The following is a 143,270-nucleotide window of genomic DNA, read 5'->3' as shown; positions in this document are numbered from 1 at the left end:
TGGGGGGCAGAGGGTTCACTCATCAATAAACCCTAAGGATGTACAAGCGATTGTTAAAGCCATTGCGGATAAAGGGCTTCATTCTGCAATGGTCTCCACCCTCATAGATGGTGTTTTCAGGGGAGATGATATGCTCCTGTTTGATACAAAACAAACTTGTAGACTGATCTTTGATGGGGGGGGGATGATCATCTTTAAACAAGAATGGGAGGACAACTGTATGAGACAAATGGCCCAAGTAACTGGGGCGGATCACCCACTATGTGGCTCTAGCCTGCAGCGGCTAATGGGTGTGGACCCAACAGTGATCACCCCCCAGGAGCAAGCCCAGGGCCTGCGGGCCCATGAAGTTATGGCAACTCGTGCGGCCAGAGAAGCTCCAAACACCCAACACCCCAACTTCCAGTGGAAAATGCTGCCTCAAGGAATGATCAACTCGCCTACTATCTGCCAGATCACGGTGGATCGGGCGCTGGCACCAGTTTGGCGCAGTGACCCGACCGCAACTCAGAATAAAACTAATGAAAACTGAGTTTCTGTTCACAGGAACGGATCATTGGACACCCCCGTGATCTGTATACCCCAGTGACAAGAGAAGACAATAAGTCAGCAAGCATCCTGTCTAAGTCTGAGAGTTCCACACTGGCAGAATCCAGACAACAGCAAAGTGGCCTCCGTGGATGGAGGGCTGTGATGCCTTTGTGTGATCTTATCTTTGGACCTTGTATACTAAATAAGCTTGTGTTGTTTGTTAAAAGTTGGTTAGAGAAAGTTAACATTATGTTGGTAGAACACCAACAACTACTTTCAGAGTGTATTTACTCAGGGTTACCAGTTAGCTCCTACTTTTCTCCTGGTTATTGTGCCTTATGTTTTTTATTTAAGTTATGATGTCTACGTCTTAAGATTGTTATATTTTAGCTAATTTGGTTGTGCATAGGGAGGGGGGAAATGTGGGTGGTTAGGGTCTGGTGGCCGGAAGATGTGGCGCTGTACGGAAAGGTGGAGCCCCTCCCTTGATGGACAGTAGCGCGTGGTCTGTGATGTAAGCAAGCGGAAGTGACGCTATGGGCCTTGGGTATATAACGCCATGTGACTCGACAATAAAGGCCATTTGCCATCCACCACATTGGTGTCTGTGAGCCGATGGACCGAGCAGCCTGGGGTTGGTCGCCGTGCCGTTCCTGAACCAGGTCGCCACTGCCCCTGAAGGCAACATGTCTAGTATCCCCCCAGGGGTAACTGCACCTGCTGCTTCCCTAAAGTGCCTGTACACCAATGCACAGATCATGGGAAATAAACAGGATGAGCTTGAGATCTGTGTTCAGCCACGGGGTCGCGATCTCAGTGTGATGAGGAAGGCTAAAGCCCACCTAGAGATGAGGCTTTCAAAAGAGATAAAGGATAATAAGAAGGGTTTTTTCAAGTATGTAAACAGCAAGAGGAAGACTAGGAATAGTGTGGGTCCCTTGCTGAATGAGGAGGGTGTCCTGGTCACAGGAGATGCTGAGAAGGCAGAGATACTGAATGCTTTCTTTGCTTCAGTCTTTGCTTCAAGGACACTCCCCCGGGACTCCTCGCCCCTGGCAATAGGACAAAGGGTCTGGGAAATGGAGGGCTCCCCCTGTGGTGAACGTGGGAGTGGTTCGGGAGCATCTGAGTGGGCTCAACACAGACAAATCCATGGGTCCCGATGGGATGCATCCCCGTGTGCTAAGGGAGCTGGAACATGTGATTGCCAAACCACTCTATCATCTTTGAAAGGTCCTGGAGAACAGGTGAGGTGCCTGAAGACTGGAGGATAGCCAGTGTCACTCCAGTCTTCAAGAAGGGCAGGAAGGAGGATCTGGGAAACTACAGGCCAGTCAGTCTCACCTCTGTCCCTGGAAAGGTATTGGAGCAGCTTGTTCTGGATGCCATCTCCAAGCAATTGGAAGAGAGGTTATTGGAATTGGTTATGAGGAGTAGTCAGCATGGATTCACCAAGGGGAAGTCGTGCTCGACCAACCTTGTTGCCTTCTATGATGGCATCACCAGCTGGGTAGATGGGAAAAGAGCGGTGGATGTCATCTACCTTGACTTTAGCAAGGCTTTCGATACTGTCTCCCATGACATCCCCTTCCAACCCCTACAGTTCTGTGATTCTGTGATTCCTCCTGGGCTGGCCTTCTCTCACCTTGACAGAGACATCTCATCCTAGAAACTGTGCTGCATTTTGAGGTTTTACAGGTGTTTACTCACACGTTAGAGAGTTAGATACTTTAAGGTGCCACCCAAGTGCTCAAGCTCTGAAAACTGCAGAGGAACAGATCTAGCACCATCAGGCTAGTTCACACCAATCACTATTTCAGTCAGTCTCAGAGACCATTTGTCTGGTACTGTCTGTGATATCCTCCGGGGCTAGTCTTTCTTTTCTCACATTTTCTACACTTTTTTTTTTTTTTTTTTTTTTTTTTGTCCAATATGCATTTTTAATGTATAAGTAAGTTAAATTATGTTTTATATGAATGCAGCATGGAAATGATCAATGCATAAGAACAAGCAAGTTACTAGGACAGTCACCCCCTATTATAATTGTTTAAATCAGGATTAACTTCACTGTAAACAGCAAAGCAAACAACGATCAGAACCAGATTTTAGTGAATCAACCTTTTCCCCCCTGCAGCAGCTTTAAGTCAGCATGACATAGTAAAAGGAGGCCAAACACCATTCATCATATATTTACTTATTTGTTGCTTATAGTGGCTAGAAATGGCAAGAAGCTCCGAGGCAACAGCAATCGTTCTCAGATTATTCATCTGGAATGGATGTGCTGGGAGAGCGGCACATGTTTGTGTTGCTGTCAGAGCAGGCACGTATGGGCATGGCAGAGCATCACTGAGTCTCGGTCATTGACCAAAAGATATAATATCTAGACATAAATAACCTTCCAAAATTTTGTTTAACCTTCTAAAATTCTTCACTGCTATCTTGCAGAGACTCATGGAACTTGAGCACCATAAGCTTGTGCTGAGAATTGTACAGCCTGTTGAGGACACACTTGGGGAGAAGAAGTGAAATCGAGTTTGGAAGACGGATACAGTAGAAACATGGGGATCTGGTGAGTACAGTCTCTGCAAACATGCTGCAAACAGACAGGGCCAAGGGCTACCAGAATGAGATGGATGAAGAAAGGAACAAAAACAAACAAACAACAACAAAAAGAAATCAGGAAGTAAGTTTGGTATTAGGATATAGCCAGTGCTTGGAAGAAGGGAGAGTTGGCGTACAGTGTGAAGCAGGTTTAAGTAGAGGATTGGGAGACTGTGGGCAGTTATTCCCTGACAAGGAATGTCAGGGCCCTGAGGGCACCCTGAGCTTCCACCTACACCCCCTGCCTATGGGCCAAGGAGCTCCAGCCTAGGCCCTTGGTCTCTGCCTGAACTATGGGTTAGGTGTGCCTGCTGCCAGCCCTGCCTCTGGCCTTTTTTCCTGACCAACCCTGGGCTTGCATTGTAGTCTTGATTTCGCCCTGTCCCCTGTTGATCCTATCTGATCCCTAACAACTGCTTTTGAGAATTGATCGACTTAGATTGTTCCAAAATGTTAACAGCCCAGTGGGTAACAATCAAGGCTGCTAGGCACAGAGCAGTCTGTATCTGTGTGCACTTGAGTGCTGAGGAAACAGAGCTGTTTTATCATTTCTGACTGCCTTCTGCCTGCTGTAGTTCTTCATTTTAAATGTTAAGAATAGGGATTTCCATAACATTTTATAGTGTCATGACAACGTGTCACTCCATTTGCCTTGCCTTCTGGGAACAGTTCCAGACACATTCTGGTACGTACCATTTTCTTGTGTTAACTGTAGAAGTTGAAATACTCCTGTAATGCAGTTAAAGTTCTACCAAAAGCCAAAGCACACCTGTACATACAGATTGTAAAGTGATACTCTTGTACTTCAAGGCTGTTGTCTGCTTATATATTTTGTATCAATGCTTCATTACTTAGCCAACTCTAAAATTCATGCTGATTCCAGTTCACCCATTTCTCTAGTGTTCTCACTGTGCTGACCAAAAAGTGTTTGTGACCAGCTACAAACACTTACGTTGTTTTGTTTTGTTTTGCTTTGTTTTCCCACACAGAAGTCATATTTCCTATGACAGGGAGGGAGATAGCATATTCCTTTTAGTGGATCATGCGAAATAGTTTAAAATTGAAATAAAAATATTTCCAGTTGCATATTTTTATACTTAGCTTTGAATATTCTACTGTTGTGTTTGTTGTTTTTCCTTCTCAGCAGCAATTTTATCATCCATTTCCTTGCAGTCTCTGTGACTCTTCTCAGCCTGAGTCAATGGTTTCTTTGGCTTTCCTTTGTTTAAAGTATGGTGAAGAGAGGATACATTAACTGACTTGAATTCACTGAACTGGAAAGGGACTGCAAAAAGCATTGACTGCAATAAAACTTCATGTATCAAAATCCAGCCAGTGCAGTTCCCACCCAGCAGCAGAAAGGCAGGAAGATATGTTCAAGCTCAAGGAAATCGTTAAAAGTGAATGGGAAGAAAAGAAGGGACTGATATTCTCTGCAATGCAGCTAGATGAGAATGAGCTGGCTGGGCGGGCTGCTGAGCGCAGGGAAAAGGAGGAGATTAAAATACAGTGGAAAAACATGTGATTGTATGTGTGTAGTCAATATGCAGTGTTAAGCTGTTAATACTCTACTGAACTTGGAGGAATAAAACTTGATAAAACAGTGGTAACAATTCCGTGATGCAATGCTGTGGAGCGCTTGGCAACAGGCCCTTGAAGAAACGTGGAAACACATGTGATTAGGATTGATGGAAAAATGCTAAGACAGTTTGATTTGAAATCATCAGAGGCTGTACTAAGTATTGAATGTTCTTGATAATACAGAACTTCACAAGAAAGGAATCATCATGGTTGCAAATACAGCAAATACAGGCTGAGCTGTTTTCTTGAATTAGAGTGTCATCAGTAAAGCAAGCAAGCAAGAGGTCTTTAAACAATCTCCCTTCTCTGCAGTGATTCTGAAAACATTTTCAGTCTTGAATCTACAACTAACTTCTTGGTTTTGTTTGTGTTTGTTTTATTATTATTATTTTTTAAAATTTATTTTGTGTGGAGGTGGTGTGGTAGTGTTTTTCATTTGTTTGTTTTTCCCTCCAATAAAACTGGAGAAGTCTCAGACATAGTTCGTAGTTGAGGATAAAGGTCATGACATTGATTTAGTTTTCTCTCCCTGCCTGTGAAAATGACAAAACTTTTATTGGGTTGCACTGGTTCTATGCCACCATGAGTGATACGTAAATTTTAATCCTAGAAGAAAGAATACATGCATGTAAGAAGAAATGGAGGCTAGAGAATCCACATAATTTTGCTTGAGTTGGCAGTTGCTTACTGCTGAGCATTTGCTCATCTTCTCTTTATATTATTTTTTCTTGCTTCTTTCACGTTTTATTTAATTTTTCTATTTGCTACTCTTTCACTAATAAGCTAAATGAAATATCGTGCTGTAACCTATTAATCCCCTCCCAATGTTATGCACCAAACTACATCTTTATTAGTATCAGTAATTCCTCAGTTAGTTAAGAGTCACGTATCAATATAAAACCTAGTCACACAGTAAGCCACAGGATCAGCAAAGATTGCTCAACCTTATAGGTGATCTCAAAGTCCACAAATGTGGTGGTTTCATCACATGACTAAACAAACAACATCAGAAATCCTTTAGAAGGGATTCAACACATTTCAGATTGCTCAGTAATCAAACATCACTTTTATTTTTCAGGCAAATTCAGTGTTCAGTTCAGGTAAGAGCTCTGAGAAATGTTTCCTATACCTGTGAAAGGTGCAGTACAGCCAGGTGAAAGGAATGCTGTCTCTGCCACTAGTCTAACTGAATGTGCGAGAGGGCGATTCTGCCTTCACAGTAAGAGCTCCACATCTTTTCTGAAACTGTAAATCAGGATAGCCAGTGTGATGACAGCTATTTTGTAGCTAATATTATTCTGGGCATGCAAGAAGAGATTGTTTCATTTACTATGGGTGTTTAGAGAAAAGCTGGAGTGGCAATAGGGGACCATAAAACCTTACTGAAGTCAGTGGTCACCAATACATCATTCTGTCACACTTGATCCGGCCTGTTCCAAAAATTCAGATAATATGAACTCCATCTTGTGGTTCCTCACACATCCTCTTCAGGGTTAATTGTATTCATTTGATCTACCAGCTTAGTATCTTCATGGCAAGACGTATGCATGCATGTGTGCTTATCTAACAGGTAGCATCTTGCAGCTTTATTTAGAATTGATGTTATCTCCTTCCACACGTCTCTATTCTCTTTCTGAGGAATCCAGTTTGCCCAACTTTGTTCCTATCCTCATGCTTTCTGATGGAGAAGCTCTCTTCACTTTTGAATCAGTCTGACCCTACAATATAATTTCTGCACTTCAGTTATTTCATTTCACTTCCATCCTTGAAGCCTCAGCCTGGGGGGATAAAACAGAGGTATTGGTATTTACTTACAAATGACCTCTGCTTCTTCACTTCTTCAGAGCATGCATTAGCATGTTTTATTGTTTGTTTGTTTGTTTTGTTTTTTACAGCTGTAGAATTATTTCAGAGCTTTTGAAACTAAGTTATGCAAAAACTTAAGGAATTGCTTGTTCATGGGATAAGCATAACTAATTTTTAATGGATATTTTCTTAATTATCTTTGGCTTTCACAGTACATATTAAACCTTTTTCACATCTCAGCAAGAGGCGAGGGCTTCTCAGATTTAGGAGTTGCACTCTGTTTATGCATTTTCTTTGCTGCATACTATTGGGAAAAAGAAGAAACACTTAAATTAAAATATCACATAATCCTTAGGCAATTTACGTTATAGCCCTTATTTTATTTTTATTTTATTTTTATTTTATTTATCTCTCTCAAATGTTCAGGATATATAAATAAGTTTGGGCTCAGAAACTGGAATTCTGAAGTTTGCACTGTACTCATTATCAGAATCATTACATTTTTCTTTCTGTAACACTTTAAATACAAACTGTTCCATTTGATTTGGTTAATTTTTAAGGCGGTCATCTTCATTTTCTTTGTAATATCAATCATTTTTGTATCTTTTCACTTCATATTTTCTTGAATTTGGAAAACTACCTCTTCTGACTCTCAGTGTCTTTCTTCCTAGATCTATAGCAAGAGATAGATGAACATTTTTGGAAGTTATTGTCATCCTTAAAAAAAGGAGATGACACATCCAGAAAGACTTTCTCCCTGATCTCCCTGATCTGATAAACTCCACTGGAAGCACCCCCAAGACAACTTACTGAAATGAGTGAAACAGAAATCATTGTTTTCTCAAGGCGTTTAGTGCCCAAAGGATCAAGTTTTGCATGGATTTGCCTTCAGTATTCCTAGTGGATCCTTTAGGCTTTGTTAGAGTGAATGATGAGCAAAACAGCAAGCAGGGGCCTTCTTCTAAACTCGGAAGTTCCAGTCCCAGGCTGATTGTGTTCCTGTTGAAGCCACTGACTTCTCAAAAACAGACAGTTTACCACATGCTACACAGTGGGCACATTGTGCCACAAATAGTGAATAGCAAGCAAGAGCATATCTGCACTATGTAACATAAACATTTCAGGTCCTCATCAGTTTCATTATCTGGGGAGATGGAAATAGTGACTTTGGGAAGTTAAAGTCATTATGAATGGCAATATGGGAATTCTATGTATAATTAAGCCCAAATTGAGCAATTAATGCCTGCATTTTTTTAATGCTTGGTATTTTTCTTCAAATGTAATATTCTTTCATGACTGAGCATTTAATTTAATTTTAGTTTGATTGATTTGGATAACTTGTAGTAAGCCCATTTTCTGTGGTAGCACTTTTTTAAATTAAGCTTTCTGAATTTTTGCTTATTTAGCATCCTATTATATGTAATCATTCTCATTTTTTACCAATAACAATTACTACAAATGAATAGTATTTACTTTTTAATTAATGTTCTCAAGTACAATACACTTAGTTTCTTGAAGAGGAGGGGAATCCTGGTCTGAGGCCATTATTTAAAAGAATGACAACAGACCAAGTGTAATACAGATAACACATGACCAGCATGTAAATTTTGCAGAATTACAGTAGATTCTAGCTCCTCATTATGTCACTGAGGAGAATAAGCAGTCCTCTTTATTATGGGAAGGACTGAAAAAAGATAATCAGTTCAAGGTAAAAACACAAACTTAGAAGCATCTAAATATAAGAAGAGCCTTGATACACTTAGAATTAAAAAAAAAAAAAAAAAGTAACTGAAGCAAAAGGATAGGATAAATGGAGAATATTTTGCCCATGCAAAGGATCCGGTTGAAAAGATCTATAGAATGGATATTATTTCAGAAGCTGAAGTCCACAAGTAGTCCCTTGTCATTGCCTGTGAAATCATAGATGCTTCAGTAAAAACAACTCAGTCAAAACAATTCCATCTGAGTTTTGTTTGTTTCTTTGTTTATTTTTCCCAGCACCTAACTGTGCATAAAGCACGCCATTTTTGACCAGAATTTTATTTTATTTTTATCAAGGAGAACAGGTTTAGGACAATTGCTAAGAAATTATCTGATGTATTCCACTACCCTGTGACAGAGTCAACCTGATTCCTGCATTACTTTCTAACTTACTCTTCCATACAGTGATGGATGCCTTGTAGTGTTCACATGGCATTGAATACCATACCCAATTACCTGTATTGTTGTGAAGATTATCCTACACTAAATCTTCTTCGCTTTTGTGTGAATTTAAATGTGGACACTATTCAGAGATAGTATTGAATAAAAATCAAGCTATTACATGAGCAGCAAAACTAATGGAGCTTGGTTTCCCACAGACTTGTAAGTCCAATAAGCTTCCAGTAAGCTGTTCTCGTCTTCCTTCTGTGCCCTGTGACACTCCAGATGGATAAGAAGCACTAGAGTTGTGGCTAATTGGAAATCATACATAAAACTGTGGGAAAACCAAGTATATTAATCATCTCCCTTTATGTATGCTGTCTTCCCAGCTTTTGCGTTGCTTAAAACCCATAGAAAGTACCATTATATTTGAAATTGGTATAGGAGGTAGTGTCAGGGAGAGATGTAATACATCTTTGCATAAGCCTTATTTCCTAAGGAAAGAAGCTAAAAGTCCTTCCACACACCTCCCCCCCCCCCCCCCCCGACTTCAGCCCTACATATTCCAGTTGCTTTGTATTGCTATAAAGAATTGTTTCTCAAATGTGCTAATAATGAGTGCTAATATTTTGTTTTGGCAAACTACTGAATTCAGCATATCTCAAATTGGTGCTTGGGATGGGTTGAATATGCCAACATCAAAGAGGCTACAGTGTCATACTAAGGATATAAAAAACCTTCACTCGGGTCTTGTTTTAGCCTGATACTCCATGGTGCAGGACAAGTCATTCAGTCTCTGCATGCTTTAGTTTTCCAGTAGTAAAATGTAAATAATTATACATTTTCTCTGTTACATTTTGAGATCTTTGTATTTGACTATGATACAAACAAGGTCAAACCAGGATATTTAGTTGAGCTTTTATTTATTCCTTCATCTTATTCGAAATCCAAAACACATAGCAAACCTTCAATTCAGTAAAAATTTAGCTTTAGTAAGGATTAGTAAAAATGTCAGTTTTGCCTGTACTTTGTGAAAAGTAATATAATCACAACTTCATTGTTACATCTATACCGTGAGGCTTTTTCCCTTAACTGAGTTCTAATTTGATTTTACTCCTTGTGGATTAAGACCATGCTTTCTTTGAGGACATGAAGCTCAAATGAAAAAAATACTAATCAGACAAATAAAAAACTTAACAACAACCCAAAATAAAGACAAACTACTTATTTTGATGATAAGTGGTTTCAGCTTACAGCAAAAACAAGCATAAGTGCTCACAGCTGCACTAATGGAAACTCAATTGTCTTGTGTGTTTTACTCCCCATCTCTAAGGAAATGTCTGTTTCATCTCAAGAGTATCTGTATAATTTCTTCACTTTTTTTTTCTTTTTTTTTAATATTACACTTAGATGCTGTGCACCTGCCTATCAGTAAAATTTTATGAACTATTTTAATTTCAGATTACTAACGAATTCTGAGCAAAGGAAGGCAAAATAAGAGAAGAGAAGCATCTGTAAAACGTCAAAGACAGGCTTTGAAACTGAGCTGAGAATAGCTAATCAGCAAGTGAAGGTGTAGTATTAGCTATGTGCAGGTACATTTCAATTAGCATTACAGCAGCATAAAGATGTATTGAAGCAAGTGTGTGCAGGCACAAAACACAAGCTTTTGGAGGACCTAGACTGTGCTGGTTAGCAGGTGCTACAGGCCTTGTTGAGTGCAAGTTTATGATGAAAGCAGTAGCTGGCTGCATTCATGGTTTACTTTTACTCTATGCAAGGTAAATCCTATATATCTCATTTGGCTTTTTTTTTTTTTTTTTAATTATTTCTCCCCACCCCTATAAATTGTTATTTCTCAAATGTGATGATTGACTATCAATACGTTATTTTGGCAAACTATTGAATTCAGCATATCTCAAATTGGTGTTTGGTATGTGTTTGAATGTTCCAGTATCAAGGAGGCTGTGGGCACAATAATGACTATTATGTGACTACAGAACATGGACCTGATTCTGTTCTCACAAATGTGACTAAATGACCTACAGTTAACAGTTGTTGTTCACGGTCACATCTGAAGTAGAAAAAGTGCTGTGGGCCTCTGTAAACTAGGCCTAGATGAAAGTGAGTAAAGCATGGGTTTTTCTTTTGCAAACATAATTAATACACTCAAATTATTTAAGACGACAATGGCAAGAATGAAATGTGTTGCAATCATGATACGACCTCTAAATGGGAAAGTCCTGCACTTTAATCCTCTGTAAGTAGATATTTGTCAGCAAATTTGTCTGGATTTCTCCTACCCAAAAAATGAGTCAGTCCCACTGAAGCTGAATTTCTAGAACAAGCTTCTCAGCAAGCCTGTTTTGGGTGCTGAGTCTATAACATCCTCTGTTTTCTGCCTTAGCAACATTTGCTCCAGATGTAAGACTTAGTCAACCATTAGCAGCTCTAGTTGAAGTAGCAACAAGGATCTGAAAATATCTTCTTCCTAATTCTAACACCATTTCTAATTACTTTTCCTCTATTTCCCCTCTTGCCTCAGCTGATTTATTTAACGTGTACTTTAGCATACATAGACACAAAGGAGCTTCTGAATTCAGCTTCTTCTATGACATTTAGAGGGGCCAAAATATGTATGCGTGACAAATCCCATTGTCCGCCATGTGGCAATTTCTACGCCACTCCATCTGCTTCAAGCACAGCAGCAGCAACCTCACTAAAGTCATTAGTAAAGTCAAGTCAGAAAAATCCACTTGAAAGAAAAAAAATCATGATCTAGTCACTATAATAAAATCAGTGCTGCAAACAAGAGCTTATAGTAACTATGTTATATAGGACACCATGGACTGGTTGGTATTAATGAAAATTTCAATAAAACAAAATTCCCTAAGACATATGAATTGATTTGTTTTACTGCTTCCCACCTTCAAAAACTTGTTTTTCTTTGTACCTTGTTTTTGTTATGAAGATTTACAGCCAGCCTTTTAGTTGATGTTAAGGTTGTCCACCTGCTTTGTTCATCAGGTACAACTGAGTTCTGCTTCTGTTGGCAGGTTCTGAAACTCTATATAGCCACCAAATGAGGGTCTCAAATGTATCCCAGTTCCTTTTTGAGTAATTATAGTGCGTGTTAAAATCTTTACACTGAGTATGTACTGTTATAGTAGCTCCCTTTCTGGTGACCAACCTAATCAAAGGCTTATTGTTATAAGTATTCATCATCTATTTCAAGGAAGCTGGTGTGGCTTAGAGGCTCAAGACTGCTCTAACATTTTGTATAAGCAATATAAATTTGGTGAATTATCTGGTCATTTTTGTAATACCTGTTTCATTATATCTGAGTTTTGACTTTCTGAGTCTTCAGCTATGAAAAAATCTGCAGCAATAACCAAAATATGAAAACAAAGAGGTTTTATTCACAAATCATCTGTGCTGGGTTAAATTATATGCTATCCAGTGCTCATTTATCACCATCATTTCAATTAGGTTTATTATTTCTACAGTTTGTTGACATGACTGATTAATTTCAGTGGTTATGTACTACCGGGTCCACTGAAGGGATATTGTTCTCTAAAGCTGAAATCATTTCCCATATATCAATTCCCATATACCTTTGACTGTGCTTATGGAGAGATGTATTGCTTTTAGGTTTAATTTCATATCTAGAGTTAGGAAACCATCGTGTAAAGTTGTCAAGTACTTTTTGTGTAGTCTGAGACATTGACTAAATGCTGTGGCTATGATACCACATATGATACCCATACTTATGTATGGGGAGCCAGTCTATAGTACTACAGTGCAAGAAGTCAGTACTAAAGATTGGAGGCTGATTGTATTGTTTCTGTTAGAGATGAAGAAACTATATAGAGCCATCAGCAGAAAATGAGATTTCCGAAGTTACATTATGAATTTATTAGTAATATGGTATCAAAGAAAAAGGGGAAATACATAATAACACTTCAGTGGTATTAAACCCTGGAGCTTGCTATAAACTGCAGTTGCTGTGGCATTGTATTAATATGTCATCTCCTAAAAAGACTCATTTTGCTTATGCTTATTCCATCTGAGCCACTGATAAGTAATCACCATTCTATGTTTTATAAGAAATAAATCAGTGCTTTTCTTCTAGTTAATGGAACAAAGCATGGCATGTTTTTTCCTCTGTGAGAAAATGGATCAACAGGCTGACCCACCATGTAGAGATACGTCAGTCGGTGTGCACTGACCGTGCTTATGAAGAGCTCATTCTTCTATCATACAAGATGAATTATTTGTTTGAATCTCTCACTTTGATTCTTTTCACATGGGGTCATTCAGGCTTTCAGGTCAGTGATATTACTTGGGACCGGAATATGCTTTATGAGGAGTTTTGTTTGGCTGTCTAACGCAGATAAGAAAAATAAAGAAAACAGTGTAATCTGTTTTAATTATCTGTAATGTCAGTACAGAGAAAAGTGCTAGGAAGATCCATACTTAGTAAAAAGATACTTTTTGTCTCTTACTGATTGGCTCCTCGAGATAAGTTATTACCAGTTGAAAGTACACATCTTTTCCATGTCTGTTTTTGCTAAGATACAAAAATGTTCACTAATTTAGAGGCTAAGATTTTGCTATTATTTACTAATGTTCATAATCCTCAGTTTGATATATTTCTGTGGCACGGTTCACATAAAACAAGTGTCAGGCTTAGTTCACTCTGCATTTGCCTTCTGCACCATTAGTAATCTTTTTGTCAGCACTGCTGATATGCCAGTAATCACTAAGAAAGCTCACTGGGTAGCACTGAACTACCTTAGTGTAGGGACCGCCAGAACACTTGTGATATTTAGAAAGTTTTAAGGAGAGAAACACAGCAATAGTTTAAGTAGAGCAGTGTTCTGAATGACTGTCTCATAAGATACCTCAGCACTGTTATGAATACCGTTATTTAGTTGATGCATACCTTTTCCATGACTACAGGTATTTTGAGAGTTGCGGAGAATTAAGCACAATCAATATCACAGTGCTTATGACTGTTTTGGTGGCTTTTATCATCAGTAATGTGATCTGCTCATAAGACAATTCCTTTCCAAATTTTGCTGTTACCCATTCAGTGATTATTAGAATCATTGTCATCCTTTTACTTGCAGATAGATAAAGCTGTCTATATGAAGTAATGGAGAAAAAGGAATAACACATTTTCTCTTCCCCTCCCCTCCCCTCCCCTCCCCTCCCCTCCCCTCTCCTCTCCTCTCCTCTCCTCTCCTCTCCTTTCATGTCCTGGAAACCAGAAGCCTAAGTTAAGTATAATCTCTTCTTCCAACCTAGTGAAGTAGTGTACTAGTGGAGTACACAAAATGCCAATAAGTCTGATGGAATTGATCACCACATCGTGGAACTGGGACTAAAATGTGAGTAGCACCTACAGAAGAGAGCAGAGACTTTTTACCTTCTTCCCTGTGAGGCTTTTGCAGTAGCAGCAATCGCTATCTGTAAGGACCACTCCTACCATGGAGTGCAGAAAGGCCAAACAGAAAACAGTTGGGCAAAACTGGTATATCTTCCTTGTCCACCTACCCAGCAGTGGTGAGTACAGAGATTAACTGTGCCTTATTTTTGCTCTCTACATAGGAAAGACAACCTAGATTTAGATGACTACTGTGGGATATCATAAACGTCCTTTTCCATTGGTGTTAGGCAACTTCTAATGCTTGTTGGTGAAGTTGCACACTTGAAAAAGTATTTCTCATTGAGTCACCAGATATTTAATATCTCTGCTCTGTTTAACTTCATTCAGATTAACCTGCATTTGCATGATCGTGTCAGGTGTATATGTGCCACTGCCTTTAATGAGCATGCAGTGTGCGGTTTAGTTCCACAGTGATTTATTTCAGAGACAAGTTGGAGGAAGCAGCCCAGAAAACATGTTGTCATTGAAGCACAAGGTGAACTTCAGTGTAGCGGAATCAAAACTTATAATGAAGATGATAATGTGAATTTCCGGTCTGCTGGAGAAAGTAAAAAAAAAAAAAAAAAAAAAAAAAAAAGGAGGAGGAGAGGAAGAATGCATAACCTACTGTCTGCACTACGTAATACAGCAGACTAGGTGGAGGAAGAGATTTTTATTGTTTTGTATGTTAGTTTTCCTGAAATTCTATCCTGAAGTGAAAGAATTTAAGCAAAAATGTTCAGAGTGTGCAACCGAGTTTCAGATGTGTACTTATGGCTAGTAAGTAGAAGGAAACCCCAGGGCTATGCAGAGCAGGGTGTAGGGCCTAGCACTTGCTGGGGACCTGGGTGTAAGAGGCGTTGTGAGAGAGAAGGTGGGAAGAGGAGAGATTGTTCAGGCTGAGCTCCTCACTTCATGCACTAGAAATGGGATAGTTAAAGAGTATGGGAACTAGTTCTTCAAAGCAAAGAGTGGCAAATATTTTTGCTCTGCTGTCTAAGAGTACATTTCATCACAACATACGTGTGTTATCTTTCATTTTCTACCACTGACCTCTGAACCTGTTTTTCTGCTCTTCTTATTTCAAGGCTGACTCTTTTTTTTTTTCTTTTTTTTTTTTTTTTCTGTATAATCCTCAAAGGGCAACCATAGATTCAGAATTGTCCTTTTGGAGATCCAGCAACAGAAAAGCACATCTTCTTTGACTGTGACATTAGAGGTGAGAAATGAATACAATATACTGAGTATAGCATATAGAGAATAGTAAATGATATTTGAAAACACGTTTTGGCTGTTAGGAAGCTTAAATACCAGAGACATTTAGGCATTTAATCCCAGACAGTTATTGTAGTTAGACACTTCTGAGGTCCTGAAAAGAAAGAAAGAAAGAAAATAGATGAATCAAGGAACTGTGGATAATGGACCTAATGGATCAGTTATGTGACTTAGCTGCCTAAAGTCACACAAACAGCAAAATCAGGGAGATGAATCTGGTATAAATATATATTTAATCAATAAGAGACCATTTCTATTGCTTATTACCCTGTATGTTATTAACCTTACATTTTCCTCTAGGGCTCAGGGAAATGGAAATGTACACCAGATGAACCTAAATGCTTAGATCGATAAACACTATAATGCTTAAGAAGAATCTTTAAACTGAGCCTTAACCTTATTGTGATATGTCCTAGAAAAAACACTGTTTCTGTTAGCAAGTTTGTTTGTATGCTTCTCTTAAATTGCTTTTTGTATACCAAGGTGTATGTTGCTATAGGTAACTGTTAACATGAATACTTTGAGGTCATAGGTATATTATTAACTGGACAACACCAATACACTTTTTTTTTTTTTTTCAGTTTGCTTGCAGAACAGATGCAGTCTTAGCATTTATAAATGGCAGCTTGTAGTTATAAGAGTCCATAAAGACAAATAACTTGTATTGCCTTCTTAGTTTTTCAATCCTCTTATAATGGAAATAAGGTTTTGTCTTCTAGTGAATACAATTGTCACACAGTAATTGAGTCTCAGAAAAAAATCATTATACATATTTATTAAAAATGGTACTGTTTCATTTATCTTGTGAAACACTCAGTTCTTTCTGATACCTTCCAGAACATGTAGCTGTCTGCAAAGCAGACATCAGTCGATGTGAATTCACAATGGGAAGTGCTAATGCCCGGGTAGTAGAGGCTTAGGAGGCAAGTGTGTCCAGGTCAGGTGCTTGTCTGTGAGAAGTGCCAAAGCCAACAAATACACTCCTGAGTCTTGTGGGGTCGATGTTGTTACTATACCTGCTGCCCAGGCTGGATATCTGCATGTTACTCTGCCTGCTGCAGGTTGGATATCTGCATGTATAAAAAGATGGGCTAAGCAGGCAGTAGTAGTGGTGGAAGGAGCCTCGTGAGTAAGGAAAAGAATATGGATGGACATGGCTGTGTGCTGGAAAGAATACAGCCTGTAGGAGACATTCAGGCTATTTGCCTAGAGCACCCTAATGTCTTGCTATAGTTAGGAGCAAATGACTGTATGAGGATCAAATGAAAAGAGGAACTGGTGATCACCCTGTATGATATTTTATAAACTGATCTTTCCTGTCATGGGCCTCATGTCACAGGATGAGGATCTATTATCTTGCAAAGAAAGTGTGTGTAAATTCAGATTTGACTGTGGTGAAGCAACTGATATTTTGCAGATGTTCTGTGCAAGGTGGAAGAATACATCTTTTCTTCCACAGTAGATGTGACAAAGGCCTCTCATTAGTTACAGGTTTGGAGGAGGAAGAAGTGCTTGGAATAAGGTAGGGTTGAGAAGAGAATGCATCTCTGCTGATCAGATACATAAGAAAGGTAGGAAAATATTTCCAAAATGTCAGTGGATTACAAGATGGGATAGCAATGTGTCAGTGTTTTAGAAAGTGCCACAAAGATGATGTTCATCATAAGGGAAAACGGGAATTTCCCAATGGTAACTGAGTACTTTTTGTTGGTAAGTTCAATTGCTGTCTCACGTGAACTCCCTTGTGGTGTTCATCATGTTGCTGAAGGTTGTATGAATACAAGGTAGTGGAAAGGTCAGGAGTTGGAATTAGCACTGAGAAGTACAGGGAAGGGCACCAGACACAGTTTATGCTGACTGAGGCTGACTGATGCTCTAGCGTGGTGCACTAAGTACATTTGGTGGCACGGCGACCCACATGTTTTTGATGGCACGTCCAGAGCTGTACTTGTGCTTTGTTTTTTTGTTAGTTACTTGGTAGGGGGGCTGGAACTAGATGATCTTTAAGATCCCTCCCCAGCTCAAACCATTCTGTGTATCTGTATCATGCTGGGATTCCTGTAAGTGGACCCTCTCTTCAGCATAGCCTTTCCTCCAGCTCTATCTTTGTATTTGCTTTTCAAGGTAATGTTCTGCCTTTACATACATTTTCTCTGTGCACCCATAAGGGTGCTATTGCAATACAGAAAATGGATATACTTCATGATGATACAGCACATTAGCAATTAAAGCAAAAAGCAAAACACGTCCTGAGATGCCTCTCACTGAGCAACAGAACATATTTAAAAATGAAATGAACAAAAAAGCTATTACAGACCAGTGAAATGGCATCATAAGCAAGAAATATACACTTTTGGGGAAGTAAAAACAACAGAAATATGTTACATAATATTTTATGTTTTATAAATGAAACAGCCACCTCAGAGAACATACTATCCAAATACTGCCTTTTTATAACTACTAGATTGCTATTTCAGGAAAACTGTTCTGCATTTGGTTTCATGTGGAATGGTACAATGTATTTGGTGCGAAAGAAAAAAAACCTTTTTAAACCTTTTTCAACTGAACACACAAAACCCTCAAGTGTGGTGTTTCTTTTGTTGTTGTTGGTTTTTTTTTTGCTTGTTTTTCTTTTTTTTTTTTTCTCTTCCTCATCCATGTTTCTTCAGATCCATGGTGAAATATTTTTTTCTTCCACAAAGGTGTGTGCTAAATGCTGCTTGCTGGTATGTAAGGGTTAATAAGAGTTGGCATCCTTGGTGCCCTGGGCTGCACCTGAGGGCTGGGTTAAGGATATGAGGCACAGCTGTGGGGAGGGTTGGAGGCCCTGGCTTAAAAACAGGTAGAGCAGAAGAAAAGGTCTGCTGGGGGTAGGCCGTGCTGCAGAAGTTTTTTTTTTGTTGTTGTTGTTGTTGGTTTTTTTTTTTTTTTTTTTTTTTTTGTGTCTTGCTGCAGTTGTGTGTGACTTGGGAGTGCTGCAAAGAGATAAATGGCTTTGGGGCTTGACTTGAAGAAGTGAAGTGAGCCAGCAGTTGTACGGTGGAACGCAACGATGGACTCACCAAGAGGTAAATCTCTGTATCTTCTAATTTTTTATTTATTTATTTTTGATTAGTTTTATTATCCTGACAGGGAGGTAGAACACCAGTTATGTATAAGCATGGTTAAGGAATGGATAACAGTACTGGTCTCAGTGTGACTTGTTCCTGTTGGGATGCTGTTGATTGAGTCTGGGACTAGGAGTGGATTCAGCCGCACCTAAGCTCCTTACCTTCTTGGTTCAAGGGGTTTGGAAAGCAAGGGGGTCCACTCTGAACCTCATGACTCAACAGGAAAGTCCCCTCAAACCCTTAGATGTGAATAGTTGACTAAGTCTGGGACTAGGAGTGGATTCAGCCGCACCTAAGCTCCTTACCTTCTTGGTTCAAGGGGTTTGGAAAGCAAGGGGGTCCACTCTGAACCTCATGACTCAACAGGAAAGTCCCCTCAAACCCTTAGATGTGAATAGTTGACTAAGTCTGGGACTAGGAGTGGATTCAGCCGCACCTAAGCTCCTTACCTTCTTGGTTCAAGGGGTTTGGAAAGCAAGGGGGTCCACTCTGAACCTCATGATGCAATGGGAGGGTCTTCCTGACATGCCTGACTTGCATGTTCTCTATTCAGTAAATAATCAAGTGTACCTTGCTGTCTCTAATCTTAAGTTGCTGTCATTTTTACAACTAAGTTTTGCTAGTTCACTACATTATATCAATAAATGTATTGCTGCTTCTCTCTTACAAGTGAAGTATATAATTTCACCTGTGACAACTGTACTTATGGATTATTTAATGAAGCAGGAGATGTGGACTGTTGTTCCTCCTGATGTCCAAATTCAGTCAGTTTGTACTGCTGTCAACACTGCGTGTGGCAAGTTTACGATAAGGCTTTAACTTGCTTTCTTGTTAAGGTCTTTGTTACTCTAGAGGAACAGGGTGGTTGCTGTTTTGTGCCTTTTGGTGCCTGGTTCTCTTGGCTCTTTAAAATGGGAGGAGGGCCTCCTCTCTGCACCTGGGCTAACCTTTGTTGGTATATGAACAACAACTCATGCTGAACCTCAGACAATTCTAGCCCTCATGAGTAGTGTGTCCTTAAATGGAACCTATTTCTCCCACCCAAGCAATGCTGAGCACAATCAAAGGTGTAGGTGGAAAGGCCAGGTGCAGCTCCTTCAGTTTCCATGCTGAATGGCTGGCAGCTCAGCTGGGCCAGCTCCTCCTATACTGGTAGCAAAAAAAAAAAAAAAAAAAAAAACACACAACAGAATAGCAGAAACATCTTTGAATTGATACCTCAAGCACAAGGAACCAGTTGGCTGCTGTGATTGGAAGCTGCAGGAGAAAATTCAGTCAGTTTAAAATGCATTCATACCTTAATTATAACTAGGAATAAATACTTTTTAGATGCTTCAGAGAACATTTCAGAACCAGGTTCAGAGTGCAATTCCTTTAGTGTCATGCTGCTTTGGTGGTATAAACAATCCTAAAAGCAGTATTGCTGTGGGTGTGTCGGAGCAGATATATGCAGTGATGGGCGATGAGCTCTCAGTCATGGTGTCTGATGTCACCCTGGGAGCTGAAACCCAGTGGTCCCTTGGGTGTCTTTTGTCTGTCCAGTGCTGTTCAATGTCACGGCCGGTGTTTTGGCTGTGACTGCAGTTCTCACGCACATTGCTTTTGTTCTGAGTCTTCATGTGTTTGTTTTCCCCAGGGAAGAGTTTTCCTCGCTAATTTGCGTACCAGGCAACCATGACAGTATTACTGTGTAACACCCAGTTTCACTAATTTGGGCTGGCATGCCATCTGCACTGTCTAAGGGTCAGTCCAAGTGGTACTTATTCTGTGGTTTCTTAATAAGCAGCATAGTAGTAGTGGTACACTGATTCTTGTTCCCTGTAGCATTAAGCACAAAACCAAAAAAAAAAAAAAAAAAAAGTACCTTTTACGTGGAAGAAGCCTATATGTGTTACAGTTCAGCACTTCTTGCCACTCCATTTCATTGTTCTGATCTCATGGATTTTGCTTGATGTTAATGCATGCAGTACTTCACAAATCCACTTATCTTGTCCTAACAGTTAACAGTGTCCCCTTTTCATATCAAGAAAAGCTTTTGGCATTCAAGGTTTCCATATAAGCATCTCTGGTTATATTCAGCTATGGCTGAACAGAAGTATGAGTACTGGAAGGTGGCTCTGCTTGCTACCTGTAAGGTCGACAGCTGTGTTAAGTGAGCAGCATTAGTCAGTGAATTTCAGAAGGGAGGAAAGAAGAGAGAATCCCAGAAACCAGGCCTCTGAGATTTGAAGCAGCAAACTAAAATATCGTCAAAACTATGCTAGAGTTTTCAATTGTCAGTGACTTCTTCAAAGCTTTGTTTCCAGTGTAGAAAGTAATTACTTCAGTGTTGTGATGCTTTAGAAAATTGTAGAAGGAGCTTCATTGTAGGACATAACTAACATTATCACCACGTAATAACGGCGATAAAAAGCAAATTCAGGAACAGGGCAGTAAAAACACTTCTTCCTGATCCAGACACCAAACTGAAAACTTCATTCAGTACAGCAGTATGAAAGTTACTTCATCTTGCTGTATGAGCATTTAGTAATAATAAAATACTTTAATCAACTGAACCTTTAGATCTGTTTCAAAGAAAAGCACTTTGTTTCTTTTATTTAACAAAATAGTGAGGGAACAAAATTGAAATAATTCACAAAAACAGACAGAAGTCATTAGCACAACTCCTCCTATACCTTTATTCAGTACCCTAAGCTGCTAAAACAGTTGCCCTTATGTGGGAGACCTCGGTGAAAACTGTTGTGAGGAGAAAAAAAAAAAAATCCTTTATTTTTCACTTTCAAAGCCTGAGCTGGCTGTATCATAACCAGATGAGCATTTTCTGAAAACAGGTTTATCTTTGGGTAGTAATTTTAATCTAATATTTTTGCTGAACCTGTATTTCTGTCCCTGTTCTACAACTACCTGAACAATAGCAGCAATGTGCAGCTTTTGTCCCTCAGTGCTGACTACAGTTCTACCGTCACAGTGCCAATGTGAGATCTGCTTTTATAACAGATAAAACTGAGTGGTTTGGATCCCATTTTGATAATGGGCACATTGGCAGGTGCTCCTTTGTCTCTTACATGTAAGAACAATACAAGCATGAAAGGATTATGCAGGGAATGTATAAACACCCACGCTGTCACTGTGTGATTTGATTCAGCTGTCCTGGTACAAGCAGCAGATCAGACTGCCTGGTGCAACCATCTCAATTTACCAGTTCATTGGTGCTTCTGGTGTTAGTATTTACATTTTTTCTTAAATGCTACATCCATGGAGATCTGGTGTTTGATTCATCTGACTCAATACCATTCCTGTAGCCATTCACATGTTCCTGAGGCAGTTTTAGTTGGCTCTGCCCCATGGTAACATGGGCAACAGATATGTCAGTGCTTTAGAAGTCAGTGCCATATTGTCTTTGATACTGCTTATTTTCATTTGTTAATCTCCTTTAAGATTGTGTGATACTTCAGGTTAATCAGAGAGCTCACCCTCTTCCACAGTAGACATAGCTGCAGTGGGGAAGATGTTAGTCTTTAATTCTCTGAGGTTCCTTTTATGCCTTGATCACCCACTAGTTTTATATTTATAGACTCTCTGGCAGAGTTATTTTTTGCTTTTAATGTGTTTTAAAAATAAACTTTAGTTTTTTGACATCTGCAAACTGTTCCTCAAACGTTCTTGGCTCATCTTGCTCTGCATTGTATTTGCCAGGGTTTGTTATTTCTTACTTTCCTCACTCTTTATGACTTCAGCTTCCTGAAGGATTCCTTCTAGCTCTTCAAGTACAGCAAGTTTTCCTTGCTCTACTGCTTTATTATGCCAGTCTCCTTTTTATCTTTTAAATCTTGTTAGGATAAATGATACGAGCTTGCTAATATGACATCTCTGTATAAAATTGTGCTCCATGCAAAGAATTGCCTTTTATAGCTGCCTGTTCTAGCTCTCTTTAAAAAGCTTCCTCACTTTTATGTGATTTTGGGTGCTTTTGATCACAGTGGTAGGAAATTTTAGCTTATGATGCTCCTATGATTTTTCTTTTTTTTTTTTTTTTTTTTGTTTTAATTCAAGTTTCTGTCGTTAAAGACTGCATCTTCAACAGTATCATTACTCATTGGGTACTGTGTACCACAGAGGACAAATTCAGGAGCTGCCTTAGCTCTTAGAGGTTTGTGGAATGTTTATGCAGTGAAAGAGTCATTGACAAGGCCAGTTTGAAAGATGTTGCACATTGTGAGGATGTGTGTGGAATGCCAGCACGTGGGGATTAGGAAGAGGAAACGTGTTTCCTGAGGTAAAGTGTTGTAGAGTTAACCTTGTGGTAAAGAATGACATGTTGGAAGGATAGAGTAATGAATAAAATAATTGGGAAGTACTCTGAAATACTCAGTTCACCACAGGATCACTTCTGGATTGATTAGGGCCAGATTTTATCCACAAGTTCTGTTTTTCTTCATGACTCCAGAAATCTCATTATTACCATGAATCTCATTTTGCCTCTGTTTGTACACAAAAAGACCTGATTTGATTCAGAAAAGCAGAAGGCTTTTTCTTTGTGGTTTAATGGGAAGCAAGCTTAACAGCACTGCTCCTGAAAGAGTGGAGCATGGTTGTTTGTGATCCAGGCTGACAGAGACAAAGATTATGTCAGCTGTCTCCATTCTTAATGACAAGGGCTTAAAGTTGTCTTCTTTGAGAATCTGTAGGTGTTTGGCTGTTAATGGTTGTTTGGTGTGCCTAGTTATTCTTAATGGCAAAGACTAATTAAGCATGTCATAGAAGTGAGGTGGTTTTGTCCCTTTACAGTAGTCCCCAGACCAGGGCTGAACTGTTCAAAATACTTTCCGTACAGATCACGTCCTTTCTCAACAGCTCTACAGGGTCAGATAAAGCTTGTGTGTTATGAGCTTTCCTGAGGACTCTAAAGTTGTTGTGAGAGATCAGCCAAGTTGGATAATTGTTTTGTTTATTTGTTTGTTTTAGCTGAAGACCTTCCTTTTCTATATAGGGTCTTAAAATGGATTGATTGCCATGTTTCTGGCACAGCAATTAAAATATGGAAATAGGGGAAGATATTTCTGCATTTTTCTGAGGAATTTGATTAGTCATAGCCAAAGGGAGACAAAACCTTGAAGCTGCCTGAAATAGCATGCTTCACCCTAGATATGGGGAAATAATCCCTGGCATTTAAGGTACTGCATAGCTGATGCTTTTTCCCTGCTGGAGTGGTGACTTGGTAGGATCTGAATCCATGCACCATCTGAACTGAGTGTCAGCCCCTCCTGCAGGACCCCTTCTGCACTTGTTTAACAGTATGTGTGAACACTGATGGGTTCTGGGCACAGGTCAGCCCTCACCCCTGTGCACTGGTGCTGTGGGGTTAAGAAGGGAGGGACTGCTGCTAGTCTGCCAGGGGGCTGTGGGCAGATAAGCAGGGCTTCGTGAACAGGATTTATTGGCTTCAGCTAGAATGGAGGAAGCAGAGGGGAAATGAATCACAGTCCCAATGAGAGACCGAGTGGGCTTAAACATCAGTCCGCCTCACTTCCTCATGATATTGAAATCCCGAGAGTGGGAGTTTTAGGATGGCCAACAGGAAAATCATGGCAGTAATACAGTGATATGTATTTATCCTAATAGCCCCATCATTAGGAGGAGGAGATTTTCCTTACAAGGAAGGCTATCAAGGACACCCCAAAAAGCTTTACTACTGCTAAAGTAAGACAAGACTTCCACTTGGGGACAGCAGTGCCACATCTAGCTCTCAGAAAAGCTTGTGTGCTGAGCAAGAATTAGTCCTCACTGAAGCAGAGGAAGCCTCAAGGTTTAAAAAAAAGTGTCTAATACTTTATTTAAGTATTTATACTTAACATTTAGGTATAAATTAATACTTAAATCTAAGTATAAATACTTAATATTAATATAATTATTTACAGTTAAAAGATTTTGAAACTGTTGGAATATACTTCCTTGGACTTGAAGGACTTCTGTGTTAGTTGCCCTCTAGTTTCTGTGACTACCTTCCTCTACTTCCAAAATTTCTCATGTTTTGCTTCTGTGCTTGGCTGGCTCTGAACTATTTTTTTCCCCTTGCTCTTTTTCTTTTGCTCTTGTTAGTTCGGGATGCAAAGTGCATCTCTTGTCTTTGGCTTTTCCTGTTGCCCCAGATGAACAGCTTTCTGGCTCCCTCAGCCTGAGCTCTCGGGGTGGGTGACCAGTGAAAGCTGTGGCTTTAAACATTTTAAGACTCTAATCTAATTTGGGCAAAGTAAACTTCTCCCACTTGCTAGATGTTTCTAAACAGCTACACTGGGTTTGTGGAGGAGAGATCGGTGAATAGCATTTGATTTTAAACAAAAAATTAAAACATACAGCCCCATTCCAGTTATTAGGCTAATTATATTTTTAGGCTTTTTCTCTGTGAGCTGAGGTGTTGTTTTTTTTTTTTTTTTTTTCCCCCAAGTGAAGCTCACAGCAGAAGGCCCTGTTGTCTATGTGGCCATTGGAAGGTGCTCGTTGTTTAAATGAGACACATTTGAACTCTTACAATAGCAGTGACTCTCTGTGCTTGGAGTTCTCTAGAAAAAGATAAACTAGAAAACAGACTTTTTGATGCAGCACGATCTTTCCTTTTGTATTTCTTCAAAGTTAAATGCAAACTCTGAAAGCAATTCAGACAGCTTAATATATTTTCAAATTGGTACCCTGGGGATTATGTGAGTGAGTCATGCGATCATTAATTGGGCCTGTCAGTGCTCTTCCTCAGACTGTGAAAGTTTTTTCTCCAAATATATAAGGAAATATGAAGAAACTGAGAAATGATCTGCAGCAAAAAGCTTAAAAAGTCCTTTCTGAAATATGGCTCAGCTTTGATAACAAAGCCATTTGCTCTTGCTATAATGGTCATAATCCCACATTTTTACTGATAGTCTTGACTCCTGTGTGACTGCTGCAAAGACCAGATTTTTGTGTGGAGGTTTATTAAATTTGTGTTATGATTATGATGCTTTCATGGATCAGATTTAGCAATTGGACATTGGTAACCAGTAATTTTTTATTATCAGCAAGTTCAGAAATGTGCTTACCTTGCATAAGTTCATTAGAATTATTTTATCCCTTTCTTATAGATTTGGGTCTCTGTAAGACCAAAGCAAGGAGTCCATTTTCCTGCTTTGCTTTGTAGTACGGTCTCGTGTCTTCCCAGGTTTTTCTCTTCTATCCTGGCTGTGAAAGGAATAATGCTGCCAAAAATGATGGCTATTTCAGCCTGCTTGGATTAATGGGTACTTCTTCATCTGATTAATGTTTTTATGAAGGATTGTGGTGGTTTAGAGGCTACTTAATCCTAAAAATTGGCAAGAACTATGAAAGGTAATTGAAGCACCTAATTCTCACCTGCCTGACCCTTGTGCATGGAGTGTAGAGCTTTGCTATGCAGCATGTGTGGTCTGCTTGTGCGGAGACGTGGGTACCTCAGTGTGGTGATCAGCAGCTGCTGCTTGGTGTGCAGGGCTGGCATCTGGGCAGAGCCAGTGAAAGCCATGTTCTGAGCTATCCTAGGGATTTTAGTGACTCACACCTGGTCAGCTTGTGTCTCGGGCTGCAGGCAGGTATCAGCCGTGCCCAGCAGAGCATGGACTAATCCCTGCAACTGTTTTCAAAGGCTGTATGTGGGTTCAAGGTGGAGATCATGCATTCTTCCTCCCTGGTGCTCCCCCTAAAGCTGGAATATTTGTGTTTTGCAGTTAAGAGACTGATATAATACCTTCTTTGTCTTGAGGTCTTTAGTCAATTCAGATTTGTATATCTTGCTGCAGTGCAGGAACTCCCCTTAGATGTGGGTGCTTGGGACAGCCTGTGCTGCATGGAGGCAATGAGTAGAGCAAGAGACTGGAGGACAAACAGTCTGAGCGTTAGGTACTTCAGCCTAAAATACAACTGAATAAATATTCTGGGGAGGGGGGAAGGGCAAATCTTGCTACTCCCTAGTCATGTTCCTGTATGTTTATGCATGCCCCCACCCTAGAGTTCTCAGACAAGGTGAGAATATTGACTGGAGAAAGTTTTACGGTTCTGTCTGTTATTGTTTCTACCTCGTGCTCTCAGTCAGGTAGAATTTGTTCTCTGCTCCAAGGCAAAATGAGTGCTTCATACAGTCCAAATAAAGCATACATAGGACAGAAGGGCAATGAGTTTGACCTAAGTCTTCTCAATGAAGGATTAAATTCTACAAGCTCGTAACTATTTTTATAACAAATAAAAAAAAAATCACTTCCATGTTCTCCTGTGCAAGAAAGATGAGGACTTAACTGGTGAGAGTCCAGCAAGGGGCCAATAAGGTCATCAAGGGACTGGGGACTCTCTCTCATGAGGAGAGGCTGAGTGAGCTGGTACTCTTCAGCATGGAAACAGTGAACTTACCAATGCTTAGAAATGGGAGGATATGGAGAAGATGGAGCCGTACTCTTCCCAGTGGTGCACCATGACAGGGTAAGATGCAGTCAGCACAACTGAGCTACAGGAGACCCCACCTGAATATAAAACTCTTGCTGGAGGGGGGGCAGGGGCAGTGTTTGAATACTGGAATAGGTTGCCCAGAGAGATCTTGGAGTCTCATTGTGGTGTGATACACAAGATACACAAGTGGTGCCTGCCAACCTCACCTGTTCTGTGACCAAGGATATTGCTTTAAGACCCTTAAATATGGATGTGCCAACTACTCAAAAGCTGAGAGATGAAGTTCCTATTTATCTTTAACCACTTGAAAAAAATCTCTAAAAATCTTGTCTTACACTGCTACAAGATATAACTGTTGAATAATCACAGAACAGCAGAGGCTGGAGATGACCTCTAGAGATTATCTAGTCCAACCCCCTACATTTACCTAGTCTGTTTTGTTTGTGAACAAAACAGCTTATGAATTTACTGAAACTTTTGTCTAATAACTTCTGAAGAGCCAGTGTGAACCTTAATGTAATGCTGAACATGCTGGAAGAGGTTGTTTCTATTTCTAGGGTGTAGGTTTACTGTGTCAGTACTCATCATGGGCACAGCATGTGTGTCTTAGACTGCTTATTTGAATGCCTTATACTGGCCTTACCAGCACACCTTGTGCCAGCTGGTATGCAGGGAATACAAGGATCCTGTAGGGAAAAACAATTCTTAATAATTCCTGTTACAGATTTGTAAGTGGTGAAAGATAAGCTTTCATTTAATAGTTAGGTTCCTATTTATCTGTATCTGGCATTTGTGCAATTGTTAACGTATTGTGTAAGAGTTTATCTTGCAGCAGTGCTGATTTCCAACACACAGTCATAAAAGCCTTCTAAACTGCATCTTACTCCATTGCTCCGAATGTGTGGTGTGTCTTGCAGAACAAAGTTTGTCTTTGCTGTGTGACCTGAAAGTGCTGTATGATTAGCTGCTTTTGCTCAGTAGTCCTGGGTCTTAATCCTTGCTAGAAACATGGCAAGCGACTGTGCTTAAAATAGTTCAGAGGTTTGTTTGCTTCTTTTGTTTTATGGTACTGACTGCCTTAAAGAAATGCTACCTGATGTAAAGCCTGGTGCCCCAAATATAGAAGTTTAAATTCCCAGATCCTACTGTAAGCCTTCTCCAGAAGCTGGAAGGACTCAGGTTATTGAACGCAGACATCAGAACTATTTAAAGGCATCCAAGTCAATGGAGAGCCTTAGAAAATATATGGGAAGATTTCCCCTTCCGTGTAAATCAGCTTATGGAAAGGGAATATTCTGCATTTGGCAACAAGTTCCCTTCCCAACAAGAGAACTAAGCTAGGATGCCTTATAAAATAGGCAGTTAGCAGCAACTAAAAGAGAAATCCAGCATCCTTCCTTGCCTTCCACTTATTTACTGCAGCAACTTGTACCATCTTGATGGGAGTTGACTGAAAGATGAGGGAACCTTTCTTAGGTCTGGTGGTCTGGCTAACGGTGCTGAGCTAGCCACCACACAAGCAGACCAATGGCCATAAGTGCACTTTGGTGAAGGAAACAAGGAGGGACTGCTGAATCTCCTACATATGCAGTGGTATCGTTCTGTAACACCACTGATGCTAACTTGTGGAATTGTTTTACTATAGCTTAGACTCCTCATTATAAGGAGTTCAGTAATATTTATTGCATGTTGTATATGTGGGAAAACGCTTTTAATTGTACTAGCTGGACTTGAATTGGGTGATAATAGCTCCTGGTACTTCTACAATGGGAGCATTTGTTTAATGTGGCTTTTGTCACCAGCTGCTAGGCTGTTGTGGAGTTGGAACTACCTGTTATTTCTTTAAGTGGCTGCTATGATGTGGCCTTGTCTCCTGCAGTGAAGTATAAACTTGTGTGTTGCATATTGCCTAACATAGGTCTTGTGGAGAGAAAAAAGGGAATTCTAGTTGTTCACATAAGGTTTTTATTGTAAGGAAAATTGGAGTTGTCTTTGCAAAGTAGTTTCCTCTGTTCACAGTACTAATAAAGCATGCTCAAGTTTGAGGCTTGTCCTTCTCATCTCTGTTTTAAAAGTCTCTTTTCCTAACCTTTCTTCTGTAAACTAGGAACTTTAGGAAAATGTATTTGTAGGATAGGTTTTCATCTTGCCTGGAAGTTATACTAAGCAGGAAATGATGTGAGTCTATGTATTGCCTTCCTCTTACTGATTTTACAGGTCCCATTTCTACTGAGAACCAGATACTAAGAAATGTTGAGCAGAACTCCCACAAAACTTAACCTTTATAGCTCCAGAAGTTATGCAGTGATCTAAACCAATATAGAACATTTTACCCTTTATTCAGCTCTTTCTAAGCTTCTAAATAAGAAAATGTTTTAACCAACAGTGGGCCTGCTGTACAAAAAGCTCTTTGTTATCAGGGTGTATGCTATAGCATAAAGCCAGTATGTTGTTTTAAGCTCCCTTTTTACATATGTCAAGAGCTTCTTACCTGCATATGGGTGAGTTAACACTAAGGAATGGCTGTGCAGTGCTTGGGTCTGTCCTGTAATCCACTTGTTTCCATTATGCAGCTTGCCAGGCTGACTTGTTTTATGTAGAAATACAAATCCTGTACCCTGTTCTTCCAGGTGGTGGAAGGCTTAAGCTTAACTCTCTCATGCCTGAGAGAATCTGATATTGAACCTTTCCAGGCTGCACAATTTTCTGATAGTAAGAAGAAATAGAGTTAGAGCTGAAAAGATTGACAGATATGATTAAAACAAACAAACAAACAAAAAAACCCCAAAACTGATGTGCTATGGAGTCTGCCCTGATATTAGTGTCCCTCATGCATGTGGTAGATCGAAGTTTTCTTACTCCTTTAGCTCATCATCAGGACAAATTTACACTGGAGAAATTTGTTAGAGGCTTTTGTTCTTCTCTGGAAAAAATAGCTGGGCAATATACAGGCAAACTGTATGTTGTCTTGATTTAAAAGTAAATGTTCAGTGTTAACATAAGGCATGAAACTGCAAATGGAATAATAAACTGCTTAACTGCCCCCCACTATGTTTATTGCAAACTCAAAAATTAGCACAAGTTCCAGCATGGAAGTGCACAATCAAAAGACAAATAGTAATGAAAATCACTAAGGTAATTTGGAAAGGAGGAAGCTATTTTAAAGTTTGGGTTCTTCTCTTTAGCTATGTATTTGGGACTTCAGAAAAAATACTCAGTAATTTACATAACAGCTGATATTATATGTTTAAAGAAAAATGCAAACTACCGAGAAGGCTAACAAGTTTGATACCCATCAATCTTTATTCATACTGGCCCAATTACTTTTTAAAACACCGTTAAGTAGACACACGCTGCCATCTAGTGAGCATCTCTGACATAACTGCAGTTTGGTTTCTGAGGAGAGAAAAAGGTGTTGCTTGGAGCAATTAACTTAATACAGTACAAAACATACACAGACTTTAAAAATGCTGCACTGAATGCTTTGTCAATTGTATATTATATAATAGAGATACACAGAGCAAAGCTAAAGTATTTTATTAATAATTTATTGTAAGAAAGACCAGCTAATGGTAATTTCCAGTAAAAACCTTTACAAGACCATTGGATCACAAATATACAGACACTATAAAAACTGTGTCATGGTGGTTTTGGTTCTAAACTGGTATGTAGAGGGTCCTCAACACACTTTCCAAGAAGGGAAAAAATGTTTACAGTTCTAAAATACAGCAACCCATTTAAGACATTTCCATGTAGCTGACCCAGAAAAATATCAGACCTAACCTATGTACAATTGGAATTGTGTGAATATGCTGAGATTTTATAATGAAATGTCAAACCTTAGTTTTTTTTGGGGGAATACATACAGTGATACCCTGATTATAGTAAGTCAGGGTGCTAGTTTTTAATGGCACACAAACACCACTACTTTCAGTGGAAAACAAATTCACAAAATATCTACAAAATCTAGTTAAAACTATTAAAATCAAAACTGTACATAACATTTACAAAAAGTAGGAGAAAATTAATTTTTATTAGAGCTATATAAATATGCATCATGCTAACATGGAGAAGTGGTATGTGATTTTTTTTTTTAACATAGACAATGCAAGTACAAAAAGCACATTCAGAAATGGCACAGTCAATGGAAATCTTGGAACAATCCAATTATAGTAGGTCAGGAAATGGAAACAGGCTGATTTAGTGAAATGAACTGCATGATCCAATGTTACCATGCCAGTTTAGCTCACTGAAATAGAAGCATTCACTGTGGCTGGGAAAAAGGAGGGGGGAGGGAAAATAAAAGATTGTGGAGGTTGATCTAGCATTGATAGTTTAATAGTCCAGGCACTTTTTGTTGAGTGTGAGTGTCAAACTTCTGTATGTTGCTGGGAATCAAGTGGAGGAATTTTCACATCTTCAAAATGACCGTCATCTCCACTCTCATAGTCACTCATCATGACTTCAGACTCCATTTCACAGCATGCTGACACATCAGAGCATGAAGCTGTGGAAGCATACACAGACATGGACATGTTGTCTACAGTGGGTGCTTCAAAGTCTCTATCGTACCCTAGCGTGTAAGGAGCATAGGGTTCTCTGTAACTGCCATTGACACCACTGGTTGTGGTCTGAGGTTCTGACATGTCTGCAGGGTAATGATGGGGAAGGTACTGGTTAAGGTTAAACCTCTGCCTGCTTCTTGTAGAAGAACCCAAGCTACCTACGGCTGGCATGTCTCTGGGTGGCTGTATTGACTCAAACTGGTCGCTGTATTCTGGTGGTAATGGTGGAAGCTCATCAGGTGCAGGGAAGTCATCAGGTGGAGGTGGAAAATCACTTTCTATGTCATAACCGCCAGGGTAATAGTCTGTATCGATGGCATTTGGATCCGTATAGAGGGGAGCTGACTCCTCGACCACTTCATAATTCGGATACTCCTGGATACCTGGCAGCTGAACACTTGGCATCCAGTCTGATGTATCCCAGTGATAACCTGAAAAGTGAACATTTTTTTAAAAAAGCGATATTAGTATCTTGTCTTCAAGTCAGTCTGAACTGAGAAGTCAAAACGTGTATTAAGACAATGCAATCACTGTGATTAGGATACTGCTTGTTAATTGGAGAACAGTTTGCCCAGTTCCACAGAAGACATTCAACACAACACAACTTTACATTATGCCATGCATTAGGTATTGCATCATTCACATTTAAACTGGTAAATTTTTTCAGACATCTCACCTAACACAGGAAGAGCTGTAGGTCACCTATGGAATATGCTGTCACAATATAATAATGGTATAGAACAAATTGTTCACTGGAGAGCAAATAACCAACAGCCTCCTTGGTGCATCTAGACTCTTAGTCAACTGTTGAGTAATTACAGCTAGGTTGCTAACAGCTGCCTGTTTTTCTTATTAATGTATCTAGCATGCATAAGTCTTGCTTTTCCAACATGAAAGAAATAATTGCTAACTGGTAAAGTATCTAGACCATTTTAAATGACTTTACCACTTGGCTGAATTTTAATTTTAATTTCACAAAATGCTGTTAGCTCCACAGTAACTCAAAAAACGGTTTCTCTCAGTGCTTCCACCCCTCTGATAAAATCCCTTTATCTTGGACTATTAGTGAAGACATTCCGCATTCGAATACAAGAACAAAATAGCAAAATCAAGCTTAATCATGCATGAATGACAACTTGATCCTCTTTTTGCATCCTTCCCTTGAATAAGTTTTTATTGTTCTGCTGGAAACTAGATGTAAACCTAATCTCATTAAAAACATACATGTATATATTTTTAACCTAAACACCCCAAAGGAAAATAATACAGAATTGGAATAAAGTGCGAATCTAGTAAAGAATAATCACTGCAGACAAATGCACAGCAAGCAGCTGGTGGTGAGTCTGTGTTAAAGCCAAGTATTATCAATGAACTGCATGCAGAAGTCACCTCTTGAATTGCTGAGGTCAGGAACAGCAAAAGATTCTTTAGTTGGCAGAATGAGAAGAAAAAGGAGAAAACATCTGTCGTTAGGAATAAAATACTAAAACCACTGTAAAGACAAACGTAATGACTATCCTATGATGCTGCTTTTGTCTGTTTTTAATGTACTGTAGACAAATATGCCTATTTATTTAGCAGTACTAAACTTGGCATTTTTCTCCAAGGCTCCTCCTTTATTAGATTTGTAGAATGGCTACCGAGTCAAAGCATAGCCTACCTGGGACATTGTTTTGTAGTGGAATAATCTGGAATCCATAGTTTGCTGAAATCCTCATTTCATTCCAATAACTTAAGACTTCTCTTAAAGTTGGGTAATGAGATTTGATCAGGTTTTATTCTTTTCCCATTTCCCATTGGTTTTCAATACTAAAAGGTATAAATCTTAATAGATGTAGCACTGTGTCTAACCCAAAGAAAGGAACTTATCTTATTTTCTAGCTTCCAAAGGCTGTGCACAGGGAGACCTGCCTGCTGCTGTACAGCAATCCCAACAATTTATGTTTAGCACAGAAATGTTCTGTACTGTCTGACATCTTAAACCTGTACATTTTCAGGAATTTATATTCCTGGTACAGGTCTGAAAAGAGGGATGACTGCCTATCCTAATCCCAGAATCTTCTAAGAATTGATCCTTTTATCTATTCTCAGAATGGTCTAAGATCTCTGGACTCATTACCAGGATAATGTTCTAACTATTGGTCTACTTAGAAGACAGCATTCTTTGGTTTTCTAGCGAAATGGTGCAAAGCTGAAGTCAACTTACAGACTGTAGCCTTATAATTTAGAGCACTTTTAACCAAGAAAGGAGGAGATTTGGGTCCTGTACTCTGCTTCTGAGACCATTTAGCATAAAATACAGAAATAAAATAGAACCTGATGTAGTCATATTTCTAGGTGACACATTGTGAACTGGCACTGTATTTCCTCTTGTACTCTGCACCGTTGATGTGCAGAGAGCTATAACCTTCCCTGAGGAGCACTGCAGGGAATGCAGGCCTACAACTGTCCTATAATTGTGTCTAGCTCTAACTCGTGCTTCCAGGATACTTATTGGACAGAGCCACTTGCGGGACCTAAAGGAAAAGACCATTTGTCCCAGAGCTTGATCCTTCTGAAAGCTTCAGCAAGGATCTCTGCTGCTCAAACTGGCAGCATTCTTAGGGTGTTCCAAAGCATAATTCTTTAGCTATGATACTTTGAAAGAAGGAATGCTTGTTAAGACTAGAAATCAGAAAGAGAAACAGCTGAGCAGGACATATTAACCTTTCCGTCCTTTCTGAATAGCCTGCAATGCATAAAAGTCATTTTTATCTTAGTGATACTAAACCAATGAATAGTACTTCTGAGTATCTTGAGGACTAATTCCATCAATTTTAGTTTCTATCCATTAAAATCTCAGAGAAAATCTAAGTTGTTATTGCTCATGTTTTGCTGCTTCTAGTCTTGTAACTCACCCTTTCATAGGTTATTGCACATTACAATTTTCCAGCACTGAGAACTACACTCTATATGTAAACATTAATGATGCTCTCATGTGATTAGAAGTTTTTGCATCTGTCTACTTTATAATGTGTAGACATACAAAAAGAGGTTGTACTTCAAATAATAAACCAATCTGTAGCTACTGTAAGCATTTCTATGTTCTTAAAAGGGCTTCGTTTCCAGTAGGAGTTAAAACAGACTAGTAGACCTTTTTTATTAAGAAATAAAAAACATACACTGTGGATGTAATTTCAGAAGTAACCTCTGCAGACTTGTAGTGGTGTGTGTGGGGATATAAAGGAGAAAACTACTTAGATACCCTGAAAGTTCCAGTGATATGCAAGTCCATTGACATGTTAGTGTTTGTATGGGCTCACTGGCACCTCTATTACTACTATAATTTTGTAAAGTTTGTAGTTTCTAGAGTGACCTCTTCTTAAATGTTAGCAAGAAAAAAAAAAAATCCAGTGAAAATTTCTACTTTACCTCTATCTAACTTCACATAAATACGTTTGTGTATGTGTGTATGTATTTGGAACATACATACACATAAACATAGGTTTTAGATATTCCAGTAAGAATAAGTAGCAAGCAACTACTTAAATTGTTAGGGATGTGTATGCCTATATACATTATATATAATGAATATGAATAATATATAATAATATAAAATATATAAAAACATATTTATACATATATTTATAATATATATATATATAATAATATAAAAATATAATAAATATTATATATATCATTATATATATATAGATAGATAGATATAATATGAATAATCAACTTCATACTAGAAATCAGCATTTTCTGCTAAAGAGACAGACTGACCTAAAGACCAAGGAAGTGGGTATTGGACTACTTATGTTCTGCCCAGCCACTGACACTTGGTGCAGGTGGGAAAAGAAAAGGAACAGGGAGCACTGTTTTTTCATCTACTTCAGTGTACATATCTGCCTTTGATGCTGTCTCAATTTTGCTGGAAGCTTTATTGTGAATAGTGTCAGACAACAGTAAGAACGAAGACCTTTGTACACCAATATGTTTTCCAAGAAATCACATTCTGAACCTGTCCACAGGGTAGCCACAGCATTCACATGAAAATATAATACACATACAGTATATTATTTACTAAAACTTATCAGGAAGTCTAAGTAAAGTTTATAACTCCAACCTGCTAGGACTACGTTACTAGAGACAAACATGCATTATTCTGCCAAAGCAGTAAATAAATATGAAAACATGTATATACCTTCTTTTTCCACCGAGTCAACAACAGCATTGACAAGGTGTATTACAGTCACTACGGAAGCTTGTAAAAGGTATAAAAGGAGCAAATTAAAAACAAACCTATAGTTAGCATCACTTTAAACAGCATACAGGTATACAAAAAATACTGTAAAATTGCAGTTTATTACTATTTTTAAAGCAAGATTATAGAGATACTCTCTATCTAGAAAGCAATTGCATACAACATCTAAAACACATCTCTGAACCTGACTTTTATTCTTTATAAACATGGTAAAGTACTTGTTACAATTACTCTTGAAACAAATTCTGCACAAGCACAGAAGTGCTTTAACTGCATCAGAATTTCTGGAATATTGCCTTAGTAGAGTGTTTGTATAATACTTCATCTAGATAGCATTTAGAAGGGTCTAGTTTATTGCTTGAGTAGGGTGAATTAAAGAATAACACATTAGGCTTCCCCTTTTAGGCAGCCAACTGCTATTTTTTCCCCTCAACGGAGGGGTAGAATTTTTCACTAAAATGAACTACAATGCTGGAATATGGAAAATATATATGAAAACACCTGTGCTGACCTACTTGTGTTTGAACAGTGGTATCATAGTAAGAATGCGAAATTCAGATTGTGACAATTTTGATTGTTTTTAAATAAGAATGAAAATATTTAAAAGATTAATTAATCACAATATACTTCTGGAAGGGAGAAGGATTTACTTTTAAAGGAGTAGGATGAGGTAGGCACATGCAATTTTTTTGCAAGGCTGAGGGATTAAAATTTCAAACTAATAAATTCAGAATCTACCTAGAAGGGAGGAAGGAATAATCTCTATGATGCTACAGCTATTTATCTTAGAACGATGCCATATATTGATAATTTAGTAATACAAGAAATACCAGTAGGCATGTATGAAATATATGGGATGAAGGGGAGGGGAGAACAACATGTACTGCACAACACTTAATACCACAGGAAGAAAGTTGATATCAATTCTACTGATAAAATGATGAGTACTATAAGCATACCGTTTTACTTTCACCAATCATTAAAAGATGTTTCTTTCCATGCTTTTAAAGAACAAACCACTCTACCTTTGTTGAGAAGCAGAATGTTCTTTATTTCCTAAGCTAAAGGAATTTCAAATTCTTTTTCCCATACAGAGACAAAAGCATGAATTGGAATGAAGAGTCATAGCTTAATTCACTAAGATAAGGTGTTTTGAGACTGCTGTGGTTTTGTCCAATCAGTCTGAAATATTTCCGAATACACAGATGCATTCATATCAACTGTAAAAGCATCTGTCATCACAATGGAAAAATAAAGCACTTCCAATTAATAACAACAACAACACAATCCACAAATAAGTACGCTGATTTTGGACTGGAGTTGTGATTAAAATATTTGTATTTTCATAAGGCTTTTTTTCAATGCATGATTTTTTTTTTTTTAATGAATTCAGTTTAATCATGGTGAAAGCCAAGTATACTGCTCTACTGTAATAAAATTCCTTTTTGTGCAGCTTCCTTCATTACTAAAGTAATCAAACTTACAAGCAATCCCTTAAACTCTGCTCTCACTCAGAACTGATCTGATCCATATGGGAGCTGAGGTCGCAGCAAGAAAAAGAGAAGGAGACAAATGAAACTGTAACACCAGAAAGCTTTACTGAAAGCTGAACGTCAAAAGCTAAATATATATTTGTGCAGAGGCTATTTTTTTAAATTCACTGTATTCTTGCATAAATTGATAACTAATGATTACCTAGAAGAGTTTCTCAAATCTGAGAATGCATTTTTAACGCTGTTTAAGACAAGGCTCCAAACACCTTGTGCTGCATGTTCACACTTAAAATTCTAACAGAATAAAAAAAATATATATTTTAAGGTAAAGTAACTAACATGAGGTGTAAGATAGGCAAAACCCTATAATATTCAAATCTGTTAGTTTTTAAAATAAATACTAATATATATTAAATAGGTTATTATTTAATATATATTAGATATGTGTAACTCCTATTGATACTGAGAGATTTAGATGCAAAGACAGAACAAATGACTGTAAGTGGTAGCACGGCATGATTATAGTTTACGTACCATTGTCATCACATGATTCAGATTGGAAGGAGCTGAGAGACTGGACCTCAGACATGCTTTCTCTAGCACTGTATGGATGGGAGCTCTTTTCATCCAGAGGCTTTTTTGAAAGGCAGGGGTCAAGATCTACTACTTTAGCTGAAAGAAAAAAAAAAAAGTGAGACAATTAACAGACCCTAAAAATTAAGATTAAAAGAATCAATAAAAATCAAGGGTCTCTAAGATCTATGCATTTTAACAAAATTTAGTAGTATGAAGCCTAATCAGACTCACAAACTTGTAAACTCATAGTGTCTTTTCTACCATAACACAGATGGACTTTGAGTTCATAGTAAAACTGTACCATAGTCCTTACTCAGAAACTTTATCACTATCTTGAACTGAAAGATAAAAAATAAGAACACTTCTTACTGTCATAGTCAAAATCCCAGCTGGGCTTCTGTATTGAATCGCTGTCTGAAGGAGAGTTGGAGGGCGGTGGAGGTGGTAGGTTTGGTGCTACACTGCAAACAGCTACAGCCTTCCGGTGCCCATGTACAGAATCTGGGTTAAAAGTACTAAACTCTGGGTGCTCAGGGATAGCAGACCCCTCAAAAGAATTCCTGTCCAGATTATTCCTGGAGTCGCTTGGAATGCTTGGAGTGTATGAAATGGGACGAACAGGAACCTGTGGTGGGATGTCTGAATAGATGTTCTTGTTCACTTTTGCATCAAAATAAGGTCTTTGCAAGAAAGCTGTTGTAGCTCCCAGTTGCTTGTCTTCAGGTTCTGGCTGGTGTTTCTTCTTTCTACTGATCACTTTGCGGCAAACAACAAAAATCCCAACTAACAAGAATATTCCCACGATGAAAACAATAATTCCGATTACTTCGGCTAAGCCAATGTTCCAAGGTGTTGAAACATAGTTGTTAAGAACAATGTCTGTGCAGTGTTTCCCTCCAAAGCCATGGCTACAATTGCAGTGATATGAACCGTAAGTATTCTCACAATGGGCACCATTAAGACAGGGGTTTTCTGTGCATTCATCAACATCAGTCAGGCACCTACCAGACACAGAGTAAAGAAATAATGGTTAATTTACAGCAGTAGTCACTGTTGTTGTCTCCTTGCTCTCAACAGTTCTAGATATATTTAATATGTAGTACCGTACAGTACCAGGTAATTTGCTATGTTATCAAGACTGCAGACTTCAATCAACTCAAACTGTTAGCGAAATTTTTATCCATATTACTTATCTGTGGCCCCACTGCCATTATCACATGGCCTCCAGTCTCAGAGCATTATGTGGCTTTTCAGAACAATGACGTAAGTTTGTTTCCTTGTAAAGTGCTGAGGAATTTCTCTTGAAGGGGACTTCTAACTAGAATGTTTCCTTTAGACCGAGGAGACTTTGCATTGGGTCTGCCTCTTTCCTGGCTCTTTCAGAATGTGCCACCTTGCCATTTTTCAGTGTCATATCTTTCTGTATCTTCTGTGTGCTTCCATCCGCAAAGTCTTAGAATGGTTTAATTCATACACCTGAGGAATAACTTCCATGGTCCACTAGATGTGGTTGGATAAATGTGCACATGTGTCTGTGTGCATCTTAGCCCACGGTTTGTTTCACTGTGTTCCCTCTGCTTCCTACCCCTAGAATTTAAGGAAAATTTGTATAATTCTTAAATGGAATTAGTATGATACTATACTCACCTTTCTCCACGGAAGCCCGCTTCGCACTCACAAACAGGTCCATCCAAACTGTCAATACACCTGCCGCTATTTTTACAAGGATTGTCTTTACAATATGGACCCAGCTGGCACCTGAAGAAGAGAAAAAACAACAATAATGAAAAGAGCTACTAACTATAAGTTCAGTATGGGATTCAAGGCTGCAACATAGGGGTTGGCATTAACCAACTCCAGTCGGTTTCAAAGTCTGGGCTTTAAGTAGAAAATAGAGAATAGGCTATAAATGTAACAGTTTTTTGTTTTGTTTTAGATTTCCCCGATTTCTTTTTTGATCTAATGGGTTCATTTGTACAAAAAAGCCCCGCCATACAAACATACCTTTGGCCTGTGTATTGTCCTCGGCATTGGCAGATGAAATCATCACTGACTGAGATGCAAGTACCACCATAAAGGCAGGGGTTGGAAGCACATGGGTTGACGCTTACATCGCAGTGAGTTCCCATGAACAGAGGAGCACACTTGCAGTAGTAACCTGAAATCAAATACAGTCTTTTTGAAAGACACATGTGGCTTTACTGGATTCAAGACAAAATCCTCCCTGCCCGCCTACTAGTTGAAAGAGAGAGAGAATAGGCATAGAAATATTTTATCAAAAGATGAATGAAAGTCTAACAGTCTAGTTTTTCTTGGGTATGACTCAAGGTTAACTTCCACGTGTCTCACAGAACTGAAGCTTGTCACAATGTTTTCAGAAATTTTTAAGCTCTAAAGCAGGCAGTCAGAGAACAGACCTCAGGTGTTGCCACAGATGAGTAAATCCCAACTTTGCTTCATGAGCTTTGCCTACTTCCTATCCCAAGGAACTGAGCCTAGACCACAGGCAGACACAGCCTTTCTACCTGGCTAACAACCACCCTTCTTCAACTCACTGGAAAAGCAAAAATTATTTACAAAACTGTTCTGGCTTTCCAAGGCAGGTAAGTGGGAAAAGAAGTTTTGGAAACTAGCAGCAGAACAATCCAGCACAGCTTACCTCCATTTGACAATGCATTGCAGATGCCTCCATTCTGACAGGGGTTGCTTGAACAACCTTCTGTTGTGGTGAGTAAGCACCCAGGAGTCACATCCACAGATTCTTCCAGGTGTGCATAATTTCGTGGTTTGCTGTTCAGGGGAAGCTCTTGTCCATTAAGTACAATAGAGTCCATGCAGCCTCTGAAACCATTGCTAACCTGAGGACTCCTACCGTGTCTTGTACCTTGCTGCCGAATATGACCGCCAAAATACACATGATTATCTAGGTTTAGTGTCCTAAGTGTACCAGGAGCGGTACCAGATGCAGTATGCACCCTGTCCAGAACGAGTCGTGCGTAATTTCCATCCACTTCAAGAGATACTGAATGCCACTGGCCATCATTAATCTGAATGCTCTGAACAGAGACAATCCCAGGTCCACTGCCACAATCAAATTTATATTGCAGCCGTCCATGGTGAATCTATGGAGGAAAGACACATACTCAACAAGTGGACCACACAGAGAATCCCTGCAAAAAGTAGAACTTCAAAATATCAACACCTATAAAAGTTTTTGTTTGCTGGAGAGACAAGGTTATGATGGTGTTCATGAAGAGCAGTTTACTGACATTATATTCCAAACAGTCACAGTGACTATGATTCATTTTATATGATTCTTTCAGTTAAAATGCATAGTTAGTACATTTTTTTTCTCCAGTAAAGAACTCACAGATCATCATCAAAAGATTGCAGCACTTGAAGATGTGCCTTTAATCTCGTGTTTTATGTGACTAATCTCCCACATAGTTTAAAAACTTTTTCTGTGTGGACTTATAGAGTACCATGCACAAATAAATTAAAATAGATCCTTCATATTTTTTTTTTAAATATTAACTTTAAACACTGAAGAAAACAGATTCTTTGTACACATTAAAAACATTCTGTACAAGTTTGCAACCAGGATCCACAAGAAACTCTACTTTGAAGGCAGTTCTCAACTGTAACAACTCCACAAAGATTATGGTAAAAATAAAAGAGGTTAAGATGTGTACCTCTAAGATACTGTAGTCTGTTCCTCGAGCATACATAACAACTGCATGAGCAGAGTAGGTTCGAAGTCTCATTGTCAGCTTCATTTCCTCTTTGTTCTCGTTTTCCATGAGACGGTATTTCACATAGCTGCTCCCACTAAATGTCACAGCAGAGCCAACTGATTCTGAGGGATACAGAAAAGCATGAAATGTGTTAACACTGGACTGGAATCAAATTTACCATTGGAAAGTAATAATATGGCTTTAGGCAGAGATCTTTTTTAAGAAAATTTCTCACCAGGACACTGTCCAGCTTTGCTGTCATGGCAAACACAGGTGTATTTTCCTTCCTTTGGATCTCCTAAACATTCGGTACCTTCAGGGCATGGGTTTCCTTCACACACACTATTTACTATGGGGCATTTCCCTTCTGTAAAATGAAATACACTCAATTTAGGGAATACATTCATTTAGGGAGAGGAGAAGAGTTGTGCGTTTGAGATAGAAAATGAATGGGTTTTAAATATTTACTTCAGGTGTGATTTCAGCCGACAATGTTAGTTAATGATTTTTAAAAGCTATGTTGATTTCCTAAGAGCGAAAGACAAGTTCATTATTTGTTATAAACCTGTATGTATTTTGATGCATATTCATTTCCCAGTTCAAGCTGTCATTCAGAGCCAAGTTAGGAAGGTCTGTGAGATACTTGTCTATGCAGAAACTAGGAAATATTTAGGTACTTTGCAAGAACTTTTGTGCATGCAAGACCGAATAGCCATTATTTCAGACAATTTAGAAGAGGCAACAACCGAAAGAACTTCTTTCATAAATTGGAAAATGATGGGGTACCTATAAAAATCCTTTCCCATCAACTTACATTAGATAAAATCTTGCTGCCTCATTTTAAGAGAAGAATTACTCCTTACTCTGAATAAAATTAGGCAAATGTTGCAGTGAGGGTTACAGGACATTCTTACTCTTTGTCCTGTAATATTCATTTTCCCCAGTGGATTATGACCGTTCAAAACCAGACAAATCGTTTGAAGGATACTGTTATCTTTTCTGCTTTTCTTACCTTTACAAAGACAAACCGCTGTTCTGTGATGACGGGGAGTGACAAAACTCAGCCTGGCTGTGCTGTGGGTTGACATGATGTTCTCATCCACCGTTACTTTTTCTTCACAGAATTTCAAAGGACAGTCTAGGCCTGCACATAGCTTATGGAAAACATCAATTATCCGAACACCTAAAATCTCCTCTAGGTCAGGCACAGAAGAGTTTATCTTGTGGAGCAAAATTCTCATTGGGTGCTGAGAGCTGCCAGATTTTTCAATATTCAGGAGGACATCAAGGTTTGAAGGAGGATCAGAAGGCTGCAAACTAACAATCTGGATGTCGTTTCTCCTCACACCCAAGATGTTTCTTAAAGCTCTCTGGAAATTGCGCCAGTAATCACCAATGAATTCTTCAGGAGCAAGGTTTGCAAAGCGTATTGCAATGCTGTGATTTAGTAAATCTTGTGTGATTTGTCTGATGTGCACAGTAATATCAGCTGCAGTTGTAAATTTTCCATCTGTAACTGTGACATTTAGGAGGTATTGTCCTACATCTAACTTCTTATGTGCTATTAGTTTGCCCCCGGTACTGGAAACAGAGAACAAGGATTCCATTTTGGGGTCCAGGCTATATGTCAAAGTATCATAAACATCTTGATCAGTTGCATGAATTTTTCCAATGACACCACCTGAGTATTCTTCCCCAAAGGCTGTAATAAAGATTTCCAGAGGCAGAATTGCTGGAGAATAAATGCTTTCCTCAATAACTCTAATATCAATGTAAGTCAGAGATGACAACGGTGGCTTTCCATTATCTGTGACCTAGTGGAAGATGAGGACAGAATTCAATTTTTGCTTTATTTCATCAAATTCTACTGTAGATACTGTGCTCTATGCAGTAGTGTTGTATTTTTCTATACAAAAGAAAATTAAAATGTTCCTAAAGGAAAATGCTTTACAAAAATTCATAAATGCACATTTATGAAAAGTTAATTTTGAAAATTCAGAAAACTCAAAGTGCACACACACAAACATGTTTTCATTTCTAAGACTAAAAGGATACAGTACTATTAATACCTGGAAATGCAAGGAAGCCTACTAGCACTTATGGCAAATACAGAGGATTATAGCTGATTTCAGACAGCAGATGGTGCTTGAAGCTTTTTTATTTCAAGCATGGAAAAAAATTACCAACTCTAAATGACTCATGGACTATGCATTTACAACATGCTTCACCAGAGTTATTAGGAGATGGTCTTGAAGACAATCTAAATGTAGTATACCAAACAGTACTGCAAAATTAAAACAATGTATATAGAAAGTTATAATTAATTATGCTCTCTTTGATGATTAGCAATCATGGAGAGGAAGAAAGCAGCCTGTAATGGTATTTGCTTCAGACAAGTAAAGTAATCAATAAAAATCAGCCTAATTCAATTTTAAAGCCTTTTTAAACATCATGTATCCTGCCCTCCACTCTTTTTCTGACAAAAACATACATTGCTGATGGATGAAGAGAGAACAAAAAAAAAAAAAATGAGAAGAGTGAGAAAACAGCATTCCCCTGGGTTTTCTTTCTCTCTTGCTGTTTCTCATTTCTTATTTCGCTTCTAGCTTTTTCCCAGAGCTGTTTCCCAGTTACTGAAAGTGAGATTACAGAAACAGGCAAAGAAGAAGTAGATCAGATGTGAAAGAACAGAGGGAAAATATACTGCACTGTTCAAAAGATTTTACAGTAATTTTATGATGACTACAGGTAGGTGGTACACATTGCAGATCTACGCAGAGAAGCTGCTTTTGATTGTTCATTTAAATTTAAGCAAAAAGAAACTCTGGCACAAGATTACTGCAAATATATACATAATTGTAGAATTTTAAGAAGGTAACTTATGTGTCACAGAACTACATATTTTTATCAGTAACTCCAAAAGCCAGGCATGGCTAGAAGCTTGACCTGTAGTTACCCAAACATAAATAAGGAGAGAAAGAAAGAGAGCTTTTGCTGGCAAAGTTTTGTTTTGCCTAGATTTCTGCCTGGAAACAAGACAAGGAAGGCAGTTTAGCTACAGGACAAATGCCCAAGGGAAAACAAGAAAATACTTAAACAGGCAAGCAAAATTACAACAAATGGACAGCAAGAAGGAAAGAAGAGCCCCAGGAGAAAATATTTTTCAATAGTTCAGTTATTTAAAAATCTGCTGTGGTTTTAAACTAAAGACTTCAGACTGTGGCACAAAAGACTGTATGACTCATAGCTGAAGATTTCACACAGTAATGCTGTGAGACATTTGTTAATGGATAATCTATTTCCTTTGGAAAGCAAATGTGAGTGGCATGAACATGTAGGTGGCTGTTGGAAAAAATCCTTATTTTTCTTAAAAACATTTAAGTTAAATAAAAGGATCGTGTAAAAGATTCTTAGTGGTACTGGTTTGTGTGTGTAAGTATTGTAGGGGCGAAGGGTTTTCTCAGTTAGAGTAAACCTGTAAAATAAGACCTCTGCCTCAGCAATCCACTCAGAAAGTAATGAAGGTGAAAGCTGTGAGTACTGAAAAGCAGGGGCAATGAAGGTCAGTTAAAAAAACAAAACCAAGCATCAACGGATTATGCACAGCCATCAACTTAAGAGCTGCAAGAACAAAACAAAAATTAAAAACCTGGTAAACTTGAGAAGATGCCTTTGGGGTTAAAAAAAAAAAAAAAAAAAAGTCATTCTTTTAAGTGGAAAGAGTATTTTTCCCAGAAGGTCATTTATTTGTTTTTTTTTGTGTGTCATTGAAACTGAAGGCTTGTGATATGGAAATGCCTAGTTTTAGTCTTGGATGCCTTCATACTTGTGTATGCTGACTCGCTAAAGAAAAGATAATAGCAAATTATAGCACTGTGTCAATTTAAAAAGCTATCATAATAAATGATGATAAATGGCAATTGAAAGACGGTGACATACTTCCAGAATCCAGACAGGGAACGTTTAAATCAAAGGATAAGACAGGTACAAATATTGAGATTGCGTGATAACAGCATTAAAAAAAATGACATTAGTATAGTCTGCTTTAGGATGTATGATCTTTGAAAAGTCTATGTTCTAAATTAGTATATTTGTTTTAAGATGCTTGTTTAATTACTGTGTACCATTAAAATATCCCTTTTATTCATTAGAAACAAAGAAGAAAAAGTCTTAAAAAAAAGACACTCTTCAAGTGCTATGCTAAAGATAAGACAGATAGAGTACTGACAGGCTGTTTACAGGCATCCTACAGCCTAGATGACTTGGAAATGAAAATAAATCCACCTAGAGAAAGGTGTTAGATAGGTTCCTCATACAGGCAGACACGTTAGGAAGGACCAAATGTTCAGGTAAGTCATGAAAAGGGACAAAGGCAGTGTAAGGCTCCACAGAACAGTCATAATTACAGCTGCATGCATTCATAGGAATATGCTTTAGAAGCAAAATACATAGAAATCAGTTACTGCTCAGAAAAAAGATACAAAACATACAAATCTTGTATGATACTAAGAGCACATACAGGAAAAATACTACTTGACATTCTTCCCTTAGCAAAAAGGTGACAAAAATTTGGAAAGCCCATTACAAAAGAGTAACAAAGCCCACCTCTACTGCTCTTTTGGACTCATGCAGCCTAGGAAGGCCAACAGAGCCATCACTTCAAGGCTAACCTGTCCCATAAGGTCATTACTGAGAAGAAAATAGCTGACAGGGGGACGATTTATATCCTTACCCCCTTTTTCATCCATGTATATGGAAAAATATATATATATATATATATATATATATATATATTAATATTATATAAGGAATATTCATATTCCTTATCTAGAACTGAAATGGAGCCTTTATCTATGCTGATTCTCATACTGATGTCTCCTTATACCACATTTCAGTGACTCAAGCAGGAAATCACAGTACCTGTGAGATTTTTTTTTCCTTGCTCAAAGAAAAGAGAGAGATGTGCAAATACACCACGATTATTACCCCAGTGTGGACAGAATTCACTATGCCCTGGAGCAAATAGTACTGGTCTAGCACTCTGCACATTTGCTCATAAATTATGTGCAATATTACACAGGAGAATAACATGGAGATTTAAAGAAATTCCTGTAGGCCATGTAAAAATAAAGGTGAGAAGTTTTCTAAAAACATGTATCTGGAAATGAAGTGTAAGAATTAAGGCCAACTATTTTTAGCCTACCAATTTCAAGTTCCCTGGTCACAGTTTCTTAATTTATTACTGAATTATAAAGGGCTAGATTTGATTTTTAAAAAAATGGCTTAAACTTTATGTTAGGTTACATAAAGTATTTAGAGAACTTTGCTATATACTCTGTGTTAATGTAACTCTGATTTTTGAACATGGCCTGGTCTTTTGGCACAACTGCAGCAACTATTTACAGATAGTTGCCTTTCAGGGTCACTTTTGAATTCTTTGCCACTGCAAAATTCTGAGACCTACAAGTAAAGTGCTGTTTATGAGAATCAGACAGCAAGGCTGAATGCTATCTGATACCATCCACTCATTTGTTTTCAACTGCCCTTGACAGAACAATGTAGCACTACAGAAAAACATGCCAGTACTGCTATGACGTGAAACTTTTAAAATCCCTGTTTCCATTGTTATCACTGCAGTCCAGCTCACGGCTCCAAGCATCACAGTGATGGTTGTCAGAGGAAGTTTGCAACAAATAGTAGGTGGCTCAAGAGACTCATCTTCTGCTGGCTTCTCTAGATAGATGCCAGAGTAAAACAAAATGCATAGGCTGAAAAATGCATCCCATGTGAAAGACAAGGTTCACTTGCAGTGAGTTTAATTAAGGTTACTATTACACCTGTGTAGATTTCCATTTAAATCAAGACTCTCTGAACATTCTCCCACAAGGGACATGCCTCAAATAACTACTTAGCATGTCAAGATCTTCTGAGAAAGACAAGTGGCTATCCTCCAAGTAACAGGAAAAGGTGGTGGATTTAGCATGAGTGGAAAAAGTTGAGTATTTATACTAATAACACAAAACAGCTAGACACAGTGTATCCTACCTTAACGTGAAGTAAATAGTGATCCCTCACTTTTCGGTTCAGTGCAGCAGTTGTTGTCAGTATTCCTTGCTGGTTAATCTGGAAAGTATTTTCTTCATTTCCACTCAGGATGGTGAAGAGGAAAGGAGGACCATTGTGTGAAGAATCTTTGTCTGTTACCACCAGCTGCAGCACACTAAATCCAATAGGCTTATTTTCCTATAAATGTATAATGCAACCACATTGGTTTTGTTGTAAATGAGGATATACAGTGAGATTGATTTTTCACAACAGAAAAAAAAAATCACTGTCAATCCAGTCAATCAGTATCAGTGAAATCAGAATGACAACATTATGAAAAAACACCACCCTCTGTTTATAATGACAAAAACAATAAAAGGCAGCACACTCTTAAACTTTATTTTTTTTACTTTGAGATTGTTAAAAGTAGCTCAGCCTTGTACATCTATTTCTACTTTTGGTTTGAATTAAAATTATAGTAGATTAATTACTTAGTTGTCAAAGATTTCAAATTTAGCTAAAACACCTGTTAAGAATAATCTAATGCTTTTTTTGGGAGGACTACAAAAGCACGCTATTCTGTCTAACCCACTGTGTGCCTTATTATTGTTCCGACTACAGCTATGGTCTGGTTAAAATATGAAATCCCGGTTTAAAAGTTTGTACCATAAAATGTCAATTTTGCATCATGTGAATGCCCCAGGTTTCAGACACCTCACACACTTAGGTTTATCGTGCATCTGATACACACATACAACCTTATCTAACAATCATAATACCTCTCCTAGAATATTTATGTTATGCTGTATTTACCAGATTTTTATATATACATATTTTAAATGCAAAAAAGTGTTATTCCAAAGTACAACAATAACAAAATGCTACTCTTTCGTGCTTGCAAAACCTAACAAGCATACTCTCTGTTCTTGAGAGATTAAGTAGGTGACATTCTGTCAAGTTAATTTTATCAGATACTGCAGCCTGGCCTTTTTTCTTTTTTTCTTCCTTTTAAGCAAAGCAGACAAGGATCACAATTTAAAAATACAAATATTTACATTTTGACAACTAAGTTAATTTGGTTTTCATAATAGCTAAGCATATTTTCAACTGTGACCAAATTTGTACATTTCCAATGTAACAGGAAATGCAGACCAGCATTCTTGGGCAACTCCTTCAGCTTCTTCTCCATGTCCCTTATACTGGGATGGGCTAATATGAATGAAAAATAAAATGTCTTCTTTTTTTAGTTGAGTAAAGGAAACATTACTAACATTGGCTTAAGACTGTATTTGGGGAAAGCAAAATACCTTCAACAACACACAAAAATACAGTTCTCGCTTTAAAAAAAAAATCATGACACCTTACTTGCATACTCTAAATGTTGGGTAGAAATGAATCCTCTTGTCCTCTTTTGGAAAAGTACCTTTACAAATCATGTACATGGTCTTGAACAGAAGTAGTACATTTGGATGGCACAGTGTACCAGATAGCACTGCCTGATCCTTATTTATCTGTCATACAAGGCCAGGCCAGACACGAGTGACAGCAAAAGGACCCAAGGAATTGAACTGACTTACATTACCAGTATAGAGTTCTTAACGTGATTCTTTTGTTCCTTTCCATTCATTCTCTACTGGGTTCAGGAAGAAAAGTACAGAAGCTGTCTCTGCTATCTTTGCTTTAGTAGAGAGTTCTCTGAATCAGGCCAATACTTGACAGCCATTTGAGAATCTAGCCCACTACTAACATCCTAAGGTGCAAAATTAGTCAAAAGATTGGTATGTAGCCATACAAAATACTACTCCTGTTTTGTAATGCCTCTGATCCCAGAAGAGAACAATATGAATTAACTCCTGAGCTATGTGTCACAATGCAGAGTATCTGCTTCACAGTAACACATACCTAAAGCATCTTTTCCCAAGCAGTAACTTGAAGATCAAAAATAAATAGAAAATTATGTATGATTTTAAGGACATTGTACATATGAATTCAATGTATCATAGATACACATGTACACACGTGAAGTACATAAAAAGGACACACTCTACTTGCAAAATAAGTTTCTACATAGACTGCATAACATGGATTTTGTAACCCTTAATACTTGTTCAAGCAGGCAGTCTCACTGACAACATTAATTAAAAACACAGTAAAACAAAATGGAAGTATTAAATTTACCTTATCTTGCAGAATATTTAAAGTCACAAATTAACACTCAAATAATACTATTTTTTAATTACTAAAACTTTACTGCATGTGTTTACCTGGATGATAACGCTATAGTTTCCTTTTGAGAATACTGGAGGATTGTCATTTACATCAGAAACATCAATGTTAACAGTGGTTGTGTTATGTCTAGGTGGGTTTCCATTATCTGAAGCTTGTACTGTCAAAGTATATCCTGAAATCTAATAAATAATAATAATAATAATAAAAATCACATATTCAATGAAGAATAAAGAAAGAATAACAAACTCAGCTTTTATTTTAAGAAATATTTTAGTGCAATCCTCCAATAAAGCTTGCCTTTATATATTTAATCCTTTCTCTCCCCTTGCAGATGTCCCCTACCTCCCAACCCCAGAAGGCATTGACATAAATAGGTGCTTTCACTTCTGTTATGGCTGTAATAATTTTAGAATGTTTGAAATATTAATTTACAAATATATCAAAAAATGGTGGTTATCAAAAGCAAATACCTAATTAAATCCCCACTGCTCAATAAGTATAGAAAACTTACCTTTTCTCGGTCTAGAAGTTTAGTGACTTTTATTTCACCCCTGGTAGGGTCAATTGTAAAAGGATTTCCCTGATTGCCATCTATAATGGCGTAGTGAATATAGTTGTTGGAAGGTCCATCAGCATCATCTGCCATAACCTAAGGAATATTATAGGATCATTTAAAATAATCTAAGTATATTCTATAATTTTTCAAACAAACTCAGCCTGAAGATGATCATAGCTGGTTTGGTCTAACATATTACGTAGTTCTCAGGAGAAACATCATAGTATTCTGAACATATTATTATCACTTAATTTTCAGAATGAATTCAGAAAATTATTTTAAGTCCTGTTCTGATGAGGAGAAAAAAAAAAAAAAACACAAAATAATATAATACTTCCCCACAGCATTTCATGTTGCTGGTTCTGAAAATTCTTCAGAATATTTTTCAGTTACTCAGTGGCAAACTTATCTATTCATTTATCCCCATTCTCAAATCAATATTTATTCCTTCAAGACTGAAAGTATGATTGTTATGACAGCATATTTCAAGGGGAAAAAATGACAATACATACTGTAATGACTGACTGTTCAAGCACAGCATCTTCACTGATTACTGCAGTGTAGGTGTCTTGGCTGAACACTGGAGTATTGTCATTGATATCCGTTACATTAATATTCACTGTTACAACATCACTTAATGAAGGTGTGCCTCCATCTGTGGCTTCCACTGTCAAGTAATACTCATGAGAACTTTCATAATCCAAGCTTTCAATTATAAAAATGGCTCCTATTGGAGAAAATAAGACAAAACCGTAGAAATTCCACTGTTACTGTAGTATTATATATTGCAACTTCTGATTTTGTTCTGATGAATACTCAGCTTTTTCAGGGCTCAACTTGTCCCTGTAAAGCTGGAGCTACACAGTGAGATAATCAGGCTTTACACATAAAAAAAAAAAATCAGAAATTCCTGCCATTACCACAAAAGATTCTTATAATTTAAAACTACCTGGATCACATTATATAATTAAAAAAGAATAAAATAATGAAGAAGTTTAGAAAATGTCCTTTTCAATATTTTCAATTACTATTAACCCAAAATACAAAAACACCTTTAGCTTGACTTTCCTTGTGACCAACATTAATTTCAGGTATTGAGAATACAAAGGATACTCCAGTAACAGAAGTGCCTGATCATGATTTTGATTCATAGAGATACCTGAGTTAAAGTGCGAGCTCTTAACCAAATAGTTAAAATAGTTCAGTTGCTAATATACACAATAATTTACAGCTGGAAGAGTGTTTTCCTGGAATCGTCTTTCAAATATGTGAAGAAGTTAAACTAGCAAAGTATTTCTATACTATAACACCAGTGTGCACACTGGAAAAAGCATTAGGAAGAATTACAATTTCTGTTGCATTGGTATAAACAACTGCTGTTAACTGTTAAAAAAAGTCATGATTTCTACCCAAAAGTATTGTCATTAGTAGGGTAAATTTTTCCTAAGAACCTAAGTGCTTCCAGAGACTAAATCTGATTAACACGCAAGCCTAAAATCTCCACTGTCACGCTGGATATACACTTGAATAGAATATTCCAATCTCTCTTTAATGCTGCATCAAACTCCTCTAGAATTACTGTCTTTGTAGGCCAATGAGTATTTTTCCCTGCCAATTTAATTTCTGATCTTTCTTTTACTGAGTCTAGCCACTCATTCTGATTACATGGGTTTTGTGAAAAGACTATTATGCTTCTATCATTACAAAACCATGTCTTTCTCCCTGGATGGGGAACATTCCAGCTAGGAAACCTTTACTTTTGCCAGCTATATCTTAGAATCATACAATATCCTGAGTTGGAAGGGACCCACAAGGATCATCGAGTCCAGTTCCTGGCTCCACATAAAACAACCCAATAATCAGACCATGCATCTGAGAGCTTTGTCTGAATGCTTCTTTAACTCTGATAGGCTTGGTGCCAAGACCACTGCCCTGGGCAGCCTGTCCTAGTGCTTGACCACCCTCTGGATGCAGAACCTTTCCCTAACCCCCAGCCTGAGCCTCCCCTGTCCCAGCTCCATGCCGTTCCCTCGGGTCCTGTCACTGTCCCCAGAGAGCAGAGCTCAGCGCCTGCCCCTCTGCTCCCCTCCTGAAGGAGCTGCAGGCCGCCATGAGGCCTCCCCTCAGCCTGCTCTGCTCTGGGCTGGACAAACCTAGGGACCTCAGCCACTCCTCATATGTCTTGCCCTCTAGACCCTTCACCATCTTCACAGCCCTTCTTTGGACACTCTCTAACAGTTTTATGTCCTTCTTACATTGGAACACCATAACTACACACAGTGCTTGAGGTGAGGCCGCACCAGCCCAGAGCAGAGCAGGACAATCCCTTCCCTTTCCTGGGGTGAATCAGGCCCAGCACTGCCAGCCAGGTGTTATATAGATCAGTCAGGTTATATGGATCTGTGTCTATGAATCTAACTCGAATAATAATAATAGCAATAAATGAAGTTACTATTCTACCTTCTGTTGCACTCATTTAGTAGGCATCCCATCAAAACAGGTAAATAGACAGTAGCGCTGGCTTCACAGCCAGGATGGTGGTATGGATGATGCACATAGATTATGCATTATATATTTGGATGAATTACTGCAGAACATAGTATAAGCACTATTCTTGGTGAGACTAACATATCCTTTCAGGATAAACATTGCAGTAAGACCAGTTGCAATCTGTTACCTGTTGTTGAATCAATACTGAATTTTCCATGTTCGTTCCCACTGGCTATTGAGTATGTGATTTCAGCATTGGCTTCAATGTCCCTGCTTGCAGCGTAGATCTGCAGAACTTCAGTTCCAACCAAAGTGTCTTCTGATACACTTGCACTATATTCCCTATGCTCAAATACAGGTGGGTTATCATTTATATCCAAAACGGAAACTATGAGGCTACTTGTGGAAGAAAGTCTTCTAGGTAAACCTTCATCTGTAGCTTTCAAAATCAGAGTGTACACAGCTTGTAACTCCCGATCCAAAGGCTTCTCCAACTGGATGATTCCTGAGAATTCATCAATAGAGAACTGGCCCTCTGCAGAGTTCACCAGTGAATAATGGATTTTACGGTTCATCCCTGCATTTTGAAAACATTGGCAGAGTTTGAATCAGCAGTCAAAATACACCAACGTAATAACAGGTCTGATAGCTATAGAAATATAATATGCATGTTAAATACTATCATTCACGCTAAAGTAAATTTCAACAGGAGTTAAAGGCTCCTGTCAAGGCCAGAATGATTTACAAAAAGATGTAATTAATTAAAAAAAAATAAGCTAACACTTCATTGCACCAATTTTCTGCAAGACAAAAAAATATGAAGCATGGTTCTGCTTCAGTCACAGTACTAGCTAATATGAAACGATTAGTAATACAAATCTAATTATAACTTTAGAACAACAGCATCTGCTTAGCAGGCTTAAAAAATAACACAGGAGGATATGGAAGAGTTTGGCTGTATCAAATAACTAGACATCATTCCAGTAAGTTTATTTAAGAACTATAACCCAAAATTAACAGGAATGTCATTTCTGGCAAACACTGCTGTAAAGTAGAGCAAACAAAAAGCCTACAGGGTTTTGGACCAAGTACTTTGCTCCAGAGTCTCGAAGAGTAGTGAAGTGTGAAAACATCTGTCTGCTGCCTTTCAATTCAGCAACCTAGCTATATCATAGCACAAAGCAGGTTAGTTGTTTCAAGAGACTAAGGCAACTATTAATTATGCTGATATATGGAAATCATACACTTTTAAATACTTTATGCTGTTTTGTTCTTCCTTCCAAAAACAAAGCCTAAGAACGAATTCTACATGTATCTAAAGTCATTTTCAGTTCACGTTCACTTAAATAATTATAACTAAACAGTGATGAAAGAGATAGCAAAAATCTTAATGGGCAGCATATGCTTTTAGAATAGAATAGAGTAGTGCAGTTGGAAGTGGCCTTCTTAAAATCTTCTTAAGATCATCTACTCCCTACATAAAATTTTAATTGACCGGTTATCTTTATGGTGTGATCATTAATGCCATTCCTGAGGAATGCACATTCAAAATCTATGAATAAATATTTACACAAGTATATTTGGTCTTCTTTCACTTACATCAGGAGTAAAAGGATGTAACTGACCGTAACAATTTAGCACACAAAAAATAACCTAAATTCTGTCTCCTTCCTCCCTCTTCTTTTTAACAGAGAGAGACAAAAGGGATGTTTTCCAAGCCACTCACATATGGATGTCAGGTGTTACATGCTTTAGTAGACCTAAATATATCTTTCAGGAGTCTGATCTTGAGATGTATTGAAAATCTGTCAGTTCCACTGAAAGACTTAACACCTTTCAGGGTAAGCCTAAATAAACATTACTGTAACTTTGAGACCATGACAAAAGTATTGGTCAAAGAATGCATACCCGCATCTGCATCTGTTGCCTGCACTCTTGTCAAAAGGGTTTTAGGCTCTGTGTTTTCAAATACTGTAATGGAGTACGGATCAGCTGTAAACTCTGGGGCATTATCATTCACATCTTCCAGAGTAAGAATAATATTAGCCTGGCAGAATCTTCCTCCTCCATCTGTGGCTTTCACTAGAAGGTAATAAACTGCTTGCTGCTCACGATCAAGTGGCATTAATGTTTTCAATTCACCTATAAACAGAATAACAAATATAAGTTAATACAAGTTGCAAGAATCAAGTAACTTTAATATGCTCTCTTCTAAAATCTTTGTACTCAGAAAAACAAAACAACAATTTTCTTTTTTAGGATAATTTAATCAGTGGCTAAGTCAGCAGCTGTACTGCACTAATAAGTTCCACTTTGGACAAAGCGTGTTATTGGCCTGCCTTTTGTGCTTGAAGAGATTAAATACTAAAACCCTTGGCTTTTTTTTTTTTTTTTCCCCCAAATTCTTCTGAAAAAAGAATTTAGCTAGAGTAAGAATACCCAATAGTCCAGAGATAATGTATGTACAATCATGAATTAATAAGTTACTATGTAAAGAAAATTAAAATATGAGAACACAGGTTTTAATAAAATGCAAGGTGAAGTCCTGGGCTATTTTGTTGTGTTTCTTCCACAGGTATTGACTTGGCCCTCTCCTCTAACATTTAATGAATAAACAGAGCTATTCACACCATCAAATATAACATGCTGCTACAGAAAAAATTCTAGAAGCCTTTCTTACCCAAGTGACAGAAAACATGATGACAGGCATAAAGTATAGTCATTGTCTTCTTTTGACTGATTAAAAAAAGTATTCTGAAATGTTGTTTGCAAGTATTCTAGCCCCAACAATTCTGAATTTATGTAACAACATGCAAGCATAGCACACAGGTGACAAAGTCTACCCCTATGAAATAAAAAGTGAACATTGCATTGACCTACCTTATAACCCAGAAGATATGAATGCAATGAAAACCAAACAAAGCCAGGGAATTTAAAAGTTTATCTTGCTTTTAAAATGATTCCAGTGAAATTGGAGGCAATTTTGGTATTTACTACAGAAAGGAAATGTGTTGCTCATTCTAACCTCAGCCTATTTAACATACCAAACCAAATGATGGCAAAGAGAGAATCTGAATTAAGATATTCTCAGTTTACAAACTATGATCGCTACTAACAAAATATAAAAAGCACAACATTCATGGTGTACTTTTACTCCAGTCCCTTCTGCATGAAGTTTCTGGCTTCTGGGAAGTTACCTTATTTACTCTTTAGTTCCTCGTGTTTTAAACACTTGCCTTTTCCCTGACTTCTAATCAATATATTATTAGTATTTGTACTAGAAACTCACAATTTAAATAACAGTTACATAACAAACTCAACCATAATGCAAAGCTTAAAATACTGACCTTTATGCATGTCTTAATGTAATCATATAACATTTTATAAAATTACATGATAATTACAATTTTGTGTGCAAAGCATTATTACCTGTGTCTGGAGTGAGTCCGAACTTCTCTGCTCCTGTGCCATGCAATGTGTAAGTAATTTCTGCATTGGAACGAATATCTGCATCTGTAGCAGATACCTGCATTATGAGTTTGCCAGGAAGGGCATCCTCTGGAACAGTGTCAGTGTATAAAGCCTGAAAGATTTTAAAATTTCATTGAAGGACATAACACGTAGAGTAAGTAGGGCTTGGAAAGGGGATGGAAAGAACGACAGATGAGATAATATTCTGTTTCAATGTTTGGAAAAACATGAAGTGAACTGGAGAATGAAATACCTGAAAATGATAAGGGCTTATGATTTTCCAATTAATTACCTCACATTTATTAAATTACACATAAAGCTAATTATTACTGAAACCACAGGGACTCTTGGGTGTCAATGCATAGTTAAGAACTCTAACCACTTGTCACTGATTAACTGCTAATTAAGTACATTCCCAAGGTAGGAGTTCTGAATTTTTGGCAATTTTTTCCTCTTTCAGTAAATCAACTTGTCTAGGTCTGACTCAATCTAGAAGAAACTGACGTCGATATTTTATGTAACAGTGCATGAAATACAAGCTTTCAGTTTAAAAGTCTCTGAGCACTCTAACAGTTCATTTAAATGAGGGATGTGATTTCAATTAGGACTGAGACTTATAACACCAATATTATCAAAAGAATAAAGCTAAAAACACTGACTTTCCAGTTTGTATTTAACTACAATAATTTGTATGCAAGTGATCACTGACTATTAAAAAGAATCAGTCACTGTATACTTGATCCTTCCTAGGACAAGAAAAGATTTTGTCTTTCTACCCAGTAACATCAAATCTGTGCTCAACAAGACAGCTATGAAGAATCCAATCATGCTAAAATTAATTAAAAAAAAAAAAAAAAAAAAAAAGGCTATGAAAATCTAGGGGTTTCTTATAATGTAGCCATACTTCCCCCTTCTTGTTTGTTTTTTTTTTTTTTTTTTTTTTTTCCCCCTCATTTTCCCATTCTCTACCTTTCATATCTGTTTTTGCAGACTATCAAATGTGGTAAAGTAGATAGTTTAGTAAAAAGAAAACGTTTATGGATTACAGATTTTTGATGTTGCTGAGTGCATCTGCAGGAAAACATTCCAGTCTTTTCAACTCATCTACTCTTATCACAAATACATCAACTAAGTGATGGTATGTGGCTTTCTTTGGCTTTGCTTCCTTCAGAAAAAAGAGCATATAAACTATAATGGCAGTAGCTTAGAACAATTCATATTTGGGAAAGCATGCACTAACACAGGAGAAATGAACTAAAATACTCCTCGTACTCTTTTAACACCCATAAAGCGTTAAAATTGCATCAATGAATTGTTGTTGTTTGCTTTTTTTTTTTTTTATTAACAGAAACTTGTCCATTGCTTTCTTTGACAGCAGTACTAGTCCAGTATCTTAGTAGTCCAAAGCTCTGTTACCAGCATAAAACGAATACCTATTTGTATCCTGAGAACTCCTGAGAAGCAGTTTCAGCTAAAGTGTGCTTACATTTTACCTACAGAAGCAGCTGGACGCGGAAGATAGAAGACTGTGCCTACCTTTTCACAAACAGGACTATTATCATTGGCATCAAGGACTTTAACCTCCACCACAGCTCTAGTTGCAAATGTCCCATCAGTTGCTGTAATATTTAGAAGATAATTGTCCTTTTCTTCCCTGTCCAGGGGCTTTTTCACATAGACTTTCCATTCATTCTGTATATTTTCAACAGCAAACTGTCCCAAGGGATCACCTCCTAAAATACGAAAAGAAGCATTTAATTAAAGACGAGGGAGAATGTTGCTCTGTCAACATAGTTTTTGAAAGAAAAAATCCAAATGCAATCAAGCACTTTCTGTGGCTTTATATGGAAAGAGCTTCATTTTTCAGGTAGATATAGTCAGTAGATGGCTCATACAACAAACCTAACTGCTGCCAATAGGATCTATAAAAATCAATATAGAGATTCATGTAGCATTATAGATAACATCATAAGACACTTACACAGAAAGAATAACATTAGAATACTCCACTGGAAAGCAATACTTATTTTACAATATTTCTTGGATTCCTTGTTTAAATGCATCATTGATTTTAGTGTAAATCTATATTTCTTAATAAAATGCGATATATAGGAAGCAAACAAAAAATTAGGAAAGCATGTTAAGCAAAGCACATGTCAAAGAGAAAGTCAAAGACCTGTTTTCTAAAACTCTTCTTCCCTTCCCCCCCCCCCCCCAAAGTCCTTATTTCATTTTAAGGCACACACATTCTTTCTCTGCAGCTACATGATTTCTAGTGTTCTTCAATAATTTGAAGGATTAAGTTATACCGCACTTCATTCCAGGACTACTCAAATGATTATTATGACATTACTCAAAAAGAGTTACCTGTAATGTAGTAAGAGACCTGTCTATTGGCTTCTTCTGTATCAGCATCGGTTGTACTTAAGATGGCAATTACTCCACCAGGAGGGTCATCCTCACTGACTGTTCCTTTATATATCTCTGCAGTAAAGCGTGGAGGATTGTCATTCACATCTGTAACAGTAACTTCAACCACAGCCATAGAAGACAGTTGAATTTTTTCACCCCGATCAGATGCGACCACTGTTATTTTGTATTTGTCTCGCTTCTCATGGTCAAGTTCTTTGAGAGTCGTAATCCAGCCAGTTTCCATGTTTATGGTAAAAGACTCTATAATGTCCAGTTCTTGAGAAGGATCTAAGCTGTAAGTGACCTGCCCGTTGAGTCCTGAATCTGAGTCAGTGCCTTTAACTTGGATGACTCTTGTTCCAGCTGGCATGTTTTCTACGATGAATGCTTCATATGGATTAGACTCCAAAACTGGTTTGTTATCATTTGCATCTTTTACCTGAATGCTTACCTCTACAGTGGAAACAACATTATAATCTTCATTTGTATACTGTGCTAGCACTGAGAATTGGTACCACTTAGTTGTTTCATGATCAAGATTCTTCTCAAGTTTCAGCTTTCCAGTCTGTCGGTCAATCACAAAAAAATCATCTCTATTGCTTTCAGGAGTGTTTCCTTTAATCAGACTATATACCAAAGTCTGATTATGCTCCGCTTTGATAACATCTATCTCAGTTCCAATTGGAATGTCCTCGGAAACCGTGTAAGAATAAAACGGTTCTGAAAATTTTGGAAGAGGCACTTCTGGTGGTAGTATTCTAACATAGACAGGAACAACTGACTCTTTCTGGGGGGATCCACCATCGACAGCTCTAACAAAGAAGGTTAGAAACTCATTTTCTAATCCAATTAAGCTTTCTTTTGTAGTAATGATACCAGACAATGAATCAATTTCTAAATTCTCTTTAACATTTTCAGACTCTGCTTCAATAGCATATGTGATATCTGCATTTGTACCCTCATCAGCATCAGAAGCCCAGATTTTAATGACAGAAGTACCCCGTGGAACATCAGATCCAATATTTACTTCATACTCTGTTGCTCGGAATTGAGGAGCATTATCATTGTCATCTGTAAGTATTACATTGACTGTACAGAAAGCGACTTTTCCTCCCGAATCTTTGGCCATTAAACTAATGGCAATAACTTTTTCTGCTTGTGTTTCACGGTCAAGCTTTTCAGAGGTAAATATTTGCCCTCTCTCATTTGTATAAAACCTATCTTTGGCAAAGTCATTTACAATGTGGTAAGTGATGTGGCCGTAAGTACCAGAATCTTCATCTGTTGCTTTAACTTCAGTCACCAAAGTATGCAATGGAGCATTTTCAGCTAGTTCAACCTCATACTCATTCTGGCTGAAAACAGGGCTGTGCATATTGGCACTGGTTACAGTTATATGAACTTGGGCTGAACTTCTGAAAACCCCATCAGAAACAGACACATTAAGATTGTAATGTGACTTTAGCATCTGTCTGCGTAGGTTTGAGACAGTGATAATGCCAGTTTTACTGTTAATTACAAAATTCTTTTGGTCATTGCCTGTCAGAATGGAGTACTCCAGCTTGTCAACATCTGAACTATCTGCATCTGAGGCTTGCACACATGTCACAAAATGTCCACGGGGAGCCAGTTCACTAATTTTAGCTTCATAAAGCAATTGGTTAAAAAGAGGGGGATTGTCATTGAGATCAGTTATATCAACAGTTACAATAGTGTCACTGCTCAAGGGCAGCATGCCACCATCTATTGCCCTTATTAGTAACTTGTGTTGCTGAATTTTTTCGTAGTCCAAAGTTCTTGCTGTGAGAATGAGTCCAGTGCTGCTGTCTATGTGGAAGTAGTCATGACTTTCACTGTTATCCTCAACCAAATAATAGGAAATCCCCCTGTTTGTTCCAGAATCAGCATCTGTAGCGCTCACTTGTACAACAGATGTTCCAATGACAGATGCCTCAGAAAGGGTTGCAGTGTAAGACTGCTCTGTAAACACAGGAGGATTATCATTGATGTCTTCCACTATTATGTCTACAAACACATCAGCATGTGCCCCAGTTAGGGAGTCTGTTGCCCGAATACTCAGCTTGTAGGCTGGATGAGATTCGAAGTCAAGAGGGGCAACAACATTTATAACTCCAGTGTTGAAGTTGATAGTGAACTGATTGAAAGGATCTCCATCTGTGATGCTGTAAAACACTTTAAGTCCTTCTGGGCTGATTGCTTGTACATGTACAACAGGACTATGGAGCTGAATGTTTTCTGGTATCTCTGCGCTGTAGAAAGGCTTTTCAAAAACTGGCATAGCTTTATTCATAACTGTAATTGGGACTATAACTTCAGCAGAAAAAGCAGGTTCTCCTCCATCTTTTGCCACTACTGTGATCAGGTACTCCTTATTTAGTGTGTCTGGTTCAAACTTTTTCTTCAGTGAGATTTCGCCAGTTGGATCAATTTGGAAATGTTCATGATGTTCTTTAAGATAGTAATGTACCTCTCCATTTCTGCCTGTATCTTTGTCTACAGCAGTGACACGTCGAACAACATGGCCTACTTCAGCGTCTACTTTAACAACAGCATAATACGGAAGATTAACAAAAAACGGAGCGTTATCATTTACATCTTCCACTGTCACTTTAACTACAATATGTGCAACAACTGATGGTTTATGTTCCTCTGTCACTTCTATGACCACATCAAAAGATTCTTGCTGTTCACGATCAAATGGTATTCCTGTTGTTGAAAGGACTCCTGAAGTTGGGCTTATTTTAAATCTGCTGTCTGGATTTAGAATATGGTAAAACAAAGGCTCATTTATTTGATTCCCTATAGCAGTAACCACAGCTATTGTTTTTGCCTCGGTGGAATTCTCCTGCACTGTTGCAGAGTAAGAACTCTGTGTGAATTTCAGCTGGCTTGTCTTGCTTTCTTTCACATTAATTTTTACAGATGCAGTGCTTGCAAATCTGCCATCAGATGCTCTCACTGTTAATTCATATCTGCTTCGTAACTGAGTTGTATTTTGTACTGTTATATCTCCAGTCTTAGGGTTTATTGCAAATTTTTCTCCAATGTTGCCGTCGATAATGGAATAAATTAATTGTGAAAAAACGCCTGAATCAGCATCTGTGGCATTTACGCTGATGACTTTCACGCCTTTATAGGTTGGAACCAAAATGGATGTCTCATACAACTCTCTTGAAAACACAGGAGGACAATCATTGATGTCAATTACATAAATAGTAACATTAGCTGCATATTCTGCATATAAACGTGGTATCCCCATATCATGTACTTGAACTGAAAAGTGGAAAATGTTTGTCTCCTCGTAGTCCAGACTCATTACTGTTCGAACGGCACCAGTGCTAGAATCAATGGCAAAATACTTGCGGACAGATGGTTCAACAATTTGATAAACAAGCAAAGCATTTGATTCTTTATCAGCATCTGTAGCTCGAATTACTAATGGGACATTCTTGTCAGTTAGAACCACACTGTTAATTGAAGCTGATTCACTGATGAGTCCTGTATATTCAGCCTGCATAAAAATTGGTGTATTGTCATTCTCATCGCGAAGATGGACCAAAACAGTTGCATTAGTGGACAAGCCAGCCATGTTTGTTCCCTGCACAGTCAATGTATAAATGGGCAAAGTTTCAAAATCAAGAATCTTCTGAGAAACAATGACGCCTGAGTTGGGGTTGATAGCAAAGGCATCACCTATATTACCATCCTTTATTTCATAAATGACTGAAGACTGACTGTATGCTGTAACCATTCCAACAAAACTGCCAATGCTGGCACTTTCACTAATTTCTGTAGAATATTCTTTGGCTGTGAATTTTGGTGAGGCATTGTCAGAAACTGTAACAAATATGCGCACAGAGGTCACTTCACTCATTGGAGGATCTCCTTTGTCTGTAGCTTTTACTATCAAGTTGTATTCTTCCTGGTTACTACGATCTAATTCCTTTGCAATTTTAATCATACCCAAGATGGGATCTATAAAGAAGGAATTTCCAATATTGCCTATGAGAAAAAAAGAAAAGTAATTAAGATAAAGGTATATACAAATTAAAAAAAAACAAAACAAAAGTTTATTTGGCCATGTACTAAAACAGACAGAGAAAATAAAGACAATTTTGTTTAACAATCATTTGTAGCCTCTCAAAGTTTTCTGTCATGAAGAGCTCGCACTAATTCTAAGTTTATTTGTGGAACCATAAAAAGTTAGTAGAGCTATCCAAGACTTGAAAATAAATGCAAAATATTTGACTCATTTTTCATTTAAAAAAAAAAAAAAAAACAAAAAAAACCCTCAAAAGATGGCAAGTACTCTGCAAATTTCAACATTATAAATTATTTATTTTCTTTAAATTATCTTTGTAACTGAGTTTGTGCATAAGCCCACTTAAGTATCTACTGAAGTTGAAAAAATTATGTTCATAAATTAACATCAGTGGAACACAAGTTAAATTTCATGATCTAAAATAACTAGACTGTTCTGAAAAATTGAAATGTTTTAATGATGTGTTAATTGTCATCATGTTAATTGTTTAAGCATTAAAGCACTGCTTCAAAATTAATCTTTCTGAACTGTATCAAAAGTTGCATTTCTAATTTCATATTAATACATAGGCAAGTTATTCCTTGTGATGAAGTATTAGGGAAAAAAATAATACTACCTGCTAATTATTGCCAGCTGCCACTTGATAAACATTTGTTTTCTTTATACTTCCAAATATAAAGAACACACGGCACACAATATTCAGCTCATGTACTAAATATAGTGAGTTTTAACATTTTACTTCCTTAAAATTTATGTTACTAAAGCCATGTTCTCAGCACGGAAAAAAATTTTAAGAACTTCTGAGTTATGCATACAAGTAGGCAAAAGATTGTTGGTCTTTTTTTTTTTTTTTTTTTTTTTACGTGGAGGCTCTAAACACAGTGGCATTCTTAGAATATCCCATTACAAATCTAAACAGTAATTACAAACATTTAAGGAATGTTCCTTCCATAAGCTTAGAATATCAATTATAATGCTTTAACCTCCCGGTCCTATAAAATAAACTTAACCTAAGTCTTACATTTACTCCTATAAAAAGCTAGAAGAAATCAAGAGAACAGGGTTTAACTTAATTTTAGACAGCATGCATACACATATTTTTCTTACAATGTTTTGGCATTGATAAAACAAGAACTACTAAACTAGCAAAGGGGAAAATTTCATGAACATTAGTGTCCTGCCTAGCAAAAAAGTAGTATTTTTTACAAATAACAGAAAAAAAAAACATATTTTTAGAATTTTATCAAATATATTATTCTTGTTCAAACAATTATAATTGCAGCTTCATTTTAATAGTGTTTAAATGTGTTTTCGAAACAAAATAACATTTTGGAGGAAGAAACGAATAATGCTTACAAAATACAATTTACATACCCTTACAAAATAACTTATGTCAAACAAGAATAAACACTTGTGTATAACACCTTGCATGCAACCGTAACTGAACAAATTTTACCTACTGTTCTGTTTAAAATGCAATTTCTTATGCTTGTGACTGGGACTTTTGTTTTAAATCACTTTCTAGATTGAAGGTCGTACAGCACATAGTTAATGAAATATAAATGACTTTTTTTTTCTGGCATAGGGAGGTTCAGGACCTTAGTTATAGTAGGCTTGTACCTAGATTTCATGGGCCAAACCAAAACTCACTTCTGCATGCTAAGTGAACTCAATCTGTGCCATCCCATATTCACACCATTCGAAATCACTGTCATTAGAACATCATTGTTATAGGCATATTCAGGAAGACACTATGAAGTGAAAAATAAGTAGCTGCACTTAACATTCTTCTCTGGTCTATGATCTGAAGGACTCTCTATGGTAAATTGACTGGCTATTAAAGGAATTCTTAAATATTTTATTGAACGAGAATAGCAATCCTGATTTAAAATTGGCTAGAGGGAACCCTGCAAAGCAAGCCCTTCCCTGCTACTTGTATCAGAAAGTTTAACTTAAACTGGGACAATTCAGCGGTTATTTCTGCAGAACTATATGGATATCATAAGTATCATCAAATAATATTTTAGAAAGATGCAAGAACTAAGATGTAAGAATGTCAACATACCTGATTCAATAGAATACACAATTTCAGCATTTTTCCCTTTGTCCTTATCTAATGCTGTAACCTGGAGCACTGCTGATCCAATAGCTGCTGACTCATATACCCTTCCTTCATAAGAAGAGCTGGTGAACCATGGAGCATGGTCATTCGTGTCACTAACATTAATGACGATCCTAGCATAGTTGCGCTTTACAGGAACATCTTGATCTCGAACCTGAAACAATTAGCATAACACTAGTAATTATCACTAATAACTCTGAAGTTCATCAAACATTACTAATAATTCAACTTTCAATCTGTACCAGAGACAAAGCCTGCATACAAATTAAACACACAAAATCAATGAATGTTTGTATTATGGGGACAAATTAAAAAGACATTAATGAAAAAAACTTTTATAGGATACAGAACAAATATTGTGCTTATTTACCATTACTGTGAGAATATGCTGGTTCATGGTCTCATGATCCAGTTTCTCTGAAGTATAAAGAGATCCAGTTCCAGGGTCCAGACGGAATTTTTTAAGACTGATGGGATCTGTGCTGCCCTGCATAGTATAAATGAGTTTATTCTTCTCATCTCTGTCCGTGGCACTGACTTGCAAAATTTCTGTCTCTGGTACAGTGTCCTCAGGTATAACAATTTCATATTTTGATGCAGAAAACTGAGGCCTGTGGTTATTTGTATCTATAACTTTGATGTATACCTGAAATGATACAATAGGGAGGGAAAAACATTAATCATATTTGGGAAGCAAAGATGAAAATTAGATCATAATGCTAATACAATTCCAATGGAAGCATTTATTATTATTATTATTTTTTTCTTCTCTTTTCAGAAGGAGAGACAGGTATAGGGAAGAGGTAGAGGAAAAAAGGGACTCACTAAATCCAAATCTGCCTCACCTTCCTTAAAGTCAAAAAGAGTTTCTAAGAAGATTTGAAGGATTTTATTCTAAGTAACAGCAAAAAGATAGCTGCATATAACTACCAAAGTCTTGAACCAAACCCTGCAGGCACCACAGTATAGCCTCATGAATTGAATTGACAATCTGGGAATACAAAGACAGAAGTGGGTGTGTAATTTTTGGGTAACTCTGTATTATAAAATACAATGGTCTTCCCAAAAACTGGGATGTCACCCACTCTGCTAGCTGAAATAATTGTTACCAGAAAGACTATTTTCAATAATTGCCCTCAAATAAAAAAAGGATAGACAAGCACATAAAATGTAATATAAGAGAGTTGAAGAGGGCAAGTGTGCAGTCTTAAGAGTTAGATATAGAATAAAATGCTACACAAGGAATAAAAAAAAGAAGTTGTAAGTTTATTTGAAACCACAAAACAACCTGCGGGTAAACAAGGTCACCAGGAAATATAAAAAAGCAATTAAAACAAAGGAAGCCTGTGCTAAATTACAATTCTGCTTCAGTCCCATTTACTAAGAAGAACAGGGAGCATGACCCTACACAAAACAAAATAAAAATGTGATACTGGTAAAGCAGTGGGGCTGGAATAAGCTGCTAAATGAAATAAAAAATTCAGCAAGACAAGATGAGAACCACACACAGATTCTGCTGAATTGCAGAGGAACAACAAATAGATGGCAATGCTCCTAATGTAACATGCACTGCTAATAATACTGAGCTCCACTGCCAGGCAGCAGGGGCATGCGCATGTACACGTGTGTGCACACTGGTATCTGCAGCCACAAGCACAGCCCCCTAAATATTTTACTCATAGGCGTTCCAGATCAGTGAGACATAATCCATTATATGGCACATCCTTCAGTGTTTGCCTCCTGTGACAAATACAAACTATCACCACTTTTTATAGGAAAATGCTGCCTCCCACAACCTACTAGAATTCTCAGAAAACAGAAGAAATAGAAAATAACCAATTCTTTGGCACATCAATAAAATCCCTCGCAAGAGGTTGCTATGGAAACTAAGGAGTTTGGCTTCTTTTCTCATTGATTAGAAACTACTTACAGGTAGAAAATAAAAAGAAAAAATACTGATTTCCAGTAGAGAGAAAATTAATGGTAGGTTATCCAGGAGGTCTTTTAGGTCAAAGTTATATTCATTAACAAATTCAATTGGAAAATGAACAGCAAGCATGAAGAGAATATGACCTTACGTATGCAATTTTTTAGATTATCATTATTAGAGCAACACAAAAAAAAAAAGTTCTCTCTCTCTCTCTTTTTTTTTTGTTTTTAATTCTGTATAGATTAATACACTTTAATGCATCCTGGAAGAAGAACTGATATCAAATTCTGAATGGTCCAGTACAGTCACTTCCATAGTAGTTTAGTAAAATATATACCTGCACATTGAATACTCACACTCAAGAAAATAAAAAATGAAACCAAATGAAGATGACTAACAAATGAAAAAGCAGAAAACCCCAACCTCAATATAAATCAAACTAGACTAGTACACATTGTATAAATAAAAGCTTAGGAGACCATATACAACACAATTCGTACACAGATAATGTGCTTTCAAAATCAGTACACCTCAACAACTTTTTATTCAATTCCCACCTTCTAGCAGATTATTAAGTTCAGACTCAGAAAAACAGTGAGTGATAAGATAAAGTGTAAATTTTGATGAATCTAAATCAAAATCATTATTTAAGTTCATGTGTATTCCTCTCCAGATAAGAAAACATGGAAACTATAGTAAAACTTGGTGGTGAGGGGGAATGCAACTCCAGAGCAACTGTGTTAGATCAATCTGCAGAGTGGAAGACGTGGCCATTCGTGCTGCTGGAACTACACAAAACCAGTGCAGGAAAACAGAATTTCTAGAACACGGCACCCAAAAAATTTTGCAAAGTACTAAATGAAATACCTGAAATGTAGTGACTGTGATGCCAACTAATTGTATTATTAACAGACATATTGCTAAGGAATTAACACAATGACTCAGTCGTCATGAGTGGCTTGCTCAGGTATTCAAATTACTTGTCAAATTACTTGCTCAGGCATGCAGCTTTTCTGAATACTGGTAAACACAACTGCAAAAACAATCTGATCTATAAGTGTAATCATTTTAAATGCACCTAAAATTCAGAGTTCATGTTTGACTCGGCTGGAAAGGTCTTTTATCTACACACTTTAGGATTCATTTCTCACTCACTGATTTGTTACTTTATGCCTATCTGATGGACAAGCGTAACATGAATCCAAGTGCACTCTTGCAGTAAGGAAGGCTAACCACATGCTGGGCTGCTTGAATAAGGGGATCAGCTGGCAGGGGGAAAGGAATTACTCCCCTCTACTTAGCACTTGCTTGTGGGACTGTAGATCCACTATAGTTTTGAGCCCTGCTGAGCAAAACGGATCTTGACAAACTGAAAAGAAAACAGTTAAATGCTGTTAAAATTCAGACTTCTCAGAGGTGCACAGTGAAAGAACAAGAAGCAACACTGACAAGCTTCAATAAGGGAAATTACAAGTAGACATAAGATAAAAATAAAAATTTATTTTCAAGAAGGGTTGCCTAACACTGACATAAAAACATGTCCAAAGAAGATAAGCTTTAGGTTGGATATTAAGATAAATTTCTTTACTGCAAGGGTTATGTGGCATTAGAACAGGCTGCCAAGGGAAGTGGTTGAGTCACCATCCCTGGAGGTCTTCAAGAAATGTGCAGATATAGAAATTAGAAACATGGTTTAGTGGTGGACTTGTCAGTATTAGGCTAAAGGTTGGACTAGATGATCTTAGAGGTCTTTTCCAACAGGAATAATTCTATAAAGAGGTGGAAGTCCTGTCATCTCAGGTGCTCAGAGCTGGACAAGTCCTTGAACAACTTGATCCAACTTTACAGCTTGCTCTGCTTTGAGCCACTAGGCTTAACTAGATGAGCTCCAGGACTTCCCTCCAATCTAAAGTCTTGGTCTAAGAACTAATAGACTAAGGAAACCCTGCTTTCAAGACAGATATTCTTGATGATGCTAAGTGACAGATGCTAGATGTGCAATTTCCTCTCAAACGTGAAAAGACCAAATTGTCATGTAAACTGTTAAGGCCTTCACATTAAATATGAGGCAACAGAAGACAAAAGTAAAATTGCACTCTCAGTTATTAAAGACCCACACACTATGAGATGGGTTTGTGTGCTTGAGAACAAAGTAACTACATGAAGAGTTTGTGCTACTCTAAAGTAAAATGTATAATAAAAGACAATTCTGCAAATTTTCAATGAAATTATTTAAAGATTCAAATTAATTATATGAGTATTATCACCTAAGAAAGAAGTTTCTTTGTGAAGAGGCACACAATAGAAAAGTTTGACATTAATAGACCATAATGTGATCTCTGAAATGAAGCAGTGTGGAACTGAAGAGACTTGACTGACTCTGCAGGGCTATGTAAGGACTGGATTGCACAATTTTTCTCTCCTCACAGATCTCTCAGAGAACAATACAGTCTGATGATACAGAAAGAGAACAAAGCAAACCAGGATTACTTAGGGGAAGGACTTGAAATGAATTACTTAAATAGCAGGTGAAACTGAAATTTGCATAGGAATGCATTGATTTTTAGTATGTTATAGAGTGGATATGTGTCACTGGCAAAACACATTGTGTAATGTTTAAAAATGATGTTCTTTTGGATTGTTTTAAACTAATTTTTCATTTGCTGAATTCTTGTTGAGTTTTAAATCTCCTCTCTTCATTCATAATAATATTATAGTTACTTTGACATGTTTATATTCATGTTCATAAACAAAAAGTTTTATTATCCAGAGATAATAAAAATGCATTCTGTTTCCTTTATGCTTCTGTGGAGCAGAGTGGTGATCACAAGCAAAAATGCACATTTAATCAATGAAGAACATTCTATCCTTCATTCCTAAGTCAACCCCAAAGCATAATGTCCATATAAATTTTGCACAAAGCAACATTAAATATTCTGCAAAGTACAGCAATAGGTAAAATGCCGCAATTAGCTTTACACCATTTCAAGTGTTACTTCTCATGAAAAGAATTGATAGTCATAGCAAGGACTGGAAGTAGCATAGCTCAAAACAGGACTTTTATTTATTTGTTTTCAATAGTTCGTATATTGCTTCTCGTATCTTGTGAATAACCTTTTCTATTTAAGACCAAAACATAATAATCTGAAAACCTTAGTACACTGATTTGCTTTTCAAATTATAATCCTTCCTAGTCATCTCTAATATCATTTGTCAAACACCACTACTGTAGGCCTGGAATTTGCTTGTCCTTATTTTGCATCATGCATTTGGCATTTAGATGTGCACAAAATTCTAATAGCCTCCACGCCTACGGCTGCTGTATTTTTCAAAAAAGCTATTTAACTGAAGTCCTGAAAGAGTCAAATGCTCTACAGATGTTAAGGGCCCAAGGCCAGCAAAAGCCTTCTAGTTTAAAGTCAGATTCAATACACTACTTGTACACAATGAGATCGATGTTTCGTGTGTCTCGTCCTCCTTCCCAATATCTTGAAAATGTCGTTAGCTTTTTCAAGTTGAATTATAAAATTACTTAGTATGCTGTTAATCAAGGCCTGTTAAATTGTTTACTGTATTTCAAATGTTTACTTTGTAAGCTAAAAGCTGCACACAGCTTATTGCTGTTACTAATGTATGCACTCAGTATTCAGTTTTTGTGTCTGTCACTCCTTATTAACTGTTTATCAGCTCTTACGAGGATCCAAAACAACATCAATATTCAAAATTTAACCAGGATTATTTCAGCAGCAAGTAATGGATTGTACATGCTGGTAGCCATAAATAACACCTTCAACTTTGATTTCACATTAACATTTTTTATTTCTCTGAAGTTAAGCCTCATTCCTGAAATGCATCTTCTAAACTACAATGCTGAGGGCTATGTTAACAGATCAGTCCATTTGGGTGGGCTGAGTTACGGAAGAGATAAGAAAATCAGGAGTTATGGGGAGAGATAAGGGAATCTGTTGAAATCAGGAGTCTGTACATGCACCAACAGAGTTTGCACTAATCCATGCTTCTCAATCTGTATACCACAGTATCATGAGACTCAAACAGCAACAGTGTAACTTGTCCTTTTCCCACAGGCAGAGGAAAAAGGATGATAATGACAAGGAAGTTTCTGTGCTCTTGCAACAGAAACCACAACCTCTCTTCTTGCCAACTGTAGCGGAGAGAGGAAAGTAGAGACACAAATGAAAGTCATACTAAAAGCTATCAGAAATAAAAGGACTTCAAATTCAAGACTAGTATTCTAACTCTTCTGCAGAAGGTTGTTGTGGCAAATGGTTATAACGTTCAACCAGCTTTACAAAATACTAAAACAACAGTTTCATTTAAAGAAATTGGACAAAAGCTACAGGGTGCACTTCTGAGAAAAACTAAATGAATCACATAACCCAGAGAAGAGAAGGGGTGAGGATTAAAGTATTTCTGTGACCTTCCAATTCTTGGTTGTTTCAGGAGACAAAAAAAGATTACGGTTCAAATGTGACAGCTCAGGATGCTTGCTATGTATTCAGCTACATATAAGCAACAGCGTGGATAGAATATCTGCTGTCATTGAGACCATAAATTCATCCTTTACTAATTCAAGCTCTACTGAGGGACCTGTTGTCATATTTGGAGATTTGTGGATTACCATATCACTCATAATCGTCACCATTAAAGTAAAAGCAAGCTCTCGAACAAAACTGCTATTCTTGTACTCTTCAACTACAGAATTTAGTATATTTGACCTATCAAATGCAGTCATCTCAATAAAGACCCTGTTTCAAATCCTAAATGTTGACAAGCTATTTTTTGCTCTGGCTGGAAGGGGGAAGATGACATATAAGACACAGGGTAAAACAACAGAAGAACATACATATCATACAAAAGTTGAACAAGAAATTACGTTCATAACACAGATTTCTATGTACATAAGAGTACCAACATGTTTATTGCTCTTTGAGCTCTGTAACTGAGAGGTAACCCAATTACAGATAACACAAACATATCACCATCTTTATCCAACAGTTTTAATGCAGTAACTAAAACCTTTCTTCTCCATCTGGAAGAAAAGGAGAGCTCCTCCATGCTTACAGCTCCATTCACACCAACCTCAGGTAAACCTTATTTCCAACTATAATCAGGTTGTGTGCTGGGGGAAGAAGCTAGATGGGAGAAACAGGAGGGATAATACATCACAGCTCCCTTTACTATGAGCTGTTTCCACTAGTGTCACAAAATACTTCTGCCTTACAGATAACTTTCTATTAACCTGACTGCAAACACTTGCTACTGCCATGGAGTCTTAGCAAAGAAATTAAAGAAATGTGACTTGTCATATATTGCCAAACACTGTCCAGAAAGCAGCTATCTCTACCTCTACTGAAGGTAAACAATACTACTCAGGAGGATATACAATGATGCTATCACCTAAACCTCATTTCTATAACACACACCGTGCAGAAGGAGAAACTCAGTTTCAAAAAACAGTCATTGGTTACTGTACCATTTGCCAGCCACAGACCTTGGAAAAAAAATATAAAAACTTACCCTGGATTTTAAAGACCATTGTAAGTAATCATATAATGTGGTGCTTTGGGAGGAGTAGGATAAAGAGGGGATAACTCAAATAAGAAGTATTAACCCTTTTCTTTTGAGTAAATCATGCATTGAAAGGCTTTGTTTCTACTTTCATTTTCTTAGCTAATGTAGAAACATGATATAAGTTAAAAGCTGCCAACTCAAACTACAGCATACTAAAATACACCTTCCTGGACTGCCAAATGCCACAGCTCTATGAATATCATAATCCACTTCTGTTTTAGACAAAATACCTAATTTATTATAAAGCATATTAATTGTTCAGAATGAAAAAAAAAATTACATAGAAAAGGAAACTCTCTCTCCCCACGCAGCTCCATATTCCTCCTTCTACAAACACTTCTTCATTAAGTCCATTACCTGAGTGCTGATAGATCTGGTTCCATCTGTTGCCTCCACCGTCAAGTTGTAATTTGATTTCTGTTCTGCATCAAGAGGTCTAGCAACAATGATAGTTCCAGTGCCCTTGTCCACATCAAATCGACTGTCATAGTTGCCACCTTGTTCAGGAAATGAGGAGAGAGAGAAGTTCATAAAACACAGCATCATTGTTTCATGTTATGGTCATGTTCTTTCTTCAGATGCTTAATGAAGGTGGAACTATATACACATGTACTTATATACACATTTATTTTAAATCCTTTTTTTTTTTTTTTTCTCTTTTCTTTTTCCTGGTAATGCAGTATGGTGCTACTTAAAACATTTGAAACTGACTAATTTTGGACAAAACTGATTTGTCTATTCTACTGTCTATGACATATGTCTATTTTAGTAGGATAGATTTTTAGACAGGATTCTCTATTTTTTAATCAGAATTTTAGGATTCCAAATAGTGGGAAACTAAGAATTACCAGGTGAATTGTGATAGTTTATTTTATGAGCAGACATTCAGGATAAATAGTGAAAAACATACTTTGTATTGAAATAAATGAAAACCCCAAATCAGAAATACTGTCAAATTTATATCTCTTGAATCAGAGTATAAATTACTATACTCATACATGAATATAGATAAGGTTGAAAAAGCTCCAATACCTCCAAAGGATACTCAGGTCAATGCAGAGTATCTGAAGAACTCATTACCTAACCCCTCCTTACTGAAGTAGGATTTCAGATGAGTGCTAAATGTTTAAATGACCAATGCCCACGCTGTTTTTCTGAAGCAAATTATCTTCCTTTGCCTAACTTTCAAATTTCCCTTTGAAATATAGTTAAATAACCATGCGGATCAATAGCTACACTTAGTCATTTAAACATTTAATTGATCATCATCATCAAGCCATTCTGAGCAGACCATTGTGAGAATACAATGTCCATGATGTCCAAATATTTTTAACAATGATAAATATTGCCATTTACCTTCAATTGCTTTAGGCCTCTCAATAAACTGCCTAAAATGGACGAGCCAATTTTTATTTTGGTCACGCCAGTGCTAGATATGGCAAACCAATTTCTCCTGATTATGTACATTTGTTTTTCTAATTGCATTTTACAAAGATAGGATTCAGATAAGTTCTGCATACTCTGTTTATTTATTATTTTTTAAATAGTTTTTACATGCTATGTTTTGTAAATCATGGAATGTCTTTTAAGAAAAACCAAGGCTAGAAGCGAGTGGGTAAAGTTCCCAAGGTTGCAAATTCATACTTAATCTAAGAAAGAACAGTAAATACTGAAATGGGCCCCCATTCACATGTAAAAGGATTTCACCTTTAGAAGGTTCCACTGCATGACAGACATATCGGGTTGGGAAAGATGGACTGGATTCTGCTTCACTGGATTTAAGATAGTTGGTAACAATTAATGACAAACATAATGACTTTTTTTTTTTTTTTAGTTTCACTGAAAGCCAGTTTCTCTTAGTGGCTCTGATTGACATGAACAGATATCAACTGAATAGCATGAAACATAGCATCTTTGTTTTGAGCAGGTTTACATGAAAAAAAAAATACTTTGGCTTTGTGCAAGATGTTAACTTCAGAAAATGAGTCTAACTTTTTATAGCTGGTATGTGATACCAATTTCTCAGATGGCTAGGAAAGTAGAATTCAGTATCTCAATGGAGTAATCTCCATTATAAGGGAAGAACAGGGTGAATTAACCTTTTCATTTAGTTTCCCTGATACAAGGACAAGCTCTTCTAACCAACTTTATTTTCTTCCCTTTTCAAGGGAATCACAAAGACATTCCCTAATTTTTTACAGTAGTGGTGGTAGTAGTAATCCGCTGAAGCAGAACTCAACCCAAACTTCTGCATCTGGTACACTGAAAGTGTAACAGCAACAGTTTTGGTTAAAACCAAAACTGGAAGCTATGAATTGATGCAGTATAAATGTAATGATGACAAAACAAAACAAAAACGAACCTGTCACAAATGCAACTGTGAGCACTTTGATTTCCGAAGGGTTAATAAAATAAATATTTTATAAATGTACGCTTTCATTTCAGATCTCATAATCTGGTAATAAATTATGTGATCTCAGCAGATACCTTCTGCTGTACAGTTCAGGTCACAAGCCATCTGAAAGATGTAAAATACTTCACTAGCAAGCTTGTCTCCTGGCTCAGCCAAAAAGAAAGAAAGCATGGAAAGCAAGCACAGAACACAAAGGAAAGCTGTCAATCAAATTAATTCATGCTATTAGAAACAGTAAAAGAGGGCAGTAAAGTGATAGTCTACAAAAGTAGCTGATAACTCATCAACATGGTCATATATCAAACTTTCCAAAAACACTTTCACTAAGAAAACAATCAGAAAAATTTCATTTTCTACAGTTTGTGGACAAGTCCTGTTCTTTCCCCTTTGGAGTTTTCTGCATTTGTCTTTTTAAAAATACCATCTGTTTACTCTGTTAAGCACAAAATAAAAATGCTGTAAATATTAAAACTATGCTACATGCTTTGAAGCAACAATTCAAAATAACACTATCATCAGAATTCTATTCATTTGTACACACTACTCAGAGTGCACAACAGTTGAAACAAACTAAAAAGATTAGAAAAATGCATCTCTAGTCTAGTTAACAAATTCTGCTAATTAGACCCCAGAAAATGCTATTGGTTTACTCGGTAGAAACTCTAAAGACTGGGATAAAGGATATCTGAGTCCTCTTCTGTTTACTGTCCTTCATCTCTGTGAACCACTCACCTCTTTCTGACAACATCCCTTTCTTCACCTTTCCTTTAATGGTCTCTATCTGGTCTACAGATGTTCTTGTTTGTTGACTGGATGACCCTGTCTGAATTGGAGCCTTCTCCTCATATTCCATCTTGGCTCACTTAAGCTGTTTTTATATTTTCTGATTTTCTGTTCCTATGTCTATGTGGATGCATGTCTGGGAGAACAGTAAAAGAACTGTCTCAGTTTCAAAATACCTCTAATGAAAATAGCTTTGCCCCTACAAGAATACAAGGAGGCATCTTTGAACCCTTTATTTCCTTTACCAAGTTTTACAGATCTCTTTCCCCACTACTTGTCTAAAAGCAAACTCTTTTTATTTGACTCTGATCTGTTCGGACAAAAACTATTCTTTTCCCCTGGAATAGATTCAAAGGAATCGAACAAAAACTCTGTGGAACTATTTAATACATTGGCAATTTTATCAGTACTGTCACATGCTGTTCACATATGTAGCGTAGCATGCATTCAGGAAATAGTTCTCTGTACTAGTGAGTGCTTGAATGTTTTCTGAGAACACCTTCAAATATTTGGCATTTCTATATTCATGCTACACTTATCAGTTTTACAAACGTTGTCTTTAACTGCTGCCGTTCTCAGAATCCCCTAAAACAAAAGTACCAATAGAAAAGATCTTTAAATTGATTAGATTTGTAAGAAGTGATTTTTTAAAAAGTTCGCCCCAACAGCTAAGGACAACTTCACTCCATAACCATGGATAACATGTTTAGTTGTAACTAAGGTCCCTTATCTCTCTCGTGAATGTGGTGGAAAATCTGAATCTTACAGGGCTATCTTAAGACCAGAAACAGTTTACTACAGATACCTCTCCTGAAACAAGGCTCTGATGTTCAACTTGATCCTGAAATGTAACACAGGTCAGAACTTGTTTTTAGTATCAGTTATACAGTGAACACTCTCTGTATTCCTGGTACTCAGTGGTTTAATGAGTTAGTCTAAAATTAAAAAAGTACTATTAATTTTGTCACCAGAGCATCTATGTATAGTCATATTACTGACTAGAATTCCACTTCCAATGGCAGAGATTAAAGCATGTTATAACAGGAAGAATATGTAAAGAAAAAGTTTGCTGGGGTTAGTAGCACACGAGCTTTCCTTTTAGTACTGAATCAGAGGACAGCAGCAGATTGAGGGGCAGCCCAGAGGAAAAGAAATCAGTGTGAACAGTGTAATCTCTCTTTGGGTGTACTATCCCTATTTGCAGAAAAGTGGCATTTTATTTCTTTCCCTATCATATAACTTTTAAGATTGATTTGATTTGTTTTAATTTTACTGACACAATATTCATAAGTCATTTACAAAACTGCAACACAGCAAATATTTTGCAATGCAATTTTATTTTTTGATATATAGTGGCATTGATAAAAACAGTCGTTTTGATTTACAACAAAATAAATCCTACAGGAAAAAATATCTACTGCTGAAGAATGCCAAAACTGCATTACTTAGAAGAGTGGTTAAGAAACCAAGCTGCAATGAGCCCTCCAGTATCTCAGACTCCACGCATTCGTTTCTAATAATAAAAGCCCTTAAGGCATCCTTACCCGTTATGTCAAACCAAAGTGGTGTTCCAAGAGGTTCAACAGCTATTACGCCAATCATGTGAGCAACTGGGTCGCTTTCCATCACCGTAAAAGAAAAAAATGCTTCCTCAAAATAAATGGGCTCTGTGGGTGGGACAGGCTTTGGAATCCATTCTATGTGAAGCCGTGTAGTTGATGATTTTTGTGGACGACCATTATCTACAGCTTTAATCTGTGAAACAGACACAACTTTTAAGCTACAGAGTCATATAAATCATTACGTCACATAAATGGAAAAGTAATAATAAGCTCCAGGCATGTTTGTTTGTGTGAGATTTATCCAGAATGGCTAAGTGTCTCTCAGAGTGCTACTTGCCCCTCATTAGTTGGGGAGCAAATGGAGAAAAAAAATGTAGCACCTGACAGTAGCATAAACTGTTACCATAAATTCACTTTTATTTCACTTTCTTCCTGAAAGAGAGTCAATGTGATTGTTTATGCTCCCTTATTCTGTTCATTATCCGTCAAGTTCTGGAAAAGAACTGTAGCTTCTTGATTCACTTGCTCAATACAAGCATCTGAAAGCATCCTTTAAAAAACAGTACCAACCCACAAAGCAATACTTCTCGATTTGTTGATGCTTTCCTTCCTCCAGATACTGCAGTAACTCATCTGCCAGCTACTGAATAAAATGTGATGAGAATACAGATAAAAGAATATTTCACATATTCATGATATATGAGATTTTGACTCACGGAAAGGATATCATATTCCCTCGCTGCAGAAAACTTTTTGGATGAAACCACTCCAGTTTTAGGCTCAATGAAGAATTTGCCATGTTCATCACCATCTTCAATGCTGTAAGAGATCTCCGCATTGGGGCCTTCATCTTTATCTGCAGCAATAACTCGATAGATTGGCTCTCTCCTAGCAGTTCTTTCTCGTTCTGGCTTACCGCGCTCTGGAAGCCTGATTTTGTAGAACTTTTGCAAAAATTGAGGCTTATTGTCATTCTCATCTAAAACCTTCACAATCACTCGTGCAACTGTTGATTTTGCAGGAATACCATTATCTGTTACTGTTACCTGTTTTTTATTAAAAAAAGATACAGTTAGTGTTCAATTCAACTATGGTCTTTCTGACAACGCTCTTTTAAAATCAGATTTTCCTATGACTGCAAAGTAATTCTCTAATTTCAGTTACATAAAGACTGTTGAATAAAGCTGTAATGGTAAATACTTAGAAAAAGAACTACAAAGAGTTACTCAGCTACTATCTTAACATTATCATGCTTTATGTACGGCATGAAGGAGTTGATATATATTAAATACATTCTGCTATTTTGCAGCATAGATATATATTAAATCTATTCTACTGTTTTGCAGCACTGTGGAGGAAATATTAAATTTTTGAGTTCAGGAACAGCACACAAGTATAGTATCTTTAATAACAGTTTCACTGTAATAATAATATGTTAACGTAATTTCAGCCTAGTGTTTCCTTACAACATTTCAATTTAATCATTTGATTTTACATCTCCAAGATGCAATTTATAATACTATAATTTTCAGAATTTGACAGGCCTATGCATTAAAAAACTATATTTTAAGACATAAAATCACTATCTTGTTTGAAAGAAGCTTAAAAAATAGCCTTTTAAAGCAATACCATAACAATCTATTACTGTAGCCTAACTGAATTGGGAAATGAAATGAAATCTGTTCTTCGAGCAATAGTCAAATTTTCTAATAAAAATGCCAGGAAATGAATAAGGAATCTTCTGCAAGCACTGATATGATGTTATTGATATATGCATATTGAACAAAAATACAGCAAAATTAAGAATTCTGTTAATTTGAAATCAGAAAACATAGAAAAAGATGGAAATGGACCAAACTGATATGAAAACATATCATATATAGCAATCTTACCTTATTACTTTACCTTTTACTATTTAACCCCTTATTGAGTAATATATTATTGTCCAATAATATAATTGCTAATAATTAATTGCTATAATTATTGGCTAATAAGGAGTTAAATATGTGCATCATGGGGTACAGAATAACTTGTCTGTTAACATAAAATTAATATTGCTCCATTATTGCTTAATTTTGAGCCAAGAAGAAAAATGGCAAATTTAAAGAAAATGAAGTTTGATTTAATGGCAACCTGAGTTTTGAAGACATTACCGATAAAACAAAAAGAATGCTAAGATATGAGAGAATGGCATGAAGCTGATCTAAAATAATAGCATGAAAAATAATCCATCAAATTGGAACTCAGAAAATAGTTACAAATTGGGAATAAAAGAATGGGGCATAGTAATTACTACTATATAAGCAGGAGTGCAATCCAAGATCAATTTTAATAGCAAACAAGGAATAAACTCACCAACCCATCTGGTCAACATTTCAATGCTCAATTAATTAGCCAGATGCACAGCACTTGGCTTGAGTGGCTGACAACATTGCCCACCATTCTGTGCATTTCTGGGTTTCTTTCCAATCTATTTTCAAAGGTGTCAACATAAAACTAACAAATGGGAAAACTGCTACTTTGGGCCATAGTGCCTGTCACTATCACACCATAGTTCAGGACTTTTGCACTGGATATTTTGCAGACTTTTATTTACAACTTTATTAACCAGCTGGGATTCAAACTGAAGAAAGAATGAAGAATTATAAACAATACCATCAGGCAATAACCAACATTCCAAACTAGAGCACAAGCAGCTTAATCTGCTATCTTTATAGAGAATGGTGAAAGCATGAGTATTTATGTACCACTGTGGGATACTGTAACCTTAGAACAGCCTGAGTTCTGTACATGTCATCTTGGAATAATTAGCTCAGTTCATTTATCTATTCATTTATTATTTTTTGTATTGCAATATCAAAAGGCAGGGCTTTGATCTTATTGTGTTCACAGCATGACACCAAGCAGGATCCAAAATTCAAGCATGAGTGTTAGTGGACAACTGTCCATACCTTTACACTGCTAGTACGACCTCTGACAAGCTTTTGTCCAGATCAAATAGCACTCTCGCAAACATTGCCTAGGTACAGTCAGGAATTCACCGAATTCAGGCACCACTCTCAACAGGCAACTTGGAGATAGCCAGCCTGTTCTAGGGATAAGTTATATGCATTCAAAGCCATACTGTGCCACGTGGCTTTGGGGTCAGAGAATGATTCACAGCTCATTTTATTTAATGTGTAAGTCCAACAGAAAAGCCAATACAATATGCATAGGAGCAAAAGTCATTAGATACCAATTTTAAAATCAATATACATAGCAATGGGTCACAGAAATAAGATATAAGTGACAGGAATTGCTTTTGGAAACTTACACAAGCAGATTTCAGGAGGCAATTTAAAAGAGAATAATATAGTGGTTTTACAATTTACAAGAATAACATGTCTAGTACTAAACAGCACTTGCCAGTTAATTCACTTTTCTATTACTTCTAGCTTAGCCAGTTAATTCACTTAGCTTCTATTACTACTACACACTTTAGAGGAAATCCCACCCTATTGCTACTTAAGTGAAAAGAATTCATTCCAATTCTGGTATAGAAGTTAAAATCATGTTAAGAAATCATATTAATTCAGCTTCCAATGTGCCTAAGGGATTGAAAAGACCCAAGAGGACTCTCTGTACTCCAGAGTTTTGCAAAAGAATAGTTCATGTTAACGAGGTTTACATTCTCCAACAAATCTATGCAGTTTTTATGCTTATATTTCTATCAGAAAACCTTCCTACAGGTATGCAAGTACTGAGTAAGTCCAGATTTGCTCCGACAATTCTGGAGAAAAACCAGATAAGTTTTAAAGCTTGTTTTGGTGACTCATATTGCAGTCCTTTACCTATCATCCAGATGGAGTGTGTAATAATGGTTCCAGATCTTAGGTACAATGTTAAAATCACTGTGAATATTAAGTTGCTGGTGAAGGGCAATGCCATCACATTACATGACAGTAACGGGAAACTGGCAAACTCACAGTTGTCTACATTTTCTTCCAAGTTCTTTGACAGAGAAGGAGAGTATCTATTGCATAAATTCCAGATGATCAATCAAAAGTAACTAAATAAAAGAATTGTGTCACAAATGTCATCTTCTTAGAATCTGTCATGCACGTTGTCAACAGATCTATTTAAGTGACTGATGAATAAGTTATAAAAAAAATAAAGTCTACTTAATCTGTTTGTATTCTCAATGTTGAAAAAAAAAGAAAACAAATCTGTGTATCTTTCAGAGGTCTATATTCAGTAGGGTAACACTGACTGTTTCAATAGAGGAGAAAAAAGAATCACAGTGCTCTTTCTAACAATCATGTCTTTGTACTGTTTGAAATAAGATCTTGGCTTACTGATATAAAAACAAAAAAATACCCTTTATTTGTATCTTAATTCTTAATAAAAAGTCCCAACACACTGTTTTAATGCATAGCTTTGTGCATTGCAATATAACACAGACACAAATTACTTCTGAAATCCAATTATCTAAGTTCTTCATATGGTAATCAAGTATGGCATACTTAACTTTCCGTAAAAGAATAATTAACTTGTAGTCACTGTTTTTCAGAGAATGAAAGAAATTATTTACCTCCAATATGTGTTCTCCCTGCTGCTCTCGATCTAGTTTTCTAGATGTGGTTGTAATTAGACCTGTAACATAAAAGAATAATTCATCAGATCCTCTAAGAAAATAATCTGGATGGGGGTTATGTTAAACCTGTAGTCACCAATATATCCAATCTCAATTTCTTCTTTGGTGGTCCCTTCCATTTTTGCAGCACTTAGCTTTCATTAAAGGAATGGTTGAGGGGTTTCCAGTCCTTAAGGTCTGTGAAAATATTCTTTGTTATTTGAAAGCTAAGCTGTAGTAGTCCTTAAGACAACAGATGCAGTTCTACTTTCTGACCCATCCATGTCTTGTTTCTGACAGCAGGAATTTATGTATTTCTCTCACAATAAGTCTTTTTTCAAAGGGTGTTCATATACCTTATTCAAAGAATGATTACACATACTACATAAATAATTTGAATAATCACTTCAGTGGAAACATCTGCTTGTATTTATTTTTACCAACAATAACAGAGTAAGGATGACCTGAAGAGATGCACTAATAGTGTGAAACAGCAATTTGAGTATGTGTGCATGTGGACACACCTGATGGCTTGATTTAGCAGAGATGAAGACTCAAACAGTAGTGCTGCTGGCAGTAACACAGAAGAAGGATGAGTTTTTGGTGCAAGACGTTAGATATTGTTGCAAGAGTTTGATACAAATTTGATGCAATATTAGGAAGGTATGATATTTTTTGCTTTAAATGAGGAAAGTCAAAGAATTCAGGGTGAAAAATGAATAAGATCTAAACACAAAAGGAACTAAGCTATACAATGCTCCCTAATAGCAGGCTCAAAATTTTAGCTACTGAGTTTCATGAAAAGTAAACTCAGTCAACTTTCAGTTATAGCTGAATGGCTTGCCCATGGTGGGGGTTAAATGTGCCAGGCATTCAAATATACAAGACAGAACTCTGTGTAAAGCCAAGCTGGGATTTACTAGCTCAGGCTAAGTGCCAAGTGAACACACTGATGGCAGTTTGTAGGGCCAACTTGTACCTGCAAACAGTTTAATGGCTTTTGTGTGGCAAAGAAACCGAGCTAACAACAGTATTTGGGTTCAGTTCCCAGAAAAAACATGCTCATTAGCTCAGGTGCAGCACTAGTTCTGCCTGACTCAAGCAGTTGTCTCACAGCTGATAAAAACTGAGCATATAATTAAGAACAGCAACATCAATAAATATTTCAATTTCACTTAAAAGAGAAAGGCCAACAGAAACAGAATTTTACACCATCTGTGCATAGCTATCCAATGCTTATGTCAAAACAGAATTGTAGTCTACATATTCCAACAAAACAGACAGCCTGTACTAAATAATATGAACAAAACATATAACACAATATTACAGCTGTCAAAGGTTCAACTGTTCTTCAAAAAATAGTTCAAAGAACAACCATTCAATTATGGCCATATCTGCCCCCTGTTTTTCAAGCAATTTGACTTGCCATTTTATCAAATCTATCATACACCTAGTATTCTGACCAAATTTCTATCATCTTCTACTTCACCTTTTTATACTTTTGCAACACAGAAGATTTGTATGCTATCCTTGTGGTATCTATTTTCAGTTTTATGAAATAATTGCCCTTAATTCCAAGAAAAGTGTGAATGAAAAAAAAAAGGGGGGGGGGGGGGGGAACTGTTGTGGTAGTACTATGAATTTAGGAGGGAGGGAGGAAAGTATGTGTCAAAGTATTAATGTCCTTGAGGTAACATCTTCCCACAGAGATTACAGAGCTGTGAACAATGACAACTGGAAATATTTACTGTCACATACTCTAAACAAAGCTTTCTTCTTATTTCCTGGTGAGGCTGGCCAAACCACACCACTTCTTTTTCACAGGCTCTATGAGGAGCTGCACAGAACCGTTAATTGGAAATGAACAAATGGCCAAGCAGATGCCTCATCTACTTCCATTGAGCAAAGGGACTTGTAGGAGACTTGAAGAAACACAGGCTCTCCTAACCACTCCCTTCCACCAAATACCTCTGGAGAAAGCCATCACAAGCCCTCCCATGAAGCATTAATCCCCTGAGGCTCATTGGAGTTGCAAGGGAGAATGGTAAGTTTCAGCACAGCCACTCAATGAGTTAGCTATTGAATAGCTGGGTTGGGGGGGGGGGTGTCTCTAAAAGACCAAGAATAAAGAAATTCCAGTAGAAACAACTCATTATGCTTGTGTTTTTCTGAATACACTTCCCATATTCATTCTGCACCCTCTGCACAATATTAGATTCCATCTCTCATGGCAGCAGCAAGTAGAAAACTGCGCACATGAGAGTAGAAAGACAGCATCTTTCAGCAGTTTCCTACCCACTTTTTCCCCAGTGGAGCCATAAGGACTGGAAGACTGGAACCACTGCTAATAAATGCCAGCTAATACTTTGGGGGGGGGAAAAAAAAAACAACAAACACAAACCCTTTGCTGCAAGCACTCCAAAAAAGAATTCCATCTTGTTCCGCTATTCTACATACAGTAGTTTGTTAAAGAAAAGCTAGTTCCATATATATTTTTTCTTAATGAAGCTGCTCAGTAGAACTCAAAAAGGTAAGCAGATAGATAAGTATACAGTATGAACAAAACGTATAATGCTTTGATCTGTTAAATCTTCCAACCTTTTCAACCAAGCATGCCACACTGCTGTTAAAACACTTCAGACCATTAACAGAAGGGCTTAGTCTTCACCATATATATCCTGTAAATTCAGCAGAAACTAGTGCCAACAAAGGAAATGTAACACTTCTGGATTTAGAATCACATACACATGCATGACATTCTTTGCATTTAACCCTTTACTGCTAGCCACTTTCCTAAGTGAAACATTAGCTTGAGTGAGGTTTGTTTCACAACAGTTTAACATTATAAAGGGTTTGATTATAGCAAACACTGAGATTTTCCCTTTTTTTTTTCTTTTTTTCCCCTCAAGCTTTTGTACATTCTAAACACCCAGTGCTGCACTGATAGATTTAATTTGTTGTTAGAGCATTTCAGAATTACAGCCAGGATGGTAAAGTCCAGCATTCCTAATCCAAGCACTATGGCTTTTCTGACTGCTCATTAAGATGGTTGGAGAGAATCTTTGGACTTACTGTAAATCAGCTCCCCATGACAGGAGCCAACAGTCTGCTCTTTCTACTGAGTTAACATTCTCAAAGTTTTTAGATCGAGTTCCCCCTCTTTCCTGTAACAGTTTGGAGATCTCATTGCCCTACCTTTACACACATAAATGAATATCCACACTTCTGCATACACTAAATCCCCACCTGACCATTAAATGGCCCTCAATTCCAGCCTAACTCTGTTCCTATTCTCCTGCCCAACAAACATTCAGCAAAGTGATCCTTGTCCCCATCATGCTAGTCCTGTGAAACTTGCACCTCACTTTCACTAGACTATATTCATCATTGTCTGATCAACTGCCTCTATTGCCAAAACTGCTGCAAACCTCTAGCTAAGCCAACTCCTGCATCTTCCATCCATGGTGATGCTTCTCAGTTCTAATAAAATATTTTTAGATATTCATCTTAAATACATAAAAGAAGGCACCATTACAGGAAAGCCAAACCACTGTCCTTAAACTCACAGCAGTGTATTGTGTTAGAGCAAATGTTTTACTCTTCTGCTGCTAGTCTGGGGTTGTGATGAGCCCTGGCTACCTAGCTACCAATGCTGCAAAGCACAGAAGTGACAATGAAAGATGATTTTTAATTAATTTCTGAAGAAGTGTGTAACATAATCACTTTGGAGATCCTTACTACATGGTGTGGAGAATCTGTTCACTGCTGAATGAGAGAAATGACAGAGTGTGTTTGAAAGAGCACTGTGACAACGCATTCCTTTTTGAAGCAAAACTGACTCACAGAGCATTGTTTTGCAGTCATATTTTCCTGTTTTCCTTCTGTGCCCTCTTATTGCACACTTCTCCCCTCTTGTCCTCCCCAGAACACAACAGGAACTATCAGCTCCAGTAATTTCCATCACTGTTATTCCACCTGGGAATCAGTGCACAGTAAGTCAAGATAGGTCAGCCATCCTTGGGAAAACACAAGTTTATAACAAACATTTCTAAGCTAATGATGAGAAAATGGTGCCTTTAGAAAATTAGTTCAATCTTTGCATTCAGTAATGTTTTAAAACTCACCTCACCAGTAACATTTTCATAACAGCAGCTGTATAATTTAGAGTCTTTGGATAAAACCACAGCAGTTATGCCTCACTAGATGGAAAAGTACTGTAATGAATTGAAACTAATTGTAAACATCCTTGAGAAAAACAACAACAAAAAACCCCACACAAGGTAACAAACAATTGTATTGTTCCTCCTTCCTTCCTCCTTAGAGTTTACATTCGGGGGATATCTACTATGAGGTCTACTGCAAAATCAAAACAGTTACAACTGTATCCAAATACAATTTATTTCAGTTGTTCACTTCAAACAATATTAAGCAGACAAAAATGCAAGTACAGCATTGAATTGCATAAATATTAAGAAAACTGCTACAAGAAAATAGCACAAGGGAGCTGACATTAGTAGGGATTTATTCTATCCCACATGTTTTCATCTCAGTGCCTAGTTACATCCCATTACCTCTGCATCTCAGTCCCATATCTGAAAAAATAACACCTCAACAACAACTCCAATCAATACTGAAATGGCAAACTCTTTTAAAAAATTCTAGGACAGTAGGTAGGCACCATGATAAAAATAGTAACGCCACTCTATTAGCCACATGGATCATCTCAGTGGTTCTATTGGAATCTATTTTGATTGAGAATGAATGAAGTTAATTTCCCTCAGGTTGAGTCAGCCTGGGAGCGATGGGAGTCAGTAAGCAATCCTCCTGTCTTTATCACGATGAATGAGCCTTCTTTGTTTCCGGTTTTCCTAGTTTCTCCTGCATCCCACTGGAGTGAGCAGCTGGGTGGGAGTTTGGCTAATAGCCAAAACCCTAAACCCCACAATCCAAAAGACTAAACCAGGTGCCAAGTCTGCTAGTTGCTTCCAGTGAGTTGGAGCTGATTGGTTTGGTTTGAATGCAGTGTAACGGTATTTGAACTGTAGTATACAAAAATAAATACAGCTTTTTTGATCTTTGAATGCATTGGCACTGAAGGTTTAAGGAAATGGAAAGCAGATATAACATTTTTATCAACAACAGACACAAGACACTGGAATTAAATCTGATAAGGGGTAGTCATAATTTTACAGTTACATTTTGTTGACGAGATTTTTGTCTTCCCTGCTGAATGCAAACCATAACCAGTCTGCAGAAATGTTTTTTTTTCTAGACTGTTTTAGTACAACTCAATTTAAAGCTCTAGATCAGTTTAATTATTTACACTTCCATTCCCCCAGTTTGAGTTCCAAAATGGTGAATTACTAATGAATATTAAAAACTATTATCTTGGAATTTTCTTTACAATGTCTAAAAATATCGATCAGTGTAAGAATTTAAGTATGGATTTTAAATTTACATGTGGCTCTAATGATAACCTAGTTTTGACTACTGCATAACACAACCCTAACATACCGGGTCAATTACAGGATACATTCTCTGTACAGTGATAACCAATTACATCTCTTCAAGAAAAAAAAAAGGCTGTTGTGCCCTTAGGTATGGGATCAGTAGTTTCCTCCTCATTAAAGTACTCAATGTGATCAAGTCACATCCTAGACTTCTCTGATAAATGAATACACTGAACTTCAAGTCCCACTGTCAGGAAGACCTCTTAGGATGTTTGGAACTGCTTTTGGTATTTCAACATTTTCTGAAAGAATGGATAAAATGATTAATAATCCATGACTGTTTCATCATGGCCATGGAAAAACAAGTGTGTTTCCCCCTCCCTCCCCCAGTCTTCTTTCTTTCAACCAATTTCAAATTAATTATGATTTGCACTTAATTTACTTTACAGTGACCATCAAAAAAGGTTCATACTTCCTTTCTAAATAAATTCTTTATTGATACTATGTTCAGATATACTTTTGGCAAGACTACAGTCAAACCTTGTCTTCTACGTAAGCCAGACATTTCTTCACAAGTGAAGTAAATAAACAGGTTAATAAAAATAAGTCAATGGAAAGCAATAGAAGAGGGATTTTAGATCAGATTTCAGCTTTGCAGCTGCTAAAATTTAAAGTCCATGTCCCACCAGTCATATATAGATGATTTCAAGCTAGACAGTGAGACTTTGTAACATATCACTATGAATGCAGGCTGCTGAGCAGAAAAAAAAAAAAAAAAAAAAAGAACAACTTAATCAACTATCATACTAGAGAGAGCATACCATGAAGAAATGGTACTTTTTTCTTTTATTACATGGCCCTGAAGATTGTTCCTTAGCAATTTGACTTGCTTTTCAAACTCTTCCTTGACCTAAGTGCCTTAACAGCTCTCAATAAAACCACTGACAAAACCATCACCAATAATTTTCAAATGCTGAAAATATGATTATAAGCATACAGTCCCAAAAGAAACTAGCTATACCACTTAAAAGTGCTAAATGGTTGGAAATACCTTTTCTGCTCAAGTGAAGCATTTAAAAGTAATCATTTCTATTATTTTAACAAAAGACTGGTAAGTATAAAAATGAGACAAATTTGAGACTGAAAGCCCAGGTTTCTCCTTCTACTCTGGTGCTTAGTAGACTTTTCTAGGCAGTTTAAATCTACTTTGGGGGCTTAAGGAATAGTTTTCCACTTCATGTATGAACCTGATTCATGCATGATTTGATTATTTTACAGAAAAGGGTTTCACCACTTATAAAGAGCTAGCTTTAGAAAAATTAAAACAGAGATGCTACTGTAGTATACTGTGCTGAAATCAGTTTTCCTTTTCTGTTAAGTATAGCATGATTGCACTCAACCAGCACAGTCTTTCAGCATTTAGCTGCTTTTCTGTCTTCATTTCCCACCTGCAGCTGATGAGGCAAAAGCCAGCAGCCATTCCCAGTGCACATGCAGCAAGGTCAAGTTGAGACTTAAAGGGCTAAAATGCTTCACAGGAGTCCAGACATCATTGGCTTTGCAGATCACCTTCTTTTATTTAGGCAGTTACTTCTTTCCTATTTCAGATGCTGATGCATATACTCTAGATTTCATACACAAAAATCATTTTTGTCACACTTATCCCATTTGAATAAACGTCTTGCCCTTTGAACAGTACTCTATGAAAGAAACATAATGAATAACTGAGATCTTGGTTCCACCCAGCCCAAGACTGCATTAAATAAGGGATAACAAGCCTAGACCATAGGGGCTTGCTTGTGTCAGCACATTAGCCATTTATTGAGGTACAACTACATCAGTGTTTATAAGTTTGTTACATGTTACTAGGAGGGACTGCAAGCTTTGTATATAGGGTCAAAAAGTAAGTTACTTAGATCTCTGGCAACATTTCAAGTTAATCAGTAGCCAGGCAATTTAATTACTCAAAGTACTCAAAGGTACAACTACAAAGTATAACTTCCTATGTGCACCTTGCACTTATTAAGAATCACTTCCCTCAACTATTTTAACAGCATCCAGATACAAAGACCTGGAATTTGCTGATCAGAGTGCTCATTAATCATTTTAGTGACTGCAAGCAGAGAGCAAAGACAAACAACCCACCAAAGATTATTAACATATGGTATACAGAGGAAAAAACGATTTACGTAAATAACCAAGTCATTTAATCCAATAAATATTGTGGAATTTGAGCTATACTTCAGCTGAAGTATAAAATCTGTGTTTAGTAACCATATAATTATAGGAAACTGTTCAAAACGTATCCTATAACATTAACTGTGTAGCTTTACAGTCATGGAGTACTTTATGTTCAGCCTTTATTTATTAAGATAATGGTATAACTACCACTGCATTTTTTTATTTTTTATTTTTAACTAGTAAAACTGTTTGGAGAATAATATAATTATATAAATAATCACACCACTTCCTCCTCCCCCATACACCCTTCCCCATGCACAATAGCTACACTGGAAAAACTAACCTAAGTCTAATATTCATCATTCTGAATCATGGAATCACAGAATTGAAGGGGTTGGAAGGGACCTCGAAAGATGAATACTTGAGAGCATTTAGTAAGTAGCTGCTTTTACTGGCAATCATATACTTTTTTTAGGTTGTTTCTCTTGTACTTGAGAAGATTAAAAAAAAAATTGGAAGTCATAAGCAGTATAAGGTAAAATCACACAAACACATACACAAACACACACACACAAACCAACTTAATAAATTATAAAAATTGTTTAAAATAAATTTGTGTGAAAAAAGAACCTTAAACCTAAATTTAATTATTAAAAGGAAGCTAGTAACAGTGATGACAAATTTCCCATAGAATTAACTTTGATCTTATTATCAACAGAAAACTGTAAGTTTGTTATCTCTTTGCTGACCTTGCAAAAATACTCTTGCCATCAGCCCTATCTGGTACAGTGATGTCACACCCATTCAAAGCCCAAATTCCTAGAGTAATTAACTCTCTTACTAACCTTATCTTCATCACTCTCCTTTATTCCCTCATTTTGAGACTTACTATCTTCAATAAAAAAGTGCAGGATTATTGCTATAAAATCTCACAACACCTTGAACAACCTTTTCCAACCTAACATAATCTTGCTGCATTTGTAGTGTTTGAATAAAGAAACCCTATGCTCCTTTCCAAACTTGGCTTTTTTTTTTTTTTTTTTTACCCTGAGCAAGGAAATGAAGTTTTTATCTCACTGTGGCTATCGCTGAGTTATGCTTTAAAAAGTCATAATTATTTGAGAGAAATATTTGAAAACAATTATTAAAGGAGTAAGATGAGTTTTGTGGCCACTTTCTCTGTCACAGTTTTACAATTCCATAATTAATCTCCCATAATACCACTGAAACATATATATATGGATTATGTATGTTGCCAGGAAGTAGCAAATTCATAAAAAAAAAAAAAAAAAAGAAAAAAAAAGAAAAAAAATACTCTTTGGACTTCAGTCTGTTGTTAACTGCTATTAACAGTTGGTAAATGCTGTCTCTGAAATTAAACAAAGTTTAATCATGACGTTTTTGCATTGAGTTAATTGAACATATTAATCAACAAACAGATTTGGAGTTACAGGTGCATATCAACAACCATAAAATCAGAGCCTTCATGCATTTCAACTACATCTTGCTACACAAACCTAAAATTTAATGGAGAGATTTTAGAAGTTATTACAGCTAATTAAGAATACATGACCTCAAAGAAAATACTGGAGCAGATTTCTGTGTTGGCTATCGCCTTGACGTCAAACTTGCTCTTGTGTAATTCAACCATTTTTACTAAGATAGATACCAGCGTCTGTTTTGGTGCAATTATAGCATGTACATCATGACAGCTTTGGTTAAGAACAACTAGGTAACATTTGAACTCTTGAAACTATTGAACTCTTTTTGATATTTAATAAATTCTCCAAACAGTAAAGTATATTAGTAGAAGGAAGAGTAAAGTTTAGTACTGCTAGATTTGTTTTAAACCATGAGTACTGTGGTTTAAAATTTTCTGAAAAATTATACCAGCATGTTCCATATTAAACAGGAAATTAAAATCTGTAGTTAAAAGCATTTATTCTATGAAGAAGTGCCTTTCAGGAAAGTAGTTTCCAAATAACCCTATGGGATGCCAGAAAATGGAACAGAAGTACTAGTTTCCTATGTGGTCTCTCTTACTATAACAACCATGGAAACAAAACATTAAAGGGTGGGTTTTGATCTCAATTATTGTAGTGCATCTAAGACTATTTTTATACAAATGAGACCACCCAGTGGACCTGAATGTGCACAGACCATAAAATATTGCCAGTGCAAACAAGAACTTCTTGATGATTAGATGTAGCTTAGATTTCCATGACAAAACCATGTGGGTAATTGACACCATCACAAACAACAACAACAAACACAGGGGAGTAAGAAGACACACATAATACAGTTTGTTAACTGTAATTAAATGAAAATATTAATTAATAAAATATAAACTGATCTGTGAAGGTCACAATGTTTTATGCAACTAATTTTACATTTTAAAACATAGAAACAAGAAAAAATAATATTTACTTAAATGATTTGCACAGAAAGGATATAACACTAACTAACTGACTGTTATTGACAAAATCCAGTCCTTTACAGTTTTGAAAATACAGGTTACGGAAGAGCAAAATTCACCTTCTGAACCCCCATCCATGGATACTTATTATTTTTATCTATGTGGCTTATTTGTTTCATTTTTTGTTTTTCGCTATATTAAATCACAAGGATTTCCTTAAGAAAGCTCTTCAGCTGCAAAAGATGGCTGGTCTTGCTTTGTCAACTGTGGAAGTGGCAATCCAATTTTAAAATTACAGTCTTCTACATTTTTAAACGTAGGCGAGTTCAAGAATGTGTCTCCTTAAGAAAGGAACAAACAGAACTATCTTTCTATTGGTAAAATAAAGATAGCTTTTGGACAACATGCAAAGGAAGATTTGAAAATGAGATTTGGCAGAGGCTTTTCAATCATTTATCACAGAAATAACACTGGAAGCAAAAGCTTATATTCTGAAGGAACCAAGGCAAGAACTATGAGTAGCATGCTGGTAGTAACATCGTATGTTCTAACACTATCAATAATCAATCAGTCAAAATTATTATTTATTTTTTTTTGAGGTGCCTTCTTCCAATTCAAATAGTGTGAGTATGTGGATAAATGAGGCACAAATTATCATGTTGAGATATTTCAGGGTTTTAGACAGCCTACAAATAACCTTATTGGAATTTTCTTTGGCTACTCATTTCAATCTTTCAAATGAAAGCAAAGTTCAGGCAACAATGCTGTGCAATGTAATCCTCCTCATTATCCTCCTCATTGACGTTAAGAAGGGGTTAAGGATAATATACGAATTTACAAAATTACTCAGGAAATTGTTCAAATGTCACTAAGAACACTACTGTTATTACACCATTACGGGTAATTGTTTGAGGGCAGTACTTGTCTATACAACCAACTCCCAACATATCTGAGTGAGTGTTTGATTTACACAATGCTGTTGCTCTTTCTTTCTTCTTTTTCTTTTAATTGCGTGTTATTTTCTATATTTACAAGACAGAATACAACTATAACAAGCCTGAAATGCCTTTGACCTACAGATTTAGAAGAAACTGATTTTGCAACCAGACCATATGTAAAGTCCTCCGTGCAACACTCATGACAGAGATGATTACAAACTGCTGTCAAATGTCTTGGTTCAAGATTTGGAGAGAAATTCTTTAGCTCGTTTAGATTTTGACTGACTCCTGTGAATTTTTTAGCTAAAACAAATTATAATCACTCAGGTTTTGATCTTTTATTTTCATCATTCAAAAAATCAAGCCAAGTTTGTTAATATGGGCACTACTTCTGACTGAATAAACATCTCTTAATAGGAAATCGATACTAATGTAGTAGTGTTTTTAGATATACAAACTTCATTACAGTTATGCTACTCAGACAGCCTATCATTGAAAGGCTCACACCTCTGCAAGACATTATACTGTGGTATACGTAGTGGTATTATGCAAGAGGCTCATAATTCTATCTCACCAACAACTCTTCCCTGGCCAGAATTGTAATTTCCCACATTATATATTCAATCTCAAAATGGAGTTCTTAGCTCTTACTATAAAAATTAGTTATACAGTGACTATGTCTCCATCACCATTTCTGTGACACGGTATGGTAAGGGTGAATAATGGAAAGAAAATCTTAATTTCTTTTAAATTCCCACTTCATTACATAAATCATAGAGTATGACCTGAAGGTTTTATGTGGTTCCAGGACAGAAAGAGGGAGGGGGAAAGGACTGCTGCACTGCTACTTTGTTCCCCCTTTTGCTCTTCCCAGCTCAGTTTTCTAAAGATATAACAGAATATTAATTTAAAAAGCTCTAACAGCATCATCTAAAAATTTAAAAGAAGTGATCTCTACATAAGTGCTTGCAAATAGTAATAAAAAACTATCTATAACACAGCATATTTTCCATCTTTTTAAATGTTAAATCTTTAAAAATTGTACGGTGACTGTGAAGATGTTATTAATAATTTTACAGATATAAACTTGTTTTCCCAGGCTCAAGAAAAAAAGTCTATACAAACTTTTGTCTACTCATGTAATCCTCTCTAGTTGCAGAAGAAGTTTAACAAACTTTTGGGTTACTTCTGTTCACATATTCAATAAAGGTGAAGGAAAAAAAATTCTTCTACAGTCAATATAATGAAATGCTTTATTTTCTCTGCACGTGACAAATAGTTGGGCACATACTCGTTACATACACTTTGAGCTGTGGGACATGAATGAACAATAATGGAGCATGTCATTTGTTGTCAGCTAAAGTAGCAAGAAAAATAATTTCAGTGTTTGGGGTTTTTATTTAACTGTAAATCACATTTGCGTGTAATGTAGTAGTGCCTGTTTTATTTGAGTTCTAAACTATTAGCTCAATTGGGATTAAAAACCACACGTAGTTAAGCAACAAAGATTTCCTTTGTCAAAATGAAGTGTATACTATTGTGTGGTCACTGCCCCTTCATTTCCTCACTGAGTAATTCTCCAGCATTATCGGAAACCCATGGAAGTTGTTTGCAGCTGTACCCATTTCCTATTTCACTTCACTCAGTCTCCAAATCAAACACACACACGAGATACTGCTTTAAAGGTACAAACATGAGCTACTATAATTTTATACATTCAAAGCTCTAATGTTTGCTAGACACTAACTAATAAGCAGAGAGCAAGATCCATAGACTAAGTGCTATCAAAACTTTTATCCCCATTTGATAGAACAAACTTTTTATATAAAAAAAAAAAACAAAAACATTATATGGTAGGATTGTATATGCAGAAAAGTTTTATCTCAGCTCGAAGGTTGTTGTGAACTTCATAATGTATATTTGAGGTGAATGTATTATTTAGAAGACAAACTGCCACAATCCTAAACCACTGCAGGATCACTTTAGTGTAAGTACTTTCAAAACTTTGGATACTAAAAAAGAACATAGAAAAAAAGAAAATATGATGATCAGAAGTTGAATCAAATAATATTAAATCATATACAAAACACTAATCTTGAGATTTAGTCACTCAGCTTGGAAATTCCAGAGTCAAGGCTGCAAAGTCATCTGAAGTTGACTTTCTGGTAAGTGTGTGTTAAGATACACAGACTCAGGCCTCGTTCAGATCACAGGACACAGTGTGTTCCAAAATGGGTAATTACTCAGTGTTTCTGTTGGAATTCTCTGGATAAGGGAGGCCTTATCTAAATGGTCTAACTCCTACACCAGCAGATTACTAATTTCAAAGGAATGACCGTGGAATTCTCATAATACTACTTGAAGTGCTTCATAAATATGAACACGTTCACAACACTCCAATGCAATTAGGTAGTGCAATTATTCCTATTTTATACCTGCAAAACTGAAGTACTGGGTAGCGAGCACTCAAAAATAATGTTGTTAATTTCCTACCCAGGTTATGAATACCACTCCAGTTTTTGAATTTATGCACCAACTCTCATATCAAGGCGTGAAGCTATGCTTTTGCACTCAGCATTTCTGCATGTCTGACTCAAAATTCTTATATGAAGCAACATCAGGTAGCTCCCTGCCTCATTTGCTATTATTGTTTTCAATTTCTGAACTGAGGGATGGCTTCTGGAGAAAATGTTATTTACTACCCAATTCTTTCCCCAAGCCAAATCTAGTCAGTACAATAAATGTAGCAGAAGTCCCAGGGGAGTGGAAGTAAGCAAATCAATTTGGCAAAACAAAAAAACAACAAAAGAAAAAACACATCCAAACCTTATTTCACAGGATAAGAAATTATTTCTGGGCTGAATACATGGACAAGGTAATCAAAAAGAGTGTGAAAGGGTCTTCGTTTATCCTATATATATCTGATTAGGATCCAATCTTTTGTTCAGTAATACTAAGGAGAGCTGGAACTCTTTTAGCTTTGCAAATGGAGTCTTTGCCATTCCATTGTATATCCTGCCACTTAAAAGAAAGCAGTACAGGCTTCTTTCAGATACGTCATCTCAGCAATCTTTGACATACTATTTAGATGAAGCCTGTATCATTGAGGAGTAGCTATCTTTTAAAATAATGACATGGCAAAACAATACTATCTGTGTGAAAATGACACAGAGTAAGGCCTACAGTTCAGTTAGTTGTCTTTGTTTGCAGAGTTGAGTTTAATGGTTCTAGCTCTACAGCAATTAAGGATGTTCTTAGCTCTTACATATCCATGCTTTGACTTTGTTGAACCATTATTGTTCGTCAGTTAAAGCTGAATACCTTTCTTCAAGTTTGCAATCACAGAATCCTACAAATTTCTTCCCAATATCTAATCTAAATCTCCCCTCTTTTAGTTTAAAGCTATTGCCCCATGTCCATCACTACTCTCCCAGACAAAGTGTCCCTCCCCAGCTTTCCTGTAAGCACCTTTTAGGTATTGGAAAGCTGCTATAAGGTCTCACCAGACTCTTCTCTCCTAGTCTGTTTTCATAGAAGAGGCACTCCAGCCCCTTTACCATCCTTGTTGCCCTCCTCTAGACTCATTCAAATATGTCTATGTCCTTCTTATATTGGTCTCATAGGTGCAGAGCAGAGGGGCAGAATCCCCTCCCTTGCCCTGCTGGCCACGCTGCTTTTGATGCAGCCCAGGATACAGTTGGCTTTTGTGGCTGCAAGCACACATTGCTGGCTCAAGTTGAGCTTCCCATCAACCAATATCCCTGGTACTTCTCATCTGGGCTGCTCTCAATCCATTCTTCACCCAGACTGTATTTGTGCTTGGGATTGCCCCGCATGAAAGAATAAAAATAAAATAAAACTACAAAACACAAGAAGCAAGGACAGAACAAGAATTCCATTCCAGTCCACTACAATGGCGCACTGAGGAACTCTAAGTTCCTCTTTGCAGTTACAATGAGGAGCTGGCTTGGCTACTACCTTTACAATTCCTGCCAGGTACAACAGCAAAAATCATCTAATTCATGCTCCTCTCATTTCTCAGATAGAAATGAAATTACATGTTTCGATTGAAAGCTCTTAGTAAAATGAATACAATAACTCTCTTGAATTGGCACTAACAGATCAATTTCTGAATGATTAATCCAATATAGACTAGCAACTACATAATTCATAAACAGCTTATAAATATACACTTGTATACAATATTATCAGCTATTATTTGTAGATGCCATACTAAATACCTGTTCTGCTTTCTAAGAACTACTGCATGTTAACCATCATGCTTCAAACATTCCTCATCAAAAGCAATAAAGAAAATCAAGATATTATAATATGAAGGAATAAAAGATGGAACAAAAGCATAAATTTGTCCAGTGCAATTGTGCTCATGTCAAAATAAAAATATTAAATGTTTGCATTGAATATTTTACAAAAACAACCATGGATGTGATTCACTGTGTATAGCTGGAATGCTATAAAGTATGATCTCTGTTTTCCAGACCAGTAAGAGACTTGTCTACAAAACAAACGAAATAAGGTTTCCCAAAGGAACCAATACAGATTTTTAAGTAGTTTTTTGAAGAAAAGAGTTTCCAATAACAAGTTTTTAACATCCACATCTAAAAAAAATATATGCAGATGTAAAACAAATACTACATAAGCATTCCATTTAGTCTGAGTCTGAAGTCAATATACTACCCCTGACAGAATTTGCATATATTAATGAATAAATTGATAATAAAAAACCCGCTGAGCTGACAGACTCAAATTAAGGATGCTACACATTTTCCTCTGCTTACTTTAGGTAGGTGAGTACAGTTCTTCAAAAAAGTAGAAGATGAACAGACATGTTTATTAAAGTAAGAGATCTTGTTAAAGGAGAGGCAGATTTCACCGAGATGTAAAATACTTTATTCTAACACATAGATTTTTTGCCCAATTTGTTGCTTTCTCAGACAAAATGTACACAATTGTATCCAATAGATACCACCTGTACTTGTAGGTAGCTAGGATGGATAGTTGTCAAACTCTACCTGTACACAAGAAGCCTAAGAACTCTTAAAAGGCATTTAAATGGTGTAGTACCTGTAATTTACCTATAGCAGCAGATTGTGAATAAAACACCTAGGAAAAAGACGTTTTCTGATGAGCACTCTGGCAGCTTATGTTCCTTATAAGATATTTACTGCCATATAAGCAGAACAATATTATTATAGAACTCTCCATCACCTCTAAAAATGAAAGTTAGCAACTAAAGAGTATTTCAATAATTAATTTTCAAAATCTTTGACCTTCTTAGAAGGCAATAACAAAATGTAAAAAGAAAAAGAAAAAGAGGAAGAAAAAGAAAAAAACCCTACAAGCACGTGAGCCACACCCACAGTAAGTAAAAAAATCACTGTTTTCTATTAGACATACCAGAAAAAAAAACAACACAGACTGAGTTTTGGAGCACAAAAAACAGAAAATGTTTACTTTAACATAATCCTTTGCTTTAGAAAATCACATGAACGTTGTTAAAAGCACAAACCTTTCCTGGAGCACAATAGCTCCAGTTTTAAGTGGTAAGATAAAGCACAGTAGTCCCCAGGATGTGTTCTGAATAGCTATCAATTTCTGCCAATTCCAACTCCTTCACAATACCTTTCATATTTAATTATAAGCTATTTTGCAAGAAGTTAACTAGATATAAAGTACTTACTCTGACTTTATATAGTTTCATAGAATAGTCTGGGTTGGAAGTGACTCTGAGATCAAGTCTACTCCCAACTCCCCAACAAGAGCAGGGACAGGTTTCTCAAAGCCCCATCCAAACTGACTTGGAACACTTCCAATGATGAGACATCCACAACTTCTCTGCACAATTTGTTCCAGTGCCTCACCATGAAAAAAATTCCTCCTTATATCCAGTCTAAATCTATGCTCTTGTAGACATATTCATCTACAGTTCTGTTCAGGTTGACTATGAAAATTGTGCAATTAGTTTTTGCTCTAATTCTTTCCTGGAAATAATATTACGGCAACTATTTTTATTACACTTAGCTAGCTTAAATGTAAAGCAGCTTTTCTTTTCCTTTTTTTTTTTTTTTCTCCCTCCATAATATGGGAACTCCCAAACTAAAGACAAATGTATTTCATTTACTTTAACCAAAGGCTAAGTGTATCTGAAAAGATTACAAATATCATGCAATATACTGCATCGTATATCCTGTTCCAAAGAGTGAAATAGCATTTCTGCATGCAAAGAGAAACTTAGCAATGCTTCTTTTCAAGGAAGTTATTTCATAACTTAAAATAATAAAAATATTTTGAAGTGTCAATGAAGATCTACTGGAAACTCAGAAACTGATCACTTTAAGAAGCATGCAGATAGCACTTCAGCTAGTAGCGCTTTCTTTCCAGCAGATCAGTTAAATCGATACTTCTTGTAATAAAAATAATCTTCTTTCTGTGACAGAAGCACTATCCCCTACAAAGGTCCATGTCAGTTTCTCCACCTAAAAAATCATGCTTACTGCACAAATACACACATGCATCCTATTTTAGAGGCTATAAATTCTAGAAATAAACTAGCTACATGCATGAGAACAGACAGCAGTACTTTACTTGACATAATTTGCATGTAGGTTATTGCTATTTATAACCTATATTACTATAATGTGTGGGAGTTGTAGCCACAGACCATGATACAATAGTGTTTAAATCTATAAAAAGACAGAAAAAGATGGATCCTTGACCTAGAGAGGAGACAATAACATAGTATCAGCTGAAATATATTTTTAGCACTCACCACATATTTTAAGAACCCAAACACTTGTCTTTGCTTTACTTGGACTGAATGCCATCACAGTCCTTGGCTGCAGAGCCAACCAAAGTAACAAACGTAACAGATGCTTAACTTTCACTCTGTCACGTTCAATGTTACAATGGCATACAGTTAAAAGCTTGATTCATATTCCAGACCTATCTCCCTTTCAGCTGGACGGGAAACCTGGGGCCCTGCAAAGGTTTCTCTTGCTTGGACAAATACAGTCAGTGTGACAGCCTGACAAGGTCCAACAAGGGTAACACATTTGCAGAAGCAAACATAAGAGGATTTGATCTCACTAATTGTGGTCAAATGTACTCTTCAGCTGAGTCCTGTTTTAATTAACTGAGGGGGATAAAATACACTGTGTATTTTATCAGTTACAACAATAACTGAAATCTTTTAAAGTGATCTTTAAGGTCCTTAACATTGCAGTCCTATTGAAAGAGCTTTCACCCCTAGTAAGACTTATCCAGGTTAAACAGATCTGATTGTTAGTAGACAGAAGACTTTAGAAGTAACAAATATGATAACCTCAAAACTCACCTTGATCACTATGTTACTATCTACTGCAGATTTAGTTTCAAACTGAACATGTAGAAGAAAGCAAGAATACCATCCACTAGATGACATGAAATCTAGTGTCCTGTATAGCATGGGAGACATTGTATGAAGTCTAACTATTTAATTTTCATTGAACTTACTTGAATGTAACTCTGGGAACACAACAGAAATCAGCAAGAGAGCTTTTTCCTCTGCCCACCTCTTCTCTTTCCCTCCTCTTGCGTTTATTAACTTTGTCTATCTAACTGTAGCAGTAGTAGACACCAAGGAATTTACCCATCTCTGCTATTCTAACCACCCTCAAAGGCAATATTTCCTCCTCTGCTGAATGTAAATCAGAGGGAGATTTTTTCTTTGCAGTGCTTGTATTGTACAATCTATTGACTTAATTATTTCCATTTGTTTTTCCCCTTTAATGCAGAGCTGAGCAGTACTCCAGACTGCAATACTTACTTCTACAGTATGTATGCCACAATAAAGGCAGGTAAGAAACTCTCTTGACAGAAAATCTTTATTAGCTTTCTATTAAGTGTTCTTTATCACCTCAACATCTTGTGTGTGGGCTCCTTCAAGCTCTCTTTCTAGCATAAATGAGATCACCAGTAAGCTACTGATGTGGAAAACTACAAACTCTGTCTGAAGATAAGTCACAGTCCCTTCCTACACTGATTTTTCTACCCGTAAAATAAGAATAAAGATGTTTCTTCACCTCCAAACTTATGTGAGGCAGGCATGCAATTGTCCTTTACACAAAGTCTGGAAAATGCTACACAAGGGAAGGCAGAGAGGACTTGGAAAGGACCGGAACAAAGAAGAAGAGAAAATGAAGTATAGAAGATATAAGGACATAGCACACAAAAGCAGATCAGCCAATTATATACAGTAAAGAGTAAATGTAGGTAGAATTCATGTTCACTTGCAGTTTGAGCACCAAAGCCAGTCAAATTCTTTCCAGGTAACTCACAGGTACTTTTTTCTGCCTTTTTTTTTTTTTTTTTTTAAATCAGTATCACTGGTTGAGACAAAAATAAATATCAAAGCAGCAGGCAAATGATAAATTCCAAAAACAGAAAGAAGGGAGGAGTAACAGTATAAAGAATGACCACAAAAGTTTTCCTTTTGAATTGTGTGTGAGCAGAGAAAGAAAAAGAAACACAGTTACTGCACCCAGTTTAGATGACTGGTTTTGAATATTTCTTGTTTTATTTCGTAGGCTGCCTTTGTTGCAAACCAGCATTTCTGTAAACATAGTCAATATAGGCCTTAACAATACTAAAGACATTCTCTTGCTATAGCTATTTCATATGTGCCTGTTGGCAGCGTCTCACAAGTAGACTTACACACTAAGAAATTTTTGTCAGAAATAACCCAAATAACATACCTCTGTTTGCAGTCAGAGCTTTGCTGACACAGCAATTGCAGCTGATGCAGCATATAAGTCTTTCATACCCTAAGCTGAAACAACTATGAAACAGAATGAAGGCTATAGTGTTAACACAACCTACAAAACACTTTTCACTCATAGTTTGTTGGTTATTTTCCTCTCTCTCCTCTAAATCCCCTTGAAATTCCATCCATCAGTGAACAAAGAGCTAAATGAATAACAAGGTTTTTGTCATGCCTTTCTACTTACTAGTCTTGTTACAGATTAAAATCACCATCTATATTCCTATAGCATCTCTAGTATAAAAATCTCTGGATTCTGAGAAATTTGAGTGAATCAGAAAAGTCTCCTGTAATTTGTACTATAGAAAGGCACCTAAACATAACATATGAAAAGCTGAACCATGCTCTACCCAGCTACCTCTTTTTTTAATATCAGGAAAGATTTGCGTAAAAAACATCTGGAATACCTATTTTCTCAGTATTCATTCACAAGGGATGGAGAGCAACATTTATGTTGTTTTTAAACTCACTCTGCAGCTTCAGTTCAAATGGATTATTTGTTTGCTGTCTCTCTGCCCTACATAGATTTCAGTATTTGTAATTCACAGATACTAAAAGGTGAGCTGTTTCTTGTATTTGTACTTTCCTGTTAAACCCTCAGTAAGTTTTTCTGAAGTTTTCCAATCAAGCACTGAATTCACACTTCCTTTTCACTACACATCAACCACACATAGAGATTACCTTCCAGATTTTGTATCTTGTACAGCGGCAAGTTATGCATACATCCCGTTGCACTGTCTTGGCTAACACTAGCTGGTGGACGGGCATGGGCTAATAAACTATGAATGAAAATTTGAAGAGAGAGATCACTAAAAACAGTTTGGATGTAGCCAAGCTAAAGCATTCTAAGAACACAATTACAGCACTGCAAATGGAAATGGACACTGACTAGTCTAAAGCTAAGCTACTCTGAAGTAAGCCTTCCCTAAATGTGCAGGGTGCGGATTTCAAGTACTTTGAACAGTTTCACTCTCAGATAGTCTTCTACAGGTTTGTAAACATTACTGGTATTGACAGAGACCAAGATACCCATTTATAACTACTGTGAAGCATGGTTACAATATTAGAGATGTTGATTTTGTCCATTTTATGTATTTATGCAAATAAATTGATTCACTCATATTTAAAATAAAACATTATGTTGTACTTACCAGTTTTGGGGTTTATCGAAAAGAATCCTTGTGGATTTCCACTTGTAATCTTGTAGGTTAACTTATCACTTGAGCTAGAATCTGGATCAAATGCCTCAATCTGAATGACAGATACATCTTTAGGTGAATTTTCCATGACCTCTGGGTAATAAACTGGTTCTGTTGTCTGAGGAGCATTGTCGTTAACATCACCAACTTCTATGTAGATTTCAATGAAAGATGATAAAGGCACAACACCTTGGTCTGTTGCATAAACAGTCAACCAGTAATGTGAAGTAGTCTCACGATCCAGGCGATCAGCTGTCTCAATAATACCTGTTTAACAGGACAAAAGATAAACAGAGAACGATCAATAAATATACAGAAGTTTGCAGAAACAGAGCAAGCAACAAGCTTAGAAAATGAGAAAAAAATCAACAAGTTCAGGATAGCTGACATTGATTCTACAAGCTGCGTTAATATACACACACAAGCATTAAAGCTAACCTGAAAACACCAAAACCAAAATCAATAAAACAGTTTTCAACGATTACGTGTTCCAGATATTAAAGCAATATATTACTTAACTTCCTTTCCATTGTCTTTTGAGATTTATCAGATCAATTAACACTATTGAAAAAAAAAAAAAACACAAAACTATTTTGCTGGAAGGATTAAATATAATGGGTAATACACAATTTTGGGGGGCTTGAATGACTCTCTTATTAATATACTGAATATTATAGTATACCAAACTATCTGATTTGGATACCAGACTCTTGATCTGTTTACTGTTACGCATATTAATATACTTAAATATAAAACATTCTTATCTACATGCCCAAATAAATTATTTAACTTAATTTTCTTAATGTGCATAAGTATTTAGACTCGCACAGAAATCTCACAGAAAAGGAAAACAAAGTTAGACCTGAAGGCAACCTTTGTAGCATTATGACCAACCACTGGTTGCCATTACTTTGATAATAGAAAGCAACACCTAGCTCATTTTAGCACCCATAAAATGAATTACCATTTACGGAACACCTAGACAAACCTCATACAGCAGTTTGTCTGAACCAGAACTAAATAAATAATGAGGGGCTCAAATTTTTATCCACTGTGAAGGAAATACAGCCCTGTTTTTTACAAGCACCTTAGTCTACAATCTACAGTCATAAAATGCATATGTTGTATATCAAAAAATTGTGACATGGCATAACTTATTTGTCAAGGGATGAACATTACACAGATTCACAGAGTTACTGCACCATAAAACTGCACTTTTATTTTCTTAATCGAGTTGCTCTTACTGGCTGTCTTAATCAATCATTTTCTATATAGAACTTAAAATGAAGCTAAATACATTCCAGAGGAAGGAAGAGACCAACACCTTGCAGCCACTCCTGTGGCAATCTCGAAAGGCTCTGACATGGCTCTTATTTTTTCTTATACTGATAAGAAAAAATGTTATTATATACTCTAATATATGGTGTGGCCCTTGTCCTCAGCCCAGCCACTCACAAAACATGCATACTGTCAGTTAAGTAACACTCTGATGAACTATGCCACTATCCTTTCACAATAAATCCTACAAAAAATGACTAACTATAGATATGATTTCCTTCACGTATCCCAGACATTTTTATTTTTTAAATATTCAGGCTAAACAAAATTAGATAAATATTGAGGAATTACTGATTTACTCATTACTTTCTTTGCTTTTTGCGAGAATGTATGAAGGGTTGATGGTGACCATCTTATATTTTAAGATGTCAGTAAGATCTTAGGAAGACTGGAAGAAACAGCGTCTAATACCTAAACCTGCAAAATGCCCATATATAGCATTTTAAGCAACACAGTATCCCAGAACTACCACCAGGTGTCAGTATGGAAATTGGTTGTATACAGTCTCAGACCACTGGGATGAAAAGTGGCAAGTAACACACTGCACTTTGAAAAAAAAAAAAAATCTATATGCATTAGATACAAGTTTTCTTGAAAGCTAACTGGTGGCTTTATAAATTCCTTCTTTGAAGAGGAACACCGTCAGAAACCAAGTCAAGGTGTTCACTTTAAGGACGCTGACATTTTACAATTCATCTCTTTAGCTCAGTATTTATTTGCATTGTTTAATTTCAGTTTGTTATAAAAAAAAATCCTATAAAGACGCTGCTTTGTGCTGTGGCTAATAGCACAATTTCTCAATTTAATATAAAGAGTGATTTTAAATAGGATACCATGAACTTGCTCTCTCAAAAAAGGAGACCTAGTCTTGAGCACAGTTACCTGGATTCTGTTTTTGTAACTTGCTTATGTTACACCTTTTGCATTTCTCTGCTTCAGCCAGGAGACTTGCCCGGGAGTAAATAAATGTGTTAATTCTTGTGGCCTCATTTCTAAACCTAAATGCTGGATGTGGCATGCAAGCACTTCATCTTCAGTCTGGGTAGATTCCGTGCATGCCTCAGAAAATTTTGTAAAACATTCATGTCCTCCCAAACACAAGCCTAGCCTGTTGTAATTCCCTCTTTGCAGGGCCTCCAGCAATGCTGCTCTGTTGCTTGCAGTCTGTGCAAAGCACAGTGGTGATGCTTACGTGCTGAACTGAGCAACCATTATCATTTTACACCTGCCCTGCATTCCTAACAGTAACTACATCAGAAGTGGCAGATTAATTTTAAGATAGCCTTGCCTGATATTAAAGAAACAGAGAAAGAGACTCTCACAGTAGTGGAGCTCTCCCGCAATCTGCTCACCTGGCATTAACAGATTCTACCACCTTAATTATCAAAGCCTCCCTCAAGGAAAGGAAGACTGAACCAATTATGCTTTCGTGAACTGCCATTTCTCATGTCTCTGTTCTCTTATATCACGTATTCTAAAGGGGGAAAGGGAAGAAAAAAGTACCACACCAAACCAACAACAGTAAGTATTTCAGAAAGAAATATGTAGAAGCATTACTGGGATACAGGAATAGTGACTAATTTTACAATAGAGAAAATGGACAACTTTATTTTCAGTTCATTTTTCATTTCAAGTTAGTTCTGCCTATCTGGCATTACTGCTGCGTATTTGACACTGACTTTTGCAGAAATGCCCAATGAAAAGGGCTGCAATCTGTCTGAGTACCTGACTACTCAACAAGTCATATAACACAGATTTTTGTCCAACAGGGTAGCTCTGGTTTTCAGAATATCTCAATTTTTCTACAGGGTCACCGATAGGCTGTGTGCATTAGCAAAAGTAACACAAAATGTTATTCACTAAAAATTACTCTTCCATTTTTCTCATGTTTCTTACCCAACAGACACTGGATGAACATTTTCTCTCTATGCTCTGCTGTTTATAACCACAAATGGAAGTATAAAGTAGCTAGAAATAACATATTACGAGCATTCAGATATGCGAAAAAGCCTACGTAACTGTTTACATTTTACTGTTATTAACAGATTAATTCCTAATCAAACACTTCCTAGAGGCAAAGGTTACTTAAAAAACATAAAAAAAAAAAAAAATACTCCACCCCTCCCACTTAAAGAATTTAAAATAGATGGAATAGACAGGCATGTATGGAAGTTGGAAAATGTATTAGATGGACATCACGCATGACAAGTGGATTACTTTGACAATATTAAAATGAAGACCCAAAATAACATACCTCCGGTATAAAAAACATGTAAAAGAAGACCGGAGGATATAAGAGCAAAAGTTTCCTTTCATTGCTTGCATGTTGAGGGGGTGGGGGAGCTCACCACACCTTGTTCTTCTTCATTACTCAGAGCTCGGCGAGCAGATAGAGAAGGCATGACTGGTCTATTAACGTGACTCAACTTTCTGCACTTTGCTGCCACCCAACAATAAAATGGAACAGATACTGATCCGGTACACAAGCCTGGGCGGAGATTGGGAGGGGTGGGGGGGAAGCACTGACTACCAACACCTGAATTCTTCTGGTGTCAGAAAACACAATCAGGAGAACTTGGATTTTTTTCCCCTCTAACATTACTGCACAATCTAACCTCACACCAGTCATTACAGCAGATAATGATAAGAAATCAAACGTCAAAAAAGTGATAAACCAATCCAAGTAAGAGTTAATTTGTTTTAATTTTACAATCAGCTAGATCCATTAAGTATCAGCAAGATGTTAATCAGTATCATCAATTTCAGCAGTAAGTTTCGTCTTCTTAGAAGTACTTTTGCCTTTTTCTTCCAGTGGTGCAAATCGCATTTAGGGAGTACAGTTTAAGTGCTTCTATTATATTTTCAATGTATTAAAGGCTCTATCTCCAACTCTTCTCACATCCAAAAAAATTTTTTTTAGTCAGCAAATTTCCTATTCTCTATGCTGAGAGCAAATCAGTAAATTTGACTTTTACAAGCCATTTGCTTTCTATGTAGCAAGACGAGTAGATAAATCTTCCACAGAGCTCCACCAGAGAATCTTTAGCATGCACGATAATCCCAAAGACCTGTAAATATTATTTTTCATAAAATATGTTGAAATGAGTATTCCAAAAACATTTTCACTTCGCTGGACATGCAATCTTTAAGCTTTTCAGGTGGTTAGGATAAAAATAAATTAATATTCATCAGTTGCTAACTGCCAATGGGGAATACAAAAGAGCTCTGATGAAATGTTTCTCAGTCATTTGCAAGACGACAGTGGAGTTTTATAATCTCCGTGACTCTGAAATTTTAGACTAGATATTGCTACTGTTTGATGCAACTGGACTTTTCTGTTGATTTTATTATAAGAAGGAAAAAGTCCTAAGTGAATACTATACTACGGAAATAAGACAGCATTCAGTATGGAGGAACATGCTGGTTTAAGAATACAGCAAATGGGGAAAAATTAGAACATTAACCCCACTCAGGCCAAGAACCAACATCACTTCCAACTTTAATCCCATAACCCAAATCACTAAAACCAGTCACTCTTAAAACAAAAATAAACATATAAATCCATCTCAAATCTCACAGTCTTACCTTTGCCAATTCTATCTGATTAACAAATGCCTAAACTATAATACCTCCAATTCCCAGGGATGATCCTCCTTAAGTGTACTTATCCATGAGAACTCTCATTAACAATATTAATGATTCTGTAATGGAAATCAAAACCTGCAATCATTTCTCAGCAAAGCATGAAAACACAGTTTAGTAGAACTTGCCCTGGGAGCAACGTTTGAACCACACTAAGAGAAATCCCTGGCCTGGAACACGATTCTTGAAATCTGATTACAAACTTAATTAATCTAAATTCTAATAAGCTGGACAAATCAAAAAGCTTCTTCAGCTGCCTAAATGCCATCTCTGAGGGGAAAAGGCAATATTTTAAGAACTGCAGGAACACAGGTTTTGATCAAATATGACCGTCAATGAACAGCCAATCCCAATTAAAGACTTAAAAAAAAAAAAGAGCAGATTAAGCACGTTATTACCAACGGCATGCTGTCCCTCAGCGGCACAAGGCTGCATTTACACCAACACAGACTGTAACTTTGGCTCGAGTTCTGACCAAAGAGTAAGTCACTTACTCTTGTAAGCCATCACTAAAGTCTACACAATCTTTTCAATTAAAACTAGAATTAGGGGTGGTATTCAGCTTAGTACACACTGCCATTTACTACCTGAATCTCTCTTACCACTACATAGGCTGCATATAGTTTTCTATAAAGTTACCAATATTTATAAAATTAGTTTTTACGTGGACACGGGTCAAAAGAACCCCATCTCAAAAGTCTGCATTTTTTTCTGGTCAAATTGCTGCTTTAAGTTTTGTGGAACTTCACTTAGGCATTTAGAACAACGAAATAATCACATCAGAGTCCTTGATTAGTGGTTTGGTGTGGTTGTTGTTTTTTTTTTTATTTCTTTTTAAAGTAAAATCTTACTAAATATTACAACATTATCATGCTTTGTCTTCTAACGATAAGAAATTTATACCATCTTTTCCCTGAGCTGTATAAATACAGAGGCTGTAACAGATCTGATAGGATGAGGAAAAAAAATAAATAAAAATAAAGAGCATCCAAGCATCCAGGATAGAAGACATGGTACTTATCTGCTTCTCTGCAGTCCCCAGAGGAGTCAAATAACATCCATACTCTTTCGTTCTCCTTTTCCCCTTAAGTAATTTCTAGAGGCACAGTCAAACCAGGACAGTAGGCAAATGCAACCCTGTGTATTATGTATGTTGTTGTTTTTTCCTCCACTTTATGCAAAGTAGTTTTGGGGGAAGCAAAGGGGTGTGGGGGGAATGAAAATTTAGTAACAGTTATGGTGCACAAGATAAAAGAAACTACAGCAGACCAGGGCACACTACTTACAAGTACTATACCTGTCTGTAGTACCTGGTACAAATTGTGATTCTAGAACTAATTATCACCAGTGAAATATCTCAGATCCTTTGCACTTTTAATACAATTTAAAAAAATCCTCTAGCCAATTTATCTGTATTTCTGATGGGCCAGACAACCTCTGACCGCCACTACAGTCCAACACTGAAAATGCCATGAAGTAGCTAAGTATGGCCATATGTACAGCCAAGTAGTCCTATGTGCCATAGAGTGCACTGAAAAGAGAAAGCTTTGACATATGGAACATACTGAATTTCCAAGGGGGAAAAATAAAAAAAGAAAAAGAAAACCTTACTTTCCCTGTGGCTGCTGTGCTACTGTAACTTAGGTCTCTACAGAGCATCCTGTGAGGAACAACTGAGCCTTAAGCCTACAGTTCCTTTACAATAGCATCCAATGACAACAAAATTTAATATTATTTGATCAGCCAAATAATAACCACTTAACAAAACCAAAACAAACAAGGCAGCACAATAAAACATTGGTCTTTATACTACACAAACCAACTGTCCTTAAGTACTGAAGATTTTGAGTATGTCCTGTCACAGAGACAAGGAACTACTCAGCACTTAAAATGTCAGTTGAAAAGACCAAAATCTGCATCCTGTGAACTTGAAACAATCTCCTGCTGAAGAAGGAATGGAATGAGATTCTTTTTGCAGAAGTGAAATGTCAGCTTGTCCCCTGTATAAACAGGGCAGTATGCCAAAAAAGGCTCTGCACTCTAACTTGTGAAATACTAAAGACCTGCGGCTGGCAGCACAAACTTTTACAAATGATATACAACCTCTCTCTTATAAGAGTGGTAGTATTTTGATAAATAAACTGAACTGGAAAAGTGCTAGCCTTGCTTACCTGTATCACATGTGCACTTGTAACAGGAAGCATCACCTGTTTATGCTTCTATGGAAAAAAGTGCAAGAGCCACCCAGAGAAATATGGTTTGAACTTGTAGTAATTTAAAAACTTATCACTGACAATGCAAGCTACACACATATCAGATGCAAGAAGTCTGATTCACACAACAGACTAAACTGTATTGTTTCAGAATATAAATAATCCTTGGTTACAGCCCTGAAGGAGAGGAAGAAGTTGCAGCAGCTATTGCTTGCCTTTGAATCACACATAAATGGGAGGTGTTCGCTACTTTTCTCTCTCCTCTTCTCCAGGAGCATCTCATTAGGCACACGCAGGAAGACTGCAGCCTAGCAACAAGCCATCAATATTGCATTTTGCATAACTCATGAAGAATTCAAATTACTTGTTTGCAAACATCCAAGGAAAATGAATATGCATCACTAAGAATTCAATTTAGTTTGAAACAGTTGCATTGTTTCTTTTTAACAATTCAGTGATTCTTTGATTTTGCCTGAGTATAGTTGAACCTTAAGTTAACACATTCTGATTTCTTTTTTCAGTAACTTTGTGCCTTTACCTTTTGTGTGTATCCTGGATAACTGCTTTCCAAAAATAATATTAAAAACAAAACCTTAACCCTCCAGAAAAACAACTACCTTTGAGAAATTCTGCAGCAGGTTATGTTCACAGGCTATAGTTAGGATTATTACTTGCAGCCCAAAAGGCTTTAAATGTCATCTATCGTGTCATCAATATTTCTTTTAACATTTACAGCTTGTCACATGTTTAGATTTTATGTAATTATTTATTTAGACACTCAATATGTTTCTATACAGTGGTTGTATCCTATTTTTTTTCTTTTAAAAAACATATTTCTTGCATATGTTATTGAAGATAAGTAATAAAATATCAGATTTTATAATTTCTGCTTCAGCAAACTCAAAAAATCTCTCTCAGGACTACCTAGGAAAAAAAACACTAAAAATAAGCTGAAATCAATATACTGGAATCACAAGTCTTTTGTCACCCTTTATAAAAGCAGATACCCAGAAATTTGAATGAAACTTCTGTATGTATAGCTCTTTGACAGAGAAAGCTGGATAAGTTTCGTGTCATCTTGTGTACTACCATCTGAAAAATCATGCTCAGACAGTACTGTTAAATGGAAAGCAACTCTAGTTACGGTTTCAAGGACAAATGGCTCATTTTCTAGCATAAATCACTGCTTAGAAAGTTTCAAATAACTTCTCACTAGCAGTATTAGCAAGCTGATGTAACTGTAATGAATTCACACCAGTTCTTTAACCGGTAGATGACATTTCACTGTGGAGCTGCAGGAACTTCAAACATGTCATGTCCACCAATGCTTGTGCTCTTTCCAGGGTCCAGTTATTGCAAGTTCAGAAAGGTGAAAGGGGAAAAATAACACTGTAGGGCATACATGGTCCCTAGAGCACACACAACTTTTAATACCATGTAAAAAGTAGTATTATCACCATTAGAACAGATCTGAGATTTTAACAGAAAAAAAATAATAATGAACTAAAGGCTCAAGCATAATCAGTTTTATGATTATGATTTTTATCATGAAATTATGAACATTAAGTTTCACCACTGAAAAGGTGAAATATAACAAAGGATACAGACAAATCCAGTTTTCTACCATTACTTTAAGTAAATTTGATATAAGTTTTAAAAACTCCCAAATTACATAAAATAATCTACTGTATGAAAAATGAAATAATTTCTGTCTATGACACTAATGTAACGACAGTGAGACTAGTTGGAACAGCCAAAAATTAGCAGTGTCCAGTCAAACCTGGCAGACTCACCTTCATAAATGCATAGGAATTCCCAATGCATTCATAATAAAACAGTATTTTGGGACAAAAACTTGGCATCCAGAGAGCCTCAGCATATGGTCAAACCCAGACCTTGACATAAAGCTTAAAACACAGAACAGTTTATGCATCGCTTCTGAACTACGAACAGATGGCAGCAGTTTGAATTGTGTTGGAGAGAAAGGGTCACTATTGATCTCCCCTATGTGCAGCTTATACATGAGATAGATACAGATATTTTAAGAAGAAATACAAAACATTCAATAGCTTAGAGAGCAGCTATTACTTAATCAAATACCTAGAGGTAGTATGAAGACCTAGGAGAAAAGATGCGCACAGTTAGAACTCTGCAACAAACACAGGACTCTATTTTAAAACATTAAGAAAACAGATTTTGCACATCTTAGTTAAGGAGGCAAAGCAGAACACATTAGGGTCCAAGAAAAAGATTTATAAATAATTAGACCCAGCAAGGTTTTGGCTTCCAGTTCTTGCCACATTGCTTTCAGCACATTTGTACAAAAACAAGTCAAATGAACTGAAAACAGTGTTTAGTCTGTTCTAGAGAAGTTCTAAAAATATGTTCTTTAAACTGTCTACATAAAAGATTATGCCCAGAAATTATGACTCCATACTAATGTAGTCTGGGCTAAAAGTAATAAATGTGCTAAGGCCCCCAAAGATTGTGAACTTGCTTTCAGGAAGTCAGGGGGTGGCGAGGGGGAATTTTTGCAATTAGAAGATCCCTGACAGGGTTGCCTTAGAACTCGGCTGATTACTTCCAGTTCAAAAAATCTTTTGGGACAATGGCAGACAGCTCCTATTGTCAGCTTCATTTACGGTTATTTTAATAGCTCCAGCTTATTTCTGTCAGCTAGGCTACTTGTACATCAGGCTTTCAGACAGGCACTCTAATATGGGGAGGAACAGTTCCATATTGCCGAAGCTCAGTGTAGAGGGACAACCTCCCCCGATGACATTAGGGAAACAAAGCATCAACTCCTATGACACTAAGAAAAATTATTGTAATGCTACTACATACAAACTATATTTCTTTGAAGAGAGCATGTAAAACAAGCTTTGTTTCTGATGGGATCAGTCATATGTTACTTGAGAGAAAACATGCTGCAAAACATGACTCCACCATGGAAGCTTTTGGAAACCAGCATTACTGCAGGTTTGTGAAATATTAGCAAACACAGAAATGGCCAGCAGATTGTGGGCCGAACGCTGTTCTCAGTATCCACAAAAGCAGTTCATCTTACCCTCTAGCACGAGCAAACTGCAGAAATGTGACGCACATCATAGTCCCAGTTGTCCACCCCTTTACTCAGGGTGAACGCTTGTCTTCAGTTAGACACAACAGGTTTCTGTGTCCCAAGAAATATAATTACACAATTATCATAAAAATTGGAATAATTCAATATATTTAAACAAAAATACTTTGGGATAATGTTGGCTACACTATTCAGGTACCTTTAAATCCTGATCTCTTGCACGGGTCATGCAATTGTAGAAGTTTGACTGAAGCTGTCTGAAGTTTAGAAACAAAGGGTTGTATGGGCCTAGGCTTTGTTTACCCAAGAACGAAATGTTATTTCATCAAATTTTTCGTGTGTGTGTGTATGTACTTGCTTGTGTATCAGCAAGTTTGTAAGAATGTGTATGTATACTCACATATAAGTAAGCAGGTATCCTTAAGAACTGCAGCTTCACCCAGTAAGAATCTTAACTTTGCTGTCAGCCTTCCCAGTACTAAAGAATTGTTGACAATGTGAATAGTTGTGTTACCACTCCAATAAATTTAACTGGGAAATGGGGAGCCTCTGAAGGGGAAATTCCTCTGCAAACAGCCTCAGGAATTTCAAAACTAACTGGAGTTGACAGATTAACCTAGGTCCCCCCTTAGGCAGAAGAAGAGGCTACAAGGAAAATAATGAGACACACGGGGAAGCCAATTACACACAGGAAAAACATATTTAATTGTACAGAAAGTGATTTTGTTGATCCAGAAGGATGCAGTTGTTTAGGCCTCTGCAAACTATTAAAATACCTGGACAGTTCTACAAGTATATTTGCTTTTTGTCTGTAAATCTCAAAATTCAACAACTGTCCTAAATAAGGAAAATTGTCCTAAGCAACCCAAAAATCTTTCTCCAGCATACAGCACATTTCTCTCACATTCCCTTTTTGGTTGCAATTTCAACAATTGCAGTCTACCTCATACTACCTCCATATAAATAATTTGAAAGCCTAACAAGTTATGCAGAGCAGTCCCATTGTGCAGTAAGAAGCAATTACAGCCACGTTTCACAGCACCACTGGCTCATGACTTATTACATGCAGGAACAGAAGTTTAGCACGTGCGTGGTAGCTATACTAATTTGTGTATTGAACTACTGCAATTGTGGTTCAAGCTTTCAGTCTCCAGCCTATTTTCAGGTGCAGAAACTAATTGGGAACAGTGACAGTTGCCAGAGCAAGTCTGTGCTAGAAAGCATACTGATACACATGAAAAGACAAGAAAAGCATGCTGTGGAAATACTGCAACCCAGGCTGCTATTGCTGTTCATGTTATTACTCCAGGTAGCTGTATGCACAACAGCACCTTATGACTGCCAAAAGAAACACTGTTCCTAAACAGCTTAGTGTGTACAAAGAAGAGCTGGTGTACCTGTGGGTATGGGAGTGTTAGAGAACAAAGCAAATCAATGAAGTCATGAGATTAAAGCATCTGGGATCCAGTGACATCAAAAGACATTCATCCTCGTTCTGACACAGTTTTATTAACCTTCAAAGTATCCATTTATTTATTCAGGCTTTATTTCTATTCGTGTATCTAGAGGGGATCTAGTACCAATCAGTAATTGCCATACTAATTTTATGTTATTTGCCTTTGTGTATGATTCAAAATAAACAAAATGCAGTCAAAGAAGTGTTTCTGAACTTGCTTCTGAGTGAACACTGACTACAGGAGAGAACAGATCATTCATGAAGACAAAGAACTTTGAGATTTGAAAAAAGTTAATTTTCTTTGGTTACAATGATCATAACAAGAAAATGAGAAATCCTCCACATATAAACAAATTATTACACATACACCGAAGAATCAATACTTAACAAGTAAAAAGTACAGTTACACCTAGAAAACTATAAATGACTTATTAGATCTCAAGCTTGCTTAATTGCAAGTTTCCTGGTGTGATTTTTTTCTGCTTGTTTTCCTTCACATAAATAATGTATAACTGCCTGCAGAGTTTTATTAGAACTTTTCTGGAAGGAAAAAAAAAGAACAACTAAAGGTAGTAGAAGCTAATGCAAGTTAACAGTTTAAAAATTATTTAATCTATAGATTTCATTTGTCCCATATTTATTGCTTAATAATAGAACTTGCAAGCATTTGCATAAACACAGAGCATCTCTGTTAGAATTTCTGCTGGAAACCTCCACTAATTACTCTCCACAGAAACATTTTTCAATGAAGATGATTCTGCACCTTTAGTGAAAACATCAAAGAGAATGAGTTATGTGACTGAAAAACTCTTGGTCAAACAAGAAGTTTAAGTTTAACTGTCATAAAATCATGATAAAACCTTGATCAACTCCTTCTACAGTAGAACACTTAATGCAAGTGAAAGGGTACTATGATATTGTAGGTAACTGGCAGACTATTTAGGCACAAAATGTATTTTGCTCCTGGACCACTGAAGGTTTTTTCTTGTTTTAAGTAATTCAAATAATATGCAGAAACTAGAGATGGAATTGCATCAGGTGACCTCCTCAAGTCTTTTTATTTGTGCACAACTGTTCTCAAAAATGCTGGCCATTCTCATGTTTGACTAGACTGAGCTACTCAGTTTCAAAAGGATTTTTAATCACCTCTGGAATTACAGACATTACATGGCATACATTGCTAACTCCATTTGCTCCTATCATCACATGCTAGGTCAATATTCACTTCAAATTTAATCCACATAATCTGCAGTAATTTTGTTCTCACTGTAATCATCATTCTCTTATTAAGAAACAGTGCACCTCAAAATTGACTTGTCAGCTTGACAACTCATCTTTTTTTCCCCTAATACTGTAGCACCTGTATTTATTTTTAACACTAATTTTAACAAAGGCATTCTTCCATGTCAGATCTTTTAATTACTTCTTTTTGCTACCACCCTTTGGAAGATTTAAGTCAGTCCAAAACGTCACCATTCAGCATGAATATTTTTTAATGTAAGCAAGAAACTAAATTGAAAAGTGCAGGGTCCAAGATATTTTTTAGCATTTGCAAGCACAGTTCTTGATCTCTGGGCTTCCGTCCTTACTTGACACACAAGTCCAACTTTGGAAAACTAGTCAGAAATGGTATTAAGTAGTAGGGACTAAGAACTGGTTAGGTCTTTATTATTTCCCCTCCTCTCCTCCAATGTTTTCCCTAAATGCATACACAAAACAATTCTGAGGACTTCTTAGCAAGCTGTTATTTCTTCTTACACACTTCTTTGCTTTAAAATGTTCTACACAAACCCAGGCAACACAGAAATATTCCTGTCCTAGCTAGTAGCACAGGTATGGAAGTACATATCCAAACAGCCATTAAAGAGAGACATACTTCATTTTCTTCCATTTCTGATTAATTTGCTGAAATTGGTTCTGTACTATTCAAAGTACCTTTAAAGTGAACTATGATACCAAACATCCTTATGCAAAGGCATGTCATCTTTTTCCCCCACCTGAAGTAATTAACATTCCTTGCACAGGCAGCTGGACATTTGTTAATCATTAACTGTTTGTGTAAAAAAAAAAAAAAAAAAAAAAAAACACAGGGAAAGAAACTGTTAGCTGTTCTTCACAACACTACACAAAGAGAAATCTTTAAGACAGAAAATTTAATTAATAGTGTAAAATTATTTAAAGTAACAACAAATCTGTTGTATTATCAGAGCATGCTCAATGTTTGACAAGAATATCTGTCTTTTTGACACTTCCAAGGTTCAAAGATGAGTAATTAGCTCAGGAATTTAATCAATAAAAATAGCACTTGAAGTAAAACAGAAAAAAGGTATATTTAAAAAGATGAACTATGATGTTCTTGGGAAGTAAAATAATACATATAACCAAAATTTTAACACCAAATATAATAGAGGCATAACCAATGAACACATTCCAACCTTATCTAGAATCACTTTGATTCACTCTACCTTGCTTTCATTACAGGAAGGGCACAGCAAGGGCATTCCTCTCAGATCAAACAGAAAATTCCATAGACAGAAGTTTCCACATGTCTGATTCGTTGCAGATTAAACCCTTATCATTAGACAGCAATCTCTAATTTTCATAGAGACAGGATATACCCTGTCATGGCAAATCTACAGGCAAAGGATCGGAGGGAGGGGAGGGGGGACAGGACAGGACGACAGGGGAATAAATCTATAGAATGGAAATGTATTCTCACTGAAAAAGCTATGCACCTCACTCTCACAACTTTGGGGAAATAGAGGGGACAAGGTATAAAAATATAAGATCCCATACATAGCTCCATTCATACATTCCATCATAGCTTCTTTATAATGCAACTCTTTCAAGCTGAACTACCAAGAACTCCCTCTGTGCATAAATACAGCTGGGACTACAGGCGACACATGAGAATTGTGTTCATTTTTAGCACACTAGGTTACCAAATTCTTCACTTCTTTACCCACACAACTGTAGCAGTTCTGTAGTGCTCATACACATTAACACAACAGTCAGTGTAAAACATATAGGTAACAGAATAGCCTTCTGAGAACTTTTAATATCATAATCTCCTAATCCTTAAATCCTGTACAAAATATGAATTTTGTATAATAATTTCTGTACATATATTTAATTCCAGGAATATTTTTGTTGTTGTTTGTTCTTAGTTTACCACGTAGAGGTGGATTCAGGCTTTTTACATCAGCAAAATAAAAATAGCCTTTTGTATAAATAAGCTAAAGCTTGATTTAGGAAACATGCAGATTTTGGAGCCAATCCATGCCAGCAAAGATTACTCTAAAAAGTACACTGGGCCTTAGAACAATGCAACTACAAAATGTTCTGTGTGTAATGTCGCCTGTCAGGCAGGCGAGATTCTTTTCTGGCATCAGTGATGCCACAACTACAAGTCTGCATGGACACAGCTCTAAGCAGAAAGAACTCAAATGCTCATCTCTACTGGTAGCTCAAGACAATTTATACCCACTAGCTCAGCAGTTTGCTCTTTAGCCCTAACGTCTATTAAAATTAGGCAACTCTTTACAAAACCTGCAAATGTATCATTTATCCTTGTTCACAAAATTTAAAATTAAACAGAAGCAGCTAGTAGAAGCATGGATAAAACAAAGCAGGGAAACCTCCTTTCTGAGTAAGGAAATTATCTGTTACAGTCCTGTGGCTAGATTCTTTGGCCACTTTTGGTTTTCCCCAAATTCCTTTTTGATGACACTGGAATGCTAGAGATTTTTTATTTTTGTTGGGCCACACAGAGACTGCTGGGTTGGATCTTTATTCTTGGTCACTTTCGGATGACTAGTGCAATAAAATCACAGATGAAACACGAATTACATGGAGATTGTAAAATGGACCTGCAAACTGTAGTTTCAGCAAGGCCAAAAGTATTTTTAGGTCCAAGATCTAAAGCTGCAATACCGCGTGTTATGAACTGTGGAAGTTTGCCAAGTACTCATGTAGGTTTGTCCTTTGTTAAATATGTCCAAATGCTGTATGATTAAAGTTTAAAATCTTCAAAGAAAAGAATAAACATTACGTAACCATTTTCAAGCTCCTCTCTTTTGACCTTAATATGTACTTCAAAAGCTAAGCAGATGCTTAGTAGGAAATAAATCCCCCAACTCAACAGATGTACCAACAGCAATATGGCAAGATGCACCTTCCATAGCTTTTGGCAAGCCTTCCCTTTTATTATTCCTTTGCTCACAAGTGCTTTTCAAGTCAAAGAGAGGCCTAAACAAGTTAATAGGCCCTTAATATGTACTCCACTGGCTGAATTGATTGCTGCTTATAAGGTAATCTTTGCAACCACATGTGGCTCAGCTTCAGCTCATCTCCTACAGAGAGGCAGCCCCTAGGCTGCTCTGTTTTCATCAGACCAAGTTGCAGCCCAATCAACACCTTGCACAACAAAACAATCCCTCACTTTCAGCAGAAGCAGAAGAGGATGGGAACCCAAGCTTTTGTATAGAATCTCTATTTGGCAGTTGAGGTGATGTTTTGCTCAGCAGGATACCTAAAACAACTCTCAAACTACTTTGGAAGATACCCCTGCCAACAGTAAAACACAAGATAAATATGTTTGTCTAAAACTAATTTAGCTTCTTCCAAAGCCACCTTGTCAAAGCCACATTAACAACCTAATAGCACTCTGATTTACCACCATCACAAATGCAAATCATACGATTTCCTTCAAGCCTAGGAAGGCAAGGTAATCAGCTAGCTCCAGGACAGATAGGACCTCGGTTACCCTTGTGCAAACCTGGGCATAATCCAGGGCTCCTTAATCACTGCCAAACAAACTTAGCTCCAAATTAGCTCCAAATGCCATGCTCTACCCTAGCACCATCTACCCATCTGAACAGTAACCTAAACATAACAGAATTATCCCAAAATTAACCCAGCTGCACCTTCACTGCCAGATCTTAGCCTGAATGAACATAATTAGGCTTTAAATAACTGCAGGCTGGAGTTGCGACTGGACTGAAAAATTAACGAGGTAATTCCTTCCGAACGCAAGTATTTACAAGCACAACTAAACGTGAGCACCCAGCCAGGCTGTAGGTACCAGCAATAATGCAACACAACACTCACACAAAGTTAGTTATTTCCTAAAGAAAAGCTTTCTGGATTGCTTTCTGGATAGCAGTGAATTTAGGAGTTGTCTGCAGTCTAGCTGACAGCAGGTCTCTGGCTCTAACCTTTACTTCTTTGAACATACACAAATTGTGCTGAAGTGGTTTTATATATCTTCAAAAAAAGTTTTGAAATTTCTCACAATACTAAAAAGGATTTAAAGATAAAAGTTACTCTTAGTAAGCTTCTGTTACAGCTATTTGTTCTGTCTAGTAAAATTAAATCTATGTGCCAAACACTTCATTTTTAAAACCATAACAAATTGGTGGAAAATATATTTTAGTTGCATGAAATTTTAAACAAATGTTTTTGAATGCAAATTATTACTCAATCTAGGCACAAAGTATACAAATGTGTGGGGTGTTTTTGTTTTTTTCTTTTTAAACGTAACTACTTTTGCCTTGCAGAATGGCCCCAGTTTGGCTCAATGCCACTGAAGAAAAATTCTGTAAGAAGAGTGAAGGCATGCAGATCTTCCTTGAAAATAAGAGTGAAGATTATACAGAGATGATGCTGAGCACACTCAAATCCAACACATATCATTACCTAGAAAGCAGAAGATATCCCATTCTAAAAATAGCCTACACAACGAGATTTTATGATAGCTGTAATCAACCACTATAATATGCCTCCACAAATTAAATGTCCTGCACACAACAGACACAATCGTCTCTTTCGTCATGCAGACTAAACTAGGTTTTCAGTTCTGCTCTACTTATTGCATGTTTGACTATCATTGAAGATTCTGGTATGGAAAATAAGTCATTAAAATACACGATAAATGCTTTAGAAGACAAATTATTGACTTTGAGTGGCTATAATTTGCTAACTGCCTTCAATAGGTATTGCCACGACCACCCTTTTCTTCTGCTGGGCTCTGGAGAAGTTTGGTACGGACTCAAAAGACTACCAATGAAGGAGTTGAAATGGGCAAAGCTTGTCTTTCTGTTACATTAATTCAACTTGATCTTATGCTGTTGTTCTTTCCCAATTCAATATCAAAGCTAGGGAATGCCCAGCTACAGCATAAAATAAACACGCCACTGGAAAAAACACCGAATGCATCAGCATGAAAACATCTTTCAAGAGCAGGCAGCTACAAAATCTGTCTTTGCTTGCCCCTCTTCACCTTTTTAAAATAGTCTCTCTCTCTCTCTCTCTATATATATATACACACACACACAATTTTGTTAAGCTTTCCATAAAAGTAGAGTTTACAAAGAGAATGTCTTTCTCTTTGAATGCCTCCTGTTTCCAGAGCATGGACAGTTGCCTATGTTTGTTTTTAATAATAACTCTGACACTTCTAAAAAGGCATAGAAGACATCTATCACAAACTCAGAAAATGTCCTTTGAATTTCAGAGCTTTAATAGCTTTAATCATAACCTTTTCAAACAAATAAAAGATGTCAGTTCTTGTATAATTTTCCAAAGAATGAGTTTAATAAGTTGCTCTTGAGTTCCACGTTTTGACCTGAAATTCTGTTTCAGATGCTAGCATAGGCAGCTGACCGATCAATCCCAGAATCTAAGAACAACCTCCATAAATCCTGTGATTAAAAGAAACTCCTCATACTCTCATCTGAGTGAAATTTGAATTTCACTGAAATCTCCAGTGTACACACAACAGTCAGGTTTCAGCTCTCAGATTTTAACTGTAGTGCTGACACAGCCCCTTACTGAAAAGATTAACCTTCCAAATCAACATCCATAGTCCTAAGAATTTAATTTTAAATTAGAGTTTGTAGAACCAAGGCATTGTTCCACAAGACTTTGTTTTGAACAAAATGCTTCAGAATAACCTTAAAAATTTTGAATCTGGTACATTTAGACCTCAGTCACTGAAGGAGGTTAGCTGCAATAGCTACATGGGCAGATCATTTACCATAAGTACCACTAGCAAAGTAATGTGGCAGTACAGAATTCAGTGGGAGGCTGAAAAAACTTCTGCAAAGCTAATTAGATACTTGGGAGATTAGTCTGTGCTCTGAGTTTTATTGACTTCAGTACCTGAACTAGCTAGAACAAGAATTTCCTGTGCAAAAAGCTGCAACCATTTAGTATTCTTCAGAAACAGAGCACCTCCTAATCCAGCTCTCTCTTCAAAAAAAGTGGAAAGAAGCATTGAACTTTGCAAGTTGAAAACACTGAGAATCCCCTCAGAGAAGGTCTTTTTCCCCATTTACTTCTCATTTTTACCTAGTCAAAATATTCACATGAGAAGTTTTAATGTCAAAACCTATGTGTTGATGAGACTATTCGTGGACAGAAGCTAAACTAGAAATGTCACTGACAAATGGAAGCAATCAGGAAATTTTAAAACACATCCTCATAGTCTGCCATATCAAACCCACCAGGAATATTCTTTCCTGGCTATCAACACCAACTTCATCAATTGCAGTTTTTAAATCTCTTGTTTAACTGTTTCTTATAAAACATGATTTGTTCAACACTTTCTCAGGTCATAGGTCACTGAAAACTATTAATCTGATAGATCACAGAATTACAGAATGTAACAATTACAAATAAACAGAGCATATAGTCACCACATAGCTTTGACAGCAGCATGGCTGGAATATGCATAGTAGAAATTCGGAGATTGTTAGGAACCCCTGGGGTTTTTGTTTGTTTTAAATTTAACCTGAATGAAATTAAGTTGTTACATATACTGGTGTTTATGACTTACATAAACAAGGTAACAAACAGAGGTAAACAGAAGGGAAAACTTCAACATGAGGCAGTCACTGAAAGTGAAAAGAAAGGCCCATATTTGTAAGGCTGCTGAACTCCAAGTATGAGGTTGCTGAACTACAATCAACTTAACCAAAATCATACCATTCTCAGCTTTTATTAAAAACACCACTTCCACCTTCACGTGGTTTAAGACTGTATTAGTAAAACAAGCCTAGAAAATGTTCCCAGGCATTGGAACTTGCTTCTCTGTATTGCTAAACGGCTTTTGGTCTGTGCCAGGCACTGCTCTCCCAGACAGTGCCAGGACGGAGCTAGGAACCGACGAGCAGCAGCGACCATACCCAACAGTCTGGGTGCAGCCACCCTGTTTGGAAGGTACCATAGCCGTTAGGTCAGACACAGCCCATTTGGCTTCTGTTCCAGAAAACACCGCTGGTTTAGTAGATATCCAAAAGGTACTTACGTGTTCTGCTCCACTGATGATACGTATCTAATATTTGCTAATGCCTGTCTTCATCATTAAAACTCAAAACCAGCGAGCGGTAGGATGATTAAAAAAAGCTCAAAAGCCAATGAGTGCTGAAGATACAGAATTTGAAGTTGTCCCTTAGGTGCAAATGTAAACCATACCCTGCCTTTTAATTAATGCAATTTTGAGAGCACTACAAAGAAATGTTAACATGCTTATTATGTGTTAGCAATACTCTGTACCTTTTAAGAACATAATTCAGTACTTTGCTCCATGTAGTTAAAATCCTATTCATTCTCCTTAATGAATTACTGTCTTCCCTGCTGGAAATAGTTCTGGTAATATTAAAAAGTGTCTCATAGCCATTAAGCTTTATTGATGGTATTTTATGCAGAGATAGTGCAGTAAAATGAGTTTTCCTCTACATTCCCCCGCCCCCTTAATATTTTTTTACTTGCTCCCTTAACATTCTTTACCAAAACAAATAATCTTTCCTTATTAAGGTAGTAAGGTTACACCCAAAAATTACATGACTCCAAGGGAGCACAACACAGGAAAGAATCCACTAACGGCCACTGAATATTTGCAAGCCCCACTTAATTCAAGAACTCCGTAAGAGAAAGCAACCAGTTTGGGAAACTATTAGAAAGAAGTACCACCTGTCTGCTCTGTTCTAGTTCTTACTTAAACTGCTAGAGATGGTATAGCAGGTTAAACAGACCCTTGTTCTAATTAAACACAGTATTACTTGTGTCTTTTCCAAGCAGCAAATTAGTTTTATCATCTGAAATTTTTGTTACTGTTAGAATTGAATTATTATTCTGTAAGCCTCACACACAGCAACTTAAACACAGGTTACCGAAAAAAAACTAAGATTCCTAGTAACAGGTAACTAAATTACGTGATTCAAGAGCAGTACAAAGGTTATCAGGCACAAACTTCAGACTGCCACATCACCCTTGACACCTTTCCGGAACTAGGCTACCTTCTGGGAAATATCCAGAACTGCAGAAACTGAGAAAACACCTGCTGGTGGTAGCCTTGCCAGTTGACCTACATGGGAATTTTCTGATAAAGATGTTTGTAAAATTATCCATGGTTTATTAAAATAGTTCAAATAAATCATCACTAGGGAAATTTTACTGGAAGCACAAGTGCTCAGAGTCCAGCCACTCCAGTACACATCAGGTTAGACACAACTGGACACAAAGGAATTCAGTTTGAAACTTCCTTCGTTTCTGAACAGCTTTCAAGATGGGCTCCTGTTTTCCACAAACACTGCAATGTCCGAGGGCATCTATACTTCCTGAGCCTGCTGATTCCCTCAGCTGTCTAGATTTTGAGAACTAGAAAGAAAACCAAAACCAAAAGAAGAAAGCTCTGATACGAGATAAAAACTAGCTCACAGTAATAACCCAGAAGTCCTGCTATCTTCAGGAAGAGAACAGCCTGCTTGGCACAAATTCCTTGGAGAAGGACAAGCAGATACTGCGCAAAACTAGTAATGGTTCCTCTCATTTAACAACTGAAAATCTGTGTGGAAACTAGTTCACCAGATGCTGCTGATCCTACAGTAGTGTCACATACACCCCGGTGGTAACACTGAATGGCCTTGTTCACCTAACCTATACAACTGGAAGAAATACTAGCAGTTCTTTCCAACACCTTTTTTCATGTACTAGAGCTTCCATCTTTTATTTCACCTTTGAGAAGTGCAAATACTTAATGAAAACACTCATCTTTATATGTAACAACAACAACAAATAGGAAGACATTTTACCTTATTGCCTGCTGGTATGGTATCTGGGAGGAGAAAGAAAAAGGACTCAATGTTGCCTTAGTACCATATAACTTCTGCTTTAGGTTCTCCTCCAGGCATTTCTTCTCTCGTTTGTTAGATTCACTCATTAGTTGTAAAACTGAATTGTCTGACTCAATCTCTCAAATCCTACACTTGCTTTCACTTCTAGCATCGTGAGTGAATGTCAGCAACCCTCCCTGACATGCTCTCCCTGTATGACCTCCCACTTTAAGTGGTCTCTGGAGATGGAGTTTGCTAAACCCCTCATCGACTACAGTGATAACCAACAGTTTCACTTTAATTATCTCAGCATGCACTCTGTACGAGTGACTCATAAAGCACCCTAAGATGATGTGTACAGCAAAAACAGAAAGGATTTTCCATCTTCCTCATCTCTGAAGTGGCAGTGAAAACAGGAAACACTCTGTGTTTCAGACATCCTTATGACCACCTAAGAACTTCTGTAACATTACCTTTGGCTCAGTGCCCTCCCTAGAAGTAACAACCCACTGATACTTAGTACAAGGATAAAAGAACAGGTCAAGTAGCAAATTATGATCTCCTTCCTCACCCACTTGGCTTCCAATTAACAATTTATAAGCTGGAGATAACATAAGGCTGAACCTCAAAATAAACTCATTAGTATCTTTTATTTACTTTAGTCATACTTTTGGTCTCTATAACTTCCTGGGGAAATGAGCTTCTTGACTTTATTACACCGCATGTGAAAAATACTTCCTTTTAGGTTGGCTGCATGTTAACTGTATGCAACCATTTCTTACATTGTAGTACATAGAAAGTGAGATGGGGAAGGTGCTACAGAAACTATTGCAATTTTATAGGCTATCAACTTGCTCTCTACCTTTCCCTACTGTTGTCATATTTATGAGCTAAGAAATATTTATTTGAAAGCTATAATATGACCACCTACCAATTCATTCCTAATGCACTTTTTCTGTGTCTTCTTGAAAAGCATCACAGATTGAAGCAATTAGACAACAAAGTAATCAAAGCAACTCCTGAGTTTAGCAGTATGGGCGCATTAGGGCCCCCATTAAGATATTCACTTCTAAGGGTTTGGACAGAACTGCAGACAGACAACCTATGAAAACCAGCTGGCCTAAGTCAATGGTAAGTCTTAAAAAAAAAAAAGTGGCAAAGTTATATTAAGTTATCTTTGGAAAAATGCCAGAACATTTCAGAATTAAGGGTCAAAATACCAAACACTAATACAATTTCATACCTTCTGAAGTACAGAATAAAAACTACTAACATAGAAACAATAGCTTGAAAGCCAGCAACAACTCCACGTCTAGAACTTGATGCTTCTAATTGATGCTTCTAACACCATCAGTAATCTATTTTTTTTTTCCTGAAAATGTGACTGTTGTCCTCAATTCCTAGAAGCAGGGGATAAAACAATTTTCAACCACTGAAAATAGTAGACTTCCAAAATCCAGTTTATCAAATTTTGAACTGGAAGTGCAGTACAATTCTCTCAGACAGCAGGAAACTTAAAAGGTGAAGTCAGAAGAGCCTTTTACCAAGCTGAAAAAGTCACCAAGTTGCTTCCTGCATCTCATCTTTCCACAAATTCTTTAATATGCTTTCTTGACTAATTATCAGTCTGTACCTTATATCAAGGACAGTTCATTTTGAAAAGAATGAAAAATATGCAGATAGTTAAGCACAAAGAGTGCCTTCTGTAACAATGCTGGTGATTTCTTAGAAAAAAAAAAAAAAAAAAAAAAAAGACATTTTAAGCTACATTGTCAAGCTTTAAAATGCTCTACATTCTTTCACCAGGTTCTTGGTTTAGATCGAAGTTTGAAGACAAACACATCCACCAAATGCAAACGAATTCTTCCCCACTCTAGTGTTTAAGAGGGAATTTGTTCCCTAAGATTAAAAAAAAAAAAAAAAAAAAAGCAACCCCTCTTCATACACCCACCGAAGAGTAACACAATATCAGTGTTCTCTATCTTTATCAGATATGTAAAAGAACAGGTAGTTACAGAGACGCACTACTAGAAGTCAGCACTAGATTTCTTCAGAAACCATCCTTCTGCTTTTTTCTGAATACATGGCATTTGAATAACTCAAAGTTGCTCCTCAATTTATGCATCACTAATGAGGTAAGCCAACAGTTCAGTCTGCTTGATTTATACAAGCTTTTTAAAGGCTGCATCAATGTTTTCTTTACAAGAGCCTTTCCATGAAGAAAGTACTGATTACTAACATAAACATGAGCACCTATAACCATAAAAGGTAGATACAAAAACAGCAAGTATGGCAGTATAAATAACTGTACTGATAAATACTTCTAGTAAATGAAGCACCAGAGCTGTAGTTTAAGAATGCAAAGCATAAAAATGTCAGAATTCAGTCCTTGGACAGAAATCAATTTAATCCCTCTATTTCACACGCCCCACAGTCCTCAGGACAACTGTTTACTTGAAACAGACCTTCATTTTATATCAACAGCATTCTTCTTTTTGCCACATGGTAGATATTTTAAGATCTACCATGCATTTAGGTATGCTGGATGAAAATGAGGACAGAGGAAAAGTACTTATCAAATATACACTTACAATTTCACTAGTGGCAGATGGAACTGTACTTATTATTGGTGACTTTTTATTTTTTGGTCCTAACAAAAACACCTCTCTCAACAGTGACAATGCAGCTTTTATCACCTCTTTGCCAGCATATCATTTTACTTAGAGCATAAAGATAACATAAAAATGCCTTACCTTTTTCTTCATCTATGCGGAAGACTCCTATACCAGACCCATCTCTGATAGAATATCGAATCTCCCCATCTCGTCCTGTGTCTTCGTCATAAGCAGATACTGTCATTACTGAGGAGCCAACAGGAGCATCTTCTTTTATAAAGCCTTTATCAGCAAATATAGAGAACCGTGGCGGGTGCAAGTTTTCATTCACATCAACTACCTCCACTTCAACATAACACGTAGAGGACAATGAAATGGGTTTTCCTTTGTCCTTGGCCCGCACAGTCAGGTTATAAAGTTGTTTCTTTTCATAATCCAGTCTTTGTACAATACGTAGTGCTCCGCTTAGTTTATCAACATCAAACGTGCCATCTCCACTGTCCAAAAGACTGTACCGTACTTGACCTGACTGGCCTAAATCAGGATCATAGGCTTCTAGCCATGTAATAATTGTTCCCTCAGGAAGATCTTCTCGAATTTTCACATGATAATTTGAAGGAATAAATTTAGGAGGATTATCGTTAACATCTTCTATAGATACTTTCAAAATAACCGTTGAAAATAATTGAGGTTCTTCAGTAGGTTGGTCCCTAGCCTCTATTTTCAAGAAATAGACATGCTGTTCTTCACGATCCAGAACCCCCACAACTTTCACAACTCCTGTCACAGCGTTAATAGTAAACTTGTCTGTATCTGTAAGAAGAGAGTATTTTACTTCTCTATTAGCCCCCAAATCTTTATCTGTAGCTTCAATTTGAATAATTTCACTGTTCAGCTCTTTGTTTTCACTCACTTCGACAAAATAGCTGTCTTGTAGGAACACTGGTGGGTTGTCATTAGCATCCAAAATTCTTACATCTAGAAGGTGCCAGGCAGACTTCTGTGGTATTCCAAGATCGTAGACAGTAATGTTCAGTGTATATTTATCTTTTACTTCCCGGTCAAGGGGAGACAAGATTTTCAGCATTCCACTTTCCATGTCAACAATGAAACTACTATCTTCATTACCTCCAGAGATAACATACACTAACTTTCCATTGAAGCCAGTATCAAGATCAGTAGCATTCATAATTATTATGCTGGAGCCCACAGGTTGGTCTTCTCTTACCTCAATGCTACTGGGGAGCGTACTTCTAAATTGAGGTGCATGCAGATTCACTGAGTGAGTGTCAAAGAAAACATCCTCAACTTCTCCACGGCTGTGCAATTTATTTGCTTGCAAGAGCTTCTCTGCGAGCATTTTGGCAACGCCAGTTTCTTCACATTGCAAGTTGACCGGTTTGCGACTAGTAGCTACAGTTATGTTGATATACAATGGTTTTGCAAAGTTTTCTCCATCTGTAGCTGTAATTTTCAAACTGTGAAAAGAAATTTTAGCACCTAGGCCATCTGTTAGCGGCTGCTTGAGAGAAAGTACTCCAGAATTTGGATTTAGGCTGAATAAATCCAGTTCATTTCCAGATTCAATTTGGTATCTCACCAACTGAAGCTCATCAGCATCAATGGCAGATACCGTTGTTATTTGTTCTCCAACACCAAGATCCCTGGGGATTGTTCCCTCACAATTTATTTTCTCAAACAGAGGTACATTGTCATTCAGGTTATTTAAAATAATAGTAACAGGAACTTCAACTTCTCGACGATATGGTATACCCCAATCAGAAGCTCGAATCCTTAAATTGTAAAGCCTTGGCATCAATTCATAATCTAAGTCTTCTGAGGTACTAATAACCCCACTGAAATGGTTTATCACAAAGGGCAAAGGATTTAGGTTTGCGATGCTGTAAGTCACGTAACCATTTTCCCCTTCATCAGGATCTTTTGCACTTACTCTCATGACACTAGTACCTATTGGCACATTCTCATCAAAAGAAGCTTTATAGGATGTCTGAGTAAATTCAGGAGGATTGCTGTTCATGCCTAGTACCTTAATTAATACTTTTGCAGAAGCTCTTCTGTCACTTGTCACAACTTCAAGTTCAAAATGGGATGAGTATTGTGCTTTTATGGGTTCTGAAGTGGTAATGAGACCAGTGTGAGTGTTTAAATTGAATTTTACTTTGCCAGGTGTGTTTTTAAATATATATTTTAAATGGGGGTAACTAGGCAGAGCTTTTACCATTATCACAGGTGTGTTTGGAGGAGCAAATTCACTTATTTCAGCTCTATATATCTCTTTTTCAAATCTGACAGGACCAGACTTAAACAGTGGTGATGTCACATGAACAACTTTTACAGATGAGAACTGTGGAGGATTTCCTTTATCTTTAGCTTGAAGGGTAAGGTTGTATCCAAAGGGGTGGCTCTCCCAGTCGATGGGACCAATGGCTTTGATTCTGTATTCTTTACCTCCTGGAACAGACCTCACTGTTCTGAACTGCTGAAGTGGATCACCTGCAACAATATTTAATGATGCTATTTCTCCATTTGGACCTTGATCATTGTCCTCTACAGTTACAACTGCATAAGTTGGATCCTTATCTGATTCTGAGGGAGTCAGTGTAACAGCTGTAATAATGGGCGCATATTCATTTGCTTGCTCTACATGCACAGTTAGTTTTGCCATACTGCTGATGCCACTGCTACCATACAGCTTCAGTCCACGATCCACTGCAAGAATTTCCATTTCATAACGCTTAGTGTCCGAGTAGTCGAGTCTACCAGTTAGCACTATCACACCACTAGTTGGATGAATAGCAAACACATCTGTTCTTTCTTTAAAGCTATAGTAGAACTCTCCATTGGTTCCTATATCTGCATCTGTTGCACTGACTCTGGCAATGCTTGTCCTTATTGCTGTGTTTTCAGGCAAAGAAACACTGTAAGATGTTGGAGAAAACAAAGGCCGCAAGTCATTTGTATCCAGTACCTGTACCCTGACCTTCGTGCGTGTTTCAGCATTTGTATTTTTTTCAACTGCTTTAACAGTCAGCATATAATGGTCTTTTACCTCTCTGTTAAGGATAGCTGTGTTTCCTCCCTTGGTCCGTATTCTCAAAAAACAGAAATTTCCAAGAACATATTCCTCAGCTTTAAACAAATTCTCATTGTCTCCAGAAATAATTTTGTATCTTATGTCCCATAACGGATTTGTGATGTAAATGCCCATTTTCACTGGATGCCCAACATAAGTCTTTGCTGCAGAATTCTCGTACACAGTGGCATTATACTGTGCTTGTGTAAATTGCATTGGTGGAGCATGATGTGGGATTTGATTTCCTTCACAGTTTCCAAAATGCTGCACCAGCAGCATCAGCAGCGACAGCATAGTCAAGTATCTTCCCATGGCAGCAATTACAAAAAAAAACCTGAAACAAGAGAAAGAAGAATTAAGACCTATGACTGTTCAAATACTACTTAGATGACCTTGATGCTTAGTTTAGAACACACACTTGCAAAAACACTATTAGTTATACATCTACGTTATAACCATTTTTGCTGAAAGTTTCAGTGTGATTTCCAGTAACAAAAAAGCAGGTAAATTAAAATCCCCCCAAATTCTCAAGAATCCTTAAGACCAAATTCTAAGAATTAGACACAAGGAGAATGCATTCAGTTAACTTCATCTGAAACACTTCATAAAGCAACACTGTTAGGAGAAATATGCCAGTACTGAAGTAAGCAAGTGAGCAAACTTGATCTGCATGAATTTGGAGTACTCTCTCCAGTCCTCTAGTTCTAGTTTTCTGATAGTAAATTATTCTCACTCATTTCACTTAGATTGTAGAATGACTAATATCTAATGATGCAGAAGTAAAAAAACAAAAACAAACAAACAAAAAAACCAATTATAAACAGGGAATTATTCCATACCTGTTTTATTCTGTCCTGTCTCAGTACCCTGATAAGAACAGTTGATAGCATTGCCTTTTTTTTTTTTTTCTTTTTTTAAAGCCAAGCTCATCACTAAGCTGTACGACCATCAATAAAGAATGAGGCATATTCCTTTATTCCCCTCTCTGAACAGATCTGAAAAACGAGGATCAAGAGCTACAGGAACATGAATCTACAAAAATAACTGGAAGATCTATGGAGATGCGTTTCTTTTAAACACACTCCAGAAATGACAGGGAAAACGTCTGAAACAGCAAGACAGACATGGAGACATGCCTCATCAGCTGTACCTTTCGAGGAAGAAGTCAGTATATAATTTCCAATGTCTAAATCCAGGCAAGACTGCAGCATAACAAAAGGTAGAAACCTCAGGAACAAGACCCTTCAAGACCACCCTCTTCATCTGGGTTTACAGCAAGAGTTGTTACTCCCGGATGTCTCACAGGATGATAAATCAAAGCTTTAAAATTCTTCCTCAACAAACCCAAGCTTTCAAAACAACAACAACAACAAAAAAAAAGCGTGGGGGGGTGGATTTATTTGCAGCAAGTAGAAAGCCATTTATCTTTAACTTGATTAAGTACCATACATTCTTCTCTTTTACCCTCCCCTATTTATCTTCAGTATTTTTCCCTTGCCTCTTCTTTAGTCTTTCCTTCCCTGGCTGGTCTTTTTCATACAACTTGCATACTAATTCCCAACCATACTCTCCTTTCATTCTTCCCAACCTTTTCTCCCCCATGTTATCCCTATTCTCTCCCCATTTTATCCCTATTCTCCCACTCTCTACCTCTGCCTGCCAGACTTTCCTCTGTGCCTACCCTCACACTGGTTCTGCTCACCTCAGCTTCAAGTGCATCTCATTCTGTTGTCGTCTTCCACCACTCACATTTTCTCTTACTGCTGTTTGTCTCTCCCTTAATTCCTACCTGCTTGATTAGATACCTGAAATATGATATTGGCTGAAATTCCACGGATCATCTCTGCTCACTAGGAGATATTAGAGCAAATTAACCTGCCTGTGTTAACAGTTCACTCCAAAGCCTCAGAAGCAGCTGATTCTGTCACAGCCATTATTAAATCAGCGCTTTTGAGAAGTCCTAAGTCCTAAGGACTTCTAAGGACTTAGGACTCAGATTCACAAAGATAAAGGAAATATTAGAGAGGAATAAGAAAAAAAGCAAAAATCTGTGGTCTGTCTTCCAAATCTAGCAATTAACTTACTTGATTAAGGCTATAACCATAGCAGAAAATAAAAGGTAAGTCACTAGCTAGAACCACTACTTAAAAGGTCTTAAAGCTGGAAGAATGAAAGGTTGGGAGGGCAAATGAACGAGGTTGCAACAATCACGATTTCAATGGGTTAACAATATCATTTCTCTCTTTTCTACTGTTTTCCCTAGGCTATGGTTTATCCTTAGAATAAGCAGACACTTGGGACTCCAGGGCTTCATTTTCTTAATATGCCACTAAATAAATGAATATTTTCATCACAAAAATTACTGCAATAAATAACCTATATCAATACCTCTAAAATTTCAAGCAATTTAAGAAGTCATTATACTGCACTAAGACACACATCAAAAGCGATTACATCCTTTGAAGTAATCAACAGAAACAACTCTCCCTGTGGAAGTCTTGGGACCTTCAACTCTGACAGGTGAAAGGAGCTCTGCTTTATCAAATAAATTAAATTGTTAAAGAGAAAATGCTCACCACCTGACTTGTTCCACAAGAGCCTTCCAAAAACTGTGGTACTTCCAAAACCATACACTCAGGGAAACAGAAGTTACTGTCTAGTCTTTCCTACCTATCAGAACATTTCTCTGTGAACCTCTTGCATTCTTCTCAGAGCCAAGGTAGCTCCTCACAAGTCACTTCAATACAATTCCTTAAGCTTTCACCAGTCATTTTGCACTCTTGTCAAAACTGGACACATTTTAGGCCTATAATCTATTAAAATTCAGTAGCAAAGAGCATCAACTCTGAGTCTGTATTTATGGGGCTGCTATTAGTTCTTTTACTCCATTTGTTGGAATTTTAGCAGCTCTTCACTACCCAAAGCTACTTATTGATCAGGTCTTATACTGCATAGTTTCCCTCTTTTCCTCCGTCAGTTGCAACAGGATTTTTTGTTTGTTTTTATTTATGCTGAAATCCAAAACCCCATTTGTCTTCTGAAGCTATAGCATCCTGTAACTCACAGCCCTTACGTACTAGCAGTTGGCAATAAGCTGTCAGAACTGGTGTGTTTATTATGTAAAACACTATCTGTCTGCATCTTTTATCATTTGTTCCTCATATCTCAGGCACATTAGACTATGATGCATTAGACTACACTAAGATATCCAAGCTCCTCATTAAAATTCTAAGTTGAACATATGTGTAGGTTTTACTATTACATAAATATTTTTCTGTGTCATAATACCTTAAGTACTCTTTGCTTATTTTCTGTAATAACTGCTCAGAACTGGCAACAGGCAGGCTACTGAACACAGTTATGCAACTACCAGTAAGAGTCCATTCTGTAGCAGCAACCTCTAATGTCTGCTGAGTCACAACCTACAACTGAAGAGCATCCCTCAACCGGACAGTTAACTGCGCTAAATAAAAAGAAGTTAGATATTTCTGTTACATTATATTTTCCCCATCTTGTGCCATAATTTGGAGAGCTACCAGAAATTAAAAATTGTTGAACCAAGACTATTATCCACATATAATATAATCTTGATAAATATCTAAAGTATTAAACAATGTAAAAAGTTACCGACTAAGAGAAAGCATGAAAGCATTAAGATAAAATGATAGCGTGTTAGATGCAAGCTCAGATGGCTCATTACAGGGAGCCAGAATGACTAAATTTCACAAACATTTTAGCCAAGGGCTACGCTTTGAACTATTTTTTTTTTTTTTTTTAATAAATCTTTGGAGTATCACCACTTTAGGATTTTCTGCATCCATTTCCAAGACATAACACAACTGTTTGCTTAATAAAACATCATAGCCCTAGGTTTACAAGAAGTACATCATATTTATTCTGGAAGGCTGATCTCAAACAAACTCTGATTTCCTATTTGGAAGGATGGTTATTATGTGCATATTCATACCAATGACAGTTTTACTACTTAGATACTGCATTAACAAAATGATTTAACTCAGTGTCACTCACATATGGGGAAAAAAAATACTAACACAACTTAAAAATATGAACTAACTTCACAGTAAAGGCAACAGAATCAGAGAATCAGGTGGGCTGGGTGACCTTTTACTAAAAACTTTCAAATGCTGATAATTTGGCTAAGATGCAAGTTTCTCTTTGCGGAATGCTTGCAGTACATGGACTTCAACCTGTATACATGTAGTTTGAAACTTGCAAGTTTAACTGTTTTAAGCATCAAACACAGTATGTAGCAACCTCAATGCCAAACAGGCAAAACAAGCTTTGTCTTCCACAAAATGTATCAAGAGTGAACAAACATTGTGGGAGTTACTCCCCAACCAATCACAGAAAAATCACGGGCAGAAAAAGCCCCTTAACTGGGCCAGACAGGCTGTTACTACGAGCCTCAGTGCCATTGTTATCCCCTTTCTACACACAAGATCTGCCAGTTAAGCCCAGAAGGACTTCCTGCAACACTACGCTACATTGCTTGTGTTAGCCAAACCAGACTCAGAACACAGCCTGTGAACACTGCACTTGGGAAACACCAGGGAGCATTTTGGGGACTAAAATAAGTCCTTTAGTGCTGTTTGTGCAATGATTGTCTTCTGAAAACTTTTACTAATTTGTAACAAATGAGGTAGCACTTTGCTTTGTTCTCTATGTTTTTTTGGCACATGCACACCAACTTCCCTGAATAGCAACTTTACATTATTAACACTAAAATGTCTCTACTGATCAAAACATCGCCAATTTACTTTAAAGGTCAGTTTTGATCAGCACGTACAAGTGATGCCATTTGACACAAACTCACTGTGAAAAGTTATTACCGCAGTAACTAAACTGTCATGACAGGGTTCCTATTGTAGAAGTCTAAGGGAGATCATGTGGCTTTGTGGGCTGTACTAACTGTACAGTTACACCTTCTCTTTCATTTTTTTAAAAGCAATCATTTATGTAGACCAATCAGGTTTAACCGTTTCAACATCCTCAGAACTCCAACCAAAAACTTAATAAATATCTGATTTTCTTTTGAAATAAACACTGAAAGAGGCTTTCATTGATTTTGGGAATAGGGGGAAGGGACAGGGACAACAGTGGGAGGCATCTGTGTGTTGGTAGACAGAAAATTAACACATGATGAAAGCATACAGTAAAGTTACTTAAGTAAAGCTAGTAAGTTATTCAAAAAATGTACGTTGCCGTAGAGATTAACTTAGCAGTTCCATCTTGTGACTAAACTCCAGCAAGGTTTATGTTTATATTCCCCACGGTAGGATTTAATCTCATGAGATACTTTGATTTGTGCAGTCAAGATCTCTGCTGTTAAAGGAAATGCAGCTGCTGTATTCAAACAGCATGGAAAGATTCTCAAGCTTGAGCAAAACAAAGTTTCACACCGGCAATTTTAGGTATTTACATATACCAGTAACTGCCGTGTGTCTAATACTGAACTCATCCATTGTACACAGAAAAGCAAATCTTTGGGAATTAAGAAGTTTGGTTGAAATTCAATATGATGACAACTTTTCGAGGACCAAAAATAGTTTTACTGAGCTTGCACTCAGCTTTAAACTAAAATAAATAACAGATATAAATCTTCACTGTTTTAGAGCTTTGCTTTTTCTTTTGCTTCCTTGCTTTCACTGAAACCAGTTATAACTTGGCCATATAAGGTTCTTTCTCATGCTAAGTTATAAAAGCAGTAGCCTATCGTATTGCTGCAACTACTAAAGCTCACCTTCCAGTATCCTAAATGCGAGATTTCAGGATCTCACAGAGAACAAAAAGCTTTGAAATAGTCTTATTCAGCGATAAAACAGGGAATTTTACACACTAAATAGCTGGATAATATAACCACATGCTTAGACAGGTAAAAAGGCAGTATGCAGCGAGCAGGAGACACAGCCATTACACACTATTCCTTTCTTTCACAGCAAGACAGCAGGAGCAGTATTTCCCATGCGGCCGCCTGGGAACAACTTGTAAGTACCTCAAACCGCAGGAAAAACTGCTGTTAGAAGCCAGTGTTGATTTTTTTTTTTAAAAATTCTTAATGCATCCCTCCCCCAAAAAAAAAGTTCATAAGCATTGGCTATGGGAAGCTCCACTGCCACTTGCTGACCCCAGGAAACTAAGCACACCTTCCCAACAAAGCTTGGTTTTGTCTGCGCTGCCAGAGAAGCCAGGCGGAGCGAGGCGAGCTGCCGGGGTCCCCGAGAGCCGCCTCCTCGCCTTCATCTCGCCGAGGAATCCGGCGAGGGGAGCACCGGGAGGCGCCGCGCTCCAGCGGGAACAAAGGGAGAAAATCACCCCGAGACACTTCTTCGCTGCCAGCCTCTCCCCGCGGCTTACCCGGGAATTAAGTTCACAATGGCCCATTACACACATCCCACGGCAGACACCTTGCCTCCAGGGGGAAAATACGATCACCACCCTTTTTTTTTTTTTTTTTTTTTTCCTCGACATAACTTCGGAGCAACCTGCCGCCTCGCCTCCCTCCCTCCCCTCCCCTCTCGGCCGGCAGACCCCCCAAAACTTCCCCCGACTCTCCCAGCCGCCCCCACCTCAGTGCCCGCGGGGCGGGGACCAGCCCCGCATGGCGACCCCGCACCGGGCGGCTGCACAGCGCGCTCCGCTCGCCTTCCTCCGCCGCCGTCCGTCCGTCCCGCCGCTCGCTGCCCCTCGGCGCCGGGCCGTGTCCCCCCCCCGTCTCCACCACCCCAAGCTCCGTATTCCTCCGCCGCGCCGGCCGCTCCGGATCTCGTTTGTGCCGGCGTTCCGCGGGAGCAGCCCCCGCACCCCGGCCCCTCCGCCCCGCCCGGGGCCGGGCCAGGCGCGGGGTAGGCGGGAGCGGGGCCGGCGGCCGCTCCCCCGGGCGGTGAAGTGCGGAACGGGGAGGGGGGGGGTTGGGGGAGGCGGCTGGGAAAGTTCGCCCGGGCAGCGGCGCCTGCAGAGGGAAGGGGAGCTCGAGGGACGCCGCTGGGACGCGCAGTCCCCGCTCAGGGCGCTCAGCGCAGCGGGCATTTAACTGCTGCTGCCCTCTGCTTCCAGCGACCGGCGCCCGCGGGGCTCGCTGAAGGGGCCCGGCTTTGCAGATGAACGCCCCGCAGGAGCGCTCCCCGCTCCTTCAGAAGCGATCGCGCTCGGCAGCGATCAAACGTTCGCCGGGGAATCCCTCCCGGCTCGGCTGCGGGCGGGAGGAGCTGGCGGGGGCGCGAGTGGGGCGCTTTATTAGCCCCGTATATAAATAAAGCCAGCTGTGGGGGGGGGGGGACCCTCCCTCAGCGGAGCCCTGCGCGCCCCGGGGCTGGAGATCAGAAGAGAGCGGCGCCTTCAGACAGCGGCCCCTTCCCGGAGCCGTCCCTTCCCTCGGGGGTCGGCTCCTTCCCTCGGGGGACGCCTCCTTCCCTCGGGGGGCGCCGCTCCGCTCCCCTCGGCCGCCCTCGCCCCCTCTCGGGGCAGCCCCCCGGAGCCCCCTCGCAGCCGCCGGCGGCGCCGCAGTTCCGCAGCGGCCGGCCAGGGGGCGCCGCGCCACAGCGCACCGCAGGCCGGGCACGCTGCCGGCCGCCAGCCCCCAGCCCGGCGCGGAGCCCCGCGGAGCATAGCCCGGCTCCCGGGTCGGTCCGGGAAGGCGGCGGTGGTGCCTCGGGTGCGTCTAGGTCAAGTCTCCGTGCCTATATATATATGTACCCGTATATACGTGAGTGCATATATACAAAGATACACGCACACGGCAGCTTTAAACTGCAGCAGCCGGGGTTGAGGCGCAAGCCCCCCGAGCGCTGCCGCTGAGCAGCGCGGCGAGCCCCACGTGAAGCACCTCTGCGGGCGCCCCGCTGCGAATAAACTCCTCAAACAAAGAACTCACCAGGCCAGCTGGACTCGGCGCTCCCCTCTCAAAGTCTGCTCCACAGCTCAGTTCATCTCCGCGCGCGTCCTTTTCCCTCCCCTCCTTTTTCTTTTTCTTTTTTTCCTCTTTTTCTTTCTTATTTTTTCCTGGCCTTCGGCGAAGGAACGGGAGCAGCCCGGGCGGCCGCGCACCTCTACAGCGGGCAGCCGGCCGCGGCCCCGGCGCTCAGCGAGCGCGGCGCCCGTCCCCATCGCCACAGCGCGGCATGTCGGCTCCCCCCCATCGGCTGCCTGCTACTCGAACGGCGGTGGGAAGGGGGGAGAAGAGATGGGGAGGGAGGGAAAAGATTAAAAGGAGAAGGAAAAAAATAAAAATAAAAAGGAGGAAAAGCAGGCGAAAAGGAGAGATCCAACTTTCTCAAGACATGTCCAGGCAAAGAACGGGAGAGTTGCGGAGTTGCAGCGGCGGAGAGTGAGTGGGGAAGCTGAGACGGATCGCTGGTTCCCTCCCTCCCTCCTTCCCCCGCCTCCTTCCCTCCCTCTCCCCCTTCTCTGGAGCTCCGTCCGCCCCCCGGACCCTGCTGCCGGCGGCGCCACCCCCTCCTTCCCCTCACCGCGGCGGCGGCGCGCACCCCGCCGGGCTCCCGTCGGCCGCTCCGACAGGGCTCCGCGCGGGGCCGCTGCCGCGCACCTGGGCCGCGGCCGGCCGCAGGTGAGGCGGGGCGAGGCGGCCCCCTCCGCTGTCCCCCTGCCCCCGCAGGACCGTGCCGCGGGGGCGACCCCGCCGCCGTCGCCGCGCCGGCCGGACAGCGCGACCCCTCCTGCACAGCGGGTCCACGGCGGGGCACTGCCGCTGGAAGGGACGCCTGGCTGCCGGGGGGCCGAGCACGGGGATCGCCTCCCGGAGGCACGCCAGGGCTGGAGCTCTCCTGTCCCTCTCCCTCTCTCTCTCCTTCTCCCTCTCCGTCTTTCGTGGGTCCCTTCTGACTGAGCTCTCCTCTCCACAAACGGCTTCCTGTCTACCTCCCACCTTGAACAACAATTTAAAAAAGGCAGTTCCTTCTCAAAAAAAAAAAAAAAAAAAACAAAAAAAAACACTAAAGCACAACCAAGCAAGGCATGGTTATCATATTTACATTGTGCTGCCCCCTCATTTTGAGTGACCACCGATCAGTCACTCTTGATACAGACCTGCAGAGGTGGCACTGTGAAGTCAAAGTGAGCTGCAAGCAGGGGCTGAGTCAATACTGAATGGTGGGGTTTATCAGATTTTGGAAAAACTACAGAAATGGCTTTAAAAGCAGCTCACCTGAGAGAGAGAGTAACGTTAAATTTGTAAAGCACTCTGAGATTCTCAGAAAGTAAAATCTTATTTTGTGACACCGTTTATCCCTAAGGACCTAGAAGTTTGGACTTTCCTCCAAAACTCAAACTGACTTCTGAAGTCATTGGGTCATTGTTTCCTATAAGATACACCAGTGAAATCTACCAGCCAAATGAGCATGCAGTACATTCTGTATTAGGAAGAGCAGATACATACTGCAGTGCATAAATACTAAGTACATTTCCAAATAGTGCACGCAAGCCAATTCACCCTGGGAACGATCACTTTGAATGAACCTGTCTGGAAAGTTTAATGTCAAAATTCTCTGGCCTTGTAGATTTCCACAACAGACACAGCTGATTGATTTAGTGAGCATCTCAGAGGTACTTTCTGAAGATCCTAAATGGAATTATACTAAGTCCTTATCCAAGTGCTACTGGGCCAAATGATCTTTCCTTCTGTGAGGACTCCTTCAAAGGGATCTTCGTAAAGTAAACTGCACTGAAAATAACATTCCTGAAAAGAGATAGACAAGGGAACATTTTAAAGACTTCATAGTTGAGGGCTAGAAACAACTACTCAGTAAAGTTGCAAATATTTCATATTTTCAGAGTATAAAATTAGCTATTGTTCAGATTTATAGCCATGTTATAGCTGATTTCTGAGATGAGTAATGAAGGTTAGTGGTTAATTAAAATAACCTCCTATAAGTGGGGCAGAAGCATCTTTCAAAAGTATCTGGTAAATTTAGACAAAATATAGGGGCTTTTGATTTGGATTTTCTGGTATATTCATGCTGTGCTGACAGATAAAGATAAAGATGAAGAATAAAAGGATATGCTGTCATTCTCTATCAGTGGGCAGTGGCTTAGCACTTCAGATAAACATTGGAGCCAAGATGTCCAAGCAAGTGCATACATAAGTCATCTCGATATATATAATTTTAACTTCTGAAACAGGTTTCTAATATCGTGAATAATATTGACAAAGCCATTCTGATAACATAGTTGCTTGATATTCCATTTTCTTTTCCTGTTTTCTCTGCTCTCTCTCTCTCTCTTTTTTTTTTTTTTTTTTTTTTTTTTCCCTCAGAAATAGTGTTAATAAAGATAGTACAATCATTGTTATGCTTTTAAGGATGAATCCTCCCATAGTATTTTTTTAATATAATGTGCTAAATAAATTAATATATTCTGTGGTATATTAGTATATTCTAATGTATGCATTGTGCTAATCTATAGGGCTGTTATAAAAGGGAATACTTGAAATCACACTTCAGTGCGTAGGGCTCAATACGCTGCTGTAAAAAGCTTCCAGTCTTACAACCATTGTGGCAAAATATGTTCTAGACTTGGTGTTAGCTATGATCTATTAACATACCCTTGTTCTTATGATACTGTCTAAGATGAAGCAATTTTTGGCTCATTTTGTAAATGGAAAATAAATAAATACAGTTATTCGGATTAGATAGTTTTATTTTAAGAGACATATAGATACTTCAAATTCAGACTTAGTTCCCAAGAACTGGAATAGAAATCTGGTATCAGACTGCCAGTGAACAGTTGTGTTAGAGAACCTTTGTCATAAAAGAAAATCAGAAATGGCATTCCCTCTTAATTATCCTCTCCCTGTAAGACATTGTAGCACTAACACTCTCACTAATCCACCTCAAAGCCTAACATTGTAGATCTCAGCTCTTATTTGCTATGTATTTAACAAAAAGGAGCTGATATATGAACTGGGCAAGTCAATAATTAGGAAGTAAATACTGAAGTCAAGTGTCCTCCAGCCCCACATATGCACACAGGGAATGCTATCTCGAGTACTTTGGACTGATCTCCCAGCTCCCATTTTGGAGAAGAGAAGTTAATCTCAATGTGTAGGGACTTTAAGCTACATAAAGCATTAAAGATTGATATCAGTACTTTGAATTGTACCGGCTCAAACTGATGGCAAAGGTAAGGATATGGCTCAGTCTCTATGGGGCAGAAACAGTTGCAATTGCTACACCAAGTGCAGCTAAAAAAAAAAAAAAAAAAAAAAAAAGCAACCAACAAACCAAACTGCTTCTGAACACAATAGCAGTCTGTGACTCAGGAGCAATCAAGGGCCAATAAACATTGAGCCTCTGTGGCAGAGGGCAAATACATCTTCTTAGTAATAGGGTCAGGCGCAGTTTCAAGCAAGTTCTCAGTCAGTTAAATAGGAACCGGTCTGACAATGGTTTTAATGTAAAAATAAAATTCTCTACTGTACAAGAAGCTAGCTAAAACCTGTACCCTATCTAAATCTTATTTACACAGAGGGGAGAAGTCTGATTAGTAGAAGCTCTGCTCCAGCCATTCTTTTCTTCATCTAGCCCCAGTCTTTTATAACAGAACTCTGGGAAGAACTTCCAAGCATTTCAATTAGTTGCTGTATTTAGGAAAAAAAAAATCAAATCAAATAATAAAAAAAACAACTTTGTAATCATCCTTTCATTGTGCTACAGCAAAGGATGTATATTCCTTTACTATCCTATATATAGATATATACATTTTTATTTTTTTTCTTGTAAATGCAGACATGGGGAATAAAAACCAATTCAGCCTGTTCTTTCTGGCTGTTCTTTCTCCTACTCTCTGCAAACTTGAGCTGAACCAGACTGGTCAACTTCCCCCCCCCCCACCTTTTTAAAGGGGAAAAAAGGGCAGTTTGTATAAGGTACACAACTGAGACAATGTTGTGCTTTTTCTACCAAAACTTTTTCAAACTTCCTTAAAATCTTTAGGATTGCTTTTGATTGTACTTCTGTACCTGGCTAAATTTGAGCAAGAATATTCGCCTTTTCATAGTTTAATTATTTTTATTGACTTTCTGTTACCCTAGAGAGTTCTCACAGTGTAAAATAACATTGGCTATTTGATTAGGTACCCTTTCATTGTGCTTTTCAAGACTTTCAAAGCAGCACTGTCAAAATAATAGTCATATATCAGTGTCAGTATAATGAAATGCTAGACAATCTCAGCTACTTGACAATCCCTCGTATGCCCTGTGAACCTAAGGAGCAGTTTACTGAGGCAACTCAATCATTGGACCTGTGAGCTACAGCTATTTGTGGATATTCATTAAATACACACATATGCAATAGTAAAGAAAGCCTGGAGCAATTCCAGATAGGAAAAAAAAAATGGAAAGAACACTTAAAAGGTTATTTACAGTTTCTTGGTACAACTAGTTCTTTGGTGGGGACTCCGGGCAGGACACCCAAATATTTGAGCCTTCAAACAATCGGATCTGTAAAGGAATGATTTTATATTATTATTATTATTATTATTATTATTATTATTATTATTATTATTATTATTATTATTGCTGTTGTTGTTGTTATTAAAAATAACAGGAATGAGAAATATGCTATCTAACCAAAAGTAGGCTAGGCAGCTTCATATTTACAAATTTTTGATCCTACAGATTGCCTCTGTGTATCTCAACTTTTGAGAAGCATTTTTGCTTCACTTCAGAAATGAGACAAGTTTCCACATTGCACTTTTTTTCACCAACCTGTCTTAGGCTAAGAGCTAGCCAAATAGATTGGTTTAACCAAAACCCACCACATAAGTGAAGTCTGCTTTCATGGCATTTATCCTTCTCTGTGTCTTACTGGTAAACTGGAATGAAACAAGCTACAAAGTTATGAACAGCCCTGGTATTTTTATTCAAGGTCTGGA

General features: G+C 37.5%; 1 protein-coding gene across 5 annotated transcripts; it reads right to left on the bottom strand.

Moving 5' to 3' along the window:
- Positions 1-30,448: 30,448 nt before the first annotated feature.
- Positions 30,449-138,722, bottom strand: FAT1 (FAT atypical cadherin 1). Of its 5 annotated transcripts, none has more exons than XM_032186392.1 (29): positions 138,256-138,722; positions 127,409-130,698; positions 102,765-103,079; positions 81,769-81,830; positions 77,915-78,244; positions 77,181-77,391; positions 72,798-72,937; positions 65,289-65,564; positions 64,862-65,072; positions 58,689-62,756; positions 57,858-58,054; positions 56,280-56,433; positions 54,759-54,992; positions 53,038-53,427; positions 50,873-51,087; positions 50,316-50,453; positions 49,840-49,983; positions 47,576-47,773; positions 42,543-43,344; positions 41,766-41,897; positions 41,489-41,652; positions 40,456-40,918; positions 39,801-39,954; positions 39,444-39,554; positions 38,166-38,797; positions 37,755-37,892; positions 35,668-35,727; positions 32,871-32,906; positions 30,449-31,912 (listed from the first exon to the last, which is right to left on the bottom strand). In XM_032186392.1, exons 2-29 carry the CDS (start codon positions 130,674-130,676, stop codon positions 31,287-31,289), a joined length of 13,869 nt encoding a protein of 4,622 aa, XP_032042283.1. In that variant the 5' UTR covers positions 130,677-130,698; positions 138,256-138,722; the 3' UTR covers positions 30,449-31,286. The 5 variants fall into 5 exon arrangements, with proteins under 5 accessions (XP_032042283.1, XP_032042284.1, XP_032042285.1 ...); XM_032186393.1 differs by lacking the exon at positions 138,256-138,722 and adding an exon at positions 136,952-137,050; XM_032186394.1 differs by lacking the exon at positions 35,668-35,727.
- Positions 138,723-143,270: the final 4,548 nt, after the last annotated feature.

Source organism: Aythya fuligula, chromosome 4 (assembly GCF_009819795.1).
Source record: "Aythya fuligula isolate bAytFul2 chromosome 4, bAytFul2.pri, whole genome shotgun sequence".
NCBI classification, from domain to species: domain Eukaryota; kingdom Metazoa; phylum Chordata; class Aves; order Anseriformes; family Anatidae; genus Aythya; species Aythya fuligula.
Note: the sequence above shows the minus strand (reverse complement) of the source record. Positions and strands in the feature narration are given on the sequence as shown.

Coding starts and splice junctions, on each gene's coding strand:
- FAT1 (XM_032186392.1), bottom strand. CDS start 130,676: ATGGGAAGATACTTGACTATGCTGTCGCTGCTGATGCTGCTGGTGCAG. Junction 77,392..77,914: donor GGGAATATGATATCCTTTCC/GTGAGTCAAAAT, acceptor TCTGTTTCACAG/ATTAAAGCTGTAGATAATGG. Junction 53,428..54,758: donor GGCAACAGATGCAGATGCGG/GTATGCATTCTT, acceptor TTCAAAATGCAG/GGATGAACCGTAAAATCCAT.